General features: G+C 35.1%; 3 protein-coding genes and 2 long non-coding RNA genes across 5 annotated transcripts; 2 read left to right on the top strand and 3 right to left on the bottom strand.

Moving 5' to 3' along the window:
- Positions 1–9,522: 9,522 nt before the first annotated feature.
- On the bottom strand, positions 9,523–13,963 carry LOC135158012 (uncharacterized). The gene is made up of 3 exons (XR_010296852.1): positions 13,780–13,963; positions 12,576–12,702; positions 9,523–12,084 (listed from the first exon to the last, which is right to left on the bottom strand). It is a non-coding gene; the product is annotated as an uncharacterized LOC135158012 (long non-coding RNA).
- A 63,485-nt stretch (positions 13,964–77,448) lies between these two features.
- On the top strand, positions 77,449–90,011 carry LOC129261515 (putative nuclease HARBI1). Its single transcript, XM_064115240.1, has 5 exons — positions 77,449–77,837; positions 80,951–81,053; positions 81,898–82,081; positions 83,861–84,009; positions 86,012–90,011. Exons 1-5 carry the CDS (start codon positions 77,573–77,575, stop codon positions 86,358–86,360), a joined length of 1,050 nt encoding a protein of 349 aa, XP_063971310.1. The 5' UTR covers positions 77,449–77,572; the 3' UTR covers positions 86,361–90,011.
- LOC129262055 (uncharacterized) lies at positions 86,495–92,402 on the bottom strand. Its single transcript, XM_064115256.1, has 7 exons — positions 91,947–92,402; positions 90,015–90,148; positions 89,487–89,600; positions 88,898–89,020; positions 88,171–88,293; positions 87,866–87,988; positions 86,495–86,997 (listed from the first exon to the last, which is right to left on the bottom strand). Exons 1-7 carry the CDS (start codon positions 92,400–92,402, stop codon positions 86,727–86,729), a joined length of 1,344 nt encoding a protein of 447 aa, XP_063971326.1. The 3' UTR covers positions 86,495–86,726.
- Positions 92,403–111,305: 18,903 nt separating this feature from the next.
- On the top strand, positions 111,306–115,213 carry LOC129253962 (uncharacterized). Its single transcript, XM_054892406.2, has one exon. It carries the CDS (start codon positions 111,726–111,728, stop codon positions 113,286–113,288), a length of 1,563 nt encoding a protein of 520 aa, XP_054748381.2. The 5' UTR covers positions 111,306–111,725; the 3' UTR covers positions 113,289–115,213.
- Positions 115,214–136,067: 20,854 nt separating this feature from the next.
- Positions 136,068–140,493, bottom strand: LOC135158005 (uncharacterized). The gene is made up of 2 exons (XR_010296850.1): positions 140,423–140,493; positions 136,068–139,338 (listed from the first exon to the last, which is right to left on the bottom strand). It is a non-coding gene; the product is annotated as an uncharacterized LOC135158005 (long non-coding RNA).
- Between the last annotated feature and the right edge of the window lie 3,686 nt (positions 140,494–144,179).

Here is a 144,179-nt window from a genome sequence, read left to right as displayed (position 1 = left end):
TTTATCAAAATATCCCAAGCAGTTCTGCGACAGAACATACTCATTTGCAGTGTTTCATACAGATGATCAACTGATTCTTTAAATGCTGCTTCCATGTGATAACAGTTGTTTGTTTTGCATTGTCATGCTGTTATGATTCGTCTTAAAAATACATTAACATGACTAAAAGAAATCAATTCTTTTTTACCCAATACTCATGACTATAATATTATGCAACACGGACAAACATCCAAAGATTTGACAACAAAACGTTCCGTTCTCTATCTTAATACGTTTGTTCTATTTAAAAAGTATTATTTTAAAAATAAATGAAAAGTAATTATATTTTTACCAAAAAAACCATGATCATGATATGACATTTCATCCAAATACTAAAATGAAAAGGGATAAAATGATCTCAGTCATTGCCTAAAATTATGAAAATTTCGTTTGTTTCAAACATCTAAAAAAATATATTTATTAAACGCTACTTTGTATTCACTAGTATTCAAATTAATATGTACTTTATTAATATGATGCATCATCAATAAGTGATTGATATGTTGCTATGAAGCATTTATTATATATATTTTTTTATATCTGAGCTATGATTTATTGGTCGGGCTGCAGTAATCATGGTAATTTGGTTTTGTTTACCCAGAAAAGTACTTATTAATAAAGGAAATGGGTTATAAAATAAACATTCACTTCATACTTGGCAAAAATGGATAATGCTAATTATGTTTTAATGAAATTTGATACAATAATAAATTCCATGTTGTGTCGGCAATTTTAACACAATATTGGACTAATTGTGAATAGTACTATTTGAGATCATTAAACAAAACAATCATTAAACAAAACAACTATGATATACATTTTTGAGCAACTTTATTGAAATAATTGTGTATATACACACTTTCAAAAGATGATAAAGCAATAAACTGCAATACAATGCATTACAAGTAATGAATACATACATGACGAATATGAGAAACTTAGGCCAATACGAATACTTAAAGCAATATCTGTACTAAAACATGGGTCGCATATTATATTCTTACATTATTCTTTCAGTCCTTACTTCAATTTTTGCTTAAGATAAATACCATAGTCTTTTGGTTGTCATAAAATAATATGTATACTAGAATTTAGTTATTAAATTAAAAACTCTTTTAAATTGGCTTTCATTAAACATATTTTTTAAAGAAGAATGAATGTTAATTCTTTTATCGCAAAAATATCAATGTAAGATTTCCATGCTTTAATATATATATATATATATATATATCAAAGCATGGACATCTTTCATTGATATTTTTGCGATAGACGAATTAGTATTTATTGTTTCATTAAAAATTTGTTTTATTAAAAATAAAACAAGAGAGCCTTGCAGTTTAGTCAAGTTATGGAACAAAACAGAAATTCAAGGAAAGCATCCGGAAGACGCAAAACTCGCTTGGTGCCAAAAATACGAAAAAAAAGTGGGGAGGGGTGATGGAAGATGAAAAAAGTGAATCCGTCAAAATTCGGTTGTAGATCTTCAAACGGAATGAAGAAAGAAAGGGAGAGTAAGAGGAGACTTTAGAAGAATGAAGATGAGTGAACGGTAGAAAATCCTAGCCTGATGTGTGAGGATCGTGGTGGCGCCTGTCTTCTCGTCGTGGTGTTATCCAATAATGCCCGCCGGCCTAGGCTACTTCTTCATACCCACAGGCTAAACGAGATGGATATAACAATACACATAAATATCTCTCACGAACACACAAAAAATGCTCGTCTTACGTGAAGAAAGCAAGCAAGCTAGCTACATGTATGTCCAAGATCATGCTTGATGGGAGCGAGGGGGGGATATGTCCGCGTTGGGGGTGATGCCTTAGACGGGATTAACGTATGACGGGGTAGTTTAGCCAGAGCAATTTGGAAGATGGACAGACTCACTTATTTCTTTAGTATCCCTGACTTTCGAAGTCCGTTTTTTAGCCTTTCAATCAGCTGATTTCTTAGGATCTCAATTCGTGCAATTGCACCGACTATTTTTGCAAGAATAGTTTCATTTGTCGAGCTCTCTATATATGTAATGCAGACTCAAAGATAGATACGAGACAATTTAAGGTAGTGTTTTTTTCTGTCAACTACTATCATGTATTCATTGTCACTTAGACTGTGTTTGCCATACACTAGCCTGTATGTATAATGTTCCTGTAAATCATATTCACTAGACATATGTTGGTAATTTTTTTTTTTTTTTCCGGAACAAACCATAAAATTAATGATATTTAAATAAGTGATATTCCCCTCGTTTCTTTGACTTGACGAAACCGATGTCGATAAATAATTCACACATGATACAATGTCAGTTCTTATGATTTCCTCATCATTGTTTCCTAAATGATAATTTTATGATCATTTCAGAACTATATAAAAATAAAACAAAAGTGTAGTAAAAAAAAGATATCACGTTACCATGGCTCCTTTCTTGAGTTTCTCACGTACGATGCTGAGTTTATGCAATACATTTTGATATAAATTAATTGGATAAGCCTAAGAATGGATATCCGTATTGATTAATGAAATATTATTTTATCATTATGCAATGATATAATATAAAAAATATAGTTCACTTTTTATTCTTTAAATATAATTACATTAAACAATATGTGAAGGATGTGTTTTTATAACAATCCTTGGCAAGATATGACTTGTACACAATGATACATCTTTTTGTAACCGAAGAAAACTGGAGCCATGATCCATATGTCATTCCTGATTACTAATGTAACATTATGCTTTGACCGCTCAAAAGGGGATTCGAGCTTACCACCGGGCGTCTGAGAACTAGAGAAGGGGCACCCTTTATATCACACGAGTATATAAAGTGCTGATTATGGAGGGAGGAAGGGGAATATTATGAATTTATTGACTTATTTTCTTCCACGTCCAGAGAGACATGTTTACATCAAACGTGAAGACAATCTCTCACGTGATATCAACCTGTATAAAAAAAAATATTTTAAAAGGATTACATCAAAAATTAAATATACAATATACTCTAGTAAACTTGACCAAACACACATCTTATTCTATACATTTTTGCACTTTTTTTCTATTATTGATGGACGCATACAAAACTATATTTTTATATTTTGATGATTTTACTTCTCTTTTTTTTCAAATTTCAAAACGCATTTATCAATTTTTGTTGATTTTTAATATAAATGCATCTCGAATAGGACAAGTGTAGGTCATTGGTCGTCACCCTATGTCCCTCTGTTTATTGGAGCAGAATATTTATCTAATTAGATCCCTTATCCGTCTCTTCTCTAATCGTGTTCCATTTTGCTAAAACAATCTCTACTTCTCCCATCTGAAAAGAAAAAATCTTTTGACGTAAATCTGTAATGAATCATGATGAAGATATGAATTAAATGGACCCTCAGGTGTTAAGCTCCGCATCGTCACATTATTCACACGATAGAATCCTCGGCACACGATCAGATAAAAATAATTTTCATCTATTATCTTTGGTTGGTTCGCGCCAAAAGCAACTCATCTTCCCCCCTGGGTCCTCGGCCTGACGAGTGGGTGAGGTGTCTATCCCATGCAGGGGTAGATAACTCTTCGGGCATGCAGTTCTTTTGAGGCGGCTTGATTAAATCGAGAATTAATTTGTGTATTTTCTATATTTCCATGAACTGAATTCCATCGCATTTAGGTGTTTTCGTCCTTATGATCAGAGTTATCTTGTCAGAGGAATAACGTTTTCATTATCATGATTGTTAAGGTCATTTGATCTCTGGTTGCAATATCACCATAGCAACGTAATAAAATGATAAAGATATAACGTTTTGCGCCATCTGTTTCACAGTTACTAACCCTTTCACCTGGTACGTCCATCTATTATTCTATATACATGTAATCAAACTTTTATATTTTCTAAATCAAATCCCCATACACAACCGAACTATTTAAATCCCCCCCCCCTCTTTCTCTCTCGTTTTTCCCCCTGTTGTGTGTGATAAGTGTGTGGTGTTTTCACCATGTTTTGGTTACTTGAAAATGCCCCATATGGTGTTTCAATTGTTATCGCAGTATATATATCTTGATAATTATATGACAGAATTGTAACATTCTTAAAATGCACTTATAAATATAAAAAAATCATAATTAAGCACAGATGTATCAAAAAAAATTAAAGATGATATTATGTTATTGATCAAACATGATTAAAACGTAATTTGGTATACACTGCGATTGTGTTTCAATCTCCTATCTTAAATGTTCTAAACTACCCCAGTTTTCCAGCGACAATTTCCTCTCTTTGCCTGAGGAAATTGGAGTTGATGATCATAATGATTATGACGCTGTCATGAATGAGATGAAATGCTTTAAACCCTCAATCAGATCAGGGATTTAAAGCCATGTCCATGATGCAACTGTCCCGTAATTTCTATCTCGTAAAGTCTACGCCTCACGCCATAATCAGCCGGGGCGTCGGGGACACATCGGGCGAGATAAGTCCCTCCCTCGGCGTCTTCCAAACAGTCACCAAGAATCTTATCACAAATTAATAATTATCATCTCGCAATCAAGCGGAAAGGATCTTCTTCTTTTTTATAGGAGAGAGGGGATAGACACCACCTTTACCAGCAACATCATCTCTCTGTCACACTGGTGTCCAGGGTAGTGCATGTTAGCCCCTGGTCCTTTTTTTGCTGTCCATCCACCGTAAATTTGTTCGGTTTGGGCAACCCTTGGGAGTGAGGGCACGCTGAATTATGATGGTAGCGCGGATAGGGCAAATTATCTGCTGAAAGGGCTTTTAAAATAAAGAACTACGGAGATCAAAGAGTTGTTGAGGGAATTGGGACAAATTGAATCTTCTATACGGATTCGCCTGCTACAGATCATTCTTGAAAGACGTTTAGAAAGATACCCGCTTTAGGGAAGATCTCATTTTATATTGGTAGACTCTGGTGATGAGATTAAGACACTGGTTGATTAGAGTGATATGCTAAAACGGCGTCACTAATTCAACGGAGGAGGCTGGGAGATGTTGTGCGTTTGTGTAGCCCACATAATAATATACTGCATGGTGCTTTATTCCATTTCGACACTAACTATTTTCTCTCTCTCAAGATAGATTTTGATCTGATTTACACTGCAGAAACTCTGGTGTCGATTTAACACCAGTCCGGAATCAGAGAAGTATTGAAACAACACCAGTTTGGAATCAAACCGATGCTGTTTTAATACTAATTGGTGTTGTATAACCTTTCTGGTGTTAGAACAAAACCAAACTGGTGTTGTTTAACACTTCTCTGGTGTGGACATATATAGATACCAGGCTGGTGTTAAATCAACACTGGAGTTCTTACAGTGTAGTACATGTTTTTTTGTATATAAAAAATCAAATTATGTTAAGTTACACCCATTGGTGGAACAACGTCATGGTTCAACATTCATGGTTAAGTTGATAATGGTGATAATTTGCCGCGTTTTTGTATTGACGTTAAGTAGTTTTTTATGTTCAGAAACATTTGACGGCGCAGATCCCTCAAAAAAGGTTTGCATTAGACGGTCTGGCAATATCAGTATTGAGTTAAGTTTTGAAATGATTAAAGACTACTGACCACTGAATCATTTTCTTGAGTTAAATAAACTAATTTAGAATACATGAGACGATCTCGGATTTATGAATAGTAAAACTATTGTATGTATTATCATGATTAGTATGCCTTTAAAAACGTAAGGTGCATTCAGAAATGCACACTATGGGAACGATCACTCATCATTTCCCAACATTTCAATGTTTGACCAATTTTAAAGGAAACTAGCAGAGATAACCTAGATCTCGCAGACCGTAACCTTGTCATGATGAATGTTTTCACATGTTTTCTACCATGAATCAACGTTAGAATTAGATAAGGAAACCCCAGAACAATCATTTTTTTTAATTGGGCCATTGACCCAATTCCACCTAACTCGTGTTTTTTTTTCAAGTAGTACCTTGTTTCAAAGCTGGTAATACCATCATTACTCATCGGCGACCACCTTGCTTCCTATTACCTTACCTTATCTGCACTGATTGTCGAGACAAAAATCATTTAAAAGTACATTTCATGTAATTTCTATCACAAGTTTGCCAGAGAGAACTAATCGATGATGTCAAGGCACTTTTATCGTCAAGGTCATTCTTAGAATTAAATAATATCATAACTAATTACCCAGTAGCTCACTCTATTATTTCATATGTTTTCTATGTAATGGTAATTTTTAAAGAAATGTCACACTTTTTTTGCGAATACCGTAGTGCATAATGTTTTTAGTCATTCCGACCAAGCAGACTGCATCAGACAGATTGGAGGTAATATTTTTTGGGGGTTTTGTAATAGTATGTAATAGTATTTATTGAAATCATTTAGTTAAAAATCATAGCACTGGTACATTGCAAAATATTACAATATCAACAAAACGCTGTTCACAAAAGACAAATAACTATTCATAATACAAATAATCGTACAAAATATAGCATTTTAACATATTCATACAGTCGGATAATTTCAGTAACAAAATAACGTTTAAAAAATTCAAAAAATCATGCTTTGATAGTTATGCCGAAAAATGTATTGCTCAACATGAATGAAACTGAAATGAAATTCATAATATAAAAAAGGGAAAAGGATCGAGTGCTCACTCCCCACGCACGCCCATATACACACACCCCAAAAAAAAACAATTGCTCTCACACCCAACTCCCCCCACACACAGACTAGACACAACATAATTAGACAATACAAAAAAAAACAAAGCAAAACAAGAAAAAAACAAGAAAAGCAGAAGGAAGCTAGAAAGAAAGAAAGAAAGAAAGAAAGAAAGAAAGAAAGAAAGAAAGAAAGAAAGAAAGAAAGAAAGAAAGAAAGAAAGAAAGAAAGAAAGAAAGAAAGAAAGAAAGAAAGAAAGAAAGAAAGAAAGAAAGAAAGAAAGAAAGAAAGAAAGAAAGAAAGAAAGAAAGAAAGAAAGAAAGAAAGAAAGAAAGAAAGAAAGAAAGAAAGAAAGAAAGAAAGAAAGAAAGAAAGAAAGAAAGAAAGAAAGAAAGAAAGAAAGAAAGAAAGAAAGAAAGAAAGAAAGAAAGAAAGAAAGAAAGAAAGAAAGAAAGAAAGAAAGAAAGAAAGAAAGAAAGAAAGAAAGAAAGAAAGAAAGAAAGAAAGAAAGAAAGAAAGAAAGAAAGAAAGAAAGAAAGAAAGAAAGAAAGAGAGAAGAAAGGAAAAGATATTGTTGCGAATGACATAACATCTGTCGGTTTGGAGTCGCTTGACTTGGTGTGACTGTAACAAAAACCTACCAATATACATTTGATTATAAGAGAATGGGATCATTTTACACGTCTAAAAGCTATAAACAATGTGAATCAAAATGATTTTACTACTCACTGTCTATACTGTCTCTTCTCCCTACGCCAAAAAATACCCCCCCCCCTCTCTCTCTCTCTCTTTCCCTAACTCTTTCATTACGTCGCTTCGTTCTGAATTTTCCACAGTTAAAGTTAGGGTTGTAATAGTTTCGGTTCAGGAATATATTGTTTTAGATTCTGAATAAAGTAAAAATATGAGATACGTAAGGTTTGGGCTAGGTTTGAGTTAAGGTTTTAGGTGTAGTAGTTTTGCTGCAAAAGAGAACGTGCCGTCAGGGAAATCATCATAGATTTGAATTTGGATCCGAATCATATTAGTGTTTTATCAAGTATCAGTAATAAACATTTCATACCATGAAATTTCAAAATGCAGCATCATTATTTTGATTATGGTTAATTGAATATGGCCTTCCCCTTTTTTCCTTTATTCAGTTATTTGAATTGTAATATATGGGTATGTCCCATATGCTTTCAGGGAAAACGGTGATCGTTCCACTTTGCTAATTAAAATCCCTTTTCCTGATTTTTCCAAAATGTTGAAAGGAATTATTTATTCACGGGTTAATTATCAAGAAAGAATACCAATTTAAGATAATGAATTGGGATATAAATTAACAATTTGCCACTGATTCAAGTTTCATTTTTATAGATCATTAGAGGGTCAGTAACCAGTTGTCACTTAGCACGGATCAAAGGTCAATTCAATCCACCTTTCGCATCCTGATTAGCCGATCAGCCTGAAACAGGAACCAAAGGTGAGAGAGAAAATCGGAATAGATTGTTTAAAACAAAAGGGAAAGTGTGCTTTATAATAAAGAGGCCCTCGATAGCAGCTCTTCTACGCACAGTTGGTTTCTCTATTAACCCATTTCCCTTGTGTTTGTCCCTGGATCGGTCAGTGAAGTCAGTGACAACAATTTACCTGGCTGCTAAAGGCCTAGCCAGCCTGTTAGACGCCTGTTCACGAACGTTGGTGGCGCCCTACTACCGGTCAGAATTGAAGAAAATTTTGGAGGGTCAAAAGTGCACACTGCTCCCATTTTTCGTATATAAGCCTATGGACACCGCCACTGTTTTGGTACACCAGCGAAATGAAGGCGTGGTCATGGAACGTCCTTCGCGCATAGCGTAAAAATATGTAAATTAGTATTTTGTCACTAATTAGCATAATGCGCGACCTGATTTGATATCGTTGGTGTCTGTGATTACATGTCAGATCATTCGTTTTTTTCCTCAGAGTTTTATTATCTATTTTAATGATCTATTTGTTATTGCCTATAACGATTATTACTGCATCTTTGCTTTGTTTTAGCTGCAAATGGCCAGGATCTTTGCTAAAAAATATTACAGAGGAGGTTCCCAAAGAAAATGTTGCCATATACGATGACATCTATTTATGTTTCTGGAGCCCTTTTTTCTTTTTATTGCAGAAAACGAAATGAACCTTTTTCATAATATAAACAAAGATAATAACAAATCATATTCTTTTCCATAATTGTAGTCTCCAATATAAGTCCTATTATGAATAGCAGTCCTCGGAGCACTTAATTTTAAATGGCGACTTCTATGTCAAACATCAATAATCATGACCTAGGTATATACCATATTTTAGGGGGGAGGGGGTTCTCAAAATTAAATAGGCAAGAGAGCAAACCGATCGTAGGCTATACTAGGGTATTTATTTTTTTATTTTTAACTGAAAATGAATCTGGTGTAATTTTCATGTGGAAAGAAAAAATACATTTTATATGTAGGTTTCAAAAATTTTGAGAAATAATTAGCCCCCCCCCCCCCTGTTATGAACAGTTAAGGTCTTATAATTGCTTCTTTCAAAACAAACTGAACTTTTACCCCCCCCCCCAATCTCTTTCTGTCTCTCTCTCTCAGAAACTGACATAACTATATGCATACAAGCAAATAATTCTCCTGTCATTTTACTTTCTTTCCAACTCTTATCCTTATTTCTCTTGAATAATATTTTAATTGACTGCTGTTTGATCTCATGTAACAGTGGCATCACATTTCAGTACAGTGCAACATCTTGTGCCATTTGTGCATAACAGCTCAGAATTAAGCAATATATCATCACACTTAATTGATAAATGAAAATTACCAAGATAAAAAAATTCAATTCAAAATTAACATGTTTATTAAGGAATCCATTTTCTCAAACATTGACATTAACATAAAAATAATAATAAGCGTCTACCAAGCATTAAATTGTATTTTAAAAAATGAGGGCAATGCATAGCTAAAAAGGGCTGTTACTGGGTAGGGGTATAGTATGGGGTGGGTATATAAATGTACAAAAATAGGATTAAGTACATTATTCTACATTGTACAATGTTTGTTAATTTTTCATTCAAAGGATCTCGATGAGCCCTATAGTTAATATTCCACAAAAGTGCATAATTTTTATTTTTTTCCACAAAAGTTTGTCACTCAAAAAAATTGGTGAATTCCTTTCAAATTTGCTGACAAGAAATAGTCTACTGATGTGAGAGCACTCCTCATAAGGGGGGGGGGGGGACACAATGCCAGAATCTACCTAAAGAGTGCCTTCCTTCCTCAATCAATACATTAGCGAATCATTAACAAAATTTTATTTGTCTACTGTCACTGTGGTTAGAATTCAATCTATTTTTGAAATATAGTCTATTTATATATTATTGTTGCAGTGGTAACCCATTTCACATTTTTTTTAAATGAAGATAACAATAAATGCAACTTAATAACCCTACATAATTTATGAAGACTTGCAGTGACCTACCGTGGGTCACGGCAATGGGGGAGCACCAGCAACAATTTTGAGTCACTTAGTGAGTGCGCGAAGCGCGCTCAGTTGCCAGGTATATTGACCTAATAGACAATTTAAGGACAGTGCCATTAAACGGATATGTATCTCACTGGTCAAATAATGCGAGCGCGAAGCGCGAGCTCAAAATTTTTGATATTCAGACCTAAAAAGGGACATTCTAATCAAATTTTTAATCATGATACGTACCTGCCTTGCTAAACAATGCGAGCGCGAAGCGCGAGCTGAAATTTTTGTATATATTGAGCCCAAAGAGGGAGATTTTAAGGACTATATTTTAGGAATCCATTAAGAGTATACATATTTCACCATAGTCATCCGTTGCGAGTGCCAAGCGCCTGCTGATTTTGTTAGAATTACATCTAAACACATGAAGCACTTGCAGTCATTTTAATCATGATTATTAACATACGCATCTCACTAATTAAATATTGCGAGCGCAATGTGCGAGCTGAAAATTTAGGAAATTCAGACCTGAAGAGGGGCATTTTAAGGCTTGTTTGTAGGAATTCACGAAGATCATACGTATTTCACTAACCAAATGATGCGAGCGCGAAGCGCGAGCTGAAAATGTCAGAAAAGGGGACATTTTAAGAACTGAAGCCAAGACATATCTCACCAATCCACTAATGCGAACGTAAGCACGGACAGGAAATATTTTATATTACGACCTTAAAATGGGGCAATCACTTAAGTAATCATGAAAAAGAAGCATACTATTTTACATAAAACAATATAATAACTCGAAGTGCGACGAAATATATTTGGTATATATTGACTTGAAAACGGGAGGTTTTAGTACATGATTAAATATCTAGTTAAACAGACAGTGCGCGCACCAGGAACAATGAAGACATAGGCCATGAGCAAATTATGTTTCATAAAGTTATGAAAAAAAAATTCTTTGTAATATAACATAACACAATTATAATATAATATAACATTATAATGAACAATTATTTTTTCTTTCCCACTACGTTTCTCTTCCTCTCTCCTTTTCCTCGTTTTTTGTCAGCTGATTGGGGGGGGGGGGCAAGTGCCCCCCCATAGTTATGCCACTGAAGACTTGTAATCATGGAAACTTTGCCCCCAGCCTGTTTTAGGTAACATAAAAACCTTAATTTCTTGCTCAGCCCTTTTACCATAATTGTCATAATGACAAGATTGCAATAGTAATAACTTGTTTATGAAATGAGGTCCAGGAGTGATACTAACATTATTTCTTAATCTTCTGATCACCTTTATTATCATTTAGCTATGCATGATTTTTATTTCAAAATACAATATTTTTGGTCTTACAACCCTAAGTATGTCACTAAAAGAAGACCTATTCTAATATTGAATAGGCCTTTAAACTGGAAAATAATATTTATTTTAATGAAAACTACTAAGAACTAGTAGAAGCACAAAATATCATTAAAAGGGGATACATTTGCCCGTTGAAAAAATATTTCTTACTTGTATTTTGTGTGAAATTTTGTACCAAAACTTGTATACTTCAATGTCATTGCCCGGTGATGCAGGGGCCGTGGAACCGGGGGGGGGGGGTGGGTGGGTGGGCTTTAGCCCCCCACTTTTTTCCAAAACCATGTACAAAAACGTAAACTTGACCATACGATTGTGATTTTTTGCATGGTCAGCCCCCAACTTTGAAAACCGTTCCGAGGCCCCTGTGATGAACCTGAACTTGTACCGCACTCTTTTCTACAGATGTGTAGTTTAAGTAACATTCAATGATTTATTAATATTTCAAATTAATTCATTTTTAATGTGCTATTGCAATGAAGTAAATACTTTTTATTAACTTGGCCTTCATATCTCTTCTTGGCACTTATGTTGCGATACCAGTACTTAAACAGCTTGGGAAGTGGGAAACCTGCATGGTAAAAAAGAGAAAAGAACAAAATAAGCTGTAAATTATTCTTACTCATCTAGTCCAGTTTATTAAAAAAAAAGATGTAAACTCTATTTTATACTCTTCAGTGATAAAACAAGCTTAGCACATGCAGTCACTTTCATCCCACATCCAGATAAATTCATATATCAATATAACTATCTACAGTATGTTTTGAAAATAAAGAGTGCAAATTAATTCAAATATTTATCAGAATTTTGTAATAACTGTTAATATTTTGTTTTTTTTATGCGAATGCATGTATAGACAGGAGATATGGATAATTAGTATGCAGTGTTAAAATGGAAATACTGGTGAATCTGAATTCAAACAGATATCGCATCATGTTTCAGCACAATCGGCCATAGCCCACCCCCTCCCAAAAAGGGGGGAATATTTATTTATTATTTTTTTTTTTTGGGGGGGTGATGAGCTTAGATACAGCCTGTATATTATCAAAGCAGTAAGCATACCTTGCAATTTTTCCATTCAGATATCCTGTTCCTCATTACATTGTAACTAACACTTGCTGATCGGCATGGTTCTCAATTTTGTACTTCTGACTAGGTGTGAACTGCTAAGAACTTGGTCCAATTGGATCTGCAATTGACAATTTAAATTTGAGAGTTTTAGAGATAAATAAAATTACTCTTCTTAAACAATATTTTTGAAATTTCCAGCTGTCCATATCCCAGGTCTATGTATGAATATTCCAAACTAGAACAAAAAAGTTATCTGGACCCGAAACTTTATTCTCTGTCGCATAGAGGCATAGGCCTACCTCACTATTTATAAAAGTAAAATGATTCCAACCACATATTTCTACAGCTGTATAATATAGCTGAATCTGGTCTATGCTGGGCCTGTATAACTTAAGAATCACATCACATTTGAATGAAGTAAACACTAAGAACGTTTTCAAATTACCACCCCAGGCCAGGCCCAGGGTATCCTGTTCAAATAGACTTGATTTAGGTCTAGGCCTAGGGCTAGGGTAGGCTACGCCATTTCATTCAAATCTAATACTAAGTACATTAACAGACACTAATGCTAAGTCAATCGTATTTCAACACTGATTATTCTGAAGTAAAACGTTCCTGAATAAAAGAAACTGCTGAGAATTATACTTATTCATATGAAGATGAAATAGCGGGGACGGACTAGGCCTAAACTTCAACTTTCAAGCTTGAAGTTTGGGCCTAGTCCGTCCCCGCTATTTTCATACCCCAAAACTACATCGACAATCTCGCAAGCCGGCTAGCACCGGAGATATCAAAGGCCGGATCCAGCTCTGACCATATCCCTACATTGACCTAAATTTGAATAGGCCTAAAATCGACAGTTTTTCGTTACTAAAAAACAGGAGGTCGGAAACAAGTCCACATCTACCCCTGATAATTGTCTAGGAAAACTGAAATACAGGTTTACTTTGGACCTACATGAAGCATTCCGATGAATGTCTAGATCTATCTACGACAAACTATAGACCCCTAGGCTAGGGCCTAGATATATTTTTTGAAACTCAAAGATCACACTTATTTGGAAGTCAGGCAAAAGAAATATTGAAATTGAGGTTTAATACATACGGTAGTACGTAATACAGGATGAGCCCCGAACCCCAGCAAACACATTACAATTTGCAAGTGAGATCAAAACATGAAAATGAGCGTAACTTACTTTTATTCCAATGGAATGTCATTAGAATAGTACTGATGTTCCCTCCAAGATTTTCTGCTCCAATGAAGTTCACTCAGAAACCATGATTTCGAACATCAATTCTATAAACAGATAATTAGTCTAGGTATTTCGTTTCAGAAACTTGAAATTCGCAGAGTCCAAAAGAACGACACTTCGCACAGATATCGTAGGGAATTGTGGGACGGAAAAAAATGTTTAATGCATGAGTACATGAATAAAACATTAGCGTTTTATCCAATCATACAAGTGCATTATGCGTATTTTGACGTCATTCTCATGAATAAAACATTGACCCTCCAAAATCAACCTTCAAATTGTCCGCCGGCAGCCATGTTGGCTATGTACAAAACCTATGGGAAATAAAAACGCGCGGAAAGAGTTCCCTCTCTAGCTCCCTTCGGGAGCTTATACGTAAGATCGTATCTCTGTGCGAAGGTGTGGACGTGGTGACGACCGTGATGGGAAGACATGGGAGAAAATGACGTTTTGAAGATAAGGGTTGGAATTATTATAGCTGTATTCATTAAATGATATTCTTATGTTGCTTTCTTTTGACATTTTTACGTATATCTATAATAATTAAAAAAAAATCCTTCTGCATGAGATTTGTTTTTTTATCTTTGAAGATTGTAGAAAGACAGGACACACGTTTATGTTTGCATGGTTGTTAAAGGTGTCAAGCAGAATACATTGCATGGTCTGGAGCTATCCATGGTGGAATTATTATAGAAGTGTCGTTTGATAAAACATATTAAACCTTTCATTTTTAAATTTTAGTTTGCCTGTCTTTCTTCTAAGGTAAATTCAGTGAAATGGAGCATTTATTCAATTCATGAAAACAAATCGAAATTAATAGAAATCGAAATCTTTTAAAGCTCTTGCGGTCAGCTACCTCTCCTCAATTTTCAATTATTCAAGATCGTTCATCCGTTCTTCCAGCAGTCCCTGAGTTTATATCGACATCTTAACCACATCAGGTTATTAACCTCTTCCACCTGACTTCAGACATGACACCATTACCCCTATCTACCACTCTACTACCACCACCACCTCCACCATCCTCATCCCCCGTCATCATACCCCCTTAGAAGACAATCGATAAAGGACTAAGGACACCATCCCAAAGACCACTTGATGCAAAGGACACAATTTACGCTCTCACCTCACTTTCTCGACTATTCTCTGTCCCCTTCTTCCTTTCTGTTAGAGAAAGAAAAACAACGCTTTGGCAAATATGGCTAGTGCTATTAACGATGAAAGTACATCCACACGTTACTGCCCTGCGGTCGCATCAGTGGCCAGGTGACATTCTAAGCTTCCTTCCAGCACAAATTATCACCGTAGTGTTGGAGAAAGCAAACCAGGACACGTTTCCCTTACCATAAAAAAAACCCTAGCACTTTCATTCCTTTCCATTCTTTCCTTTTCTATCAATGACCCCATCTTGTCCCTGTCACCTTCCCTTCTTCCACTTTAAATAGAGCCAGTGAAAGGAAAAGAAGAGCCAAAGTACGTCCTTTAATTTCGAGTTGTTTTCCTAAAGTTAGGGTTCCGAAGTTACTCAAGTTCGTGAAGGGTTAGTACGGTGATACTACTTTTGGGATCATTTGTTGACACCATACGCATGCGCACATTGGCCTTCATTTTGGGTTAAGGTTTACCAGGGGTCGAGAAAGGGTAAAGGAATCTAGAACGTGAAAGTGCAGTGTCCTACTTTATATAAAATTGTGGGCTTTTTGTTTTAAGATTTGAAAACTACAGTCCCTACCAAAAGTGACTTCTGAATAAGTCGTCCAATCATAGAAACATGAGATGTGGTATTGATCAATATTGTGTAGGTCCTTATGCATTGTTGGAAGAGTTGAATGAAGCCCATTAATTCATGGAACAAAATTCACCAAATTATCATGATTATATCTGCAGAGATGGCATCGGTTTACTCTGTGTGCAATGTGTGTTTTCTTTACTGTCTGGTATAATCTATTGACAAGTGACAACGAAAATATATATTCAATAAACAATATTTTATTTGCCATTGAGGCGTTTCAGAACTATCAATTCCACCATCAACAAAAACCGGACACTCCGCGGCACGTTTGAAAAGCTCCCAGAATTGTTACGTGCTCTACCTAGTCCAGACAGTTCGAAACGAGCCATTCACTTTATGTATACCTTTCATTGTTGGTAAAATTATTGTATTAAGATGCAAAGTCATCATAAACAAATCAAACCGGATCCCTACAATTTCACAGGTAACAATTAAAAAAGCACAACTGAATATCTCATTAAAAGTGCAAGGGACCTTTGTCTTTGGTAGTTAGAGCAACAAATTCGCGTCAAATCAAAACCCTGTGGATGGTCCCACCGAGGTAAAACGCTGCGATCTCATATTGATCGAAGGAAGGCGATGCTGGGGTCTTTAGTTTTCTTTGTAAACACATCATTTCAATGATGAAGGTAATTTAACAGATATCATGTCATGTTTGTAACCAAACCATGATTTATGGCTACCCTTTTCTGAATATTCGTTGTCATTGGCCATCGTTCTGGTGTCAAGTTCAACACTTACTTTTTTTTTCTTTTTTTTCTGAATGAAACATTGACTTGAATGTCTCGACGGTGATTTCCTATAGGATCAACGATTCTTAGCATCCATACGTACTTTTCCAAGAGTCATGTTTTTTAAATCAAATCTCATGCAAATTACAAGCGTTTTTCTTTAACATTCATATTTCTAATTAGTTAGTTGAACTTAAAGTATCTGTTGAGTGTTTGATTTTTCCTTTGCAAACAATGACAACCTCTTCCCTTAAAAAGATTGTTCATGTTTATTTACCCATCGGCAAATTCGGTAATACTACTCATGTATAATAACAATGTACATAAACCTATTCAGTGATATAATCATGATTATGGTATCAACTACATAATGATAAATAGAAGAAGTCAAGAAAGCCGGATGGAGTTTTTAAACAGAGAAGAGAATGAAATAGAGTGTGTTTCAGTCACTCTTTTAATTACTAAACATTCAAAATATTTACAGACTGATAGCTGTATCAAATATATTTCCACTATTCAATTTTTATATATCCACAAACTGTAGTCCGATTACGAAATCAAAATGTAAAAACTATTCAAAAATGCACTGGCCAACAGAATTAGATTTTATAGAAGTACTGCATTAGGGTTTACTTTATCACATGATATCTGGTGAACATTATCCGGTCAAAACAAGCAAAATATATTGACATTTCATTTTTTGTTTACATATAATGATAGTGATTAATGAACTGCAATGAAATTATTGAAACATTAATATGGTAAAAATCATGAATAAGCACAATTAATAACGAAATTGTTTTGCTTATTACACTAAGAAAATAACAGGTTACTAGATAAATTGGCATGAAAGTTTCGTTTGTTACATTTGATATAGTGTAGTGTGGAAGTAGTTCTTGGATTTACAAAACTCCCCATGTCAAGCGAACTACAATGCATTGTTCAAATAAATAATGTCTGATTTCATTCCATTCACTTTTCCCCCATTTCAATCTTGCTGCTTTCCCTTGCATTCTGAAATACATGAGAGGGAAGGGGAGATACAATTTTAGAATAAAACGAAATTTCATGAATCAAAGTTTTTGAGAAATATCTTATCTTATGAGAAAAAAAATTGAATATTCTGATTTCTGTTCCTCTCCGGTATCATTCCAGGAGCGGTGATGATTTATGTGCGGATCGATGTCATCAGACCTCGGGCAATCTCTGGCGTCGAGTTGGGGACATCTACCCTTCACCGCAGACCGATATCTCTGCCCCGTTTTGGTGACGAGTCATCTGATTGGGTTTTTCGAAGAGGAGACGGATGACCCCGACGTAACACCCTATACCTCCCGACTACTCCTTCAACTTACTTCTGACATTTCACCAAGGTGAGTGAGAGAGAGGGGGGCATATCGAACACCAACAACAACAAAACAGCGACTTTGATTGAAAGCGCGCAGAGAGATGACAGAGAATCGATAGCGAATGATCGATATCGAGCTTATTTGCATTACTGAGATGTACAAAGTGAATGTTATTTATCAAAATGCTTAGATGTCACTTTTGAAAGGAATAAATGCACACTCTGCGTGGTAAAGAGAAAAGAAAAGGGGGAATGTTGATGCGCCAACCTCCGATTACATCATCACACAAACATACACGCCCGCACTCACATCTCACCTACACACTCATTTTTACAGCATCATCGATGGATAAAAATCATCAAATATATATATATTTATTACTATATTGGTATTTCTCATGGAAATGGGTTACATTGCGCCAACCTCCTATCACACACACTCATCCACACACCCCACACATAACCCCAACACACCCACACACACACACACACACCTTCATAATACACCCTCACACACGCACACGCAGTGTCACCTACGTCGCATTTTTCCCAAACACAGGCTGCAAATAGCCGCTGCAATTTATGAAGTCATTCCATGTTGATAGATTATAGATATTATCCGATCAGACGATCATGATGTTACGTGTTTGAACTTATGACGAGACAAACCGGTGTATTTGAAAGACGTTTGAACTCTTGTGACTTATCATAAAGTGACATATAGGGTACATAAAGTACAAAACCCTGGGTCTTCGGTTAGACATTATTACCAACGCCGAAGCCGAAAAACAGTCGTATAGTTTTCTTAATTTCTCGAATCTTTCATCGCATGCAGATAAACATGTATCTACTATCACTCCGTCTATCCTTTGGGAGGGTATTGAATTGACATAGAGAAGGGCCAATAACCTCCAAAATTTTCCATTTTCCCCCCGCTTTAAGTTAAACATTGAGGCTTTTAAAAGAGATCTTCCATTCTTTTTAAGCAGAGGAGATTCGCTGTTTGCAAGTTTGGTCAACAGCGGAAATGGAACCAAAGACTTAGTGACCTCATAACACCTTTCTAAATCATTCCCACCTCTAATGCCTGGTAAACAAGAGAGAATGGAATGAAAGGGGAGGTGTGGTGGAAGGGTGGTGGGGTCGTGGCAGACAGGTAGATTTCTCGGCATTCTTGGCGTAAATCCGGCAAAATACGCTAATGCGGCTAAGGGCAGAGTGATGATCAACAAAATATGCACGTGAGGTTTCTAAGAGTATATAGGCTTGTTTGTCTCTGTCACCCTGATATACGTGTAGTCTGTCTGTCTGTCCGTCTGTAGCTTTTGATATGTACGATTTGAAATAGGTCAAGTCCCTTAGACTCAATTAGAGTATTAGAAACGAAATTCAAAAGTGGTGTCGTCTTAGTTTATTTCATCCTTTTGTCATTTTAATTTCATAAAAAAAATATATTGTCTCATTCTTTTACACACTTACATTTTCGTGCCATTATCAAAAAAAAAACAGTCTAGTTGGTTTTATTATATCATATCGAATAAGACCGTATCGTTAAACATAGCGTCTTGTTACAGTTACAACGGCCAAATGGTAAGGCGTAAGCTGGGCTTAAAGTTTTTGACAAGTAGCCATAATTATATATCATCATTGCCAAGATAAAAATATTTTGATTCTTTTTCCGTCATATCCTAGTTACTTTCAACACACTTATTCCCTTGAATTTTGTCGTCATGTCATTATACAACGTTTCCATGCTCAATTTCCTTGAAACGAATTCTTTTATTTTCATTTCATGCATTTTTTTTATTTCTTTCCTCCTTGATTATCTCTCCAACCAACCAGACATCATACTATCTCGGATATCCGGCCTCTATCTTTCAATTGCTCGACACATTTCCTGTGTTTACGCGAATCCTCAAACAATCTTCACATAACGGTTCGGTTTGATAAACCGTCTGTAATCCCCCAACTTGGCAATCTTTCCGACTACCACAACACTTTTTTTCCCTTACTGCAGTACTGGTATATAGAGATGTGAATGTTATGGTGCCAGGCAGTCTACCTCACCTGGTTACAGTCAGGCTTCCCCGTCTGACCCCCGGCCGGTAAACGCCAGCGTCCGTTCTACTTCCGCTCATGTATACCGGTTGCTTAAATTAATACACCGATCACAGTCTATGGTACATGATCTCTGAAGATTATGCACTTCATCAATAGAATTAAACCTTATACACTAAAATACACCCCCATTTGGACATTGTTGTTTTAATTTTTAATGATTATTATGTATTTATATTATGCGGTTATCCGTCTATTTAGCCTAGTGTCACAAAAATGTACCTTTTGATGACGCATTTATCGTCAAAACACAATAAATTTTTTGATTAAAGACACACATGTGATGTATCTATTCAATTTGCATTTGTACTTTCGATGATTAGAAACACGAAACCAACTCGACAGACATGACAATTTCTCAATTTCCTTTTCATCTGTTCAATTAAAAAAAAAACTGTATAACTTTGTAAATATATACATTTTAAAATGCTAAATGGAAAAAATGAGACATGAAATTCAACTGAAACTGTTGTACTACTATACTAAACTATTTTGTGAATTTAATTTTACTGACATTTATCCAATGAATAAAATGAATATTGCTCTAGTTGGAACGGGGTGGGGAATTGCAGAAAACAGAAAATTATATAGACCTACTGATAAATAAGAGCTAAATTTATCATGTTGACTATATTTCTTCTCAATAGATTCAAGCGTTTGCATTACCCCCTTTCAAATAGATACATAACCGATTTGCATAATAATGGCATTTGGTAAACTTTGTAAAGAGAAATTAAACAAGATTTGTCGCATTTGGAGGTTGAGGTCTGTAAGTTGAGTGAATCCCTCTGGTATTTATATCCTTTCTTCACGGACCGTTAACTGTATTACACCCCTCACATCTGTCGATTATCTCCACATGGTGGGGATCGTCACCTCAGGGGAAGGGGGAAAGGGCGTAGCCCCCAAAACCCCCCTTGATGGAAAAGGGGAGGGGATGGGCGCGTGGGATTCGAGATTTTTTTGTGGGGAAGGGAGTGAGATTGTAGACGTGTCTGATTATGCCACTAAAAATCCAATGGTTTTCTAGTGCTTATATAGAAAAGAGCGGCGGATCTACGGAGGGGGGAGGGGGTTTAGTCCCACCCCTTGGGATGCCAAATAAGACAAAGTAATGACCTTTATTTTTTAGCCAACCCCAAATTATCTTAATTTTATAGTGAACCCTTCTTTTTTTTTGGGGGGGGGGGGTTGCTCGTAAAATTTCTCTGTCAAACCCCCTCCTTGGAAAAAAGCTAGGCCCGCCCCTGAAAAACACAGAAAGGAGGCCATTTTGAATTTGTGTGTGGATTAAAGCGTACTTTTTTTACAATAAACTTTTCGTCAGGGTGAACTACCGTATTAATAGTGTGTTGATGATTTCACAGTGTTTATCACTTTTAACATGTTTAACACACTGTTAGATGGGTCACAGTGTCGGTCACTTGGTTGGATCTTTTTTTTGCAAACAGAGAAATGCATTTTATTATCGTATTGCTTGGCTGAGGTTATGTTACTAAAATTATTGCAAAATTTCTCCCAAGTAATAAGATTTACGAACAGAAGCAAGCGAGCAAGGCAAGAGAAATCATAACGTTTAGGGGACCTCGAAGCGGTTATAACAAGAAACAATTATGATTATCGTAATTTATCGGAATATTTCAAACATATACATGTATGTATGTGATAATGTCTATCCCGAAACGTTCATGCGAGACGAAATTGAAGGGGTACATTCGTGCAACCAACGGAAATTGCGAGCCATGTCTGAGGAAAGCAATAAAGATGGGAAGGAGGAACGGAGAAGGGCGAGGAAATCTTTCAGGGAAAGGGGTTTCTTGGTTGATGTTAACTGCATTATCCGTTACACATCTGTCGATTATGTCCACATGTTAGCAATTGGCACCCATGGGTAATAATCCTCCAACATCATGGTAGAAAGAGAGATGCAGAGAATCTTGAGGCTCATCAGGGTTTTCCTCTCCTTCTTCAATTTCTTCATTATCTTCATCTGGCTGGGAGGAACGGGTCGGTATCGTAATTTGGGGGTTAAGGGATGTGACCCCTTCCCCCAAAATGCGAATGAAAGAAACAGAGAAAGGCGGATGGTATATTTGTTAGTCCTTTGGTGAAATTTATATATGGTTTAATCGGGATGTGAATAAATCTTAATGATTTTTTGTTTATATTTGTTGCTTTTGATGTAGTTATTCATTCGAAGACACATTTTATTTTCTTGTGAAAAACATGTTTTTAAAACTTTGACTTGGCAGACACCCAAAACATATGAAATAAAATAACTCAATATGAAATAGAATTAGATAAGGGATGACAAGGCACATCATAGAGGTCTGAACATGTTTAAATTATATATTTTTCAAATAATAGCGTATGAAGAAATGAAAGATAATGAAAATGCGTTATCAATATTTGCTTCAAACAAATTCTGATCGCCTTTCAAATTGTGATAAGAGAGGGTTAAAAAGTGGAGAGATTATTTTGTTTTTGTTAACTTTCATTTGTACCTCTTGCCTATAAAGCAGATATGTAATCATATTGTGTTATGGAGCACATTCAATATTACATTTTCGAAATGAAATGCACTAAGAACTAAATTTATAATTTGAAAAATCCTATCAAAATAATCACGCTTTCTAGCACATAAAAAAATCTAAATCAAAGGAAAGCTACATGCCTCCGGTCCTTCCTTTTCAAAGCTTACTACACCCGCCCCTTCGCTTATATCATATAGTAGAAAATAATCTCTTAAGTCTCTAGAGTTTAAATCAATTGTCTTGGCGTGATTTGATAGAATATTCATATGAGGGGGACTACAGACTGGCACACTGACACTAATTAGAATCGAACTGCTCCCAAATCAAATCACAGAGCGCATAAATAATGTTCTTATCTGATAGTACCCATTCTTTTAACTGTTGCAGCAACCAGCGCAGATTATAGTATTTTCCCATTTTCTATTTGCTAACCTTTTTTTTTTACATTTTAGGTAAAGATGAGAAATCAAAATGTTTTAGATGTTGATTGATGGTAGTTCTTTCAAACGATGTTACCCCATTTTATATATTATCTAGATCGAGTATATACCTACAAGCAATGTACATTTTACTAGTGAATTGAGGGTCTCTTGTGATAGGCATTGATAAAGCTAAAATTGATTTTGGATCAAAAGTAGTGGGTAATGATGATAACGATGACAATGATGATAATAACAATGAAAATTATAATAATGATGATATGTTAATAAGGATAATAATGACAATGATAACAATGATAATAATAATAAATAATAGTATTGATAACTATGGTTGTTATAACTTAAATAACGAATATGATAATAATCATCGCTATTATCATCATTATTGTGAGAACAATAAAAACAAATTTTCATGAAAATTACAATAATACTATAGAATCAGTGCAAACCTTCTGCACTACATGAAACACATACACGACCCTCGTATCCTAGGTACCGCATGATTACGTAATAGATTGGAGTGACTTTGTAAATCAATTGACTTTGCAATAGCTCGTAAAGCTATTCTCATTCTTATCAATTATGTATGAATAAAGGTGAGCAGACGAGTCATAAAGGAGCAATGGTTTCCCGCCAAAAACCGGATAACATGTGATGCAAGAAGGCGTCATCACCTGCGTGAATTGTCTGCAATCTTAGTTTCGATAAATGAAGCCGATAAGTCGGACCATTTGGGATTCCTTTCTCACGCTTGTCGATAAAACCCCTTTCTAAGTCGCACTTCGACCATGAAATTAAGACAAATTATATAAGATGAAACCATTATTCAATGCTTACTCTTTTGTGTTATATGTGGTAACGACACTCAGAAAATGACAATACTAAGAAATGTATTTGATAATATATGATGTGTCTGTCAAGACAGTTTTCACTCAAAACATGGATCATAAACGGATCCATTTTTGCTTGGTCCCACGTATTTCCAGCGGCGTTAGTAATTTTAATCTCCGTAAGAACACCTTTAAATATCAAGATAAGACCCAGCTATGACCTTAGCCGATATCAACTAATCAGTCCAGGTGTTGGAATCTTTGTTGATACCAAAGTACATTACATGAATCGTGAATGATGTGTTAAAGAAAACACGATTGATATACTTGGAATCCCCGCCCCGATATAGTCATTTGGTATCTTATTCTTTTCTTTTATTATCCAGCACGCAGCATACCTATCACATATCGCATTCGGGCGGTAAATCGCAGTTCATTTCGGAGATATCTCTCTTTTTCATTTACTTAAACAAATAGACGGACATATAGACATCCATACACAGACAGACAAACACAAATATCATAATGCAGAGTTGGATAAAATTAATAATCGAGAGTATGGATAAAAGAAAACACACATGGATACATAAAGAAGATGTTTACATGGTCAGAAGAATGATAAGAAAACTGAAATAACAGTTATAAGAATGGGCGCCGAAAGAAAGAGAAAGATGTAAGTCAAGAAAGGTGACGAGCATGCACGATATTTTGCTTGTAAATGATCGCTCGTCTTGAATTGTAACTAAAACATCTTACTTTGAAGATGCATTTCAGTTGTACGGATAGCGTGTCTAAAGAAACATGCTTCAAGGCGCCATTTTTTTTTTATATATATGGTGTCTATCAACTTGCATCAAATAAATTCGGATTAATTTACTAAGAAATAGTACACCTAGATAAAAGTGACTTATAACAATTACTAGGGTACCATCCAGTTTGAAATTTAATTGTAATGATAAAAAACTTTAAAAGATGAGACATTTAAGCTATGAATTTACTCTTATTTCGAACGGCAATCATGAGCTTATTATCATTATTACTCAGTTAAATCAAAGTAAACTATGTTGTAGAAAACAACTTAATCGAACATGATCTTTGTTTCTTTAATATATTGACATAATTTCACTGATTAGTTGGATGAAAAGAAATTTAATACAAGCATGCATAGTTATTACAATAGTCAGGATGTATAATGATATTCATCACTCTCGATTCCACCGTGTATACTAGGTCCATGATTCCACGCATGCGCTAACAGGCAAGGTCACACTCAAACAGGCTTGTTGCACGCACAAAATGTCACTATCGCTGCGCTATAATTACCGCTCTGCCATCCATGATATCTTTCTCCCCATGTTGTAATATACCACGATTGTTTATCCCCTTCCCCCATCTCTGCTTTCGCTATTTGACGTTTTTAAATCGATACAAGAGGATTAGTAACAGAAATAAGAGGAGAGGCTTAGGGAAAGCAATCGTATGAGACTCCCTACGTCATGAGCGTGAAAGGTTATATACCGTTTACATTACATGTACAAGGGTGGGTGTGGGTGTGTGTGCGGGTGTGTGTGTAGGTAAGGGTGTGTGTTCTTATGTGAGATACTGATTCTGCATTAAATACATAATGCGATGTACTCTATATTCAAATTGATGTAATTTTAATCCATTATGTTACTTAGAAGAATTGGTTGTAAAGTGTAAATATTGGCATTCTTAATGTTGAATAGATTTTGACATAAAAAAAAAATACACAATAAAACTCCAAGTGGTAACGGCGGACAGGACGTATAAAATGATGATATCCTATAGCCCTGATACAGGTTCACATTGCATCCACATACCCAATTGTGCGTCCATACCTCGGTATAAGAAATAAAATGTCGAAAATATATACAACGAGAAAACTCAGAGCTTCAAATTATATGTTTACATCAGCATAAGACAGTTCTATTTTATTATGTCCATAATCCAGAGTAGTATACAGAGAAATGCATTAAAACGCACACGTCTCTTTTCCAGTATTTCTTTTGGAATTCGCAAATATTTCCGTCAATGATATCATCCGTTATTTTTTTACACAAAATTTAAAGAGAAAGCGAATTCGAAACTCAACCATATTGCACACACGCTGTAGATATTGATGAATCGCATGTTGGCGCGCTTCCTTGTCTGACAATGAGATGTCGTCTGCTAGCGTGATTTAAACTGTTATCAGGAATGGAGAAAGGGCAAAGAAAATTTGGTGGATTTTTATTATTGATTGACATAGAATATGAATATGAATCATACTGAATAGAATGATACATGGGCATGAGTAACACATTCTTTATTATTTGTGTGCTGATGATCTCAGACACAATTTTTGTGTGACAATATTATTACGTATTGATATTACAGTTTCCATTGAAACCATGACAAAACAGGTTATCATTTTTTGACTAGCCGAAAGTTTTATTTACCTGTTTACTGTATTGTATTGATAATGATTCCCTTAACTGTATAATATAATTAATAAAATCACTCTTAGAATGGCATGACGAATAAAAGAGGGATTCTAAAAGCAATTTTTATCCAATCATGAAAGTACAAGCCTTTTGCTTGATGCTGGCAAATACTTTGTAATATACAGAATGCCAAAATATATCATATAATCTAGATGTGAATGAGATTGCATTTTGCACCATTATGTGGAGATTAACCAATCAAGGGTTATTTGACGTTTATCGGAAGATTACCATCGTTTTGAAGATTGTGTGTGTTTTTGTAGATATTAACATTCGTAGTTTACATTTAAAAAATCCCTTAAAAGAACCTCTCTTTTCCGACATAGATTACTGCCTAAAGACATAACGTAACATTGACTTCCATGTACCTAGTGGGACTAGGGTAATAAAGACACATCATCCTCAATTATGTATCTATGATATAAATCTGACAAGCCCTTATCATCCGGCACTTATCCAATTAGGATGAAAGTGGAACATTCAGCAGGGATAAGACTGGATAAGATGATATTAAAATATCATTCTAGGAACGAAAGAGACATTAAAGATTAACAGATTTGTCAAAAATTTGATCGAGAAAGTCTGGATCGCAAATTCCTGTTCAAGGTTTGGTATATATCGATCGTGATTTGACATTCATTCTACGTCACCCCCCCCCCCCCCTCCTCCCCGAAAAAAGGGAAGAAAAAGAGTAAGAATCAAACCATGTGTAAAATATTCATGAAAAAAAAAATCAGAAAAAAAGTTCCTATAACATGATAAAACACATTTTATCCTTCTGTTACTTATTTTCGCAACACGAAATTGTCTTTTAGCAATATTTCATGATCGAAAATAGAAGAACAAGTGTAGCAAAACAAACTAAAGGGCAAACTTTGAGTTCTTAATTGCAGAAGCGTGTATCGTTAAGTCTTGGCTAATTGTGCCCGCATTTCAAGCCATTACACACTGACTGTTTTCCACCTGATTGCATCGCTTCGTATTTTCCACTCGAAATAAGAATTATTCTTTCCCCTTGCCCGTTTGCCTGTGCAGGCCTTTGGTGTAAAGTACTAGTATGTGCTTTCGTGTCCCCTAGTCCTTCTGATTCCCTTAAAACCTGAAATTTAATCTTCTCGATACAGAATCGAACATTTGCCCTGTCGGTTTAGGAGCAGGGATGGTTGTTGTTTTCACAAGCGACAACAAGACTTGTCTCTCATAACGCTCCTCCCACCCATTTAATGAAAGCAGAAACCAATTTGGTTTCCTCGTATCTTTTGTCTCTGGTCTTCCAACACTAATGAGTCGTACTTGGGAGGCGTTTTGTGTAGCATTAGTACGACTCATGATGCCTCGATCCATATTTGTAACCGTCTTAGAATCGAAAGCTCGAATGTTTCATGGATATTATAGCGCTCTGGTGAAGGCATTGAAACGAGATAAGATTAAGGAGAAAACTGTGCATCACCAAAGAAAAATCGAAAATGCGTGTATTTGTCATTGTAGATGCATGGATATCGTTACGTGTAAAGTTCAAATTAAGCACGAGGGTGGGGATGCATTGGAAATAATAATTACTGCTTATGAAAGGAGTAGGTGCCCTTAGTGTGTGTTCACACCCTGGGGTGAAATTATAAATCTAGCTGAGAATTTGGTTTAGGTTGATTGGCGTAATTTTCCTCTTGGTCTTTTAGCTTGTCGTGTTCCGCCCGCACCAGTCACTGCTGTCGCCCCTAACATCGCCCGCCGTATTGTCCCGGGCGGAATCAGCTCCGTTGCGTTATGAGACCTGCATGCATTACCTCATTCGATGCTTCTTGAGATATCCCCCCCCCCCCCTCCTTCGTTTATCTCGAATTCATCTCCACCTTGTTCGCTTTTTCTTCTTCTCTTCATCTTATCCAACACAACTTGGCTAGATGTCGAGTGTTTTGCTGTGTATACAATAGGAGAAGAAAAAAGCAAGCAAACGTATAGGCGGCCTATCAAAATAGCTCAGGGGGACTTGGGGACGACTTCCGAACAAAAATCAGAAAAGGGGAGGGTTACAGAGGGAGAGGGAGAAAGAAACGAGGGATAGATATTGAGGGAAAATGCGTGTGGATGTGCATGTGTTGAGAGGGTGTGTGTGGGTGTGTGGGTGCGTGTGCTTTTTGAGTGTTTTTGGTAGATGATATGAAAAGGGGGAGTAAGGTATACAGAAAGAAGGGATAAAGTGACCAGGAAAAAATAATGAATGGGAAATCTCGTCTGAGCTTGATATATCACATGGAACTAGAGAGCAATTGCAAACGATTAATTTCTTAGATTGTGCCTGAAGCTAATCAGCCCGATATACCTGCCCGAGGGTACGTAACCAGCCAAATACACCAGCAAGAAGCTACATAAAGGGGCAATAAAAGAGGCGAAAATTAGTGGCTTTTGAAATGCTGACGAGTTCCCCGCCCCTCCTTTCAACCCTCGCATGAGTTCTCCCAGTTGTTACCCTTTCCACCACCCCCCAAATTCGCACCTCCAGATATTCCCATGAAAGAAATAATTAATCCGCACAATATTCAATCACGTAGCTCCCCTAAATACTGTTATCCCCCTATACCCTAGTTTAATATTTTTGAATAAGCTAAAGAAAAATTACAATTATTACCCATGAAAGGAAAAATATGGTTAAAAAATAGGGAAGGAAGAATTGAAGGAGATTGAAAGAGACCAGGGGCCATAGCGGAGCAGGCAATCTTGTATTCATGGTACTTTATCCGGAAGTTGCCTATTATTCAGGCTTCTGATCATATTCCTTTTCATCGTACAAAACCCGTCCAATCATTATTTTACAACCACTCAAACTAGAAAATGACGAGCGACCTCCATTCAACTTATTTGTCAGAAAATGGGGAAAATGGGTTTTGGAAGAAAGAAAAAAAAAGAGGGATCTTTTCAATACCTCTGTTTCTTTCCGGTTGTGTGGACCCTTCAAGTTGCCTTAGAATAACACTGGAGATCTCTTATAAAAAGCCTCTCGTATGCGGTGGCCTGGAGGTGAGCACTGCGGTGAGTGGCCGACTGCAGTTCTGACAACGCTCCGATGACAAACCCTTACAATTCTACTGCGTACTTTATATACACCAACACCTATATCCCACTTTTCACATTCTATTTACTCCATTTACGACCATTCTTCTCTTTATTTCCACTATGCATGACTCCATTACAGAAAAACACAATCGAGCTATATTGGTCGAAGAAAAAAAATAAAATAAAAGAGAAAGATATTGGAGCTCTAATTATAATGGCCTGTATTTATTCGAACGAAAAGTCAGTGTTACCTAAATATTATCATGTTCACCTAAGCATAGTGCTTTGAAAATAAAGAACAAGAAATCTCGTTTTATGGCTATCGAAAGGTGTTACGTTAACAAATCAAGTCAAAAAGTCCTTAAAAGTCTGTTTATTTGTTCTTCTTTATCAGGGTAGTTGATATCAATAGAAATCAGTGTTAATATATATGATTGTCCAATATTTGAACGTTTAGGAAATCAAAATATTTTAAGACGTGAAAATGATATTTAATATATATTTAGAAGTTTAGAAACTCGTTGTAAACACTGCTTAAACATTTCATTTTATGATAAATTTTCTTGTTGCCCAAATCTTTAGTTGCTCATTATTTTGGTTCATATCTCTCATTCTCTTTTTATTGAATTATAGTCATCATTTTAAAATATTATTTATGAATATATTAGAGTTTGCGCCTATATCCATGATTATTCTTTAATTGCGAAAAAATCACTAAGGCATTTACAATATACTTGTACACGTTACCATCAGTGGATTCATACATTTCTCCTATCCTTCAAGCTGAATTTTAGGATTCATTTCGATTTTTCTTTTTCCAATGTTCATTATCTATTTCTGTGAGAAGTTTATGCTGTTAAGTTCTTCTAAGTATTTGCACTTTTCGACAACCGGTACTTTTTTTTTTGCTAAAATGTTTGCTCATAATGCAATAGACATATCATTTTTTAAGGTGGTATTTTTTTTTTTTTTTTTTTTTTTTTTTGGGGGGGATATATGTATATGTATGTATGTATATATATATATATATATATATATATACACACACTGTAAAAAAAATGAAGTGCTAATTTAGCACTTACAGTGCTTGTATAGTAACTGCACTACGAGTGCTGATTTTCTAGTTAAAAGTTGAGTTAGATTTTGAGTCAAAATAACTCTAAGCTCAATAAATAACAAATATCAAAACCTAACAAATACCAAAATATTGAGTTGTGAAATCACGTAAAAAGTTTGGGGAAGTGTTATGCGTTCAATACAGGTGAGGATGAATGATCAGGAAATGAATTTCATAAATTTTTTTTTATATCTCTTGATGAATGAACACTCAGTCGATTTATTCATTGATAACTAGATCATAAATAATTTCAGACTACAAAAAAGTCCAATCCAAATTTGGAATAGCTGAAGCATAAGTTTTATGAACTTTTTTCTTCTTCTTGATTAGGTGGCAGCGTACTCAGAGCGGGCCAAAGAAAGAAGGTACCGGCAAACGAGGGTGGGACGGACCCATACCCTGGGACGGATGACCACATAACAATTTGATGTACATGTAGACAATGGAGTAAAGATGAGCAGACGAAGAGACGTGTCATGTCTCCTCCTCCTTTTGTTCTCCGTTCCATATTTCGCAAGGCCGTTCAAGTAGGTAGCGCTTCTTTTTTTCTTCTTCCATCCACCCATTCTAAAACCGACCGTATCTCCAACACGATTGCGTCTCCTTATTCGTCCCATTCTGTCTTTCATTCTTTTTGACAGCTTTTTATTCTCACTCCTTTTCTCCTTTTTCCCTGTTGTGCTTTGTTGAGCAGACATCAGTATCTCGCCAAGCCTTTATCCTATGACCTTGTTGTCTGCACGTCACAACGCATCCCTGATTAGTATAAGGTGGTTCAAAAGAAGGAACTTTATTAACCTTATCCAAGAAATCTAGTTGAATTAGGTTTCACTATTATATTTCAAGTGCTAAATATCTATCCTTATCATATACTTACAAAAAGTCAATATGTCAATATATTATTCGTCCTCATCCAGATGGTCACTTTTATCAATCCATTATATTATTTGTCCTTCATTGATTAAGCAAATATTAAGTACAATTTATTTATCAGTTATGAAATATAAACGTTTCTTTATATCAATCGCCTGATATTCACCCCTCCCCTCTCTTTTTTATGTCCTAATGCTTGATATTCTCTTTATTCCCTTACAATTTCCAATCAACATGATGACCGCTTTCTTCTGCTTTTTCCATATCTATTCTAATGTAACTGTTGAATCCTTAAAGAAAGAAATCCTATTTTGATGAACCACCCTGTATATCTCTTAAGCCTTAGCGCGCGCTTTTTTGTGTGGCGCCAAATTGAAGAAAGGACATTCAGAAATGTGACAAGAAGATACACCAGGTCACGGCCATGGGTGGAGGACGATATTCAAAATTGGACGTTTCTCACTAATTTGTCCCCTCTTTTATCATTTTTCCCATATCGTTTCTTTGACTTTTCGCTTATAAAAGCAGACGACAATGCAAAATTTGAAATTCTACTTTCTGTCCCATTTCAGCACTATTCCACTGATGACGTGCGTCTATCTGTTTATTTAACCATTTCGCAAAAAAAAGTTTTACATCGGTCACGCGTACATCTTTTATCTCAAGTTTTGACAGGAATACAATGTAGAGTATGTCCTATTCGGTGAAATAAAAGCGTAAAAATAAAACCGTATCGGATGAAAAACAAAAACTAATTACAGAAGATTGCGCGTATTCATCGACGCTGTAATACCAAATTCTATGTAAATATTATGAAAGCAATCTCGTAATTGGATATGCATTAGATTAATGCTCTTATATAAACTTACAACTGTATATGGCTACAGCTCCCAAGAAAATGAGGGTTAGCGAGATTAGTATACTGATATCTGATTATTGTTGACTTTTATCCCAATTACATGAATGATTCCAGGGGCAGATCCAGCTTTCGCCATTAACGGGGGGGGGGGGGTGACAAAATATTTTCATCCACATTTTTACCGATCGGCCGTTCAAAGCTGCTTTTTGTTGGTTTCTATAGTCGCAACAGTTTCTTCTTAACTTTATTCTTATAAATATTATAATTGTATCTCATAACCCCTAATTGACTAATGCGAACGCGAAGCGCAAGCATTTTTTTAATTTTATATATTTCGTCCTGAAAATCGTACATTGATCATTCTGAGTAATGTGTACATGGTGTATGGGTGTCGATCAGTGTTCATGATGGGGTGGGAGGATGACACAAATATTGTTCTCTGTGAGGATTTTTTTTCTTTTAGTAGAGGGGAGGGGGTCAGTGGCTTTAAGAGTCAAAATTTTAGGGGTTCAGGCTTGGCACAAAGGGCAAATTTATGAAAAAGAAAAAAATCGCAAGCGAGCGATCAAATATTTTGACCTTTTTGATACAAAATTTAATTTTGTGAAAGATTGTGACATTATCTTAAAACATACATCACACTTCTCTCATTTTCTTTTAATTTGTATTTTCTCTTTCTTTATTGGTTTTGAAGCGTTTTTTTTTTTTTTTTTTTTTTTGGGGGGGGGGGGTAATGGCCCCAGGCCCCACATAATTATGTACGCAAGTGGGTTGAGGGTAGTCCTTCAGACTTAATTTTTATATAATGTTACTTTTATTTCTTCATGACTATAGGTACTGCATTAAGATTAGATCAATAATCTAAGCGCGAGCTAATTTGTTTTTTTTTTCAAATGAGCCATTTTGAGGACTCTTATTGGCTTCCAGGGTTATTTCCCTCTTACATATTCTTTAATTCTCATTCATTTTGTATGTTCTCTACTTTTTTACTTCATGAACCTGGATAAAGAAAACTAACAAAAATGAAGTGATATTCAAAAGGGTGATAAAACAAAGGTGACACGACACATTTGCTCCAGTCTTAACCCTATCCAGCCCAGGGGCTGTTTTTGCCCCCCCCCCCTTCCCGGGCTGGATATGAAAAACATAAAGTACAAAATATAGAAATACATAAGAACTTTTAAAAACAATACAATTCTTACGGAAAATTATATTGCAATTTTTTGATTTTTTTTCGATGAAGATTTTCGTTTCTCATCCAAATCGTTTATTAAATTTTCCCTCCTTATATCACTCTAAAAATATTGGGTTAAAGTTCTCCATGAGGATTATTATGTGTCCACCCAACATTTGGGCATTTCTTTTTGGCATTTGTATTTGTCCAGTGTGATGAAAATTTTGCCCATTCTTAAGTAATTGCTGCTTATTTGTTAACCTTACTGGACAATATGCTTCCCGCATTGGGTAAAATACTGCCCCAAATTGGTTAGACACATAATTACCCTCGTGGTGGTAAAAATTTTACCCAATATTTTTTACAATATACGTTATCATGATAAATGATAAATTTTTATGAAATCTTAATCCAGCTTGTATATTCTTAGTTAAAAAATATGGCTTTTAAACAATATGATATTATTTTGGTAAGACGTTCCTTGTAATTCGTTTTTTTACAATCCCATTTTATCAAATTATGTGAACGAACAACCGACAATACTTAAAATATAATTTCCACGTTTTTCTGCTTGAGTGAAAAAGAAAATGATCATGGCAAAATATTATCAAATTTCCAGATTGACGATTTGCAAACTCGCCCATTTACACATTGTCCATTTCTTTTCTCGATCTACATGATTGTATTCATGGCCATAAATTCTTGTTGTTACAATACTAACGTAAAATACCCACATCTCCAAGCATTCTTGTATTATCTCTCCAGAAGAAGATTATGTTCCAACCCTTACATCTAGAGGGTTGATAGCTCGACGTATCCGCAGAGAGGCCGAGAGGGACAGGTGAATCATTTTTGGGAGATATAAAATTATATGTGGAACCCCCCCCCTTGAAAAAAAACACAATCACATTTTAGAAAGTTTTATAATAAATAAATTTTAATAATAAATAAATTGCATTTAAATGATTTATTTGAAATAAACACGTTCTGACTAACTAAAATAATCTTTAAAAAAATATTGATATTGAGAAGACCAGATTCTGATCATCATAATCATTTCTTTTTTGTAAATTCTTTTAAGTTTGGTGATAAAAAGATAGTGACGAATAATAATTTCAACCTACATTATAAGAGGTGTTTTGAAAACAATCATGATGAATAAATTAGCGTCTGTATGGGTGCAAGCAGTATTAGGAGTGTCTGGGAAAAAATGGTTTTATCAATATTATCATGACCATAGCTAATTCAGTGGCATGTGTTGCCGTATATCTAAAGGCCACTACGCACCTTGCGATTGGCCTGTGACGCGATTTTGGAATAAAATATAATAAGATTTGATCTAATATTGAGACATGGAACATCTTACTGTGTAAAATTTGTAATTGTCGAACAAATACTTATGTCGAATTGTTTGTTATCAACCTTATTAGGATAAAAAAAACGAATTAAATATCTAGTCGTAATGACGTCAAAGCAATCGTACAATTCAGGGGCCACGGAACCGGGGGCTTTCCAAAACCATGTACAAAAACGTGAAAATGATCATCTGATTGTGAACTTTGACATGGCCAGCCCCCCCCCCCACCCCCCACTTTCAAAACCGTTCCGCGGCCCCTGCGATTGGTTACGATTTGATACCAATTTGGCCTTTACTCCAAAATAAACTATTGCAATCGTCAAAAATTGTTTTATTAGTATCCTTACACCTAATTTGAACCTCAACTAAAAATTTAGTTTTCATTCACATTTCAGAAAAAAAGAAGCAAATGCAATTTGTTCCAAAATCGGATAGTGGACCAGTCTTAAGGTGTTCGGTGGCCTCTAAGTAATGTGGGGGTGAATTAGTACTTCCAAACCTCCTATCTAATATGAGCACCCAGTAAACCACACCCTTCTCACGACCCAATGAACAAAGTGAACTTTGCAATACAAGGGCTGTACTTAAAAAAAGCATCGACAAAACTCAATCGAAAGTCGTTGTGTTTATTTTTCAAACATTCAAATTGTTTAAAATGAAAACAAATCATAAAATGATACGGCAATTGTGCAAATTTATCCACAATTAAAGAGAAGCGCTATGAATCCCACCATTGCGGTTTTAGGCGCCTTTTTTTCTCACAATGCTCAACAGAATTATTTCAGGGTTCCTAGGAAAGGATTTAACAGTTGGAGATGACAGTTACAATCGGTGTCGGATCCAGGGGGAGGCACATCCCCTCGGACCGTGCCCCCTCCCCTTAGAGAGCTATAGTCAATAAGTTTAATGTAAATATGCCGTTTTTACACAAGTGTGCCTCCCTTTGATAGTTACAACATTGTTTTGAATGGGAATATGTCGTCATATTTCACGTGGACGAATGACCTTCATTTTTTTTTATTGTCAAATTTTCCTCGGTAAAATGAGCCCCCACTTTTTGATTTGGAAAATCCTAGATCCGTCCCTGGTTACAATCTACACTATCATCAGGATTCAAACCATTTCAAAACAAATGAATGACAATGCAAACATTTATCTTGCCACCCTGCAGAAGAAACATTGGTATTATCATCGTAAATAATTCAGACAATTGGGCTCATGTGATTAGTAGGAAACGCTGGTATTTGTTTAAAGTTTTGGCATTGCCCGTTGTTGTTGAGAAGTTGTTTTGAGATCCTTGGTTTAGCCAAGGTGTGCTAATTATCACTGGTGTATCATACCTGTTCATATCCGTGAGAATTAGACATGCAGTCAGCCAGACGACCCAGCTAAAAAGTACAGGTGAGATGAAGCGAGGTCACCATGTCAGCACCATGAATTAAGGGACTGAGAATAAAACAATAAATGGAAAGCAAATCTACGAAAAATATTTGATAATATGTATTTTAGATTCTCTTCTTTAGTTCAAGGTGATGTTCTGTAGACGGTATTTCAAACGTGAAAGGAATTTGAATGGTTAAAAGTTATATTATTTTCAATGAATAGCTCCTAATAACATAGAATAACTTATAAAAGTGAATTTTGGTGATGTAGATTTAGTAATCTATCTAGAAGGCCCCTAAACACCAACATCATCACATTTCAATAAGCTTTGAAGTATTTCTTGGTTATTTCACCTGAATTGTTGTTAGTTATCTGTCTTTTAGTAATCCCTAACGTCACTCCTAATAGATTAATTTTTTTAGAGTTTGTGTTTCTTTATTTTGAAAAGAACCAAAAAAAGACCTATTTTGTTATTACCCCGCCCCCTTCCCCTTCTATTTTGATTTAATACCTGTTTATTAGAGATATGGCGAGAGAGATAGGAAATGGGAATTTGCAATGGACGGGGATAACAAAAAGGAAACAACGATTTTGATTCAAAAGAGAGAGAAGGATGCAAACATGACAGAGGGGTAAAGAAAAGCCGAGATAGAGATGGAGAGTAAAATAAAGAACAGAAACATTGAGGTGTAAGACAAAGACATTGTGGCATACCTCAGAGACAGTTATATCGTCTGCTAAATTAAATTCATGCACCTTCCCATCCAAGCTTATCTCGCTTTATTGCACACCATACCCAAGCTCGGACGGGCAGCAACGGACGGCAGTATTTAATTCAAAAATTATTACGGATTGGAGGCGAGTTGCGACGGGGCCAGATTTCATACCAGCTCGCCCAGAATTAATGAAATAGTAGTTTCTCTAATTCAATTTGACGATGCTTAAGGAGAATATTATATTCCTTATCGATCTTACCGAGGCTACTTTTGTAATCAGCTATATGAGTGTGCGTTAGAGCGTGCGATGCGCGTGTGGGGTTTTCTGTGCGTACGTGTTGGCAGCACTGTGGGCAGTGTATAGTAGAGTCATCATGCATTATAGGTAGACGGTTAGGGGTATGATATTGCATTGGATAAAAAGCGAAAGTAGAGGGCTCTAACTTTCTCAGCTGGAATGGTAATTGTTAAATGATTCTAAACAACATTTGAGGGTTTAAACTTCAAATAACAGCATGACGTAGGAGTTGAAAAGTGCTACCGTTTCACCGTTTGGTATCGTAAGGAACAATTGGCTTTCACACATTCATCAAGTGTGCAAGCCTTTGTACAGAAAGCTGAAAATGTTATGAAAGCTTCCGTTTTGGGTTTTCATCCCTGTTTATTATTTAAAAGAAATGAATACTAAGGTACATCATCTTAATAGAAAACGTCATGAGCTCTTTGTTTCTTACGCAGAACATAATTCCTGGAGAAAAAAATATATTAAGGGTTAAGCACTTTTTTTCAAGGAGAAATCGATGTGTTTTGTTAAGAGAGCATGGTGTGCAATTTTGATGGGGAGATGAAATGGATGGTGGAGCTTTCATATCTTAACCAAACAAAAGAAAAAATTGAGAGGAAATCGAAGACAAGGCATGAGAACGCTTTCCGTGTCTCGAACAACGAAGCAAAGAAATTTGTCGATCCTATCGTGTGGTATTCTTTTTCCAATCGCACTCATAGGTAAGGTCTTTGATTTTCAAAGCGAACACGGTCTAGATTTCTTTCTTGAAGTATTGATCCTCAAACCGCAGGTGACCAAGAAACACGAGTGAAACCAAAAACCTCATTCTCTTATCGTTCACCCCCCTTTTCGCTTTCTCTCTCTGCATGCTTGTAAGACAAGCGACAAAGTACCGTTATTAAACGAGAAAATGGAGGCTATTCAAAGGAAAATATTATCATAACGATTGTCGGAGAGCGGTGTTCCGATTAGAACGATTGGACAAGAATAGAAATCAAAACTGGGTAAGATTTCTGGCCTAAAAGTCGATAATAACATAGGAAATTAATTTGTACAGATGTGGATTTATTTGGGAAAGCGCTGGATATAGCGCCTCGAGGAAATTACCTAAAATTTGTTGATTTCGCTCTTATTTTTTACTTCTTGTTTTTATTCGCGTGACGTCACTTACTCTTGTGCTAGTATAGCGGCTTTACTTAGGTAATCTGGATTCTTTTACAGACCTTTTTATTGCATATTCCCGAAAAAAAAATCCACAAAGAACTTTTATTTTTATTTCAAAACGTAATATTTTCTACTCAATTTCATACAAATATTTGTCTAATAAAAATACCATTATTACATGCATTTTCGTAAAATAAAAGTATAATCAATTATCATTTTGATTCAGATATCCCCAACATGCTTTTTGTCATGTCTATGAGTACATAGAGTATTGCCTTCCAACATCTTATTCACAATTATGGTAGTTTTTTGGTGGTTCTTAGATTTCTTTACGTCCTAGATATTTCAAAGTCAATCCTGTTTTCGTCTGTTACTTATACTAACAGTGACACGTCATATTTTGCGGTTGTCAAGGTTTGCATTCAACCTCAATTAACCTTAAAAGGGAAAAAATTCTGATCGTCCAATTACATCACTTTAGCAACTAAAAACGCCCAAGAACGATTGCGAAATGACAAAAAATAGCTATTCTTTTCTTGTAAGAATTTCCCCAAAATTTATAAATCTAAAAAGACAGCGATGTGTCAACGGTGCGGAACAAATCTGCCTTTGATGCTCAAGGATGGCCCGATATCTTTCCCTGCAGTTGTTTTCAGTTTACTCGCTAAATGTTTCATATTTTTACACCACTTTAGACTATCGTATTACATGTCCCTTTTAATCTTTGTAATTACCGCATGGCGACCGAGAGCTAGATTCTCTTAACTCGTCGGTGTCAGAGCGAAGAGGGAAACCTAGATGAAGATAAGGAGGAGGGAGAGTTTCGGATGCCTCCAGTCATATCGGAGGTTTTTAACAGGACGAATTGATACTTTGCCTTCCTTCATCCCCTAAACTCTGTTGTTTTTCAGAGGACCAATTTCATGGTAATGTAGCTGCTCAATTAGAGAGCAGCGGAAATCTAAGACTAAAACAACACCGTTGTAAGCATCAATTATTTGTGAATTATGACAGTGCGCGCGTGCACAGATTTTTTTTCCCCTTTCATTTTCATTTTGTTCATTTGAGGACATCTGAAGAATTTGGCCTGCCTATACTGGCGTCATCTTTGATGATGTAATTTAAGTTAAAAAGAGAAACCCCAATATATCCAAAATCACGAACAGGTCCCTGGTGAGAAAATAGAAATCATAAAGAAAAGTAGTAGATACTAATACATGATAATCATGACAATGAATTACAGTACACAAAAGCAACCAAGAAAGTGTTCTAGTTCGGGATTTTATAGCTGATGTGATGATAGGATCGTGCTCGTTTAACACGTAGACTCGGTAATTTATTTATTTATTGATTTATTCATGTTTTATTCATAACAAATGATAAAATAAGGTGGAGGGCAGTTCGGTTCAGTTATAAAACTACTTTACAACGAAGCCCTTCCCATTTACAAAAAGAAAATAGAACATAAACATGATAATATATACATAAATACTCTTACTTACCCTGTAAATAAGATTAGTTTGAAATTGTAATATTAACATGAATTATAAATAATCATACATAGTACATTTTCAAAACATTGAGCTAATCTTATCAAACATTGAACTTTGCTGCCTACACCATAGAAAAAGCATAAGAACAAAAATATTAAGACATATGTATAGATACAAGGATAGTGTACAGTGGTGCTCATTAGTAAGTGAACCCCACCAGAAAATGAACATAATAAATTGTTCACGTTCTGCCATGTTTTAGATATTTAATTGTGAAGTCAGGTGATAAAATATTACATTCAATAAAGTTTGTTTCTCATTGCGGTGTTGTGGTTACATTTAACACTCGGCATGAAGGAGCGCATTTATTGTGGGACTCACTAACTTTTGAGCACAAATGTAAATTTATACTATTTTAAACTTATGATAAAATATCTTTCCTCTATACTAGCCAATGATTATGCACTGAAAAAACTCCGGTGTTGATTTAACACCAGCCCGGAATCTACATATGTCCACACCAGAGAAGTGTTAAACAACACCAGTTTGGTTTTGGTGTAACACCAGCATCGGTTTGATTCTAAACTGGTGTTATTTCAATACTTCTCTGGTGTGGACAGATATAGATTCCGAGATGGTGTTAAATCAACACCGGAGTTTTTGCAGTGTGTGAATGGGTGATGGGAGTTCGTGTGACCTGGCAGCAAGTATATTGAAGGTTTTACTTCATGGAAACCTGATTACACCTTGCAATGATAAACTTTAGAATGAAAGTAAAGGGTGTATCCACCACGCGCTATCTACGGGAGATATGAACGTGTTTTCTCGAAGCAATTAACAGAGTACTCCCTTTAAATAACCTGTAATAATTCCTCATTGGTTCCAGCATTTACCTTAATTAGACATTACAAATGCAAGAGTAAGAGACAGTGAGTAATAGTAGGAGCAGTGATATGTAGCAAAAGTACATGAAAAGTTTTAGTAGCAACATTAGAAGTAGAAGCAGTAGAAATTGCAGTAGTGGGAGCAGTCGTAGTAGTAGTAGTAGTAATAATAATAGTAGTAGTAGAAGTAGTAGTAGTAGTAGTACTAGTAGCAGTAGCAGTAGCAGTAGCAGTAGCAGTAGTAGTAGTAATAGTAGTAGTAGTCGTAGTAGTAGTACTAGTAGCAGTAGCAGTAGCAGTAGTAGTAGTAATAGTAGTAGTAGTCGTAGTAGTAGTAGTAGTAGTAGTAGTAGTAGTAGTAGTAGTAGTAGTAGAAGTAGCAGCAGTAGTAGTAGCAGTATATAAAAGAAGTTAAATAAATAACCATGTTAGTACTAGGGTAAAGAGATAACATTATTATTTAGTACCATTTCATTTTTTTTCATGTTGATCTTTAGTCTTCTTGTTACGATCAATTATATTACAATGATAAATTGAGTCACCTTTTATTTGCTTTTCACTCTTGGAAAAAAAGAGGTAATGTAGTAGTAGTAGTAGTAGTAGTAGTAGTAGTAGTAGTAGTAGTAGTAGTAATAGTTATAGTAGTAGTAGTATTAGTAGTAGTAGTATAGTAGTAGTAGTAGTAATAGAAATAGCAGCAGTAGTACACTCTAAAAACACTGAGTAAAATTCTACCCAATATTGAGTAAAAAGGGAACATGCATGTTTGCTGGGTATTTTTTCACCCCATATTGTGCTATTTCAACACAACATTGCGTAAAATTTACCAAATATTGGGTATCTTTTTACCCAACCAGCATGCATGTTCCCAATTAACCCAATATTGTGTAAACCTTTTTTAGAGTGTTATAGTAGCAGTATATATAAAAGAAGTAAAACAAATAACCATGTTAGTACTATGGTAAAGAGATAACATTATTATTTAGTGCAATTGGTTTCATTTTTTTTCATGTTGATCTATATTCTTCTTGTTACGATCAATTATATTACAATGATAAAGTAAATCATCTTATATTTGTTTTTCACTCTTGGAAAAAAGGGGTGTTGAATAAAGAAAAGAAGGACAAATAACGTTCTTCACAAGTTAAGGGGGTCGAGGCTTTAGGAAAATAAGTATTTTCTATTCCATCTGATCATTGATTTGAGAAAATTACTCGATTACTTTGTTCACGCACCTAACCTACTTTCCTTTCCGTTTAAACCTCTCCCCCGACACGTGATACATGCTTTTAATCATTTTCTCTTCTTCTCCCTCTCACATTCTGATAAAGGAATTAAAGGCTAGATGTTTGATTATTATCACGCCCGGGGTGCAATTATGAATCAAAGAGCGAGAGAAAAAGTGTTAATCTTTAATCGCATACATCGAATCGGCAACTTGTATATATGCCATCCTGGTGGGCTTGTTTTCATCCTACCGTCGTTCTGTTCTGTATATTAGTCTTTAAATTTCCCCATTCCTTGGCGTCGCTCAGCTTCTGTTACACTCGCTTCACACCTGGGGTGTAAGCCGTGATTTCTTCTCAACGCCTCAGCCGTCATGTCAAACTAAGACCACCTATGGACCAGTAAAATCGACTGCCTGCTCCTCGCCCGATGTCTTCATTCTGAAAGTGACGCGCCGCAATACCTCCGTCAACTTGCCTCATTATACAAGCACTATGGGAGGCTATAGTGCGCGCGCGTCGAAGCATTCGCCTCATTGGCGCTAACCCCTTGGGACGCGGCCCAGCTTGCGTGTGAAGCTCGTCAGGTGAGGAGCGTATAGCGCAATGAAATTAAACAACGCTGTGCAGCGGTGGCCCAATCTCGGCAATCAATATGAGAATCCCAGCAAGACAAGACGAGCTCCTCTCCTCGCTTATCATTTTTAAGGGGCAAGAACATCCGCAAAACGTGGTCAAGGTTATGATTTGCTTCATTGCGAAATGGATTTCCATTTTTGAGAGGTAGCAGGCCGTGTACGCCGGGTAACATTGCGAATGCAAAATGACATTGAACAGACGAGATTGGACAAAACGCGAGTCGACGACGACGAAGGAAAAAATGCGAATAAATCTTCCCACTTATGTGAGCTCGATTGAGCATACACTTGCCATTCAGAAAAAGTGAAGAGATGGGACATCGGTGTTTATACCGAATGCCGAGGAAGGCCACAATTTTATTTTGCCAATTCAAAGCTCCGCCTCTCAGATAATGATAAGACGCAATTAATAATGAAAAAGTGGTATACATGACCTTGCAGATACTCTACTTTAGCTTACACCACTTAGACAATCGATAGCCAATTAGTGAGAGGGATTGTTCGAGATTGATTCTTTTAATTGAATCCTAAAAGTAAGGTTGCCAGACGAAAATCCATCGCAGAACACATGCTGTACCTTCATGCAAATTGCACAATGACATGACTGAGATTGCAAAATAAATGAAAATGCATTAGTCTGGCGTATAAAAGATATTCAAAAATGTAACAGTAGGTTTAAAAAAATCTGACCTGGGAAGACATATATGTACTATCACGTGCAGAGTCTTCAAGGTATGCACCACATACACCATTTCATATGATGGCGCAAATCTTGTTCATATCAGGCCAATACAGTCCAATTCATTGATGTTATTTTCTCTTTTTTTAACTAATGGTATAGGACTCGATATAGGCCTACCAAGATATATTTACTCCATGACGTTATTCCGTGACTAGGGTTGCGTTATGCCATGAAAAAGTTATGCGTTGCTACCTATTTTAAGACTTTATAGGCCTATGAAATTATTTCAAGGTTATCGACGTGCATTCATTCCGTGACGTCATTCCGTGACATGTGTTTCATAAATACGTACGGTTACGCCAATCTTTGACGCAATCATGCGTCTTGCTCCTATTAAATGTATTGTAAGCAGTAGTCATCGGATGTGCCGTAGAGATGCAGTGGCCAAGTGGTCTAAAGCGCCTGACATTTGAAAGTCCTGGGTTTGATTCCCGACCACGGCACTTATGCCCTTGAGCAAGGAATGATCAAAAGTGCTCTTTTATCCTACATTCAAATAAATGGAAATGCTATATGCATTCTTGGTAACTCTGTGTGCAGTTGTTTTAAAATTTCAATGAGGTTTATATAAAATAAATGATTAAAGTAAAGAGTTTCAAAAGATTGTTTCTTTGAAATGCGATATCATGTAGCGAGATCATGAATACCGGTACAGTAAAATGGCATTCCTTGCTCCTAGACCTAGCGTCAAGGCACCGTCTCTATGTGTTTCTTCATGTCATTGGGTCAGATTCATAAAAAGTAGCAATTGCTTTTGCTAGGCTTTTGCTTGGCTTTTGTTTGATTCCGTATACATAAAAATGAGCGAGCTAAAGCTAGTTAAGCTCAAGCAAGTTTGCTTCACGTTTAAGCTATTGCTAAATAGCGTATGCATAAAGCGAACATTTCGCCTGTGCGTTTAAGCACTTGTTTGGTTTTTTCAAGCTCTATCAGAGCAGCTTGAGCGTTTGCTTGAAAAGGGAAAACCGAATGCCAACTACTAGTATATAAATGTATTTGTTAGAAAAGAGAAAAGTTTGACACTCCGTCTGAGGAAAGATGTTACAAGCAGACAGGAGAGAAACGGTATGTTACACTACCACCCTTTTGCGTTCGAGTCCCGCTTTTGTTCTGTGAGTCGTGTTCGTACCACGGAGATTAGGAAGACGTCGCTATTGTTCAAACCACTAGCAATTGCTTTCTGAAGGCAAGAAAGGGATTTAAGCACAAGCAAAGGATTATGCATACGAAATAAAGCAATTGCTAAGGTATGATCTCTTGCTTGGCGAGCGATTGCTTGTGCTTGAAGCAATTGCTTTCCACCAATTACTACTTTGTATGCATCTGACCCATTATCATCATTACAATTGAAAATGCTAAAAAAAGATTTTCTTGCACGGATTCAAACTTACACACTTACATTCATAACATTTCTGCAAAACCAGAGCTATTGTCATCATACCAAAATCAAGCAAAGTCTTAATTACTTGAACTTCCTTTTACGTTCAGCGATGTGATCTTCCTAATCATTGGCAAGGCCACCGTGGTCGATGACTTGCTCTTTGAGATGCGGCGAGGTCGTCGATGATTCGACCGCTGCAGGAACAGAAAAGGAATACATTTAGAAGACGACAGAGTCCTTGGCAGATAGAGTCTTTCTCGGAGAAGACTCGAGAGCTTGGAAGCATGATTGGTTGTCAAACGTTAATGGAATTAATTTGTTGTCATTGCATAGGTAAGACGGATATAATCAGAAACGTAATGGCCGGTGTCGTAGGCATAAAATATGTGAGTCTTATGAGAAACCCAGTATCATTCTTTATGTTCTTCTTCCACTCTCCTGTGCAGAATAAAGAGGAATAATTTCATTATCTTTTGTTTTGTTTTCAATGTGACGACTTAGGCAATAGTTATCAGGTTCATAGCTTCTTTTTATGTTGGTTTTTCTTTTCATTTGGTAATATTTTTATTTATTTCATTTGTCAAGATGGCATTTTACCAATCATCGTGTCATTGATCGAGTGCATTCTAACTTTCCAAGTGATTGTTCACTGTTTCTATGTTATTGATTGATTGATAAAGACTTTATTTCATTTCAAATGTTCAACAATGAAATTACAAAGTAAGGCGAAATATTAAAGTCTCTTTTGGAAAGGTAGAATAATATAATATGTTCGAAGGAAAATACCCAATATTCTTTAAAATCTGAAAATTAGAAAATCGAGTTTGCCTTTCAAGATGAATCTCACCCTATTTGCAGAATATTCTGTTTTATAAATAGCAATATTCTTGCAATATTTTCAATGTAATTGCATAGACCCTAATTCTTTATAATCTTAGCAAGCAAAGAAGACTTTTACTACTTCTTAACAAAACACTTGCATTTTTATTTTGTTTGAACGTCACGGAGAGTATGAGGAAAAGCCTGTCGTTCCTTGGAGCGAGCATAGACTGCGTGGTAATCAACGTGATCAAGGGGGTAGCAAATTCGTGGCGTCTCCTCGATCACTTTCACCCGAAACAGTTCACGTCGCTATACACTTCTCCATTGAACGGTCAATTCGGTAATAAGCTGGCTACAATCAGCTCGCAATCTACCAACATGCTTGGCATAACTCGCTCGCATCATCATCACCATCATCATCATCTTTTTTTTTCGTTTTCTCCTCACATTTTTTTTTATTCAGGAAATTTGATCTGCAACGAGATGGAACGCCTCGTCCGCGCCTTGCCTGAGCAGCTCAGCTAGCGTTATATCAATCTCGTCGCCGGAGCGTGGGGGCATGGGGCGTCCACTCGGTTGGTTAATCTTGGCTTGTACGCTCGAGTTACTAATAAGCGCGCGACTGGAAAATGCGCGCCAGTTGGATATTTGGGCAGACACGTATCAACGTATCTGGGACCGAAGGGGAAGCAGATGACCTCATCAGCTAAAGGTCTTTCACTCTGATTTTCGATGCAATGCCACTTTGATAGGACACTGTATTACCATGATTGTATCATCAAATGATAGCTCATTTCCTTTTTAAATACAGATCCTATTACTTTAAAAACAATTCATCTTGTGTGCATTTGTTTTATGGCTCATAATAGCTTTCCTAAAATATCTTGAATTGACGGTTGAATGAAGATAATATTATGCACATGTCAAATTCATTTCTAAAAGCCTCTATTAAGGTTTGATGAATCCCTTTTCCAATTTATCTAATAACTACACTGTGTCAATGTGTTTGTCATAAATAAAACTATTATGATATTGATATGACATCAAAATATGTGTTTGCGTATTTGCGATCATGAAAACATATCTTGTACGTGATTAGAATAAAAATAAACTGCGTATTTATCATGCTTTTCATGGGAAATGGTTGACAGTTTTACGTTATATGGAATCTTTATTCATAAAGCTCTCTAAATGCAACCTCTAATTTTTAGGATATGTGTATAGAACCATCAAAAAAATATAGAAAATATTACCGAGAAAAATCTCAAAAAATAATTGGAAAATTTTCAATTTCAATGCGAATCAAGAGATGAAATAAATATTAACGATTATTGCATTTCACAAATTGGAAATCCAGATTAGATGATACCCAAATATAATTCACATTACTGAACTTTAAACATGGTTAACAAATTTTAAGACATACTTTAATGCTTTGATAGCAAATTTCATTCCTTCGATACTTATTTTCTTTTATCCTCGTTTTCCACATTTAATCTTGTACCTTTTGGTGTGGTTGTCATCGATATTATACTCATTTCTGTATTCTATAACGATGAATCAAATCATGGGTATGGATGAAAAAAACACTATAATAGTGGCGTAATAAACCAAACATTTTGAGGAGGCACAAAGATGGCAAATGTTGGAAAGTTTATAAAACGTCACGAGCGAGCGAAGCGCGCTTGAAAATTTTGGGCCCTATGAAAACGAAATTCTACTTCTGTAGACATGATAGAAAGATTGTCATATTTCAACATGAAAGTATCAAGACGCATATTTTTGTGATTAAAATAAGTGTTTTTTTTTTTTGTTTTTTTAAACCCTTCCACAGGGGTCCTTTATTGAAATCACTATAATACATATTTTTTGACAATACATGATTAAATAATTAACACAGTATATGACACACAAGTTGAATATGTACAATACAATATTCCATGAAATTGTCGTAACATTTGTATACAAAAAGCAAAATCAAAGTGCAAAGGAAAGAAAAAATCCATACAAAATATATATATATATATATATATATATATATATATATATATGTGTGTGTATTTTAGAATGATATCTGATATACTTAATGTAATAAAGTAAAAGATGACCACCTTTTTATGAATTTCTTCTCTTTCAGATTTGTTTTATATATATACTTTTCCATACCATAATAAGATTTTATTTCAGACAAAATATGGTCGAAAACTGGAAGACAGTGTTTGCATTTTGCTGCAAAAATTTCTTTTCTAACGATTATAAAAATATAATTAAGAGCACCATTGTTGTTTCCGTAAAAACCGAATAGTTTATTCTGGTTTGAAATTTTGATATTCAAATTGTTACGAGAAAACCAAATTTCGAGTTGAGACCATATTTCGTTTGTGTGGGCACAAGAACAAAAAATATGCATAATAGTTTCTTCATAATTATAACAAAAGGTACATAAGTTATCTGTAACAAATTTAAATCGTAACAAAGCATCTTTCATATAAATAATTCTATTCACTATTTTGAACTGAAACCATCTCATGTTGACATCTGCAGTTGAATAAAAAGGTATTTGATAGTAGAACCTCCATATCGTGTTGTCAAAGTCAAACGTCTGTTTCCATTTGATGAGACTTTTACAATCTTTCAACTTATACTTCAAAAAAATATTGTAAATGTGAGCACAACCTTTTTTTACTTTAATTATCAAAAATAATGCTTCTGGAATAATAGGTTCCATAGCTTTTGGTATTACATGTTTATTGAAACCATATCGAATGGCGCTGCACAGGCCATGATATTGAAGAAAATTGACGTGTACATTGTATTTGCGTTGAAAATCAAAATATGAGAGAAATTTTCCATCTGTTCCCAAAATATCATTAACAAAACGCACCCCATTAGCACACCAAGACCTGAAAAATATTACATTATTATTCATTTTAATTTTTGGATTATTCCAAAGGGCTTGACATGCAACGTCATCAACAATAAGGCGGGAAAGATCTGAAAAGGCCAACAATACCTGTGCCCAAAATGGGTTATTCATTGATATAGCAAGTGATTTATAATGCTCAGCCCCCATGAATAATTGAAAAGATGTATATGCTGCAGGCAAAAATGATTGAAACATGTGAAAAGTAAAATTTTCAGAACAAGAAAGGAACCTTCTTATCCATGAAATTTTTAATGATTTGGAATGGATAAAAATATCAGTCATCCTAACACCACCCTCACTATACGGTTGACACATTTGTTTCCTACTTATTTTATCAGGTTTGCCTTCCCATATAAAGTCGTAAAAACATCGGTGAATATCATTCATAATTTCTAATTTTGGTTCTGGAAAAGATAAAAACAAGTAATTCAATTTCGGTATAAATATAGATTTAACAATGGTTACCCTCCCTAAGGGAGTCAAAGATCTTTTTCGCCATACCGCCATCTGACGTTTTATTTCTTTAAACTTTTCTTGATAATTGTAATCGACCATTTTTGATAGTTCAACTGAAAAGTCTATACCTAGGTACCTAAAATATCCTTCCGAAATCCAGTTCAGTTTGTACTCGTGTAAAATCTCTTTTTTGAAAGTTCTATTCTTCCCAATCCATATCACCTGGGTTTTAGTTATGTTAATTTTGAGGTTGGATATTTTTTCAAATTCATCAAGTGTATCAAGAGCACATTTTAAATCTTGTTCTGAACCATTGAGTGTCAAAAGGGTATCATCTGTATATTGTAACACTTTAAGTGTTTTCCCATTAATATGCATTCCCTCTAGTTTGTCTGAGTGTCGAATTAAAATACCAAGAATCTCACTGACTAACAAAAAAAGATAGGGAGATAAAGGATCTCCTTGACGACACCCTCTTCCTATATTAAACCTATTTGTACAATGTCCGTTAACTAACACACAAGAGGTTGCGTCTGCATATAACAATTTTATCCAGCTTTTAATGGATGGACCGAAGCGAAAAAATTCCAGGACATTGAAAAGAAAATTATGTGATACAGAATCAAAAGCTTTTTCAAAATCAACAACCAAAAGCATGCCAGCTTTAATAAGTGTTAACCATTTGCAACATTATTCACTTATTGATATAAGATCACCACGCTCATCCAACACTGTATATGGTAGAATGTATTTTCTTGATTTATATGCAATTATGAACATTTAAATTGTGCAATCTTTGAGTTGTATAATTATATTGTCATAATTAAGGGGCCGCACTGCAATAACAAAATCCATACGCCATCCGATGGACCATTTAAGACACATTATCTTCATCGATCAAATAGCTAATTATGTCACAAAATCTGTTTCCTCAGACATTCCATAATGACTAGAAACATATCGCCATAGCAACACCTCTCTGTCACATATTTGCCATCATCCCTGCCATCCCGATACGCCTCTTCGTTTTGAAAGAAAACACGATGCATGGTGTTCAAACATCAATGTTTGCACGGGTGGTTAGAGAAATGCCCTCGCAAATGAGCAAAAATCAGTTGCAGATTTATATCCAAGTACAAGGATAACATCCTCCCGCTGCTCCGTCTATTTGTTCAAGTTATCTATAGTTATTCTTAACAGTCAATATCCGCATTTATCCGTGTTTTTTCTTTTCTTCTCCTTCTCTCTCCTTCTTTCTTTTTTGGCAGCCCCCTCTGCGACAGGTGATAGAACTAATCGAATCATTCAAGATGCTAGTGATGTGAGAGAACGTTCACTGAAGGAGGTTGATGCGGGATGCCATCCGCTTGGCTGGCTGGAGAATGGCGGTCGATGGTGGTGGTTGCGACGAAGATGCAAGGATCAGGGGATTACGACGTCCCATAGGACACGATGGCTTTATCCTCGGCTACGTTAAGAAAATGTGATAACTGGGACGAAACAAGAGATTTTAAGAACCAACGCAGATGCGAAAGATGAACAAGAACGGTCTTTTCCCACTGAGAATCCGGCTGAGAACATTGGAAATCCTGCTGAAAATTTGAATTGAAACCAAAAATTATCGGTACACTACTGAAAGGTCATCGTTATTCCGATCAAGATAATTATGATAATATATAATTTCTGATTAATGACGTAACAAAAGAAAAACTTGTAAACACTCTACCTATAAGAGATCGTGCTTTACCAAACCATTATAGAATGTTTGACATGATTGTGACAGCAAATGCCATACGTTTTCACTTAAATTCTTCGAAAAAGAGCTATTTATATCGATAATTATGAAAGCCAAAAAGAAAATTAGTATACATTGACTCGTAAAAGAGCTATATGTACTTGCATCTCATCTGATCATACTGATATTTAGTTTATTTGTCATTTTTTGTCGAAGTCAAATCTTATGCCACTTGTTTTTGGCTTCTTTTTGTTGTGTGTGTGTACTTTGAATCTTAGGTAAAGATGGTGAATTTATACATCTTATTATACTGAAAAGATATGTAGAGAAATGGTCTCTCGAGTAGCACTATATAGATAATAATATAAAGATGATAAATATCCTTATTGTCATTGTCATCATCATAGTCATCAATTTATTAATACTTATCATAAATGGAATACTCTTCATGATACTTCTAAAACTTATGATTCCACTTTAATTCGTTGTTGAGAAAACAGAACTGCAGTTCTCCTCTGTTTTTTGTTTTGCCTTTAGAATACTTTCGATATCAACAGTACAGTAGATATCAGAAAAATATATATAAAGTTATACAAAATTGCTAAGAACTCAAGCATTTTCTTCTTTGCCATTCCTTATTGTGGTTCCAACTATTTCCCGCTCTCTCACACACACGCACGCACCCACACACACTACACATTCGCAAAACCGCACACTCACAAACATATCCATACACTTCCTTTCTTCCTTTCTTTCTTTCTTTCTTTTCTTTTATTCTTTCTCTTTCTTTCTTCTCACTTTCTTCTTTCTTTCGTTTGCTCTCGTTATCCCTCCCACTTCCTCCGTTTTGGTTTGCTTTTATGCCCCTTCTTTCTCTTTCTTAGAAATTATCTTGACGTTTGGTTATTTGTACAATATTGTTTACATAGCACTTAGAAACTTCAAGGGGAAATTTTTATGTGAAACAAATAAAAAATGAGAAATTAAATCTGAACTAATGCCATCGGGTGCATAAAAAATGGTATATCGCAGCCACGGGCAAGAAGCCATTAGAATAAGGAAGAAAATGGAAAAGATGAGATTGATGAAAATATAGGGAACACGCTGATCGAAATCAAAATAGCACGTAGTCAAACGATTAGCCAAATATTGTATCACTTAGTATCCAAAATGCCTCTAATTCGACCGAAACATGCACGGTGTTTATCTAACCAAATCTAAATTGATTTATAATGTAATGTTTGGAGGAAATTGGCTGCAAGGTCGGGCTCCTGGATTCTCCAGTTACGCATTCATATATGGAAAAATGCGCACTGACAAAACACGTCAAACTTTGATTCGTTCTTTTAATTAAAAGCGTGTCGTTTAGGCCCCATTCTGATTTCTTGCTCCCCCTTCCTCCCTCCCTTCCTTCCCTTCCTTCATTTATATTTAATCTGTTTTCTCTTTCTAATTTCTTTATTTCTATTTCTCACTCCTCTCCTTTATTTCTAGTTTTTACTTTAAACACTTTCATGTCATTCCTTGCTACTTTATTGTGACTTGCTACATTTTACTTTTTTATTGTTATTTTTCTTTTATCATGTTTATCTGAATTAACATTATTACTCTGTGGTTTATCGAATTGCATTTTCTCGCGGACCTAATGGGTAATTTGCAATGCTAATACAAGAAAAGCACATTTATTTTTCCCTGAATAATAAAATGATTGGACAATGATTATAACAAATTCCATTCAAACAATATACGTCAGAAGATTTCAATTAAGTGAAAGTTCTAGGCGATCCATTGTAATAAAATCTAATTTCGGCGGACAATATAACATGTATAAGAGATCACTTCTTAAAGGGGAATCCAGCCTTGGCCATAAAATGTTGTTTTGGGAAGGAGAATAATAAATTAAAAAGAATGGTGAAAGTTTGAAAGAAATCGGATAAGCAATACGAAAGTTATAGCTGTTTTAAAATTGAGATCACTAATAGTATGTAGATTTCAAATTGGCAACTGGGTATAGTAAATGATGACAAGGGGCAAGGACAACTTTCCCATAGACCATGTACTTTATTATCAGGGATTTGTGGTTTTCTCCTAAGTACCCATTCCCCTGGGGCAGTAATCTAAATATAACCCAGGTTGTATATTGTTTAATGTCCTCATGAAAAAAAAATATAATTTGAAATAAAACTTTTGGGAAAAATGACATTTTAGCCATAATATGTATTGGAGTACATTGAAGAGTAGTCCTTGCCTTACATCACTATGACATCCCATATGCGGCCAATTTGAAGTCTCCATGAGTATAGTGATTATCAATATTTACAACTTTTAAAAATTCATAACTTTCTTGTTGTTTGTCCAATATTGTTCAAACTTTAACCTATCAACTTGTCTGATTTTTCTTTTTCTTATAAAAACAAGTTTTTATCTGGGTTGGATTCCCCTTTAAGTAATAGTCATATTTAGCCCGTGGCGGAGTAGCTTCGGGGAGAGATTTGTCATTCTTGCTGGCCAGTTTGCCCGAGGGTTTGGCCTGGTTTACTGCCGAGCAAGGCCTGAAAATGTTTCACCTTCTTCTTGCTTGTGAAAACATTATTTCATCACTCTGATAATTGAAATGTCAAATTTTCTGACAGACGTTCATTCTTTCTCCTCTTTGTTCCGAGTTACTTGCGAAATTGACGAAATGTCCCCCTCTTCTCTCTTTCTTTTCTCTTTTTTTTTCCATCTTTCATTTTTCGACTCCAGTTTATACTTTCACATCATCCTTTCTATTTTATGTTTCTCTCTTTTTCCCACTTTATCGCTGTTATCATCCCCTCTCTCTCTTTCTTCCCCGCTTTCTCTTACTTTTTTTTATGATTAGTTCTGTCTTCCCTCCCCCACACACCCGCACACATCCTTGCAGGCATTGAAATTAATACCAATGAGATTAGTAACGATAGAATCTTGAAAATTGTAATAAAATTGATATTAAAGACCAACAAGAAAACAACAATAATGATAAAAGATGACAATATTAATCATGAGAAAATGGTGATGATGATGATTATGATAATGATGATGACGATTATGATGATGTTAATAACGATAATAATAATTATAATGATAATAATAACAATAATAATAGGAATGATGGTGAAAATATCTAAGGATACTAATTAAAACAATAACAATACTTCTACTTCTACTAATACTATATTACTACTACTACTACTACTACTACTACAACTACTACTGCTAATAACAACAACAATAATAATAATAATGTTATTAGCAATTATAATGATAAGAGTGATAGTAATGATGATAAAGATATTAAAATGAAACGCACACCGCAGCACAAACGCGCCCTCTCCTATAATTTTTTTTTCTCCCATTATATCCCTATTTCTTTTATTCTTCCTCCGTGAATAAGAAAGGTAAAAAAAGTTTGGGATACTACACTCCAATTTTACCAATCATATCATTTTGTGATAAAAAGATTGGATATATGCAAAATCGTGATGACGTGGGTCGTGTATCAACAATCTAAATACCATTAATGAAATATATACGACCTTATCAAACCGGACCAAAATTGACTGCCCAAAACTGCCCACTTCCCGTGTCTTTCCTGCCAAGTACAGACATCTAAGCTCTATCCATCATGAAATCAGAAAGGACATTTAAGCTCTTGATGGGGATCCGTAGAGGATAATCGTGTCTGTTCGTAAATAATCATTAAAGGTCAATAAAGAGATATGTCAGAAATCGGGAGAGGATTCAACCGAGAAATGATGCTGTACAGCAGGGCCAAGGTCATAAATGACGTGTGAAAAATCAGCCAGTACACTCTTTAAAAAAAATGGTTGAGTAACAAATTCTTAATATTCGGTAAAAAGGGAACTTGCAAGTTTGTTGGGGAAATTATTTGGTTAAAAAAAGGCTTCACGGTACATACTCACCATACTTAAACTTGTTGTTGATTATTATTATTGTTAAAATCATTGATATTTGGTTTGTTTTTTCATTATGTTGATTCAATAAAACACATGAAAAAAAATGCTTGCAATTGATGGTAACTTTGCTATAAATTGTAACTTTCATGGAAACATCGGTTTTGGTCGACTGCTGAGCCTTCTTACCATGATAATTGCTTCTGAGATGACATAGGTTCCCAAGAATTTAAAATTTTATGAAACGTCGACCTAAATCACTGTTATATGATAAATACTATTACAGCATACCATGCCTGGACGTGGTCAATGCTTTCGCTGTTTTAGGAACTAAGTTGTCGTTGCTGAAGTAATCAAACTGAAAAGTTGAATTGTATTTGTAATTGAATGATAAACTCTGAAAACAGATCGTAGAAATTTACCCAATATTGCGTAGAAAGGGAACATGCATGTTTGCTGGGTAATATTTTCCCCTCAATATTGCGCAAAAATGCATGTTTGAAGGGTAAATTTAAACGCAACATTGCGTAAAATTTACAAAATATTTGGTATCTTTTTACCCAACAAACATGCATGTTCCCATTTTACCCAATATTGGGTAAACCCTTTGTGTAATACATTTAGTAATATGTATGTTATGAGAGAAATGACGCTTGGTTTATTTCTAAACAAAATATAAGATTTCATTGTGTAATCAAGTGAATCGAATAAAGATTAATTTTGTACATCATTTTATCCGAGTGTTACTTTTAGCATGTTTAGTATATCGCGGACTCATACTGAATAGGGGCTACATTGGGATGGTTTTTCAAAAATGTTTAATTATTCCTAAAGACAAGTTACGAATGACTTTATGCACGTCTCGAGTGACCTGTTCCTGAGAGCCAATTCAGATTCTCGATCATATTGATTGCAATCAACTAGAGTTGAAGTCTAATTTTTTTACATATAATCATTGCAAATATTATAACATGTAGTTTTCAAAAATGTGATAATGGTTCTACGGATTTTATTCCCATTGTGTTAAAATTATATGTATAGAAAACTCCCTTACCACTAATAACAGGTCAGTCATGTGACTCATGTCAGTGATGCCAGCCGTGATTATCTTCGTGCGTTACTAACACCCATCAATATACAGACATTACTCAATACCAAAAAAGGGATTTTGTAATACAAAAAAGTAACTTTGTAATTGCATATAGTCTACCACAATTGCCGAAAGATTTTACATTTTAGATTTTGGTAATTGATTTCACCACTTTATTTCACCCTCATACGAAAGAAACTGCCCCCCCCCCCTTCGGGTTGACTCTTTATCACATGCTAAGAGTTTTGGGGTAGACTATTCAAGTATAACAGGAAGGTTTTATTCATTTTTGAAAACTATATATCAAGCCAAACCCACATCTCTCTCTCCCTCCCAAACACTCACTCTCCCCTTTTCTCCTTCTCTCTCTACAACCCCACCCTACCCCCCCCCCTCTGCTATCTCGCCCTCCCTCGTTCTATCTCCGCCACTCTTATTACAGTTTACAATCTACCTTAGATGTCACGAGCATGTATCGATCTCCTATCGTCTGGTGCTCGCTCTCTCCATCCCACCAGATGTCGTCAGGAGATGCACCCGTGGACGGATAGGATGATGCCATCCATTCGTCCGGGGATCAAGAACATTCTTCAAAATCAGGGACAATGATTTGAACGTTATGGATTCTTCTTTTTCTTTCCTTTGAAGGAGAAGTATGTCGCGCCTGTTTGGGATATGGGTCAGACCAACAAACAGAGACTATTACATGTAACTCATACGGGTGTCATGTGATGTTCGGATCAATACGCCCGTTGAGAAGGGGGATGAGTAGGATTGGGGTTGGGTACGTTCTGGGTTAACTCATCATGAAAAATAAATCAGTATAAATCATTAAATTGGCAACAAGATATTGCATTGCTACATTTTCACAACGAAAATCATTTTTTTTTCAATCGCTGTTGTCTTTAGATTAATATGACAAAACACAATCGCCTAAGATATTAATTACCGTAAATTGATTGCCTACAAAATTATGTCATCAAAATGTATACGTCATTTAAATTCACTGTCAGAAAATTGACAAAAAAAAAGCATTACCTTTTTTGTCGGCCGCGAAAGTGATGAATTTCATTAAGCTGTAAAATAAGTTTGATATAAGTTAATTCAAACCAACAATGTGATATGATACGAATATGTAGAGCAAAGGTTGGCAAAGAGAATATAACATGAAAGGTTTGGGACCCCATACAAGCAGAGCTGTGAAGGGGGCCCTTAATGAAATAAATATAACATAACATACAAAAGAAGGTATATAAAACATTATAGCAAAAATATTGATTAAAAACCATACAAATACATTTACAATGATAAACTAGAAAGTAAACAAAAAAATAATTTAAGACATTTTGCAAGCTCTCAAAAAAGTATTTTCGACAAGTATTTTTAAATATAGGCAGTGTTGGACTGGATTTCATGCCTGTTTAAAAAACTTTTCTGTCTTCATTCAGAGGCTATGCTAGTGAAGAGGCATTCATTAATACATAAACATATACATTTATATTCATGTTTCTTATAAAGTTTGTGGATAAATTAGTAAAAATTGCACAAACATTTTTGTCATCTGGGTGAGCCACATATTAATAATAAACATTATACTTTAATGTAGATGAGATTTTAATGAATGAATAAAGTTCAAAGGACAAGTCCACCCCCAACAGAAAGTTAATTTGAATAAAAAGACATGAAAGAGAAATATCCAACAAGCATAACCCTGAAAATTTCATCAAAATCGGATGTAAAATAAGAAAGTTATGACATTTTAATGTTTCGCTTTATTTAACTAAACAGTTATATGCACATTCTGGTCAGTATGCAAATGAGGAGACTGATGACGTCATCCACTCACTATTTCTTTTGTATTTCATTATATGGAACATGAAATATTATAATTTTGTCCTCATTGTCAAGTGAAACAAGATTAATTCCTCCCTGAACATGTGGAATAAGCATTGTTTAATACTATATGGTTCAGTTAAGTTGGTCCTTATTGTCAAATCTGTAAAAATGAAATATAGTATAATTCAAGCAATAATAAACAAAAGAAATAGCGAGTGAGGGACATAATCGACTGAGTCATTTGCATGTCACTGAGTTGTGCATATCACTGTTTTGTGAAAAATAAGCGAAAGTTTAAAATGTCATAACTTTCTTATTTTACATCCGAGTTTGATGAAAATTTTAGCGTTGTGCTAGTTTTATTTTTTTTCTTCTATTTATTCAAATCAACATTTTTTTGGGTGGACTTGACCTTTAAAGTAGATTGGGTGCGTGGGTGATGTGTGTGTGTTTATGGGTATGTGTGGGTGTGTGGGATGGGAGGATGAGTGTGTCTGGTTGTGTGCGGGAGCGTTGGGTGTGTGAGTGTGTGTGTGTGTATGAGGATGCACAGGAAGATGTTCGTGTGTGTTTGGGACAAGGATGAGATAAAATAGAAAGAGAAAGTGCAGAGAGAGAGAGAGAGAGAGAGGGGAGGGCAACTAAATATTTGAAGCAATATGAAATTATTGGAAATAATACGTGGCTTAGCATTTTCAAGTCGTTTGTAAAGTTAGTAGTAAGTTTACGAGCGGCATTATGAAACACCTGTCAAAATGCTTGTAAATATTCGACAAAATCGCGAGACGCTAGCACTATTTTAGTCAAAACCTGTACGATCCCATTAACAATGAATCCATATTCTCTCCTTTTACTTTTGACTAAAATAGAGGTTGTTTCCTTTTTTTATCTAATAATCTTGTAAAAAAAGACTGGATAGTTTTCGGAGTATTCTAGAAGCGAGTAAGCATAAATAAATGAGAGAAAAAAAAAAAGAAGTGATGGTCAAATTAGCATATACGATGGAGAGAAAGAGAGATAAAGAAAATATAGAGAGGGGGTAAAAGGGAGAGGAAGAGACAGAATGGGGGACCAGGGGGGGCAGGAGCAGGGAGAGGGACTGGGTGACGATTCGGGATTCTCGTAACACAATTGGTCGAACACAATAATTAATCAAACCTTAATAATAATTGGTCAAACGACTATTAAATTGTTAACCGTTGTGATGAAGAGGCTTAGGACTTGAAATTACCATTACACCACACCCGAATACTTAAGTATAATCCACTCAAGAATTTCACGTTGAAATGTTTATGATGGTGAATTGCCAATTCATCTACTGCCAACTCGTCCACTCACCACACGGTTTACATTCATTTAGTCTAATACCATTCCGTCCATCATCATTTCGTCTAACAACCATTTGGTCCAATCATCACTTCGTCTAATCACCAGTTCGTCTATGACCATTTCGTCTCATAACCAGTTGGTCTAATATCCACATAGTCCAATTAGACCAAATGGTTTATGGACTAAATGACTGTTGGAAAAACTGGTTATTAGACGAAATGGTAAGTGGGCGAGATGGCAATTAGACCATGTGGATAGTGGACGAACTGATGATAGACGAAATGATAGTAGACGAGTTAGTAATTGATTGGACGAATTGGCATTAGACCAATTAAAATAAACCCTAATGATGACCATGGCGACGAGATTGTTTTGATATATTTGTTGCCCTCATTAGCCTAGATTATTTAGGAAAGCTCTCCCGACATATCACCAGGAGTGCCATCGTCTACATGGATATAAGATCAATCGATTTCAACTTCAACAACAAACTATTGATATTGCTTTCGTCACCAGATCATTTTTGGTAACCTGTACATTACTGGAAATCTTATATCTAAGTTGCTTGTAATTCTATATTGAATGCGATCATTCGTTTTGAGTATCTTGCACTTTATTTCTCTATAATTTTACTATTTCTGTATCACATCTCTCTCTCTCTCTCTGCTTCTTCTTTCTCATCTTCTTCTTACTCCTCCTCGTCCTCTTCTTCTTTATCATCTTCTCCTTCTTCTTCTTCTTCTTCTTGTTCAGCCATCTTTTTCCTCTTCTTCATCGCTTCCATCCATGTCTTTCGCTTCTTTACTCCAATCCGATTTCTTCATTGTCCATATATATATGCCAATGTGTCTGTCGATTTCCCCTATCTGTCCATATTTACCTTTCCTTCCCCATACACTCTTCCTCTCCACAAAGCCCCTCTCTCTCCCACTCTCCCTCTATCTATCTATCTATCTATCTATCTATCTATCTATCTATCTATCTATCTATCTATCTATCTATCTATCTATCTATCTATCTATCTATCTATCTATCTATCTATATATCTATCTATCTATCTACCTATCTTTATCTATCTAACTATCTATCTTTCTTTCTTTCTATCTATCTATCTATCTATCTATCTATCTATCTATCTATCTATATATCTATCTATCTATCTATCTATCTATCTATCTATCTATCTATATATCTATATATCTATCTATCTATCTATCTATCTATCTATCTATCTATCTATCTATCTATCTATCTATATATCTATATATCCATCCATCCATCTATCTATCTATCTATCTATCTATCTATCTATCTATATATCTATCTATCTATCTATCTATCTATCTATCTATCTATCTATCTATCTATCTATCTATCTATCTATCTATCTATCTATCTATCTATCTATCTATCTATCTATCTGCCTACCTATCTATCTATCTATTCATCTATCTATCTATTTCTACGATAGCAGTGTTAATGACGTTTGATAAATCTATCACGATAGACCAGCAACATACTAGTTACAAATGAATCAATTAAAACGTATACAACACAAAATAAAGAATCAATAAATACATTCTCAAAAATACCATTGAGCTAATCCATAATCACGTTTTCTCCATGCATCCCGCAATAAGGTGACACGCACTATCTACAGGAAAGAAGGCGATTAACAATTTGAGAGAAAATTCTGCCACAACGTGATCAAGGTCAAAACCACTTATAACGTTGAATCTTGGGCAGCCAACCTTGCAGGGAAGTCAAATTAATTCCCCGACTAAATCTTTGTTATGGGTGAATAAGAAACCAAGCTAGTGGATTAAGGTCTAACAGGCGGTACACATCCGATCTTCCGTTGCTGAAACTATTAAATTTATCAGTGCACTTTTCATCCTCGAATCGACTTTCTTTTTTGTAAGAAAGGCTCAAAGTGCAAGAATTCAGTCAACCAGTGGTAGAAAAGGTATGGACGAGTGCGGTCCTTTTATTTTTTTTCCCCTAGATATTTATCAAAACATATGACTTGAATGAAATCGAAAGTAAAATATACTAGCATGCGAATTGAATACCACTACAATCATTTTCCTATAAAACGCTTCCATCAAAACACGTAAACAATAATTGACAGAAAGATTAAGTACACAAATCAAAGTCGACAAATAATAATCCATTTTATAAACTGATCTGAAATGCAACATTAAATTATATAATTCAATGAAATCACTGCAAAAAAGATGACATGGAAAGAATGAGAGCAAACATAACCATTGGTTAATTGTACATGAATGCTATATCAATTTCAATTGAAATAATACATCATAAATCACAAGAAATCTGATATTTGATTTCATAGACAGTGGTTAATGACTTCATTTTCCTTTCTTCCTTTGAAATCACCACGCCTCAGGAATCTTTTCAAGCTGATGCTTCTAGACTACCTCACATAAAAAAATCTAGATACAATTTGATTAATATTGATATTTTCTCACAAATTTCGCTGCTCCGTATACATCTAGACCAGTGTGGGTAGTTGTGAATAGATCTCGGTTCTGAAACAATAATTTAAACCTATTCTGTACAGGCAAGGAGTGAATGCCCTCCTAATATTTTTTTTCTTCAAAAGGCTGGGTAGAAATGATAAAAGATAAACACCTCAGTTTCCAGCAAAAAAAAAATGTGTAAAACCGTTTGAATATTAGTAGGAAATGAATACCCACTTTTCAAGCATTTTCTTCCCCCAATGACAACTGCGCCGGAAACAAACAACTTTCCTCTCGAAAATAAAAAAAGAACACGTTATTGTTTTAAGTCAGCGATGTATCTCGAAAACTTCCCTTGGAAAACCTTTGCCCGGAACCATTGAAACTTATCACGACAAGGCGTCGTTTTGAGAGAATACAATAAAATGGAAAGGATGAAGCCATTACACTCAACAGTTTTTTTTAAATCTATGAAACAATTAATATTCGTATAATTTATTAAAATGGCGATAGGAAAGGCGAAATAGAGGGGAAAGACTGGAAGATGAGTTGATCAGAGAATTTTCCAAGACAGTATAATTTCAGCATGAAGCACCAAATGAAATGGCATATGTGTAGAATGAGCATTTAAATAAATCAACACTGCTACTGCTACTGCTACTACTTCTACTTCTACTCCTTTTTTTCTTGATTTTAAACTTGTATCTGAAAACGATCTTATGAGCAGATTGTACAATTAAAAATGAATAAAATGTTCAAAATATATTTATAGAACATAATCATAAAAATACCTACTTTCACTTTGGAATCTTATCATATTTGGCTCTTACCTAACCAAGTTCACAAACCTTATATCATAATAACCTATTTTAATGGTCATAATATCTCCATAAAGTCGGAAAAAGTTTGATTTTTTTTGTTAATCGAGGAAACCATCTGTCATTGCCCGTGAAAATCTCTCACGATAGCATAGACATGGCTGGTATAAATATTAACGAGCTAAACACGTCAATATCACGAAAAGAGATTAAAATACCATCAAACATGTCAAAAGAATGAATAAATAGTAGAAAATTGTCTTTTAGATGAGCTTGATAGTGTATCGGAAGTAATAAGGCATTGTCGATATGCCTTATCACTATCCTACACCGGTCAGGAAAGCTGGCGTATCCAGTTCAGGGGCACTTTCGGTGAGGAGGTAGGGGCGGAAATTCTCTTTTTATATCGTATCTTTTTTTTTTTGGGGGGGGGGCTGGATGAAATTCAACATGTCGTTACCTCCCCTAATTATTATCATAATACATATTTTTTCGATTTGAATTTTAAATGAGAAAACTTCTGATTTTAGATTGTTATAGACCTTGCCAGTTGGCTATGAACTCAAACTAAGAGTTGTACAAGATTCTCAATGCATAATAAATGCATTGTTATATTAATGACATTTCGATTTACCGAGTTTGAGGATTTGATTTGACTTTGGGTTTATGCAGTGTGCTGAGGTAATAAAATACTGATGTAATCGTCGTAATAAATAGAAATTATATTACTTAAAGGCATTGGTTAACGTTGATTTGACTTTTTAAAAAAATGAGCTGCGAGGTCCTTCTTCTCACCTGTGTCTGTGATATGTTACAAAATGAAGCCCAGAAAAGATTGCGTCCGAAAATCATTATTTAGTGCTTCAAATATGTGAAATATAAAGTGAAACACCATCTGAAGTTCATCACATACACTTATGTGTTCTAATATTATCGGCACGATAGAAATTACATAAAATCTTCGATTATAACGTATCAAAGGCATTTCTTTTGATTTTTTTGTTGGTTTCAGAGTATTTAGGTTGATAGAAAGGCATCCATGTACATATTTCATCTTTCCTTTGTTTTTTGTTTTTATTGCATGTCTATAACGTTAACTTATGTCTTTAAGAGGCCATGAAGACCGTAAACAACTTTTTAATTAAACTCTTTTTTCCCCTTAATGCAACATGTAAGCCTAATCCATTTAAAATGGCATTGATGAAGCCCTGGAAAGTTGTATACTTTATTTCAATACGTCTAAAACAAAAAACGAATTTATGTTTTATTCTTCACAAGAAAAATGACCCCTGGTCCCCCTTGACTGTTCCAGTTTTCTACCAGTGTCTAGTCGGGAAAGCTCTCGCGTGATAGACCATCAGAAATCTGGCTTCCTGCAGCTAAGCCTCACAGGAACAAGCAAGGCAGGCCCGGTCCTCTCCATTTAGAAAGAACATCGCTGTACTGATCCAATATGACTTGAGCTCATGGGCAGCGGCATGCTGAAACCGTCATTTTATAATCCAGTGTTAATGACAATGGGACTTCATGACGATCGCTCTTGGAAACTGGTTTAGCTGACTCCACGATGGTTTCCAGTTCAACATTGAAACTTTAGCTTTGGACACTAGGCGAATTAATGGTGGTCTGTAGAGTGAGGATGCGGTTATATGATATTGATCAAGTTATCCTTTTCATTTAATCTGTGATTCCAAACGACCTTTAAAAGAAGAGCATCAAAGTTTGCAGAAAAAAATAATATGGTTTGTTTTGATACATTATATATAGATATAATAATATAATATAGGTCCTATCTTATATCTGCCTTGGAACTTTCTCAACAGAACTTGTACATAGAGTATATTGGTTTTGGGGCGACTGGACACATAGAATGTACTGAATACTTTAGTTAGTAAGATTTGCCATTTGCCATAATTTCTTTAAAAAAATAATCACGATGAAAATTCTCGATCATTTCGGGAAGGTTTATTCTCCACCACACCAATTCCCTGAGGAATACTGAAAAAAACATCGATAAATTGGGATCAGAATAAAAAGCACAATAAGCTTGTATGAATGCATTACAAGAGGAAAAATACAAAACAAGATCATACTCAATTCAAATAATCTTCAATATTTTCTGGATAAGTAGGATTTTTTTACCAAACTTTGATGGGGGTTGATGAAAATATAAGTTTTTTTTCTGTTTTTGTGTATTTGCTATTCAGCAACTATAATCATTAAATTGATAAGCCTGAAATAAGGCCATATAGTAAGTGAAATATGTTTTGTTTCTATGGAACTAATTTACAAAACGTATACACTAAACTGCTTCTTTAAAAGAAAACCATTAAAACAATTTAATCTCATACATTTCAAATTTAGAGTGCTTAATGGGGCAATACACAGACAGAGGAAACTATTCGACATCTCTGCCATCCCCCTTGCCTGCCCGCCCATAATTTCCCGGGAAGCCGGCGGCAGGCAGTACAAGCTCCGCGCAGGCCGACTGCTTGGCAGAGCATGCTTGGGGAAAACTCCGATTCATTATCTAGAATTTAATAAGTTTTTCATTGCCATTCCCAAAAATAATCTGATTCAAAGTTATTTCGAGGAAGACCAAGATATTTCTTAATCGTCCCCATATTAGATCGAATTGGGAAAAACGGTTTTCCGGCGGTGCAAATTCGGATAATTGAGTTATGAAACATCTTCATCGTCCTGCAAATAATTATTGCTTCATAAGTACTTCTCACTCTCTCTTCCTGACCGAGATTTTTTTTTCATGAAATTAAACTGAAATTTCCTGTTGTACTAACAAGTTGTGGTTTGCTGTTTTAATGAATGTTGTGGAATATTTTTCAAAGATTTTTTTTTTTTTTAATGCAAGAAGAACTTGAGAGGAAATCATTTTATTATCTTGTACCATTCTCCCCCCTCCCCCTCCATACATGTATGGTTCTTTATTTTAAAAAGAAATTCCACGACCATTATATAATATTCATCAGCACACGCATAATTGTATAAAACCAATAAGATTCTGTGTTAAAATCAAATCTGATTTCGGAATCGTCCCTGATCATTATAATTCATGGAGAGTGGATTGATTTACGTACATAATCAGTGGTCATCATTATAGGCGGCCCTAGACATGCCAGAGGGGGCGGAAGATGTTTTCCCTTGTGAATTTTATAAGCTTGTACAGCAGCCTAGGAGAAATTATCGTCTGCACCCCCCCCCCTCCCCCACTCCCCGACCCTTCCTCAATCCGGCCGTGACAAAAAAAAACATCTAAAAATCGCAGCGCCTGATGGTCATATTAAAAATACACTCTTAAAAATGTTGGGCAACATACGGTCCACACAACAATTGGTTAAAACTTTATCCAATTCTGGGTAGTTTTACACCAATACTGTGTAGTTTTCACCCAAAGCACACATTATTGGTGTAAAACTACCCAGAATTGGATAAAGTTTTAACCAATTGTTGTGTGGACCGTATGTTGCCCAACATTTTTAAGAGTGTATACAAATTTAATGATTTAATTTGAATGCTTGACTTTCATTTGTCTTTTCTCTCACATTGAAATAAAAAATAATCGATGCTCGAAGAAGGCACTCCCCTTTTAAACAACAATGAATTTAACATTAATTTGAAGGAAAAAAAATACGATACCGAATAATGAACTTGCAATAAAAACAGAAGCTATATACACCGAGTGATTTGTTGATTGGGGGGCGGCGTGCTTGTTGATTGTTTATAGTTTGGTAAATAGGAAGATCATAGTGCTAATTAATAATTTATGTTCTATTCTATAAAAGGACGTCATTAGGAAGTTGTGAGTCATTAGACATACATGACTTTACTTACCACAGTGATCTAAAAGAAAAATATTTATTTATCACTTATAGATAAGTGCTACGTATATATTTGCTTTAGCTTCCAAAACTATCATAAGGAAGCTCATTTTAAGCCCATGATAATCACAAATAGATGGCTTATTTATTTTTCTTTAATTATGTTGATATTGTCAGCAATAAGACTCGAAATCATGATCATTTTATTTTAAAAATTCGTGAATACTCAATTGTAGTTATATCTTTTTATTTTTATCAAACTGTCTCGTTTCGTGATATCTTTTTCAAAGTGTGCACACTTTCCACCCGGATATCACTTTAAAGACATAGGTTTGAAAGAACTTTTCTGAAGTACATCACTTCTATCAAGGGCAAACACTCTTACACTTTACAAGAAGAATAAATAATACTTTTCCGTCGTTTTGTGGACGGAATAAATGTGATGCTATTTCAAGTGTAGTCCATAAGAAATAAGGGAAAATGAAAAGCAAATTTATTAAGCGTTATTTGAGTAGATTGTGGATATCAGATGTCAGAATTCATTGTCAGTGGCTCTCTATAGTTTTGATCATATATTTGATTGTTTTAAAACCCTTTTTTTTTGTTCACAGTAGAATTAAAAGAGTTTCCAGACATCGATGTACTTGTGAAAGGCAACTTATGACCACTTGGCGAATACTTAAGCGTGTTCAATTTCAGGATACATTAGTCAGAAGTTGTTAAATGTTGAACTTCGATCGATCTCAGTCAAATCTTAATCAGAAGAAGAGCGGGAATGTTAGTAGCGATGAATGGGGCATGAAAGTGTGCAAGCAAATTGAGAGAAATGCATTATTGTACATGCATATTTGGCGAAAACCCGTCACTGAATTTCAGAGTAATATATTTTGAAAATGTGAATTTGACCTCATGCAGCCCCCCCCCCCCCTCATGTCATGGAGAAGGATGAAAGGGGAGAAAGGCGGAGTGGGAGACGGATGGGAACATAAAGAAGTTGAGATTGAAAGGGATAAAAGTAACAGATTGGGAACAAACGATGGGGAAATAAAAGGAAGAGAGACGGAGAGCGAGAGAAAGAAAGCAATTTGGAATGAAGAAGACCTGGAAGATAAATACCATATTTAGAGCAAATAGTGGAGAGAAGGAGTGGAGGGGAGAAGAACTAGAAGGGGAGGGGAAGAAGAAAAGTGCTAGATTTCGAACAATACTGGGTAGGATGGGCAGCACTCTTGAAAGACAGGAAGAGTGGTTTGTCGAGTATTTCAACATGATTTCCTATCCAGCGTGATATATTACTATCCGCTCTTAAATGGTTCATTAAAATAATACCGTGGGAACAGATTTCATCTAAACTCGGTCCCTTTTTCATTATCTTCATCAAATTATTTGAGCGTATTCTAAATCAACACAGGGTTGTCATTAACGACAATCCCACGAATGCTGGAAGTGAGAGTGGACTTTACATGGGCAGTGTCCAGAAAAGAATGGATGGAAATGTGGAAGAAAGGAAGAATAGGAATGTACATTTCATGTTTCATTAAAATAGTTCTCAAGTGGGGGGCATTAAAACAATAACAAAATATACTCTGATAAATGACCACGAATTGGTTTCATATCCATAAGATATTACCCATAAGTATGCGTTGCATTTCTTGTTGATTATATTAATATGCCGATTTAAGGTATATACATGTAGGCAGTGTTTTATCATCATAATGCTCCCGCCAGAAATGAGTTTGTCAGTAGAACTGGAAGGAATTGTGATTCTCATTGATTCTGAACTTCACCCATTTTTTTTACAAATGCATTTTCGATATACTTTAGTAGAATAAAGTGTAAAAAAAAAATAATGCTGATGAATCCATGAAACACGTACTTGAGTAAAAATGACAGAAGGAAAAAGAAGCAGCTCCTCGACCGAAACACTGTACACGAATGGGTGACAGATGGCGCTCGTTCATTAAAAACGCAAAGCAGTCATGGCAGAGATGAAGAAAGCCGTGTGAGAAATCATCTTCACATCTCGCTTTATTTTTATTTATATATATACTCACTTATTTCACCAACATTTTTGTATTGGAAATTATATTGACCTCTCATGGATAAGATAAAATTCAAGGTGTTATTTTTGTATTTTACTTTTTATGTTTCAACAATGTTAAGTGTTCTGTTCTTATAACAGAAGCAAAGCGATCATCAGATTTGCAGACAGGGACGATATTCTCCACATCCATGACATCAAAATGTATTTTTAATAATCAAAGTTTCCAGCCCAGAAAAAAATCTGCGATGAGATTTTGAACGAAATACACTATTCGGCAATATTGAAATATAATGACAGATAAATTTACAAAAATGATCAACTAAACCCTCGACACTACTTTGAACTCAAATTCGCGACATAAATTCTAGTTTTGTTTGTCCCCCCGGCCATACCCCCTTTAAAATCCCCTCCCAATCTTACCACACCGATCAAAGCGAAAAGTCGATGCTGATTAAAACATTTCATTTTTACCACAAATATGCTCCTACAATGCAATTAAAAGAACAGATACTTGGAGGCGGAGCTCTGTTTATAAAGGAAATGAATAGCCGCAATACTCATGCCATGTGTATCAATATTCAAACTCATCGAGCTGTAAACACTGTGGAAAATGATCGGGTTTTTGCTTCAATATCCGATCAAAGTGGACTCTTACCCTAACGTGATTCTTACATCGATTTCTGTGTTTGGAAACCAATTAAAATGGGCCAACTTTTGGCTCACTACTGGGAACGATAGGGTATATCAATAAATACACACACCCACACCTTACACACACGCATACATTGATCTATCGTAAAGTTTCGAGGTTTTAAATTTACAAAACTATGAGTAAAAAAATAAAAATGATTATGGCGACGAAAAGTAGATAATGATGAACAGTTTGTAAATATAGAGGAGTGATATTATAGACATATTATCTACAATTAAAAAAATTGCATAAAAACGTGGATTAAAAAGGAAATGAGAGGAAAGGGAAAGACGGTGATCATTTTTAAAGGTATAAGTGCGAGAGGAGGGGGGGAGATACTCTCGGCACTCATGATATGCATGGGGGAATTGAAAGGGGGGAGGAAGGACGAAGAAAAAGGAAGAGGAAGGGGTGATGGTGAAACGAAAAGTGAATTAAAAAAAAAGAGAGACCAAGGATTAAAAAAAGACTGAGGAGCTGGGATGTATGGGTGCCAAGAAGAGCATGATTTAGAGGTAAATTTAGAAGTCGTTGTGGGAGTCCAGGGTGGTTAGTAATACTCCAATATGAGAGGCTACACGCTGAGAAGTGATTGGCTCTCTCCTCTATTCTCTCAGTAGTCAAAAGAAAAAGAAAAGATGAATCCTAATACGATCATATGTACTCCGATTCACATCAATTCATCCAAAATGCCAATCAAAGATAGACGATCAAAAAGTCTCGCTAAATTGCCTTTCATATTCAATTTATCTCCGAGACTCGTACAATTTTCCTCTCTTCGTGTTGCAACCGTTCTTTATGAAGGCAAAGGGGGCTTGTTAGTAACGCCATATTATTGACGCATGTAGGAGTCATGTTTTGGTTTTTCTTTAAGCCTGGATCTGTCATGATACACAGTTCCATTCCCCTTTTATTTTTGTCAGTTCTTTTATATGTATTTCAGTTTTTATTATGATTATCTATCTTATTCTGCTGCTTTTCCTCTTAACGATTGGATTTATCATGGTACACTCTTCAAACCCCCTTGATTTTTACTTCCTGTATGGTTTTATATATAGATATATTTCAAAATAATATTACTCTTTGTATATAGGCCTATTTCATCTAAAATATATATACCTATTTGTTGCCTGAAATTTTCATCTGATATTTTCAATCGTGTTCCAATTCTACAAAGCTCACATAGTTTTGAGTTTTTTAATGATATCATTTATGTTGATTTCATATCGCCCATCATCTTAAATTTGATTATGTTTACATAATGACAACAAAATGAAATTAAAAATAATCAAACCAGCTATTTTTTTCTGCGATTGATTATTGATTCGTAATATGTGTTACAATGTTCCATCAAAAATATTGCAGCTTCCGGTATTATATTTGTTTTTGCAGGGTTGATAAATTAGTATATATAACAAAATCTCAATTTGATGCATTTTTTTTTTAAATCGCAATATTCTTTTTCCTTAGCCGCTAGACCCCAATTACTGTGTTGGATAATTTGAAGTGAGCCCTCAGCGACAACGAGGCAATCAAGGATCACGTCGGGGAAAAAAGGGGTTCAAAGTTTCCATTATTCATCGCATTCGATAACTTGAGTTTAGTGACGAAATGATAGGTTAATTAAATATGAAGTCATTTTAAAATTAAAATAAAATATTTTGGGGAGACAGCTATGTGGAGCCACCCCCCCCCCCCCCCCATGAAAAAAAAAGAAAAAGAAATCCCCCAATCTCTCTAAAAAAATATCGAATGATGGGTTGTCATTACATTAGTTAATGTTTAATGTTAATAAGCATAAGCAGATTTTCGTATATCAATAAGTAAATAATTATGAGTCAATAAACATCTTGTTATAACGTCAGTTTATAGGCCCCATATGCCTACTTCCATAACAAAAATAGGGCTCAGTTTGAATTTGATTGATGAAGATGCGTGACTTATATACATCAATCACAATGATTGTAGCTGTTATTACTTTTTTTTACTACCAACTTCTAAGAATAAATATTTGAGAGGTGAGAATAAGTAGAAAAAAGTAGAAAATAGAAAAAATTTATGTCGCAACACAAACCAATGGATTAATTTATCCCCACGAGCATGCGCAGAAGCAAATGTAGGTCACGGGAATCACGTGACAGACGGACAGGTCAGAAAGCTTCCGGTGCATGATGAGGAGCTATGTTTATTGTTGAGTCTAGTGATTTACATCTCCATAGTCACTACGTCCGTTTGGCATCTATTCCTCCTCAATATGCAATAAAGACTGTGAGGAAACACCTCATTAATTATTGAACCCATGATGACACCTTCCATGACAGAAGGGCGTATGTCACATATTAGATTCTGGTTATTTTAACGTTGTTGTTTCACCCCGCCCGCCCACTTCAGCTCCATGAACTTTCAAACTTTGTTTCACCGCTTCTCATATTTCGTCCCTGAAGCCCCCTTCTTCATTTCTATCTTCCTTACCAGTATTCATTTTATATGACAACAACAAATAGTCAATTAAAATTCTTATTCCCTTATTCCCTTCTCATTAGAATTCCCTGAAGTTAATTCTATTTACATTTTTTTCATAATTAGAAAGAAGCTATTTTTACCACAAATGAGGTACCGTGAGTTTAGTTCAACTGGCACACAATAAATGCCATTTGAAGTATATATTTTGGTATTTCATCAGACATATTTTCTGAAATATGCAAGCCTGTTCAACTTGCGACATTATATTTCATTTGTAAAACTTGGAAATTGAGTTCAAGAGTAAAAAATTAACAAATTTATAGGATTGAATAAAAAACGATCTATCATATTATTACCCCCCTCCCCCGCGCTCCTACGGGTATTTTAATAACCCATCTACAGTATTTTTTGCTTCTTCCATCATTTCATGATACCAGTGGGACCTACTTCCCCAATCGCGTAAAAAACTATTTTGGGAAAGAGTTTCAACGATTGTCAATAGTGGGTCCCTCTTATCATGATTCATCTTTTGACATTTTCATTAAGACTCTACACTGTCTCAAGTGTCACTTTCAAATTGTCAGATTCAACCGATTCCTACGATAATTCTTGTGAATCACACCTTGGCATTTACATAAGTTGCATCTTTCAGAAGCTAAGTAGAACAAGGATAGAATCAAATTTATCATTCTTTGATATCAAACACCGACTACAGTTTGACTTTGACATTTTGACAAAGGCGTTCGAGTGTCTATAAACCTTGACAAATCTATCTTCTTTCGTTTTCTAGAATCTTTTCCAGACAACTCTGAATGAACTTTGCGTTAACACTCTTTTATTTAGCTGATATTTTAGAGAGATATAAAATTTGGCAATCCGGGTTGGCAATAATCAAATGTATGCACGGCTGTCCTTGGAATGACAATTTTCTCTCCAAGGCGAATAATGATCATAACGTATGAACTCTAGAATATTACCCCTTTTATACCTTTTTTACATATTTAAAAGAAGGTGGGCACAAACTGATTTAACACCTCAAAATACAAAGAATATTTTTTTTAAGTGAAGGGAATTGCTCTTTCTAGCAATCACTCTATGCAAATCAGTACCCGCTTTTTTGAGAAGTGTGATAATACTATTTGACCTTTATCGCAGATGGCGCCCGTGCAAACTTTGTTGAGTGGTCGTGCAAGTCCAAGCAAAATTGGAACAAGGACCCCTCCCCCATTCCTCCACACAATAAACATAAAGGGATTGATGTCACAGAAAGGGTAATGGGACAGGAAAGAAAATGAAAGAATTTGATAAATACACGAAGAAAAATTCAATATTTTATTGCGTGTGTCAATGTCTTCTAATTTCTGTAGTCCAGTAAAAAATAGTCATGAAATTATATCAAATAAAAAAAAATCTCAGCAACGAAATAATTTCCATTTCACCAATAAGTAGAATTTTACTGTTTATAGTTCAAGTCCATCCCACTAGCGAGTTTATTTAAACAGACAAGGAATTTATACCAAGCTGAAAACATCAAATTTCATCAGAATCAACGCAAAATAAGAAAATTACTATATTTTCATGATTGGAAACTTTTGCTTACTTTCACAAAGCAATTACAATGTTTCGAGCAAAAACAAGGTGGAATTAAAATGAAAGAGTCGATAACTTTCACAGAATTATTATTCGTATCTAAAATAAAATGGATTTTTTTTTATTCAATCATAAAGAAGCACTGGGTTGTAGCAAATGGAAAATGAGATAATGAGTCTGTGACGTTTTGGCTCTCTCATTAGCACATTGAATGTGATGAGTCTAACTGTGTTTGAAGTGTCATAACTTGTTTTCATATTTATCCGATTTTGATGAAATTTTCAGTTCTTGTGTGATTTATCTTTTTTCCCTTCAAATTCAAATCAACTTGTTGTTGGGTTGGACTTAGATTTTAATTATATTACTATTATTTTCATTATCATGAATATCAGTTATTTCATTCTATCTATAGGTTATTCTTTTTTATAGTTTTTAAAGTTTTGTCTTGTGTTTTAATTTTAGGTTGTGCTTTGAATTTGTGATGAAAGGCCACCGTACACCTTAGGATTGTTATTCGACCCGATATTGAAAAAAAAAAACGTATAGTAGAATTTGATGATAACATTGAGACATGGAATATCCTACAGTGTAATATTCTTATTTCTGCATAAATACATCTGAGAAATACAATGTATACAGAGGTAATAAATATATAACAAATTAACAATACTGTGGTCGTAACATAAGCAATTAAAATAAATAATATAACATATTGTTCATTTAACGAAAGTATAATTCAAAGGAATGCAGGAGACCGCCATCATGAGCGATTAGGCTTGATAATGATGGCGGCCTCGTAAAATGACGCCATAGCAATCGTACGATTTGAAACTAATTTGGCCTTTACTCAAAACTAAAGGCTTGCAATCATCCAAAAGTATTATATTGTTATATTATTTCAGTTAATTTGAACCTCAAATAAAAACATACTTTTCATTCATATTTAAGACAATGAGTAGAATGCGATTTATTCTAAAATCTGATGGTGGATTAGTCGTTAGGTGTGCGGTGGCCTTTAAACGAATGTCGACTCAATAGGATGGCAAAACTTTGTTATCTCATTTATTTGCTGTAATTGTTTAAATGCTACACATCATTCTCTGCATCCATGTATTGCCTTTGCCCATTCCTTTGCTCTATCTTATTTTATTTTAAACAAAAATATTCTACCATTCCCGGTGACCTTTTCTTCTCCCCATTCTCCTTCTCTTTCCCCTCCTCTACTGTCCCTTTACCCCCCCCCCTTCTCCCTTCTCTTCCTCCTTCCCCTCTTCTTAATTTTTCTTTTCTCTTTATCATTGATATACTTCTCTCTACTCTTATCATTCAATGCTATGTCTTAAAAGTTTTCGTTAGTCTTAAAATAAATGTCCCCGCACACATGAAGAGTGTGCTGATATTATCATCTTGATAACGGGCCAGCCCTCGCTTGTAAATCGACATCTTATGGCTAGCAAGGCATGCAATGAAACAATTCTGTTTATTTTTCAACTCCAGCAAATAATAATCATCGAGGAAAACACAGCGCTCAACAAAACTTCAGGGCGTTTATCGGTTTGTCTATCTGTGGCTCTTTTTTATTCTATCAACAGAGTCATACCAGCTCGCTATAGCCATTCTTGCGAATCAACGCCATGCCATAACCTTTATTGGCCTCGAAGAGATAACGGAACAATTTTTATTGAATATTTACATCAATCATTATCGGCAGAGTGGGGCCTGCTTAGTCGTGGGGGCGATGGAACTGCGGCGGCAGGGGTAGGAGTAAAGTGGGCTATTGGTACGATGTGCGTAGGTTGGATAGAGGGGTGATGTTAGCTTCACCTTTACCCCCCCCCCCTCCATTTCTACATTTATTTGATTCATTTCTAATTCGACTTTGACAGATGTCCTCTCGCCTAGTACCCCCATCTAAGCAGGGCCCTGGTAACGATTTTTTTTTAAACAGGGGGTGGTGATGTAAATTTGGGAAGCAAAAAAAAAGTTTCACCATAAATGAAGGTCGTTTTGGTCCGGAGAAACTCGACAAGCAAAAAAAGGGGGTTTCACTAAAATATGAAGGTCGTGTTGGTCCTAAAAGAAATTGACAAGCAAACAAGGGGGGGTTCACTATATAAATTTGACTAGCAAAAAATAGTTCAATACAAGATGTATGTCCTTTTGGTTATATTTATTCATTTTGCCACACCTACTAGAATTCCAGGGAGTGCTGCCTATAAAAAATATAACACAGGCAGCACCCCCAGGAAAATATTGGGGTTGCTTCAGCACCCTAGCCCCCCCCCCCCCCTGCTTCCCAGGGCCATGCCTTCCTTGGCTACCAACAAAAATCTTGCAGATATCGACGAATCGAGGAGTCGTGACAAGAAAGTTTGCGAGATAAAAAGTGAAAAGGCCCTCTCGCGTCGAGGTTTGAACATTGAGGAATACACTCTCGTCCGAAAAGCAGACACCACAGAGATCTCATACTTCATTGTTTGATTATTTTGTTTCTATGTATTATTTAAATGATGGGCTTCTTAGTTTTCTGTTACTCTGTGACATCATGTATACATTATGTATATAGCATTGGAATTTATGTATTTATATATTAAATGCACCCCCAAAATAGTTGGTATTAATAGAGAAAAATCCAACATGCATAACACTGAAAATTCCATCAAAATCGGATTTAAAATAAGAAAGTTATATGAATTTTTAAAAATTTCGCTTAATTTCACGGAACAGTTATAATTATGCACATCCTGTTCGGTATGCAATTGAAACACAGCTGTGAAACAAAACCCTATCCCTGAACATGTGGAACTACCATTATTTTAACATTCTATGGTTCAGTCAGGTTGGTCATTTTATTGTCAAATCTATGAAAATTGAAATATTATATAATTCAAACAATAACAAAACGAAAGAAATAGTGAGGACTTGATGTCATCAATTCGACTTTCTCATTTGCATGTCAGTGAGTTGTGTGCATAACTTTTTTGTGAAAAATAAGCGAAACTTTAAAAAATGTCATACTTTCTTATTTTACATCCGATATTGATGAAATTTTCTGCATTATGCTCGTTTGATTTTTCTCTATATTGATTCAAATCAACGGTTTTCTGTGGTGGACTTGACAAACTTTGATGACTAAAGATGTCTTGATGAGTAATTTGTCATTTTGTTTTATTATCTAGAACAACTGACAGAGAATCTCGACTTTCCTCAAAATAGCATTTCATATCAGCAATGGGTTCCTCAGCAAAAAAAAGACAGTTCTACAATCAAAGCAAAATACTTTGAAGAGAATATAATAATGATATCAAAATTATTATTTTTATATTACTTTTTTAAATCAGCTGGTATAATTTCGAATTCTGCCTTATTTTGACATTTCATATGTTTATTGTAGTTAAAGTCGAACGCCATATACATCTACTGGAAACAATTCACACAATATAAAGATAAAGACCATTTTTAAATCATTATTTTAAGGATAAGATACTAGGTCTAAATAGAACGGATTTCTTCCTATATGGTTTGACATCTCCTTTAATATTTTTACATGTGAAATCGTCATTACTTATAACGATTCAATAAAGACCTTTTTTAAATCAACAAAAATTGTAATATTCAGTGGTTCGTGGACTACAATGTGTATGACGTCACCGGTTCTTTTATTCGCATATTCCCCTTGCTGTATTCAGAACCGGCTCAGAACACTTTTGCAAAATTAAGGAAAAATTGAATTAACGTCTTAACTTTTGATATTAATAAAGTTTTCAGTATTAGTTGTTATTTTATGTTGATTGAAATAAATTTCAGTTAGGATGGAATGAACATTCGGAAAAATTTCTGTGGATTCCAAGCGCAAACCCATTTTCGTGAGAGCAGTAAGAATATTGATCACACCCCTCGATCAAAACTGTTTGAGGAGTCTTATCATTCACTAATACTGAACAGGTCACCAGCTCACTATCCCACGGGAAAGTGTGATATAAATTAATAAATCTATATTACTAATTAACTTATCAATCAATTAAGTTTTGCATAAGAGGGGAATTCGTGAAGGGTGTACTTTCTCACGCCCTCGGTTCCTTAATCATGTTAATCATGTTAATTCAGATGGAATTTCTTCAAGACTCAGTTAATTATTGTTTATGATAACTGTTTCCCGACTAATAAGCAAACACCGGGGTTCGTGCTTTATCTACTGGCTGTCCTCAACCATATTTCAATGCTGTATAGCTCGATAGTTTCCCAGCCGATTTCATTCACTTAACCTATATCTTTTATGAATCTTTGTATACGTTATAGACCCAGTCGGTACATGACATGGTGTGTGGTATAGTTCACACCGAGTATTATCACCGAGTTTGGTTTATTTTCATGTTTTGAAATCTCACGCATGTGCCATCTTATCATGAAGTCCAACATTTTTATGTCACTCCAAGTGAGAGATGCACCCTGATGTTGTCTTTCCTAAGATTTTCCCACGGGTTGGGGTGTCTATCTTTACTATCTCCCTAAATCTGACGTCATCATACCATAATGAAAATACACGAGATGAAGTTATCGCGCATTATCGGGAGCTACGGTATCCACAAAGATGTGAAGACACGCGACCGTGGAGATATAGGGTGTTGCGATTATCGCATAAAACCACAAAACATGTACAAATCATTTGGTCGTGGAACACCAGACCTCGCACAAAATCAAACAAATCTTCATGATTTTATCAAATAAAGTGCGACTTACACGACATCGATTCGATTATTCATTCAAATATTGACCGAGGAATAAATTGAGCCTTAAAATCAAACAATGCGTCGATGGTGTCAGGTTCGCGGCTTTGGCCCGTATTCTGAAGTCGGGTTTAACTTAAACCTCAGGTTTAAGTCCGGTCTAACTCCAGTCTAAATCTCACTTTAGACCGCGGGTTTAAGAATTCACTTTCTGAAGTCCGGTTTAACTTAAAACCTCGGTCTAAGTCGAGTCTAACTTGCGCAAAATTTAGACTTCGCCTAGGGGTAGTTTAAACCATGGTTTAACTTTCAAAATGGCTGATTTGCTAGCTGCCTTGCGACGGGGAGAGCAAATGCTCGAATGGAATCAAAGACAGATCGAGAGGCCATTGGTGGAAAGGAAAAACCCCTTTCATATTTATGAGAACAACGAATTTCTGCAGCGGTATCGCTTCACAAAGCAAACTGCGTTACACATTATCGAAGAACTGACGCCAGCTTTGGAGAGACACACAAGTCGCACTAATGCGGTGCCAGTGCACCTTCAAGTTCTCACCGCCATGCGTTTTTACGCAGTTGGTAAGTCGATCAGCATTTACATTCTTTTGATCATTAGATCTAACATCGTTTATTTTCATAAACTTAGAATTATTGTAGAAAAGTGGTAGGCCTAGTTGAATCATCGCTCAAAATGACTCACCCTGCAGCGTAGCGCGCTCTGCATGTGATCGATAATCAGCTGTTCTGATCAGCTGATCATCGATAAGCATCCACGAGTTAGCCAAGTCATGTCAACCACGAGGTTTTATTACGGGAACTGTCGAATCGAATGCCAAGCAAATAGCTGTACCTGTAGTTGTAATTGTAAGTTTAAGTGTTAGAATTCTAAGTGGTGATGATGATGATAACGAAATTGAGCTTTTTGAGGTATGGCATGAAGTTTTGGTCTGCGTGCATGGCATTTATTTTGAATAAACCCAGGCCAGGGACAGGTTATCGTACGCACTGGTTTTCCTTCTCAATCTCAGTGCACCGCTAGTGCCCGTACACCAAACCTACAATCCTTCTAACCAGCCAGGGGCCAGGCGGGGAGCTCCGGCCGGAGCCCAGGAGCTCACCGTGCATAAATAACCCACTTAGTCCAATTTGCTTTTGGTCTTATGACCACTTGGTCTAATAGCCAATTAGTCTAATGACCACTTGGTCTCATGGCCACTTGACCATGTGGTATTAGACCATCCGATAATTCACCAAAAATACACGGGGGTGGCGGGTGAATTCGCCCTGGAAATGCCTAAAGTCGCCCTTGAATCACCCAAAATCAGGTTTTCGGGGGCGACATAAAATCTTTATGTCGCCCCCAAAATAATTGCCCAGTGATAACAACTTAGCGGCCTACGAGCGCCATATAGGCCGTGGGCCGAACGATCAAAAGTGCTTTAGTTTTTAACTTTTGCTTCAGTTGACCCTGAAGTATTTTTCAATATACTAAAAAAACGAAAAATACATTGATTAGGAAATAGCTTGTTCCCGCAGTAAACCCGTTGCAGTTAGCAAAATATGTAATTTAGAACTCCAATTCCATCATGCTGCCTAGTTATTGTACGAGCCGCACATTTAGACATGCGCACTGCAATTGCACAGCGGTGAAATGTGTGCAAGACAGTCAAACTAAGAATCAATTCGGTCATTAATAAACGGTATTTCTACTCTCAGTATATCGTATCCATGGAAATTTCAATGGGCGTTAATCACATACCTTTAGTTGTAAATCATGGCAATATATGAATATTGCATAATAACATCCTCAAATCTGCAAAAACTGTCAAGAAAATTGTTGCTTTGCGTGTCGAACTAAAACTGAATATACAAGCAGAAAAAATTGCGTTGCCAATAGCTGTATACACATATCGTTAGTAGTGCGCTGTGCTGCAGGTCTGTATTATGCACTATGATGAAATTATGTATTTATAAACTGGTTTAATTGCCACAAACACTTGGAAACGGACATATAAACTAATCTTTATAGAATTCTTGTATAGCTTAACAATTTGGCGTGGACTTATTTTAAGAAATGATAGCAATTCGCTTTAAAGAAGTAGGTATATTGTCCTTTGCATTTGTCTAGATTTGCCTTTTGATCTTGGTGTTTCTGTGTATGTGTACATGTAGTTGAAGAGAGAGTGAGAAATTAATCAGGTATTTTCTTTATGAGGAAATCTGTTGTGTAATGTGTTGCAAAGTACACTCATGATTTGAATATATTACACTTACACGGCGGCGGCGTCAACACCAAATCTTAACCTAAGGTTAAGTTTTTGAAATGACAGCATAACTTAGAAAGTATATGGACCTAGTTCATGAAACTAGGCCATAAGGTTGATCAAGTATTACTGAACATCCTGCCTGAGTTTCATGTCACATGACCAAGGTCAAAGTTCATTGAGGGTCAATGAACTTAGACCATGTTGGGGGAATCAACACCAAAATCTTAACCTAAGGTTAAAGGGGAATCCAACCCAAATAAAAACTTGTTTTTATAAGGAAAAGAAAAATCAGACAAGTTGATAGGTGAAAGTTTGAACAATATTGGACAAACAACAACAAAGTTATGAATTTTTAAATGGTGTAAATATTGGTAATCACTATACCCATGGAGACTTCAAATTGGCCGCATATGAGATGTCATAGTGATGTAAGGCAAGGACTACTCTTCCATGTATTCCAATACATATTATGGCTAAAATGGCATTTTCCCCAAAAGTTGTATTTCAAATTATATTTTTCTTTAATGAGGACATAAAATAATATACTACCTGGGTTATATTTAGATTACAGCCCCAGGGGAATGGGTACTTAAGAAAAAACACAAATCCCTGATAATAAAGTACATGGCCTATGGGAAAGTAGTCCTTGCCCCTTGTCATAATTTACTTACCCAGTTGCCAATTTGAAATCTACATAGTGTTGGGGATCTTAATTTTAAAGCAGCTATAAATTTCCTATTGCTTGTCCGATTTCTTTCAAACTTTCACCATTTTGTTTAATTTATTTTTATCCTTCCCAACACAACATTTTATGGCCAAGGCTGGATTCCCCTTTAAGTTTTTGAAATGTCATCATAATATATATGGATCTAGTTTTTGAACTTTGTTACAATGGAAATTCAACAAATACCCCAGCATGCCCAAAGTTCTTTGACCCTGTATGACCTCTGACCTTGGTCATGTGACCTGAAACTCGCACAGGATGTTCAGTGATACTTGATTACTCTTCTGGAAGTTCAAAAACTAGATCCATATATTTTCTAAGTTATGATGACATTTCAGAAACTTAACCTTAGGTTAATATTTTGATATTGATGGTCTAAGTTCATTGCCCCTAAATGACCTTTAACCTTGATCATGTAACTTGAAACCAAGGCAGGATATTCAGTAATACTTGATTACCCTCATGTCAAAGTTTCATGAACTACATGTAGGTCCATATACTTTTTAAGTTATGATGTAATTTCAAAACCTTAAATTTAGGTTAAGATTTGATGTCGACGCTGCCATCGTTTCAGAAAAGCGGCGCCTATAGTCTTGCTCTGCTATGCAGGCGAGACAAAGATTCTTACAAACTATCATGTAATTCTTAAACTTTAAGTTTTAAATATGAGCGAGTGATATTGTTTTCTTGTTTCATTATAGGCACGTTCCAATTACTACATGGTGATGAGTGTGGCCTGTCTCAGAGTTCTTTGTCACGGATAATAGTTCAAGTGTCAACTGAAATTGCTCGATGGCGAAGAAGGTATGGAATTGCACTTTTCCCCTATCTTTTGATGGTCTAATTACATGTAGATTTGTTAAATTACCTATTCAACATCAATTGATTAGAAATGACTGATTTTACAATTTAAATGTTATAGTAGTACTATTAAAGAAACATTGTATTTATTAAAAAACACACATGGCAACCAAAAGGCTGAATTATGTGAAGGTTATGAATTGATTCAAATTTTATTTCACATTTACATAAATTGTTAAAACACAATCCAATTATATGATGGAAAGAAATAACTACAACTTAAGACTATGTACAACTTGAAACCAAGAATTTGAAGATAATGGCAATAATATATACATGAATTAAGAAAAGAAAAAGAAAGAATAAACTGCTATATACATCATAATAATAATAATCTGAAAAGGTGATTGGTCTCAACCCTTCACGTTACCAAATTCACACAATTGGCAAAATACCAAGGATTATTAATTGTTTCTCACTCGAACACAGAGATTTCTCATTGTTAATTCATTCTTGAAAATTAATACCGATAAAGGATGTAAACCAAATATATTCATCCATCGATCTGAGGTATTTTGTATTTGCCCACTTGTCCAAAGATAAGAGCGAATGTTAAATAAATTCCAAATGTCAATCACCAACCGGAATTTAACAAGTTATGTGCCGCAACCCTTGGGTTACTTTTAATGTGGCAGAATGAAATAATGGACTGACAAAGTCTACTATTTACTACATTATTTTTCCAGAAGATTTTGTGCTAATGTGGAAATTGTATCAAACTTAGCTGTTTTTTTTTAGTTGTAGATAATGTTATTACTCTGAGAAATATTTCCATTTTTTCCCTCAGGTACATTCACTTCCCGAATACACCTGAACAGGTGGCACGTACTCAAGAAGAATTTTTCCAATACTGTGATTTTCCAGGTGTAGTTGGTGCTATTGACTGCACCCATGTGCCTATCAGATGCCCTGGTGGAGAAAATGCACAAAGATTTATCAACCGAAAAGGGAGGTTCTCTGTCAACGTCCAGGTACATTACTTGCATTTGTGCCCTTAAATAGCAAAATTGCATGATATGACATAAGGGGAGTAGCTCACACCTCTCCAATGGTCCCCAGTCCTGGTTTGGATTAAATCTTAAGAATGGAATAAATTTTTTTTACTATTCTATAAAAGAGATGAATTAAAAATAAATGGAAATATCTTCTATAAAATAAAAGTTTCATTGTAAATGGGATTGACTTGTGAAATATAGAAATTTTCCTAGTAATCAGTCATTAATCAGTGAAACAGGAATACCATTTCTTAATGTTAATCCAACCTGTGCCATTGTTTGTACTACAAACTTATTTCATTGTGTTTAAAAGACAAGAGGAAGTTCTAGCAAATGTAGGAAATCATTTGAAGCCCTTTTTATATTTTGTTTCAAAAAGGTGCAAATATTGAAATACATGTAATGCTGAATGCTTCACATGTCTAGCATATTTTTTAAAATATGATTATATGTTTTATTAGGAAATCATGATCAAATCAAAAAATTTACAAACAATTTGTCTGATTTGCAAAAGCTTTTAAAAAAAATACAACATAAAAAAATGAACAAGCAGCAGATTTACAAACAAAATGAAATAAAATCTGATAAAGTAATGTTTTTATCAAACCAAGATTTAAAAAAAAACTATTTAGATTTTGAACAAATTGGCCTGTTAAACCATAGACATTGACAAGCACTTAAAAAAAAACTTATGGCCTTAAAACTCTACTGTAGCTTCTTCTCTTTATAAATACCAAACACGAAGAGATTCGGCTAGTTGTATATTACCTAGTGAGTTAAGAATAGATTTTGGAGCACAAGAATTCTACAAAAAACATCAGCATTAAGTTTTACTAAAATATAAAGTTCAATATGTTTCTAAGGGGCAACATAGTTTACATCTAAAATATTTTTCACCCACACCATCTCTGTGCATTTTCAAATGCTACAGGATCAATCATTTTCAATCCAGATTCAGTATAATCATTACACATATTGTTTCTCTGAACTCTATCTCTCCCCCTATTCCAAATCAACTTAAAAAAAAAATCATATTCATCTCTTTGAAAAAGAACACATGTCTAGCACTTTAATTCTTTTCATTGGTTTAAAGGGATGTCCAGGCTGAAAACATTAATATATAAATAAATAGAGTAAAATACACAGAGCAAAGTGCTGAAAATTACATCAAAATCGGAAAACAAATAATGAATTTAAAGTTTATCAATATTTTGTGAAAACAATTATTCGCACATCGTCTGAATATTCATTGGGTGGGTTTATGATGTCACATCCCCACTTTCCTTTTTCTTATTTTATTACATGAAATCATAAATGTTTCATTGTTTCATACATGATGTGTCTCCATTATGATGAAATAAGTTGCGGCAATAAATATCTAATGTACTAATAGTTGTCAATCCAATTGTTTTAGTTCTTGGTAGAAAATGTTTGAATAAACCTTATTTTATATAACAAAATACAATAGAACAAGTGGCGATATGATATCATCAGCCTGCCTAATGAATATTCATAAGACATGCATATCACTGTTTCACCAAAATAATGGAAATCTTAAAAATTCAATAACTTCGTTATTTGTTATCCGATTTTGATGAAATATTGCTTTGTGATTTTTTACCCTATTTATTGAGATATAAATATCTCCAGCCTTGACCATCCCTTTCAGTACTTGGTGTAATTTCTTTGATTTCCAGGTTATTGCTTGTTAATATTTCATGTTCATTTTATTTTCATTCATTTCATTTTCTGTAGGCAGTATGCAATCACAATGGACTGCTAATCAACCTTGTTGCCAGGTGGCCAGGAGGAACTCATGATTCCAGAATATTTAGAGAATGCCAACTGAAAGAAAATCTTGAACGAGAAAGTCATGAAGAAAAATGGCTTCTTGGCGACAGTGGGTAAGTATTGAATTGTTTGCATAATATTAATACACATACTTTATTAATATGTCATTGTACAAAAACAATTTATTTCGTTCCAGTTTTCACATATATGGCTATGGTTTGGCTCAGGGACCTCAAGAAGGATATTATTGATAAAGCTTTGGAATTGCACCTAATAATTCCTCACCAAAGATTAAATAAGTTTGCAAAATTGCAAGGATTATAAATTTCCAAGAAGGTTGCAGCTAAACCAGTTCATTAATGTAGTAGTACACAAAAGGGAAATTATGTTGCAACCTTATTGGTTTAAATGAGTGCGGGTGGTACAGGGTACAAGCTGCAGAGAAAGTGAACCATTTTTGTAAAGTATTGTAACCTTGTAAAAATAAAAAGAGTGAATTACCTAGACCAAATTCAAAGCGCCTTATCAAAATGTACTGTTGTCTTGTTTATTTAAAACCTTCTCAAGTATGGAAGAACCATGTTTTTTAACTGTTATGATGAAATCACAGGAAAGGTTAGCAATTGAACATTTTGTATTGCTTAAGGGTGTTAATTTCTAGTTTTACCTTTATCTTATTTCTGGCTGTGATATCATGCATTAAAACAAAAAGTGTTATTTTATGGCCATTTACAAGTTAAAGGTATTGTTTAACTTTGTGAGCAGCTGATTTAAAAAATTCTTAAACCAAGATGAAACATGTGTACAAGTGCATGTATTAGAATTAATTATAGAATGGATGGGAAAATCCCTGCAATCTGATTGGTTGAGAGCAATGCAAGAATTTTTACTGGGCTGCATGAACGATATCCCGATAATCAAAACGATATCCACTGTAAACAAGCTATCGTCCGAAAAGGTCATTGTGATGTCATCGCGCATGTACTGTTACGCTTGTTTACGTCAAAATTTTGAATTTTCGATCAAGGCAGAATGAATCAAATAAAGGATGCAAAATGATCTGTAAGTACAAATACGTTACCGTAATTGCCATAGGGATTAAAACTGCCTGCATACTCGTTAGTTGAGAAGTCCAGACATACGATCTAACGTTTATAGATCTACTGGCACTGCCCTGGCTGTGCACAGCCAAATCTCCAGTGCGGGCCCAGGCAGCCGTAGGCACTGGCCACCGGAGCGGCCCGGGCATACACACACAGCTATAGTATGGCTGCCTCAGTCGTAGATCTAGTCAATGCAAAGCTGTATCTGGCATTTTGGGTATAATGATGCCTTTGTGCCAACATATTATCAAGTTAGGCATACATATTTATGTTTTCCAGGGTTATCAAAGGGTCTGCATTACATTTTGGAATTTTCATGCATCCGGTAAAAAATCATGCGTCCAGTAAAAAAAATCATGCGTCCAGTAAATATTTTCATGCGTCCAGTAAATTGAATTTACTGGACGCATGAAATTATCATGCATCCGGTAAATCATTAATTTTTGTGGTTTATTCAATAAAATTTTTCCATTCTATAAAACAGATGATGCATGGGTTTCTTTCGTGGGTCAGTGGAACTGTGTGCACGCGGTAACTTTGGCATTATGGTCTAAACCCACTCGGCTGCGCCTCGTGGGTTAAACCATGCCAAAGTTACCTTGTGCACACAGTTCCTACTGACCCACTCTAACCCATGCATCATTTGTATATAAACCCTGAAAACAACCATTATTGAGAATGAAAGCTAAAACTACAATGCAAACCCCGATTTTGTAAATAGGCGTCTAATAGACTCCTATTTAGTACACATAAGTGTATGGGATGAAATTAAGGTGGTGTTTCCGGTCACTTTGTATTTCAATTTTTGAAGCACTTAATAACTAATTTTGAACGCAATTTTTTCTAGGCTTCATTTTTGTAACATATCACAGACACAGGTGACAAGTGTGACCTTCTAGCTCAGATTTTTAAAAAGTCAAATCAATGTTAAACAATCACTTTAACATTTAGGTATGAAGTGCATAGTTCCATATTTCTATAAAGATTTTGAAATCTCTTGATTTTGTTTCAGATATCCATGTCAGCCGTACCTTATGACGCCTATTCAAAATCCAGTGGGGAGGGGAGAAATCAGATATAATAGATCTCAAGTCAGAGGCCGCAACATAATTGAACGAACTTTTGGAATGATGAAGAGAAGGTTTCCCTGCATGAACGAGCTTCGCTTGAAGCTCAATACAACCCTTATAACAATTGTAGCAGTAGGTGTTTTATGGAACTTGTCAATTTTACGGAATGAACCAGAGATTGCAGGTCCAGATGGAATCCAAGTTCCAGGTGATCAACTTCCTCCTCCAGGCATGAATAATGTGGCTGGTCACCTGAGAAGACAACGGATCATTCAAGATAATTTTGTATAATCACACTTTGTCCACTTAATTCAATGATGTTCAATTGAATGAGGAACACTTGTCTGAATGTGCTCTGCATAATGCATAACACTACTCTCATTACAATAGTAGCAGTAGTTGTGCTATGGAACTTGTCAATTTTGCGGAACATCCGTTAACATACTGTATATCCATGTCAACCATACCTCATGACACCAATCCAAAATCCAGTGGGTATAGGATAGATTAGGTACAACAGAGTTCACTCAGATTGTAATATCATTGAGTGTGTTTTGGGGTCGATGAAGAATTTGTTTCAAGGTAGCAATATTAACATCAAAATGATAAAACATGGTAAATGCAGATGAACAATAAACGCTTTCCCATGATAAATAGTTAATTAGTATCTTGCTGGTTTTGAATGAGATCTAGTTTCCTTTGCTGCACTTTCTTCTTCATTTGTAGTATCTCCATCTTGACCTTTTGCTGTTCCTCGAGGTAACCAAGTTTAATCCTCTGTTCATCTTCAATGAACTTCATTCTCTGATGATGTTCCTCTATTTTCAGACGATGTTCCTCTTCAGCATGTAATTTCAGGGTTTCTTCAAGGCTTGGTGATGAAGTTGTTGCTGCAGGAGTTGACACCCTTCTCTTTGTTTGTGAATTCCTATGAAATATGAAGCCAAACCATCAATTGTTACTGCATATTCTTAAATTGCTGTTTGGGAAACGTTCATTTTATTGTATGATGTGTGAACTGGAACAAGTTTTCTACTCTGACATAATGAAATAATCTTATCTAAAGTGTTATATGCCATCCTAAATTATGACTGCACTCTCATATGCAAAAGAATAAAGTGTACTCAAGGCTGAAAATTAAGGGATCTGCTTTACCTTTACAGATTTAATGCATGAGGTGAATATTTTGCCGATTTTTTTTTTCTTGCTGAAACATTTTTTTGTTGCAATGGAGACCTGTTCTTAAATTCAGGTTTGAAAATATTGAAATAACTTTGATTTCATGCAACAAAATATGGAAAAGGAAAGTGAGGACATGACATCAATTTACTACCCAATACATATTCACGAGTGCTAAAACATGTAATTGTTTTCACCAAGTAGTGCCAAACTTTCAAATTCAATATTTTTATTTCTTTTGATTAAATTTTCAGTATTTTCCATATTTTTTTGTAATTCATAATTTATTGATCTTTTTCGACTAGAGGTAATTTGTTGATGATTAAGATTTCATCATGTTCAGCCCAGAGTATCCCTTTAAACTAAAAATTTAATCAAATAATTACCGGTATAGCAAAAAGCTGTATAGATATTTTGAAAAATGTTCTGTATTTTAAATGAATCAATTGTGAAATGCATTCTGTGAGTTCTTCCATAAATGCAATGAATGTTAGATTCAAATATTTTTCTAGTATCTTGATGTTTATATATTCATATTTATCTATATTATAGTATCTATAAGAAATCTTTTATAGGAATATTAGAAAATATAATTAGAAATTGGAAATGAAAATTACCGTTTTACAGGAGTGACCTCAGTAGAAGTACTGCGAAGGGCATTAGAGCTGGCAGAGGTGATAGAGGGGTGGATGATATTAGCATCTGTGGTTGTGGACAGTGTTGGCTGAACCAAGTCACTTCTGCAAGATTTAACATTGTGCTGTGTTAAGAGAGCTAAATGAATTCAAATACTCAAATAATGAAATATGACAATTTAATGTTATCTTTCATGAAATTAATATTTATATCATGACATATCTGACATATTTGCTTGAAAAAAAATTATTAAAAAATTAAATTAGAAATTGGAATTGAAAAATACCGTTTTTCAGGAGTGACCTCAGTAGAAGTACTGCGAAGGGCATTAGAGCTGGCAGAGGTGATAGAGGGGTGGATGATATTAGCATCCGTGGTTGTGGACAGTGTTGGCTGAACCAAGTCACTTCTGCAAGATTTAACATGGTGCTGTGTTAAGAGAGCTAAATGAATTCAAATACTCAAATAAGGAAATATGACAATTTAATGTCATTATACTTAAACTTGAAACATGTATTCAAATGTTTATAGCAAACAGATGTTAAGAAATCTAGAAAGATGTTCTGTATCTAAAAGAAAAAATTGTAAAGTATAGTTAGTCTGTGAGTTATTCCATAAGTGCAATGAAAACTGAATATACAAACATATTTTTCTATTATGAGGTTGCTATATTTATATTTATACTGAAATTTGTGTATTTATATTATGCAATATATATATATATATATATATATGTATGTCTACATCCTACAAAAGGGCAAAGTCTATGAATGGGTTTATTCCGTCATTATACACGTATAGACGTAAAGACAAAGGTAGCGGGCTTCAAGGCGAATTACGAGCAATGAAAGAAGACAAATAAAATCGCCTTAAACACAGATGTAGAGATTTATATGCGTAAGAAATATCAGAAATATTATCTTTCATGAAATGTATGCATATGACGTATCTGACATATTTGCTTGAAAAAAAATTATTAAAAAATTAAATTAGAAATTGGAATTGAAAAATACCGTTTTTCAGGAGTGACCTCAGTAGAAGTACTGCGAAGGGCATTAGAGCTGGCAGAGGTGATAGAGGGGTGGATGATATTAGCATCCGTGGTTGTGGACAGTGTTGGCTGAACCAAGTCACTTCTGCAAGATTTAACATTGTGCTGTGTTAAGAGAGCTAAATGAATTCAAATACTCAAATAAGGAAATATGACAATTTAATGTCATTATACTTAAACTTGAAACATGTATTCAAATATTTATAGCAAAAAGTTGTAAGAAATCTAGAAAGATGTTCTGTATTTAAAAGAAAAAAATGTAAAGTATAGTCAGTCTGTGAGTTATTCCATATGTGCAATGAAAGCTGAATATACATGTATAACATATTTTTCTATTATGAGGTTGCTATATTTATATTGAAATTTGTGTATTTATATTATGCAATATATATATTTATATATATATATATATATATATATATATTTAACATATGATATACATGAAATATCTTTCAGATTTTTGAAATTATTCTTATAATAATTCATATAAATGTCAGACATAAATCATTTAAAAAGGGAAAGTAGAATTAGAAATTGGAGTTGAAAAATACCGTTTTCCAGGAGTGACCCCAATACGGGTACTGTGAAATGCATGAGACCTGGCAGAGGTGATAGAGGGGTGGATGCTGGTAGCATCTGTGATTGTGGACACAGTTGGCTCACTTCTGTAAGAATCAAGATTGTGCTGTGTTAAGAAAGCTAAATGAATTCAAAAACTCAAATTATAAAACCTGACAATTAAGCATCATAATTTTTAAATATTAAACATGTAATAATATAGGTGTAAAGAAATTTAAAAAGATTGTTCTTCATTGAAAAGAACCAATTGTAAAGTTTAGTATTTGGGTCCTTCTATTGGTGCAATGAATGTTACAATAAAAAACTTATATGCAATGAATGTTAAAATATAAACTTAATATTATTATCTTGATGTTGCTTTATTTGTATTTATGTAAATTTATGCTATTACATATGTTATATAGATATGCATATGATATATCAGAAAAGTTTTTATATAAAAATACAACAAATATAGTTGTGAAATTGAAATAAAATTAGAAATTGGAATTGAAAAATACCGTTTTTCAGGAGTGACCTCAATACAGGTACTGTGAAGGGCATGAGAGCTTGCAGAGGTGATAGAGGGGTAGATACTGGTAGCATCTGTGATTGTGGACAGAGTTGGCTCACTTCTGCAAGATTTAACATTGTGCTGTGTTAAGAGAACTGAATGAATTTGAATACATGATACTTAAGCTTTAGAAAATTTTAACAGAAATTAACCAAAATAACACAAGGCACATGAAAAGTTTTGTGTGTGTAGGGGGGGGGGGGTACACCAGTTCTGCATCTGCCTTTTAATAATGCATGATTTTAGGAAGGATTGGTTGCCAAAGTTTAAATCCTGGACATCATTTGTTGTCAAAAGTGAGATGAAGGGTGATAATGAGCAGTGTGTGGCAAAAGAGGTTTTCTGCATATTTTTTCTTCTCAATACCAATGATAAAAGGGCTGCATTAACATCCACCCCCTTCCTGAAAACATCCTTGTTATTATTTTCTTAAAAACATCAAAGGTGGCATTTATGGAACAGGAATACAAATTTTTCATGGGGGGGGGGGGGGAGGGCAGGTGGTTCTAATTTGCCTTTCTCGATAATTTAAGAAGGGGGGGTGCAAGTTACACGCAATATACCCATTTTTCTCTCTTTTGAAAAAATGTTTTTGTTTGTTTTGTTTTTTGGGCTTTCTGATCTTCATGAGGCTGAGAGAGGGACACAGATTTAACGCTGTCCATGGATAAAAACGTCCTAGACCTGGGGGTGAAGATAAGAAATGCATATCCAGATTAAGGCCTTGTAGGCCTATTTAAAAAAGTAATAATTTGGTGCAAGCGTGATTATCAATTGAGCCCCCCCCCCCCGGTCCCCCTTCCCAAGGTTCAATATTAGGTAAGCGCCCTAAAGATTAAATATAAATTTGGCTCCCCCAGATCAAACACCAAATTGGCGCCCCAAAAGGTCAAATATAAAATAGTTGCCTCAGCTCTTTTATTCAAATCAGTTATCACCCCCCCCCCCCCCCCGTATTTCCCTCTCTCCTCTTTTATCTATTTCCCCTTTTTTTCTCTTTCTCCTTTTTTATGTTTCTTCTTTCCCTTCCTTTTTTCTATTCTCCCTTCTATTCCCTTCCTCTTTTTGGCACACCGCCCCCACCCCTTCGACTACCCGCTACATGGGGACCCGGGCCCCAAAAGCCCTCCTTTATGTGCTGGATCTTGATCAGTGTTTTATCTCGGCTTTAGTAATTCAATGAAATAGTCTGAAGTACAAGTAGGAACCATTGGTGAAATACATTGATTAATTAATTTGAATGGGGCCTATTATTTTTATTTAAATGAGGGGTGATTATGCCCCCACCCAGCCCAGCTCCTGGTCGGGTAGCGCGCGCGATGCGAAACGACAATGCTTAAAATACAGCCAGCTGGCCTGGCGCCGCCGGTATGAGACTAGCTACTATACTAGCTACGCGCATCTACCGATCTAGCCCATCATATCTATATCGACGCAACATTTTTCCCATATATACGTCGAAATCGTGGAATTTGTCTAGCGTTACATATACCGGTCCCGGTCGTTAATGGATCCAATCATTGGACAAAAGACACGAGTGACTTTAAGATAATGACGAGGTAGGATTTTGGAGGTAAGTAGACAATTGCTCGCGCTACGCTGCCTAACGTTAATTTTAGCGTAGGATACAAGCCGCACATATTAAACAGATCTAGCCTAAGATCTAGACCGGCCGGCCAGCCAGGAGCAGGACTAAATCGTGTGCGTGATCGTTAAGGATATCGATATCTAAAAATCGTCTGCGCTGGCGATCTGCGCACTTTTCGTCTATCGCTGGAGTAGCTAAAAATTATGCAATTCTCTGATCATTTCTCACATTAGTAGATCTATACAACATTAAATCAGGTAATTACCGGTTAACGTTAGAGCTCAAATTCACTGGAGTCTCTAAACCGGGCAAGATCCCCGCCAAGTACTCGAATGCAGACACTGCATCGTCGTTTTGACGAGCAATGCCTGCATCGTCATCATACTCATTGATGATCTGAGAGAATTCCTGAGGGACCATGTCCCGCAGAAGGACGGAGATGTCAGAGGGCTGATGGGGTGGCTCTCCTCCTCCCGTCATCCTCCTCTTTTTTGAGAAGTCTGCCCATTCAGCCTTCCCCGCTAACTTGATTCGTTTCCACTGTTCTCTCAGTTCTTTTAGACTCCTCCTCTCGCCGTACCGGGCGCGGAATTCACTAAAGATCTCCTCCCAGGCCCCGATTTTGGCCGAATTGGCCTGGAAGTCGTTCCTCTTTTTCTCTATGATATCTACTCTATCACCAACAAGGTGAACTAGGAGGGTTTTTTCAGTACTGTCCCAGTTTCTTTTCCTCGCCTTCTTCTCCATGGTTCGATATTGTAGTAACTTGATCAAGAACTTGTAAAGTTAGCAGAAGATTATCAGAATACAACTCAATTCAACGGAGCCTGTATTTACTGCGCATGTGTAATAGCAGCAGACCAAATTTCTGCTTCAATTGCACATGCGCAGTAATCCACTACCACTACGACCACCAACTTAAACCCGCGGTCTAACTTTAGACCGCGGGTTTAAGTTGGACGACACTTAAACCCGGGGTTTAACTAAAACGGAGTTTCAGAAACACAAATCGCGCAAAACTGGAGTTAGTACGGACCCGCGGTCTAAGTGTGGCTTAGTTAGACTCTGGTTTAACTTAGACTGAGGTTTAAGTTAAACCCGACTTCAGAATACGGGCCATGTGTTTGATATTTTATAATAGCCAGCTGCTTAAGATAAACGATGATCGTTTTGACAGTTACACCAATCACCTTTATAGCTTAATTACTCCGTCTGGAATGGTATGCACGCAAGATCAAAAGTTGTGTACACTGAAGTCAGAAACAATAGCAAATTTTATGTTTTCAAATCTGTAAGAAGACGATTCATCAAGGAGATAACCCATGAAAAAAAGGAAAACAACAACCAATAAATAAATGATGAAAAAAAAACGAATACATTTTCAAAACAGTAAAATAATACAAAAATGAAAAGATACAAATAAGAATATAGTATATCAATTAAGACTATGAAAGAATAAATTAAATTTGAAAATAGCGTTTTCAATATTTTCAAGAAGAGATTTACTAGTGATTTATCGATAAATCACTGATATCTTTCATGTCTATGAACTAGTATTAAAATATTTGAATAGTTAATTAATGTATTCAATCAATTAACCATTGGTCTTTTGAGGGAGAACTTTCATATTCATTTGTAGCCATTTCTGGTGTGCTTTGTTTGGAATATTTTGCTTATTTATTGAGATGGGGATTCATTCATATTAACAAAAAATGTTTTCTTCCATTTTGGAGTTCCAAGAGTTAATTTTTGTCGACATAATGTTATTCATAATAAAACAATTTGTCATTAAAGATGGAAAGCTATACAAGATTTGTATACAAACAAGATATGAATCAGTAAAAGCAATAGCTTTTGGTGGGATACGCCTGTAACTTATGTATCGTACAATACAATAAAATATTAAGGAAGAAATTAATATGATCGGACAGAGAGTTTTATATTATGTTATGCATTGTAGCAAAACTGGCAAATCGTCGGATTGTCATAAAAGTGATATTGTAATAAGATCTTGATATGTTTTAAACTCCTATAATGACTATGCTGGCCTTATATTATTTTAAGAAATTCTATACAAAATAACATTGAAAATAGGAAAGCCTTTCTGAATAAAGTAGTATATAGTAAAAAGAGTTGGACGACATTTACACAATCGGCATTTGCGTCAACTTTCTGAGGAGTAATTTTTACTAAAAATGATTTCAACAAGTTTCTGCCTTGTTCATATCATTCGGTGGTTGCTATGCATCAGATCCCGCAATACGTTTTGAAACGAAATATCGGCATAAGACTTCATTACGTACGTTCGTCTACCCCCCCCCCCCCCCATCACCCACTAGTTGTGCTGACAGAACACTATTTCCATTCAGAAGTACAATTATTGCAAATGAACCTATTAAATCGTTATATCTCTGCATTAACCTTTTCTCCGACAAGGACTTTGGCACATCGAATCAAATTAAAGCAGATAATATACTACGCCATCAAAACAGCTATCCAAACAGATCGTTCTCGTTTATTTAATATTTCAGTCTGAAAGTGACATTTGATATGCCCCGGCACTATTCACCATTCAACTTCTTCGATCCATTCATGATTTTATACACAGGTGATATATACACCGAAGTGTGAACGACCTCACCTTCCCCGATCTTCATATACTCTTAAAACTGTAAAACGCCATCCTATATAATACACCCCCCCCTTACCTGAACTAAAGAAAATGTCTGATAAAACTTTAAATTCATCCAGGTGATAAAAACGATTTGTTTTTTAAGTTATTTCACGACGTAACAGAAGCTCTCCTGTATGGCTATCAGTTGCTGTAATTCGGAAGTGTTTTCAAATAATTTCAGGGCATTATCAGAAACATTATTGCATACATCATGTAGAAAAACAAGTCATTCAACATTTTAAGAAGATTGCATTTTATGTACCCTATATCATGTGTAAATACAGAAGTACATGATCTAAATGATCTATTATAGACTAAAGCATATCGGACAACAGCTTACATGTGACGTGACAGAAATCAAATCTGGAAAACATAATTATGTTGTGTTTGGATGGATTTTCGCCAAACTTTTAAGAAATCATCTTTCTCTCGTTTTCACCTTGACCTCAGGATTGTCGTTTATTTTCAGAAATCAGCGAGTATAAGATAAGGGATAAGTTTGAGCTACCTATGCATAATTTCAAAACAATTAAATTACGATTATTTTTGTTTTGTTTTATTATTTCATTATTATATTTTATCTATTTATCTATCTATCCATCTATCTATCTATTTTTCCCCTTTGATACTTTTTTTTCAATTCCATTTTGATTATCTATATATCCTATTTTGATCATTATCATTAATCTTCTTTTTTTTTTTTGGGGGGGGGGGGCAATATTTTCATTTTTTCCTAGGGGTATATAAGTATAAGTATTCCGCTTACTGATTACATGTAATAGGCATATACGAGTACTTCGATAGAATCATATTTTCAAATATTTGTTGTCATGTTCAGCAAGCCTCAGGCAAGCATAATGGCATAAGACAACTAAAATAAATAATTTGTGTCTTCACGATGACTCCCCATCTTCAAAATTAGAAAAATTAAAGAAAATTAAAATTACAGTCTCATTAGAATACTACATGGCCCTGAATATTGTCTGGAAATTTGGAGGCATCGGATTTAGGGAATTGCTGAAAACTATTTGTTTATATATTATCATCTATGTGTATCATCATAAAAAAATTACTCGAGAAATATTTAACGATTTTCTTTTCGAAAAAAGAAAGCTCCATGGCAATAACCCTGACCTTTATTGATTTCCTGTACAACCTTAAACTGTTGTTCAGATTTTAAACCCCGGAATGTTGAAGTTTAGTCTGGTAGATCTCTGACTAACGACATCTTCACACGAATAATAACACAAACTAATCCTACTTAATCCAAGTTTGTGTAGGTACGGATTTCTCATTCTTTTTCAACAATATGGTCGCCCATAAAAACGCACGGGCACGTACCTCGACTCCACGTCAGGTATATTAGGGTGGTGGATATGATGATGATTTTTTTTTGGTGGGGATCTGGTCCTCATCAATAATGTATTTGACAAGCATAAATGTAGAAACTTAGAGCCCATCCCCCCCCCAAAAAAAAGTGCAGTAATTATCAAAGGGGCCCTGTACCTCGACCCCTTTCTTTTATGAATGCTCTCATCAATCTTACACAATTTAGTGCCTAATTTTCATTATGGGGAGCTTTTTTTCTAAAACAAATATCGATTATCATAATGGTATAGTGGTTAACTCTTTCGTCTTTCAATCTGAAGGACATGGGTTCGATTCCCAGCCATGGCGTGTTTTCCTTCAGCAAGAAATTTACTCACATTGTGCCATGGGCGGAAATCCCAGGGGGACAGGGGTACGTGTCCCCCCCCCCCTACTCAAAATAGTAGGGGGGACACAATAGCAAATGTCCCCCTACTATTTTTGGTCTTTTATGATGGTAAGAAATACATCATTCTAAATCGAAATAAAACATGTATTTTGGGACGAGATGACCTTACTTTGGGGATGATAACCTTTTTTTTTTCCTTGTCAAATTTTCCCGCCCCTTGTCCCCGTAGGCGGACCAGGGGGCCGAGGGGCCCGCCCCCCCCCCCCCCCCTCTTGGCGGAGCAAAAAAAGAAAAAAAGGAGGAGAAAAAGAAGAGAAGGACGACGAGTGCATAAAATAAGATGAGGGGAAGACTTGGAAAATAAAAAAATCTTTCGTGCCACTATATAAAATTTTCGCTCGCGCTTCGCGCTCTTATTGCCTGTTAGGTGATTTACATATCTTGTTCAATATGGAGCTCGAATGTCAAGTTTGAAAGTCGATATACAAAACATATTTCACCTCGGAAATCGAACTTTCATTATGTTGTGTGATTTACGAATTGATTTTTAAAAAGTGCTCTGTAAAAATGTCAGTTTTATGGTCTGAATATTAACACTTGCTGCTTGCGCTGCGCGCTCGCAAATTTTGATTTATCAGGTACCTATTATTTTCGTGTATTTCATAAAGTTTTCAAAATATCCCTTTTCAGGTCTGATTGTTAAGACGTATCAGCTAGCGCGCTGCACGCTCGCATTGTGATTGGCGAGTTATATATGTTTCAATATTTATTATACAACAAACTACTTAAAATCCCCTTTTCATGACAGTTTATCAAAAAAAAATTCTCGCGATTTGCGCTCGCATTAATGGTTAAAAATATATTAACTGATGCATTCTATTCATAATTACAAAAGTGAAATGTCCAGTTTTTATGCCATAATATCATCAGATTTCGCGCCCTCATTAGGCATTAATAAAAATGATATTAATTTAATAATCAAATTGTCCCTTTTGTTTCATCTCGCTCAGCAAGAGGAATAGGAAGATAGTCATAATTTTCATATGATTAAATGTCGTGAGGATGTCCCGGTCCTATGTCAAAACTCAGAGTAATAATAATAAAAATAGCAGCTCTTTTTAAAGTGCGATCCATATCCACCTTACAATTTTTCTACAAAGTGCTTGAAATATAAAGCTGAAATTGACTCTTTTTTCAGATCGGAATATCAAAGTTCTATGATTTTCATGATTAAAGATGTATTTAGAATGCATAGATTCTAGGTCTAAATATGAAACACGCGCGCGCATGTATATTCAGATACTCAACTTGTTCCCTATTTAAATCATTATCCAATTTCAGATCACAATATCAAAATTTTTCTGCTCGCGCTTTGTGCTCGCATTATTAATGTAGGAAGACCCCATATTACTCATCCTTTTCATGATTTACAAAACATGAACAGAGTGGCCCATTTTTAGGTCTAAATCTCGATTTTATTTTCTGCTCGTGCTTTGCGGTCGCATCAATTATTAAATTATATAGCTATACTGTTCACGATTACAAAAACATTCTTTCTTTAGAAAGTTCAAAAGTTTTCAGCTCGCGCTTCGCGCTCGCATTTTTTGATCGTTGAAATATGTAACGCCTTCATGGCTAAGTGCAAGAAGTCCTTAACAGTTACTTTTTCAACAGGTACCAGTTCAAAACGTATATAAAAATTTTCTGCTCGCGGTTTGCGCTCGCATTATTAATACTCATCCTTTCCATGATTTACAAAACACGAATAGAGTGTCTCGTTCAGTAAATATTATAGGACTAAATATCGAAATTTTCTGCTTGCGCTTCGCGCTCGCATCAATTGTTTACTTATATATATATTCTGCTTGAGTTACAAAAAGTGCTTAGAATTTCCATTCTTTATGTGAAAATGTCAAAAAAAATTTAGCTCGCGCTTCGCGCTCGCATTATTTGATTTTTAAATGCTACTTTAACAGGTATCTTTTCCATCAGTTCATTTCTGCTCGCGCTTTGCGTTTGTAGTAATTATTAAGTTGCATACACATCTTTTTCAGGATAACAAACATTGCCCAGAATGTTCAAATTTTAGGAAAAAATACAAAAAATTTCCACATCATATAATAAGGATTATGATATTATATATTAATTTATAAGAATAAAGCTAAAAAGTGACTAATGAGGACTACCCCTTTAAAGAAACAAACAAAAATCATCTTCGAGCTGCGGATCGGGGAAAATATGGCTGAAACAAATTTCCGCCCCCCCCCCCCCCCTATTGGCGAAGGCTGGATCCGCCCTGTGTCCCCCCTACCTTTTGGGAGATATTTCCGCCCCTGCATTGTGCTACACTCAACCCAGGTGAGGTGAATGGGTACCCGGTAGGAAAAATTCATTGAATGCTCCAGGGCCTACATGGGCAGCGCAGTTAAAGCCGGGTTAATGATAGCAGCGCTTTGTATCCTCAAGCAAATAGCGCTTATTAAATCCAGCAACTATTATCATTATCATTAAACTCCTTTTTCTAAGAAATTTCATTTTCAGGTCCTGACATATCTCCCTATTAATCCAAGATAAAGCCCCTTTTAGATGCAAAACAAGTGTCACCATATTTTCCCGTTAAACGATTATTTCTAAATATAAAAAATGTTGAATTTTTCCTTCATTTGAACGTCCCTTAAATCATTAATAAATAATAATTCCATCTTTTTTAATCCCAAATCTTCTGATCAGTTATATTTTACTATTTTCATCAGTATCATTTTCACATTGTTTATTTTTTATGAGTGCCTTTTTTATTATTTCGTTTTACCGATACGTGTCGATTTTGCTTTAAATTGTTCACAAAATCCAGACAATCAGATGCTTTACAATAAAACAATCTGTTATCCTGTTGAAAATGACACCGACATTCGCTGTGCTCGCTTGCATCTATTAGATACCGAGAGTGTCTTCTCACTTTAAAGTATAGAACTACTTATTTTAACAATCTAGAAAGAGTTTTCAAAATAGGTCTGGTCGTAATTGGATCACCTTTATAATGTTTATAGGTGAAAGTTTTCTCCACCAGATATGCCAGAAAGGGGTTGAAGAATTGCATCTGTAAAGATGATCCTGTAGCAGCACCGCCAAAGTTAAACCCTTTTCTTAGAGTTTACTGCCAACATTTCGAATTAATATGTTAATTCTTTCCCCCAAGAAGCGCCTTTTATATTTACCCCCATCCCACCCCCACTTAATGCCAGCAAACGTAGAATTTCTGCCAGGTGAAAAGAGAGGTTTCGTGAGTGGAAAAAAAAAACAGTTAAAGGACAAGTCCACCCCAACAAAAAGTTGATTTGAAAAAAGGAGAAAAATCCAACAAAATTAAGCAAAACACTGAAAATTTCATCAAAATCCAATGTAATATAAAAAAGTTATGACATTTTACAGTTTCGCTTAAGGACGTTCCACAGTTATGTTTGTGCACATTATGATCTGCGCATATTTAACACTCTGCGCGCCGACGTCACAATGGATGAACAGGTGATTAATTAGCTGTGGGTATGAGCTGATTTTTCTCATCATCTGCACCCTAATTGCAGATTCGATGCGTTATTTTATGAAGCTAAAAAACTTGAATTATTCCATGGATCATTAAAAAAAATATCTTTACAATTTCAAAATACTTTACTCTGCAGTACTGCCAAGAATCACAAATATGACCCCGAGTTTGAATAAATGGTAGAGTGGTTTTGATTTTTCTTCACATAGATACAAAGCATTTGGCGCATTTTTGGTGTTTTAAAAAGCACATTTGCTCTAATAAAAATGCTGATAGTTTGAAAACAAGCACATGAACCCCTATTTTTTAATGTTTGTACCTCTTAGGTATAGCTTCCTCTACAACCTTGCAAATTTTGGTGAAAATGACATGGATTTTGAATAAAGTGCAGCATTTATTGTACTTTTGTAGTCTGTTATTGAAATTTCACAATTTTGAGATTGGGTTTTTGTTATCTTTTACGCCGTTATTAAGAACTGACTGTGCTGTTAGACTTAAAGTTGCAAACAAATAGCACCATAAATAGATTATCCATTCTAACGATACAATTATTAACTCTCTTGCGAAATTTGATGACTTTTTCATGTATTTTGACTGAGTAATAGAGGTTTAAACTCATTGTAGTATTCTTGCGAGGTCTAAAATTGCCAAATTCTTTTAAATGCGCAATTCTTAAGAACATCAATTTGGGTGAACTTTGAAGCTCTACAGCAAAAAATCAAGCACATGGACCTATGTTAATTTTTGCATATTTCGAATATTAAGGTTCTAAAGTATCTATGTGCAAAGTTTGGTGAAAATGACATGGATTTCACTTTAACTGTGGAACGTCCTTAATTTCACAAAACAGTCATATGCTCATCCTGGTCGATATGCAAATTTGCAGACTGATGACGTCACCCACTCACTATTTCTTTTGTATTTTATTATATGAAATATGAAATATTCTAATTTTCTCTCCCTTGTCAAGTGAAACAAAGTTTTATTTTTCTCTGAACAAGTGAAATTACCATTATTTTAACAGATATTATTGAGTTAAGTTGGTCCTTATTGTCAAATCTGTAAAGATTGAAATATTGTATTATTCAAACAATAAAAAACAAAAGAAATAGTGAGTGATGGACATCATCGACTCTCATTCGCATATCGCTGAGTTGTGCATTGAACTGTTTTGTGAAAAATAAGCGAAACTTAAAAATGTCATAACTTTCTTATTTTACATCCGATTTCGATGAAATTTGCAGCGTTATGTTTGTTTGATTTTTCTCTATCGATTCAAATCAACAATTTTCTTGGGTGGACTTGACCTTTAAACATACAGCTGAATTATCTATACAAGTTGTGTCGATCAACTCCCAAGTAACAAACACTTGTACCGGAAGTATTAGCTCGTTCGAATGTTCCGGTTTTACTTTTCTGCCAGCTGAAATTTGCATAGGAAGAATAGACCGCAGGTGGAACAGAACAGATAATGAATAATTAAAAAATGTAAACAAGCTCATCCTAATACACCGCGCTAAAATTCAAACTTCAATCAGTATGAATAGTGAACAAAAGTTCTGTCCTTGCAATAATTATTTCAAATATGTATATTTTGTTGTGAGAACAGCATGCACGCCCCCCTTCTTCTGAGGAATAAGATTTTCTGCAGTGGGGATTTCCCTTGCACTTCTCTGTGTTTCTTTTCCTTTTTTTTTCTTCAGTGTTTTTTTTTTTTTTTTTTTTTTGGGGGGGGGTAAAAAATAACTAATTTAAAAACTTACGAAGCCATTTCCTCGTTTGGGCCAGAAAACACCCCCCCCCCCCGTGTAGCGTTCCCTGGTTATTATCTGTCAGTAAAAACGGCCAGCAGCAGCTCCCAGTATTGCAGTGCCTGTGATAAAGACTACGTCTACCATGTCAACCCACCCATTCGTCCATAGCGTGGAGAAGAATTATTATCTTATTTTGACTGCTGTGATTTACGGTCTTTTGACACACGTTTAGCCGTAAATATAATCTCATAACAAGCATATCAATATTATTTTCACGATATTTCAAATATGTCCTATTTCTTTCTCAATGTAGGCCTACGGGCTAAACCACGATGTTAAAGAGCCTGATTGATCACGTATGGCTACGATCCAAACCGCATATTACACTTTTATTCTAATCAAAAATTCTAGAGTCAAATTTTGAAAGAAAAGGAGGAAAATTTTGGTATCATATATAGATATGACACATTGTGTGCGTTTATGTTGAGAAGTAGTAAGTTTTTTTTTAGTCATAGATTGCTGTGTTAGGTAAATCATGTATCAATATTAAAAATCTACACCATCTAAAGCAATTTGTCATGGTATCCGAATTATGACTGTGCTCAATCTTACTTTTAAAAACCTGTGTTTTCCTTATTTACAGAAATTGAAGAGTGTTTCTTTTTTTAAAGGGCAAACATTAATGATGTCCACAAACTGGTAATCATCGTATTACGGAAGGAAGCAAATTTATTCAATCGGCTACAAAGTAATGTAATTTTCTTACTACGTCAATATTCCATTTGCTTCAATATGCAGTTTCTTTGCGAGGAATGAAAACCTTTAACCAAGGGTTTACCTCGATGATTTTTGTCCTCCTTCTCACGGAACGATGGCGATGAATTGGCACCAAATTCGTCTCCACTTGTCACCTTCCCAGCCCGCCAAAATTTATCGTCTGCGTAAAACAACAAATACACAAAAAATTCAGGTATTCTTGTCTGCCTTGCCCGTCGAGCGATCATAAAACAAGCCATGAGCCATGTTTGTAGTTACAAGGTTCAAAATTTATATACATAATCATCTCAAAGTTTTCATTTCTCATAAACGTCAGAAAAGCGCGGAACATCGTGGAGTCTAATTTGGAGACGAGAAAATATCGTCCATGATGAATTAAGATGCCGCAACTCATGCTAAAAAAGATTAACTAGCATATTTTTATATTAACAGTGATTTCGTTTAATATCACACTTTAAGCAAGGTCCATATAAAAATGTGGTTGTCACATAATTCTATATATGCTTTACAATTTTCAATTTCAATTTAATTATGAATATATTATTGCCTTTCTTCATTTTAATTTCGTTAACACGGCTATAATACAAAACGGGGGTAGTGGTGGAGCTAGGCGAGGAACAGGGCCCTTGGAACGATTTTTTTTTAAATAGGGGGTGCTGGTTTAAGGCCCGGTCCCACTGGCCGACGGATACAAAACGTATTCATAAAGAACACAGCGGACGAGCAAAATTTCGTGGATGGCTCCATCCGCTTTCATCCGCTGCAGAAATAGACAAAAATTTGCGAAAACATAACGGTAAAGAACGGATGTGGGTATGTAGCGCGGATGTTAAACGGTTGTTCAACGGAAACCTTGCGGATGAAAACAGATGGAAGTGGATGACAGCTCCGAAGGGGTTACGGGGATTTCGAATCTTTTATTGACGAGATGCATACGCTTACATCCTTTCTATTTCCGTGCTAATAAGACGTTCCTCGTACCTTATCTTTCCTCCGTCTTTCCGTTGTTCAGCTTCTGTGGATCTGAGTTGCGAGGATGCCCAGAGGATGCAGAGAGGATACAGCGGACGCTTAACGGATGATAACGGACATGGATCGTTTGGTGCTCGTATATGTTGCGGATTTACATCGTACCAGCGGATCCGTTCTATAAGTTTTGTGGAGCTCAAAACTTTTTGCTCGGATGAACTCACAGTGGACGGATGCTCGATGGATAGAGCGTATGTAACACGTATGCAATGAGTACACAATGAATGCATAGCGTTTTCCAACGGATGGCAAGATTTTTTTAAAGTTTTACATCCGCTTTGCATCCGTAAGTGCAATGGGAGTGGGCCTTTAGATTTGACAAGCCAAAACAAGGTTTCAACTAAAAAAATGAAGGTCATATTGATCATATAAAAACCTGACAAGAAAAAAAAAACCGTTTAATAATAAAATGAACAAAATGAAGGTGATTTTACATACATTTCAGCTCTTCAACATAACTACATGACCTATCAGATTTCCAGGGGTGGTGCCTATGGCGGATAACACACGCAGCACCCCCTTGGTAAATCTTGCGGGCACCCCCGCATCAGGGCAATGGCGAGACTGGGTCTTTTTTTTTTTTTTTCTGCGTTCACAATACATTATCAAAATTATCTACATTGATTGCAATATACAAAATAATCTATAATGTATACAATATAAACATAATACATAATTAGAAAAAAATTGTGTGGGCATATACTTCACATTTTAATGATAATAACAAGCAACATAAACAAATGAACGCAGGAGACCGCCATCGTGAGCGGTAAAGCTTGTAATTGATGGCGGCCTCATAAAAAGGGTATATACTTTGATTTGAAAGAAATATCACCCCAAAAATAATTGGTGGGTAACGGAATAGCGAACGGAAGAAGAAGAAGAACGACATTTTTATGAATATGATATAAAGGAAAGGAGGAGGATGAGGATGATAATGATGAGTGGCGTACCGAGGGTCACGGCATTGGGGGGCACCAGCAAAAATTTTGAGTCACTTAGTGGGCGCGCAAAGCAAGCTCAATTGCAAGGTAGGCCTATATCAGTGCGTCCCACAAAAAACGAAACCGAGATTTATCGATGATTTATCATAACTTAATCACAAATACAATAGACAAATGACCTACCATTGTAAAGCTTAGAATCCCCTCTTTCATCTGAAATTCCTAAAATTATTTCTCATTCACGCATGACTGAGCAAAAACAATTTGAAGAAGGGATACCAAAAAGTCATTTGGCGGGCTGTATCTGGGTTTCAAAAAGAAAACCACATTTTTATAAAGTTCAATATCTGCTCTTTAATTTGATACCTCAATTACAGAAAATGGTTAAGAAATAAAAAAGTTCTGGTTATTTGAAATAAGGCTTGAATTTCAATAATTTCATAAAATTAAGAGGTTCTCCAGGCTAGCGTTCAAACTCACTTGACACTCCGTTTTGTTGACGATCAGCCATGCATTAAGTCTTTTGTTAACCATGCGATTGTTTCTGTGGGAAACCGGTGAAAACACGTTTATTTAATGAAATTATGGAAATACAAGCATTGTTTCGAGGGAACATAACTTTTTTACTTCTTGACCATTTTTTGTGATCAAGCTATCAAATAAAAGAGCAGATATTGAACTTTCTAGGCATGTGATTTTCTTTTTGAATTTCAGATACCCCCCGCCAAATGAGTTTTTGGTATCCTTTCTTCAAATTGTTTGTGCTCACTCATGCGTGAATGGGGGAAAATCTAAGTAATATCAGATGAAAGAAGAGATTCTAAGCTTTACAATGGTAGGTCATTTGTCTATTGTATTTGTGATTAAGTTATGATAAATCATCGCTTAATCTCGGTTTCGTTTTTTCTGGGACGCACTGTATACTGACCTGAAAGAGAAATTTCAAGGTATGAGCCATTAAACGGATATGTATCTCACTGATCAATTAATTTTGCGCTCGCATAATTTTGTTTTTATATTCAGACCTAAAAAATGGATATTATGAGCAAATTTTTACATTCATAATACATACCTGTCTCACTAAACAAACAATGCGAGCGCGAAGCGCGAGCTAAAACTTCTTTTGGCATATATTGACCCCCAACAGGGACAATTTAATAACTTTTTAAAAAGAAATTCACGAAGAGCATATATATCTCACCATAGCCATCTAATGCGAAAGCCAAGCGCTTGCTTATTTTGTTAGAATTACATTAAAACATATGAAACACTTTTTGTAGTCAATGTAATCATGAACATGATACGTATATCACTAATCAAATATTGCGAGCGCGAAGCACGAGCTGAAAATTTTTGAAATATCAAACCTGAAGAGGGGCATTCTAATGCTTGTTCGCAGGAATTCACTAAGATCATAAGTATTTCACTATACAATGGATGCGAGCGCGAAGCGCGAGCTGAAAATTTTCGATATTCAGACTAGAAAAGGGATATTTTAAGAATTCAGTATTTTAAGGAATTCATGAAGAGCTAACATATCTCACAAATCCAGTAACGCGAACGTCAGTACGCATTGGACATGTTTTATATTCAAACCTTATAAGGGGGCAATCACTTTAGGTAATCATGAAAAAGTAGCATAGTATTATGCCACTACATAAATCAATAATTACTGGAACTATAGGTCTATTTGATGTATATTGACTTGAAAACGGGATGTTTTAGTACAACAGGAATTAAACAGACAATGCGAGCTCTAGGAATGATGAACACATAGGCCCTAAGCAAATTGTGTTTCATAAAGTTATGAAAAATATTTCTTATGTAATAAAATATAATGTAATATATATAACATAGTACAATATAATATACAGTAATTTCTTCATCCCACACTACGGTTTTCTTTCTTTCTCCCTCTTTTTTTTTTTTTTTTGGGGGGGGGGCACGTGCCCCCATGCCCCCCGTAGTTATGCCACTGATGACGATGATGATATGATGATGATGATGATGGTGATGATGATGATGATGATGATAATTACCATAACATAATTTAGATAGTGAAAGGCGATTCGTGGAATAACATTTTTAGGTTTTTTCGATGTTAAAAATTTTGATTTTTGATTTCCAAAAGCCTATATCGACTTCCTGTGTATGACATAAAACTGAAAAGATATTATAGATTATTTTGTTATAACCCTGATAACGTTACGCAATATCATTCATGACATAACGTTGCAGATAAGGCAATAGTTCATAAACAAAAGATGTGAATTCTACAACTTTTAATCAAATTAATTATTCTGTTAGTGTTGAACAAAATGTAAAAAAATATATATATATACATTTTTCAAATAAAAAATCAAAAGCAACATGTAGAGATTACGATAAACCATTGGGCGATAACCCGAAGATAATTATGTTTCAAGTTTATAGACAATACCGTATACTGAAAGAGAGGCTCAGCCGTAGTCTTGTACAAGACTGTGGTCAGTTTATCTGACGGTTGGTGTGTCCATTGCATGTCCATGACTGTGAAATATAGGCTAGTAATGGGAATCATCAGGGGCATTGGATGTGTTTACCCACATCCAACCCCAAGGGGCATGGAACACCCACCAGGGAACAGGTGACGTCATTTATACGACTGATGACGTCACAATCAGCAACTTGAACGCGTTGTGGCTTCCAAGTGTGTGGGTGCTTTGACTAATTATGACGATGATGATGATGATGATGATGATGATGATGATTATAAAAGGGGTACGTACATGTATATATCGTCAGATATGTACTCTTTGTGCTCAATAATTACCGTCCTCTGTTTTAGCTAATAGCTGTCAATACAAGGGAATAAATTCCTGCTGGCTACACATATCACTTGAGTCCAGCGATGAATATGTAGATCAATGCCTTGCCTAAGTTAGTGCCGCAACGGGATTCGAACCTCGAACCTTGTGATCTACAAAGTCCGGACACATATCCACTGGAGCTAGGCCACTACAATAGCTCTATGCCCCTTTTGGGGGCGTCTTTATTCCACATACCACTGCAAATGTTTTGCTTTCGGATTTTAATCGCTCAAATCGTAAATTCTTATTATCTTCCACATAAAATTATTTCGTTTTAATATTTCTTTCGGGGGAGGGCTGGTATTTGATCCTTCCTATCCCCTTTGTAAAGTTATCAGTCAATATTTCTTTAGTTGCGTTGTCGCTTTCATTATCATTTCTCATAATGTTTTCATCTCGTTATATAGGGATATGTATGTTTGGTTATATAGTTAATTAGTAAAATAACGCACCAGTGCAGACTTTATACTATAATCCCTACCATGCCTATATTTGTTTCTTTCGAGACAGCATGACCAGGTCATGAGTTATTATATATTCCACCTGAACATGACTTGCCATGCATGCCTTGATTATAGATTACCGTTTGTAAGTTTTCAAACGGATATTCCTTTGTTTTACGATGCTAATCCCTCCGGCATCCATCTCCTGTATATTTCCTCTGCCCGACGCCATTACTACATAACAAGGCATACGGATCGCGTGCCAGTGCACCTCATCTTCCCCCACACACGCGGTGTCAATGTTAAACACATTAATTTCATTCTCGATATCTCCTATCTTCCTCAACTCAACTAATATCAAAACTTTGGAGAAGAAAGACGTATGGCTGTCATTATGTTTGTATTTTCCTTCCGTTTCGCGCTCGATGGCGGGGAATGAAAACAACAGACCATTTTTTTTTCTTCTTTCTTTGCAGAGATGGATCGAGTTGGACCCAGGGAACATCCGCGTCACATCAGGGTCCGATGATGGACGTACCGTGTCACAAGAATGGCGGGCAAGGCGGGCTGTGTACACCAAAATGATTATGATTCGGGGATGGAAGTATTTAATACAAGAAATTAATGATCCATCCAATAAGCAAGAATTCACGTGACAGCTGACGAGTCAGAGAGAGAGAGAGAGAGAGAATATGAAAAGACGAATGGAATTAATAGCATTCGTGTTAGCATGTCAGCCACAACGATCTGCCAAAATATGTTATTGCTAGATTTTATACGTTTTTAAAACATTTTTTCTTATCACATTTTCTCGTGTGCAGGAAATTATACGAAGGAATGGTTGACATATCATGCATATCATGTAGTTGATTTGAGCAAATTCATCAATTTGACCCCCTCCCCCCCACACACACCCCAACACAGAGAGAAAAAACATCAAAAAGTCAATAATACTTAATTTTCAATTTGCTCTCAATCAAAATGATAATTACAAAATATACAACTTTTAATGATTCAGAATTTCATTTAATTCTTTTGATAGTTTGATCAATATATCCTACATTCTTTTTCTCATAGTGAATTTGTTTGTTTTGGGCTTAATAATAATTTCATGAAATATCTTTACCTCGTACATCGATATTTTGTTCTTAAAAAGAAAAGTTTCTAGTTCAAATTACATGATGAAAACGGGAGAAAACAGTCAATTCATTTCTTTGTCATGTTTGTAGTATTGCATTCAGTCTTAATGTACACTGCAAAAACTCCGGTGTTGATTTACCACCAGCCCAGAATCTATGTATGTCCACACCAGAGAAGTGTTGAACAACACCAGTGTTTGGTCTAACACCAGATAGGTGTTATCCTACACCAATTAGTATCAAAACAACATCGGCTTGATTCCAAACTGGTGTTCAGTACTTCTCTGGTGTGGACATATATAGATACCGGGCTGGTGTTAAATTGACACCAGTGTTTTTGCAGTGTATAAATGCTATACAAAATATTATTTTTTATCATGATATTATCTTTTAAAAAATGAATAAAACGAATTCAATTGATAATTTAGTCAAGTTACACATGCAAGTTGCTTGTATATAATATTTCTGTTAGCAATTTGAATGTTTCGTTATTGAATTGAATTGAATTAAAGTAATGTAACAATAGAAAGCTATTTTGTTAAGCATTGCATTAAAGGGATGGTCCGGGCTGAAAGTATTTATAGCTTAATAAATAGAGTAGAATTCACTAAGCAAAATGCCGAAAATTTCATCTAAATCGGATAACAAATAACAAAGTTATTGAATTTTAAAGTTTAGCAATATTTTGTGAAAACAGTCGTCATGAATATTCATTAGGTGGGCTGATGATGTCACATCTCCACTTGTTATTTTGTATTTTATTATATGAAATTATGTTTATTCATTTTTTTTCCTCCAAGAACAAGAAAAATTGGATTGACAACTGATTTAGTGCATTAGATATTTATTGCTGCAACTTATTTCATTATAAGGGAGACATATTATTCACACAAGTATGAAATAATGAAAAAATTATGATTTTATGTAATAATATAAGAAAACGGAAAGTGGAGATGTGACATCATCATCCCACCTAATGAATATTCATGACGACTGTTTTCACAAATTATTGCTTAATTTTAAACTTCAATAACTTTATTATTTGTTATCCGATTTTGATGAAATTTTCGGCATTTTGCTCAGTGAATTCTACTCTATGTATTAAGATATAAATATTTTCAGCCCGGACCATCCCTTTAATTGGATGCGGTAAAGTATCTGATAGGTTATGGTTATGTTGGTATTTACTGATAGGTTATGGTTATGTTGGTATTTACTTACTCAGTCTATCACTATTTTTTTCAATATGATCATGTAAAAGTTCTTTAGCACTTGAACATGACTTTGATTAGGTCTTTTGTATGTGGTTGCAGGTTTTCCTCTATTTTTTTTTTCTTCACATTTTCGTTTACTTTTTCATGTTGTTCATTTTTGGCCAGCAGGTCAATCATACACCCTTAAAGTAGTTGGGCATAAAATGCCAAACTTTTAACCATCCCTGGGCAACATACTGTCCACACAACTATTCGTTAAAATCTGTCCAAATTTGGGAATACAATCCAATAATTGGGTAATAAATTTGCTGAATTGGATAATAATTGCCCAGAATGTAGATATATTTTAACCAACATACATTACCCAACACAGGGGACAGTATGTTGCCCAGTGTGTATGTAAATTTCACATTTTACATTACGCAAACTGCGTCTGAATTTCTATGTTGCCTTTTAAAATTATGTCGCAAAAGAAAAGTAGACATTCTTCCTCTTTGTATATAGTATATTGAAATTCATCTTAAATATTGCAATATGGAGTAACAGTTGTATTGATGGCAGCTTAGCTCTGTATTTTCTCCTCTTTTTTTACAAAGATGATTTCAAAATGTTACTTTTCAAGATACAGTTTCACATTGTGTGAATTTATTTGTTATCTTATAAATGTTGCGTGCGATATATCTCACTGATATGCTTTTCATAATCCGAAAAGTACACACGGCTTCCTTTCGAGCGAATAATTGAACAGTATCGAATCGTTGTTATTTTGACAACATGAAATAATTCCTATCTGTTATTTCTCAACCGTCCCATCCCCCGGCTTCAAACTGTGCTCTCGAATAGCAAGGTAGATCTAGATGGGATTGCGAAAAGTTATGTAAACAATTAACTACTTTGATCAGAAATGGTGCCTCCACCGTGTAAAGCCGGGTAGAATCGCTGTATATATATTTTCTCAGCACCCTTCTAGCTTTTTTTTTCTTACTTTAAACTTGAACTAGAACAGAGATCCCGCTGTGACAAATGCACCTCTTGTTATCAGAGGACATAACTCCGACAAATCGAAAAGAAAATATCAGCATGTTCTTACGTATACAAATCGAAGTGCTATCCAACAGCGCATGCCATTATAACTAGCAGCTTTGTTGAAATCAAAACCAAAGTCAAGCTAAGTTTTTTTTCAATCCCCCTCTTTTTATACCCCAGAATTTATGCTAGCCTCTAAGAAAAACTTGGGCAAAGTTTTCGCAGCGATATCTGTCAAAATACTCCGCCAAGCGCTTCCCGGGAGTGAAGAGGCATCGGGTCGGCCGCGGGGTGGTGTGCAGTTTTCACGCGCTCGCCTTTTTTTGTTTACTTTAATGGGTGGTCAATTTCTCCAAAGCAAAATTTCAAAATAAACACGAGCTCCCTACAAGACGACTTGGGTGGGCAGGTTTAATTGATGTGGATATTTTCTAAACAAACGGTACGGTTGGCTCGTTTCTGATTGGTTAACAGGGCTAGAGACCAAAGAGCAGTTAGCAATGACGTGAACGGAGACAGGCTCATAAAGTGTAGGCTAGATAAATCCTTTTCAGTTTCAAACCAAAAGGGAAACCCGGGATTGCTCGGCTGTGGAAATCACTGTTGCGTGTATTGGAAGGGCAGACTTCTCTCTTCTTCTCATCCTGAAAGTCAAACTCACCGAACATGCATCAACATTTAACAATCCTAAAAGAAAACAAAAGGCTGTAGAGAAAACAGCCCTAACCAAGTGCCCGGCAGCCCATTTAGGGGCAAGGAGTGAGTGACTATCTATCTAGAGTGAGCTCGACTGCCAAGCAAGACACATCTCACCTTAACCGCTCTACTTCATCAGAAATGTATTTCTTCGTCGTTTTACGGACGTGGTAATGATTTTGCATTGTCTCTATCAATCTGCATTGGACTAATTTTCTACAGACTTTCATAAAATTCACTAGACACCTTATTGCATCTCAGATCAGGATGGCATCACTGAGCGCTTTCTATTCGAGCTACGCGGCCGCCGCCCACCCTGGACAGTACCTTTTCGCTGCCTCGCCCGCAGCCCCGTATTTCTACAGCTTCAGAGATGGAGCGTTCTCGAGCCCCCTCCCAATGAGTGCAGTGCCCCCTCTCCAGCGCCGAGAGGCACCCCAGAAGCCCCCGTACTCCTACATTGCCCTCATCGCTATGGCCATTCGAAACTCAGCCGACAAGAAAGTGACTCTGAATGGCATCTATCAGTTCATTATGGATCGATTCCCTTATTACCATGACAACAAGCAAGGCTGGCAGAATTCAATCCGCCATAATCTCAGTCTCAATGATTGTTTCGTTAAGGTGGCACGAGAGAAAGGTAAACCGGGAAAGGGCAACTATTGGACACTCGCACCCGATTGCGAAGATATGTTCGAAAACGGCAACTTTCGACGTCGAAAGCGACGCCCCAAGGCTCCAAATAATCAGATTAACACATCTAATGACGCAACTAAGCAGAGTGACAATGATAACGAGGAGGAGAGTGAACTCAGTAAAGAGTCTGGTGATGCGATCGATCGAAACGTTGACATTGTTAGTGATGGGGATGATAAATTTATAGAATCTGATACCGATTCGGTTGACGAAAGTGCTTTGAGGAGCTTAAAGGAGAGTGACAACGAGAAGCACAATGATGACGACGAATATGACAATAATGCTAACATGATCAAGAACGAACTAGTAGTCATTGATCGAAATTTAGTGAAATACGAGGACAGCGATTCTCAAATTTCCTCTGTTAAGAGCTCGGTTGGAGCCAACAGTGATCGTCTTACAAACTTCTCTTCGAAACGCGATCACGATCTCGATAAATACTGCAGAGCAGAAGTGAGAAAACCAGTGTTCTCAATTGACAATATTCTTGCTTCACGCATGACTTCGAACGTCGACTCGAAAGTGAAGAACGTAAATGGTCTAAAGCGGTGCCGAGAAGACATGTTCGACTCGCACCAAGCTCGTAATCATATCGACGATGAACTATTGATCGCGAAGAGTCGCCGCATGTCTTCCCCGTCACTCACAAAAGTTCAAGTAGGGCAATACTACGAGAGGGAAAGAATTGGGTCGCGAAAGTTATCTTACGGAATGGTGGATGATTGCTGTAGAAAAGTCGAGTCACCGCCATCGCCCACGTCTCCACCATCGTCTAGTGCCCTCTGGCAGTCGACTATGCTACAGAAACTCGCTTCTCAGGCGACATCGCACTGCTACACGTGCGCAGCATCAACCGGTGTATCAACAGCCTTACCCGTCAACAACCAACATCATCATCCTGATCATCATCCCCGTGATCGTCTAGCCTCGTCTGACGATGTCGCTGCAGCCCATCCCGTCTATCCATCTCTCCTTCATTCTTCCTTCCCGTGGGCATTGAACTCGGGGGCGTTGTGTGGGTCTCATCAACTTCCGACGTCGTCGACCTTACCGTTGATGACGATACCATACGCAATCAAACCGTGGCCGATCGAGAATCCCCGATCAGCGAGGGAACGAGCTTATCGAGTTTGATTATTAGACTGCACTCTTCTGAAATAATAGCCATTGAAAATATTTTTAAATAAATTCATATTGAAAGGGACCAAATACCAAGACTCCGGGGCCAAAACTCTTTTATTCGCTAATTACAAGTTACAATATGGCCATCTCATCATGCTCAATGTAAATGTTTGAAAGTGATTTTTGTAGAAATGAATTTTAGAATTTTTATGCTTTGATCATGTTTGATGTTAAACTGTATGGAGAAATTTTATTCTGAATGATTTTTGTTGTCTTATTTTGTTAGCTTCCCAGTTAGGCATCCTTTATACTCTGTAAAATAAACTGAACAACAATTTCGACAATCTGCTCCTAATCATTATGATTACGGTAAATATTATAACAAATTCTGTCTTTAAGAATTCACTGAATATTTTGCAATATTTGTTTCTTTCTTTGATGTGAATAGCTATTGTACATTATATCATGTAAATATTGTGTAAAATGAAATTTGTAGCTACGAATATTTAATTCAACAAAATACCAAAGCCTTACGAGTTAAAAAAAAGAATCAGTTTAGTATGTACATGTGCATTCTTTTTTTTAATTGTGTATAATTTTTTTCTCTTTTCTCAATCACAAGCGTGCCTAAAAACAATTACGTCCTTACCTTAGAAGCTGCTTGTTCATTATCATTTGTATGATCTTTATGATTTACAATTGTCTTAATAGTTTGATTTACAAATTTTAATGAATATTTATGCAACATTCTTAATTGCGTTGGGGGGAATTTTATTTCTTTGCACATTTCCCACAGTTGGCAGGTCCGCTGACATTTATGAAAGTACTTGATTTTTTTGTAGAAATGCTGCGTTATTTGATAAAATTCTCATATACTGTTTCAATGTGATACCTTAAATCAGAAAAACAAACCGAGTGACTGTTACATCGAAGTTTTAAAAAGTGAATGTGTCTTTTTGGATGTTACCTCATGAAAAGACTTTAAAAAAAACGTTATAGAAATTGTTTGACACATTATTTTTTAGGTTGGATAGATTCTAAAAATGGGGTTTATCATTTAAGTCTAATAGAACTACAGTTCCTAGATATCTTAGCAGCTAAAAGTGAACAACAATTATTTTGAAGAATATTATCAGTAGTGTTTGAAGAAATCGAAATCAAATAGGTCGTCTGTCCCTCTCTACATCGTTTTGCGAAGACTTTCAGAAAGTTTGTTAACCATTACTGAATAACCACAATGAGTAATACTACCTAAACCTCGAGCATGTTAAGAGAAAGGACCAACATCACATTCTGACATAATCCATTATTAACGTATTGCAATTCCTGTTGTATTGTTTTTCATTTGCATTTATATGGAAACTATGACATGGTATCTTCAAAGTGTGTTTCTACCTCTCTTCTGCCTATAAGAAAAATTTTGTCGTTCTTGGAGACAGTTTACCTTATTTTTCTCTGCTCAATTACTGTTCATACTTTTTAATGAATTAGCCATGACGAATCACTGATCAATCATCAAATCACAGACCCATTCTGATTTGATTTTATTAAGAAAGAACGGGTAGACGTTCAAAAATATCGTATCTTTAATCATAGCCCCTTTAATACAAATGCTTGATAGTCCTGCATATCACATGACTGTCTTCTCAACTTTTGTTATAATCCAATATGTTTTCTTGCATCAGTTTGTATCTTCATTTTTTTTCTTTCGCTTTACCATACTACCTGCAGAATTTCTATGCAATGTGTTATGTCTATATACTTGTGAGTTCACGATGGGGTAGGTTTTATTCTGGCGCCTTACTGCTTACTTCTTATATTTTGCAAAATGGCGATTTTTGTAGATGCATTTTCTGGCAGCTGAACGCTTATTGTATGATTCTAACATAGGTAATAATAAAGTGATCAACTGATCAATAGAAGAATATTAAAAATTATTCATATTTTATGCTGTGCTTAATTTCATTTTCAGTAGATGCCGTTTGAATGAATATTATTTGCTATCCTTTTGAAATTTGTTGATGTATGAATTGATCGATGAATGAATTAAATGAAGTAGAAAAAAGATGCGGAAATGAAGGGACTAGCCAACATAATTAATGAGTGAATGAATAAATGAATAAATACATGAATGAAGGAATCAATTGATCAATCAATTATTGATTGATTGATTGATTGAAAATAAATGAAAGAACGAATGAACGAATATTAATCAATCAATTAATCAATTGTTTTAAGAATGAATGAATGAATGGGTTGATGAAAGATAGACGGAGAAATGATTAATTGATTTAAACAAAGAATGAATGGAGTAAAATAGAAAAACGAATTTAAAAAAATGAATGAAAGATTGACAGATTAATCGATATAAATTGTACTTTAACATTACCGATCAAGTGAATGAGTATATGACTATTAAGCTGAATCAGATTAATGAATGAATGAATTAATTAATTTATTAATGGATAAGTGAATGCATGCATGAATGAATGGATGTATTACCCTATAAAAAATTATTAATTAAGAAATCAATTTTTAAAAACATTCATTGGATTTATAAAGTAATAAACAATTAGACAAGTGAATGAATAATTGGCTGGATGGGTGGATGGATGGATAAAATGCATTAATGAATGAATGTATAAATGAATTAATTAGTGAACAAACTAATGCAATGGTGAACAAGCGAATGAATGGATGGATGAAAGAACACAGTAAGCAATAAATGAATGATCGAATAAAGGCAACATGGACAAAGCATGAATAAACGAATGAAATGATATACTATTGATTAAATTTTAGATGAATGGATAAGTTGTCAAATGATGATTCGAAAGATTGAGAATTATAACCGGATGGTTGAATATATTTCTGATTAGAATGTCTTTATTCCACTTCTAAATTTAGTCGCATTCACATCATATCCCATATTTATTTGCAGTAATTATGTTGACACGGCCCTATATTATAAGCAGCGGTAAGAGCAAGTGGGTATGTGGCTTGATTGAAATCCCCCCCCCCTGAAAAAAAAAGCTTAAAAGCGCACAAAGAGCCTATTTTTCGACCCTAGAACGAAAAAAAAACACATGGCTTTGATCCCCTCAAATTAAAACAAAGCCAGATTCTCAGAAATTAAAAGGGACTAATAGATCCAGACCTGTTGTTTCCTTGTAAGTCCTTTTCACCTCAATAGTTCATTTTGCACCTGCATGAAAGAGAGATTATTCAAAAACTTCTCAATTACTCGTCAATTACGTCTCACAAATGGATTATTCCGTCAAATTTAGCAACATTCATGAAACGTATCTATTGACTCAGTGGTTTGAACGATTCAATAACCGTGCTTAAAAATCTGCTCGATCTAGTTATTACTTTGCCCCATAGAAAATCGGCAAAAGTTCAAACGGGATAATTTGACAAGTAATCTCTTTAACTTGAGAAACGCCGCTAGTTAACAAAAACAGCGACTATTTCTACTAACATTATTTTGTTTCTGATATTATCATCAGGTTCTGTGGGGTGTTTCTTTTCCCTCCCCCCTCCCTCCCCTCAGATTGTCCCTCTCTTTCTTTCTTTTTTACTCTCCCTCTCTCTCTTTCTCTTTTTCATTGCATATCGTGATCACCTGACTTCATTCTGGTCGCATTTTTATTTTAATTCTCCTTTGTAAATGTTGAATTCATTTTCTCCTTACGTGTTTCCTTTTTTGTTTTATTTCCATCAAATAATGCTATTCCATAGTAGTTATATTTTGTTACAGAGGCGAAATTTGAATAAATTGCCCGATTCCTCATTTCCTTCTCTTTTTCGTTTCTTACTTTTCTCTTTTAATTCATAGTTTTAAGATATATCTTACCATAGCCGTTCAGACAATTGTAAAGCTCATATAATTGTGTTCATGTATATTGAGAATGATGCATTATTTTCATCGGCGATCATTAGCGTGATTACTGTCAAGCTCATATCCACCTAATATTCTATTTCTCTCTTTCTTTCCGCGTTCAACTGTTTGGTTGGAATGATTGGTAGGATGAAAAGAGGGGGGGGGGGCTTGTTTTGCATGTTGTTCGCAAGATGCATTAAAACGACAAACGCGACACGTTAACACCCAAACAAAGACTGAAAATCGACGAATTGATAAACCAACCAGGAGAAAGATGATGATTTGAGGTTCTGACAGGCCACACACACCCATCCCAGTCCAGGGAAAATGAAAAAAAAAGACGAAATAAAATAGCCAGATGATTTTCATGTTCAGCCTATTTTGATTCTCCTATAGTCGAGATTTTTGTTTGCAATTGTTTGTGTATACTGCAGGCGTACGTCTAAGCATCGCGCTCAACTGGGATGTATATTTTCATTTTCTAATGGTAAGCGGGAAACGTCGTAATTTACGACGTCGCTTCTTCATCTAAAACATCATCATCATCCTATCTTGTTCCAGCGACGAAAAACACAGAGACCAAAAAAAAAATCGTTCAGTCTCCTCCCAGCTGTCCTACAGATACAACAGAATAATATCTCGTAGATCATTTTTTAGTCTTAATTTTCCAGGATTTTTTTTTCATTTATTTTAAAAGACATCATGGCTTATATTCAAAAGATGGTTGTGATCTTCATTACACATGATTGATATGACTAAAATCAATATAATTAATTAGTATCTAAAAGAAAGGATTGGAAATAGTATTATGTACAGTATCTCTTAATATTTGTATACGATATTCTGTTTACACGAAGGACACGCACCGAACAAAAATAATGCAGCTCTATATCACAGGACAGTTTTCAAGAGTTTTGAGGTCTACAAAAAAATAGGAATTATGAATATTAGAAAGGAAAAGTGTAGGATATGATATAGAACAATGATTAAAACTGATTTAAATGAGACACCAGTGCATTAATTTCATGTAAAAAAAGAGTAGTTGAAATGAATAATCCACGGTCCCTGGCTGGAAGGAAATCGGGATTAAAGAGTGCGGGGAGTAAAAACAAAACGTCAAAGATAAAAAATGAAAACATACAGACAGGTACATGTGTAAATAGATAAATAAATAGACAGAAAATGATAAACTAAAAACAGATATATGGATGTACATGTCTGCATTGACAGATAAGGGGAAATAAATAGAAATGGGAGATATATACAAAGCGAGGATGGAACGGACAGGGGAGGGTTAGGGTATATAGGACAGGGAAACTAAGGATGGGCCAGTCATTTTCGGCCTATAGATGAAGAGCAAAGGACGGATGAGGAGGGATGTGAATATTATGAAGAAAAAGAAAGATACAGAATGAAATAAACACAATACAAAATATTGGGGTAATCAAATAAAGAGTATATAACAAAGGAAAGAAGCGGTATCTTCGATTGGCACATACAATAGAAATAACATTTAGTAGGCTATATCTGGAGAGATAACAGTAAACGGAACGGCTTATAAAAAAGAAAGAGAGAGAGAGAAAGAAATAAAGAAAGAAAGAATGAATGAAAGAAGAAAAAAGACAGAAATAGATAAAGAAATAGATAAAGAAAGAAAGAAAGAAAGAAAGTAAATAGAGAAAGAAAGACAGACAGATAAGACAGTTCCTCTAATTATATATATATATATATATATACTTGAGAATATAGTAGATGGATGAATAGATGGATAGAAAGTAAGGTAGATGGATATCAGATAGTTGTTAGTTAGCATGGATAGAGTGATACATAAGGTAAGAAAGGGGAAGAAGATGAAGCCATCCGATGTAGAAGGTTCCGGGCTTTGACTTTGTATTTACATCAGTCGTTGCGCCCTGTTGAATTTCCAGTAAATATTACTTCTGATTCAATCTTTCTGATTTTTTTTTGGCCATTTCTCCACGCCGGCTGTGCTAAGACAGTCATGTGACTTTTACTAGCCCATCTCTTTGTGTCCCTCGAGCCATCATCTAGAAACCAAACGTCTTTTCTCTCATCATTCACAATGAAGACCACAAGGTCTATGAATAAATCTTTATGCTCTCCATCAACATTCGGCATCGAAATTAAAGCTTGATATTTCTTGTCATTCCTCCAACAACCAAGATTCTTTGTATATCCAACAAGACGGGACCTGTCAATTTGCCCATAAATAAAACAAGTTATATTTTGAGAATAAATCTCGTTTAGGGTTGTAATATTTTCATATCCTTTCCTGTATTCACTTTTGCTTGGGTGGCGAGTCTGAATAGATTGGGCCATGCATTGCGGTGATTCGACAGTCGAACGGCCCTCGTGTTTAGTTTTTCTTTCTTTTTCCCCCGTCCCCCTACCGATGCTAAATTATGCCCACTATATGCACGTCATTCATTGAATAGCATGTTTAAGTTTATCCACACACACTAAAACATCAAACATCGCAAACAGGAACCTCAATTCAAGTCGTAACAGTTCGTGAAAACATCATTAGTTCTTTCGGGTTTTTTTTCACGATCCACTGTACAAACTTCACACCAGCCCACCAAACTTTTGACACTTGGCACCTAGCACCCATTCATCTTTGTTTTTCTTTTCTCTTTCATCCGAGTTTTCCTCTTTTTTGAACCATCAATCGAATAAAATAAAAGAGGCATTGGTCTTCATCGAGATGCAAGGTTAGTGGAGTTTAACAAAAAGAACCGTACGCTTTATTTAAGCCGATTCGACATTGGGTCCTTTCAATCGGCTAAAAAGTCATCAACTCTATTCAACTCTTGTGTTGAAGAAATCAGCAAACAATATAGATCCAAACAACAAAAGAACAAAGAAATTTATCAAGTACTTATCAAAAACTTATTTACAAGCGCATCCTAAAACGGAAAGTGAAAACAAAAAGTTCTTTCCCCTCGCAATTATAGGAAATTGCTCTCGATAACTACATAGATTTAATGCCCAGCTTTTGTGGGTTGGTTTTTAGCACTAGTCTTTAAAGTTTCCGGAATAACATGAGCTAAGGAGAATAATTCCCAATAATTGGCCGGGTTATTTTCTTACCTAGCTGAAATGAAAACAGTGAAAATGAAAATGTAAACACAAGGTTGAATACCATGGTTACACCTGAAATATTTGGAATCTCGGAAGCTTATCAAGAAAAAGGAGCTGGAAATTCATGTTGTGGAGTCATGCTTACCTCTCGCTTCTGTGAGATCCATAATATACACACAAATATAAGTCATCAATTTGATATTATTTTGTGTTTTCCTACTTAAAACATCATCCTAAACAATTAATGTGAATTGTTTTGCATATTGATTAACTTTTGAATTTATTAAGTCCACAAAGTCAGTTGGCTTATTCTTGAAAGAACAATTCTAAAATGATTTTTTTACTTATTATTATATCAGTGGGAAAGAATTAATTCATATGAATATATCTTTTATGAATGTGAGAGATTATAGTCAAAACAAATTTACGAGTTCAGTGGACCGACTTTTTAAAATACAGAAAACTTTCATCAGTTGGGGATGATTAGTTGAATAAATGAATTTTAAGCTTCAACCAACCTTTAAAGGACAAGTCCACCCAACAAAAAGATGATTTGAATAAAAAGAGAGAAATCAAACAAGGATAACACTGAAAATTTCATCAAAATCGGATCTGAAATAAGAAAGTTATGACATTTTAAATTTTTGCAAAATTTCATGAAACAGTTATATGCACATCCTGGTCAGTATGCAAATGAGGGGACCGATGACATCACCAACTCACTATTTCTTTTGTATTTTGTTATATATGAAATATTTGAATTTTCTCCTCATTGTCATGCGGAAAATTTTTCATTCCTCCCTGAACATGTGGAATCATATTGTTTTAACATCTTGTGGTTCAAACAAGATGGTCATAATTTCCAAATCCGTAGAAAAATAAAATATTGTTTAATGCAAACAATAAAAAACAAAAGAAATAGTGAGTGAGTGACATCATCGACTCTCTCATTTGCATATCACTGAGTTGAGCATAGAACTGTTTTGTGAAAAATAAGCGACACTTTAAAATGTCATTATTTTCTTATTTTCCTTCCGATTTTGATGAAGTTTCAGCATTATTCTTGTTTGGTTTTTCTCTATTTATTCAAATCAACTTTTTTCTGGGATGGACTTGACCTTTGATTTATTTGGGGCGAGTTGTCGTCCACTTCTGTGGACTTTCTCAAGCCAATTGATCAGTCACAAAGTTTGCTGCCTGTGGGGGTCTGTATCTCCGTATCTCCGTATTAACTTTTTAAAAGTTTGTTGCTATGCCTTTATATCCTTCGCCGACTACATCAATAATGAGCCTTAAGCATTTGAGTTTAATCATAATTATGTGGCATTCTATAATTCGCATTGTTACAACGGTTAAGATTAAAATGAGCAAATGATTCGATCAAAAGGTTATTTTTCAAAAATAGGGGCTCATAATCAAGTTAAATCAGCGATAAAGTCATTTGTCAAATCTATTTTACATGAAGTTTGAAAAACTATTAAAAAAAAAAAAGAGAATCATTATCATGAACAATGTGTTTTCCAAATTGCATTTTATGTTCTAATGACATGCACGTAATGCTTGTTTCAGAGGGATATCAATTTGAATGGGTTTTTATTTTTCGTATAATTATGATGTTTACTTTTTGAGAAATGAAACTGATTCGGTTCTGATATGAATACAAGAGAAGTTCGCCCACCAGGTATATTGCCATAACGAATATTATTCGCCCACCAGGTATATTGCCATAACGAATATTATTTTATCCTTTTCCAGGACCACCCCGTTACGGGAAGATTCTTTGGGTTTGGATAGCTTGGAAACCGCTAAAGGCATCGGGGATGACGAAAGATAATATCCGATAAATGGTGAAATATATATATATTAAAAAAATAGACAATGAAATAATAAAAACCCAAATAATGTTCAGAGATAGTTTCATTATCATGAGCCTCTGTGTTTCAATACGATCTTAAGTTTATTGATTTATCTTTATTTCTGAATATAGTGGGATCTGCCAATCTTTGTAAACTAAAAAAATATAAATTCATTTTGACTTTCATTCTTAACAATGCAAATCGGAAATTCGCTCCAGAACGAGTGATGTATAATTTCACTTCCAAACCAAAGGAGTGAATATTATACTCAAATGTCTTTATTTATTTCTTCTTTATTTTTCTGTTTTCACTATAAACTGGGGTGGTAAATTGGTACAGATGTTTTTTTACTGTCTATTTAAACGTAGAGTCTCTGGCCTATTCACAAAGATATGAAGTATTTATAATATCAACAGATTGATCAATTTTTTTTTTTTTATAATTTTTAAAACGCTTTCCATATTATATCATGATATCTTAGCGGGTAAGTCCGCCGTTACGTCAAATTGGTTTTGATAAAGCAGAAAAACGAGAGAAACATACATGTATAAAGACGGCAATTCGTTAAGTTGAATTTAGTGACATAAAATCTGTATAATTTCAGACACTTTAAACCGATTTTCTGTAGATTCTTAGAGTTTTCCGTGAATTCAAAAAATTTTCATCAATTCAATGACAATTCAATACAAATATGTCTTTCTTCATGATTTGCCATCTGTTGATATTTTATTGTTCGAAATAGACATGAAATGAAAAACTCCGAATTAACTGGCTATCAACATTATTTTTATTATTTGGTTTACTTGAAATAATACATTTTATATTATGAAAAGCACAGAACTTTAAGAATTTCCTTTTCATTTTAAAGGAAACAAATATTCTTACTTAAAATAATTTTTAGGTACATATCAAGTTGATATAGAGCTTAAGTTTGTAATAAATTTATAATCATGATAATGTAACATGCAGTTTTAATTTACACATGAATAAAGTTGTGTTTTTTGTACAATATGATAGGATTATAAATTATTGCTGTATGAGTCTTTCCAAATAAACGAAAGAAGATCCGTTACTCTGTATGCAATCGACACATATTTGCATAATATAGCTAATTGATTCTAATTTGTGTAAATTTCTTAAGATTTTGTTTGATCAAAGAGGTGGGAAGCATGTCGAGCTTCGGGTTACATATCCATCATTTTGTTTTGCTCTAGAAGATAATTTCAAGATCAAATGTTTGGAGAGTGGATCCACCACGATGACTATTGAATATCAAGGTGTCACTATAATTAAAGTTTGCGTTGCACTTCTTCTTTCGTCATGAAAAACAGAACGCTTTTGCAACAAAACTTTTCATTCTTTTGTAGACCTGCTTTCGGCATCTTTGAGGAATTTCTGTTCCTCGAGCTTTGTCGGTGGGATGAGCTGCGTTATATCTTGTCAAACGAGGAGAGGAAAAACTTGAATGAAGGAGAATGCTTGGTTACAAAATTAGCAAACAAACAGTAAATTGCTTCTCACAAACATCCAAATAGGATCTCCAGACTTGAGTATTCAACAAAGAAGTAAAGTAGAGGAAAATCTTAAAAACAAATTCCTATTCCAAGTATAACGCGTCGGTATCCATTTGTCTACGACATGAACTCGTTTCGCTAAGCTTCCTTAAAGGTCAAGTCCACCCCAGAAAAATGTTGATTTGAAAAAATCGAGAAAAATCAAACTAGCATAACGCTGAAAATTTCTTCAAAATTGGATGTAAAATAAGAAAGTTATGACATTTTAAAGTTTCGCTTATTTTTCACAAAACAGTGATTATGTACAACCAGGGACGTGAGTCCCTGGTACTACTCAGTGACAAGCAAATGAGACAGTCGATGATGTCCCTCACTCATTATTTCTTTTGTTTTTTATTGTTTGAATTATACAATATTTCATCTTTTACAGATTTGACAATAAGGACCAACTTGACTGAGCCATATGGTATTAAACAATGCTAATTCCACATGTTCAGGGAGGAATTAATCGTTGTTTCACTTGACAATGAGGAGAAATTTTGAATATTTCATATGTCATATAATAAAATACAAAAGGAATAGTGAGTGGATGACGTCATCAGTCTCATCATTTGCATTCTGACCAGGATGTGCATATAACTGTTTTGTGAAATTAAGCCAAAGTTTAAAATGTCATAACTTTCTTATTTTACATCCGATTTAGATCAAATTTTCAGTGTTATGCTTGTTGGAGTTTTCTCTTTTTATTCACATATAGGGGAAGGTGGGGTAAGTTGTGACACTTTTTGCATTTTGCATGATAGAATTGATATGACTAATAATATTGTAGAAATAAGTACCTTGCCTTTAAATATGATTATTGGGAAATCTTTTTCACCTATATTCAACTTTCTACCCCCACACTGAAAGTCGTTGTGACCTTTGAAAAAAACGATGTCAAGTGGCACAACTTGCCCCATCTGTGGGGTAAGTTGTGCCACCTTCGAGGGTAAGTTGAGCCACAAAAACTATGTACAAAATGTATGCGGGAAGAACCAGCATGTCATTTTTTTATTTAAAGTCTTTTCACTTGCTAATTCTCTAAAAATACTAACATTCTCTAAAAGTAAAAGAAGTGTCATGTGAATTTGCTCTTTTCTGCCTGCATATCGATGGCTTTTTAAGGTTTGATTGTGTTCTTATTTACATTACCATAAGAATTACCATGGATCAACTTGCCCCATGTTTGCTGGCTCAACTTACCCCAGTCCGAACTTAATGCGATAATTTCGCATCCACACATTTCTTATGTATCCATCATGTAAAAAACTTTGACAAGAATAAAGATCCATACCTGGACTGACAATGTTGTTCTTATGCTTTATTATATGTAGAGAAGTGTGTGTGTAAAAAACACTTATCTATTTCACACCCTTTTTTACTTTTTTTGCTGAAATTTGTATTTTTCCCTCTAAAAAAGTACTTTTTGTTTCAAAGTTGAAAACAATGTGGTGGGGTTAAGGGTTATGTAATGGGTCATCAATACATGACACCACCATATTGTCTGACTCATTCATTATTGGCCTGGGGGCGGTGGCTCAACTTGCCCCTATGCTCAACTTACCCCGCCTTCCCCTACTGTTTGTTGGGGGTGGACTTGTCCTTTAAAAAAAGTAGGAAAATGCTTCCGTTGATGATGTTGACAAAAAAAATTAGGAAAGTTTTACAGAAATAAGGAAATAAGTGTGTTGTTATTACTTTGAAACATGTGTAATATAATATGATATAATCATATTTGATTTCAATAAAACATGAATTCAAGATTTGAATGGAATGTTTTCAATTTATTCTGGCGCTTTGTTGAACCTTCTACGTAATATTAAGCCAAATATGTGTCATTTTTTCTGTCTGAATTCATTCATGATTAGAGTTTATTTAAATATAACATAATGTTAAACAGGTCAAAATCATAATCTACTTCTTCAAACCAAATAATTTTAGATCAAATCATTTCTGGTGAACAGATATACTTATTAATATAATGAATACAATAATTAAAACTTGAAACATATTTTTCTCTCTCTAAAAGAAAAAAAAACCTTTTGGGCAATTACGTAGGCTTAATGAGCTTCTATTGAACAAAGGGGATCTAATCAAGATATATGAAACTGTTAACTTATCCCGTATATTGTTTGGCATTGCGACAAAAACCCTGTACTTGTAATTTCTACTGTGAGTGTGAACGAGACTTGGGGAAGTTTTGAGGAGTAAAAATGAGGTCTTGTTTCTCATCAGTTACCACACACGCACTGCTGGTGTTTAGAAGAATAAAGCATAGACAGGGAGTTGTGAAGCAATGTTTTGTACACGCTGTGGGCTATTTGAACTACGACTTCTGTCTGCGGGCCAACAGCAGGCCAATCTGCCTCGACTATACTTCTTTTTATAACTCTTATTTCCTATCAAAGCTACCGACCTATTTACCTATATAACTGCTCCTCTTTCCATTAATTGCTGTCGGCTTTTTTATCATGCAGGTATAGCCCCGAGTATGGCATAAATGCAAATCACCCTTTTAATAATATTGGGTATATGTGTTGTTATTTAGTGATCGAATTTTTAGTTAAGAGATTCATTTGATATTTTTATGTAAAAATATATTTCCTACATAAATTGATTTAATCTCTTTGATATTTTATTTTACTAATTCATTCAATCATTTATCCATTCATCCATCCATTCATTAGTTCATTCACTAATCATTCAATCATGCATTCCTTAAACTCAATTGTTCAATTTTCTAATTGTTTCATATAGTTTTTTTTACTCAGCCTCTCCAAGTTTGTATGACTTTGCGATTGAGAGTTCCCAAATTATTAAACCGACCACGTGATTAGCTCTGAATCTAATGTTATCAAAGTTATATGCTAAAAAAGTTTACTGAGTAAAAATTGCGTACACTCACTTTAAAAATTAGACGTTCGATTAATCACATTTTGGGGGGTGAATTTAATTGATTAAGGGAACTTTCAAAATTAGAAAATTTTGATAAATCCTCTCCCTCAATAGTATAATCAAAGCATTCATTATTTTCATTTTATTCAAGACGGTTTTGCTGTTGATGCATTCCATTTAAACACCCCTGTTAAAAAAATCATGAAAAAATAATGTGTACATGATTATTTGTTGTCTGTTTTGTATCATAATTTACAGGTGTGAAAACCACATTAATGACAGCGACATCACTTATTTCTGTTTTAAGAGGGAAATTCCTTTTCAGGTACACGTTAGATTAGATAATAGGAAATGTCACGAGACAAGCGTTTTTGTGCTTTTATCATTATTTCCAATCTGATATGTTTGTCTTGTATCTTTACAGATACTTGTCACTTTCCCCGTCCCATCCTCAGACGTCAGTTACAGACCCATCGACGACAAATATTTCGACTTTTAATGGGTGGTCTGTCTCAAATCCTTCTCTGAAAACCATCAAAATCACTTCACCTTAATCAACTACAAAGAATTTAAAAGGAGTGGAAGCGAGTTAACCATTGTGGCGCGCGCGAAAACAACCCTTTTACATCGTTAACTAAATTGAGAAAACAAACGATGATATAGAGGAACTCTTTTGAGTCGAAACAAACACCTCAAGTGCACTCGCCAAACTACAAGTGCATCTTTGGATGATGTTTTGCACGAAAATTTACACTTACACGGTTCTATCTTTACATTTTATTCGATGCAGGAATGTCTAGTGTATCTTTACATGACAAAGGAAAACATCTCTTAATTGTCATTCAAGAATACTGTCATTTTCTCTTTCCGCACAGTCATGATAATACTTAAACTGTTCCTTGACTACATTAATACACTGAAATAGAGACATGATCATCCTGAAAATAAAAGTCACTGATTCATCGTTTCATTCATGGTGTTTCCTTATAAATCTCTCTCTCTCTCTCGGTCGCTTCTTAGTTTCTCCTTCCCTGTCACACACCGAGCTCCCTTTGTTTATTTATCGTCATGATTATGTTAATTATTTTCAGACCATATTTTTTAAAACTTTGAATAAAATACATAGATTTTCAAAGTGAAAATGTAATGATAATAATCAGATATGTACTAGCTGACTAGTGCTAGAAATAGTTTGCACCCAAAGATACATTTTTATTATTATTATTGTGACGCGTCCTTGCTTGGAGCTCATAATATTCATATGAATTTTATGGAATTTCCAAGTTTTTCACTACTTTTTTGAGGGACATCAAAATGCATGGATAAATTTAAAGTTATTCAATTTAGATATAAAAGATTTTGACATTTTTGATATGATAATGAACTCAAGTATCATTTTTCATACATGGTACTAAAATCTTTCAAACTCTTTGAGAGTTCAGCTTCCAACTTTTATTTGGAATCATTATTTTTACTCTATCATGATCATGATGGTAACCTTGTTGCTATGTGGACTGAGATGATGTAAACATTATTCTAAAAGAGGTTTCCTCTCACCGGACTTGTTTAAAATTGACAATTCTTTGTCAGAAAAACTCAGAATGTCTATTTATCTCAGCTTACTTTTTATTTACACTCCAAGAACATACATCATGTCCACTTTTGTCTTCTTTATACCGTTTTGTTTAACATCAAACATGGTAAAAACATGTGAGGATAGATAAATCCCGGGCTTTGCATACAACCCTCAACAACCATTAGTGAGAACTAATAGTCCATTTTCTTCATATAATTAACAGACCACTTTCCTGCATCGACTCATTATCATCAATTGCCAAAAAACGCATTCCTCAATATTTTTCGGATGATCGCATGAAAGGGATTCGTTGCGAGATCGCTGCGCTAATGTGTGTGCGATGAAGTAGCGGATACAAACAATGGGTATGGCGCCCGAAACAACCCGCCAGTCAAAAGCTATAGTTTGACCGTGATCAGAAGAAAGGCTCGATGACCGGTCTGTAAGAACAATCTTTAATGGAAAATCGTAACCTTCCTCAAAATCTCGTTACTCCAAATCTCTTAGGCTAACAATCTGTTGTTTGAACTGTATACAGCGTTTCACTGATGAAACAACTAGTGCTACACACAAACTAGGAAACACTTCAACACTATTTCATCTTAGTCAATTGTCGGCAATTGTACTCGAAAGAATACACGACGTGTGTAGGCATAGGGGGTGCCGGATTTTTTGCACTTTCTCCTTCTAAAGCGATAACAATTACGTCAATAGTTACGTTGTTATTTTGTTTGTCGTGTTCATGTCAGTTCTGGATCTTTTATTCGAATATAAGTGGATTCTTCAAGATTGAAGTTTTTTGTTGACAGGAGTAAGCCATCCAGTTCTATCTTATTAATTTCTCCAACTTTACTGAAATATTTGTTTATCTTAAGGGGTAAGCATGAAGAAGCAGTGATTGATAAATGCAATTTAGACCAAAAAAGGATAAGGGAAGGGGGGTCGTTTCTTCATAGGTAATGGGCCCAATATGACGACCAATCTTGATCACATGACTACCTAAACAATTTCAACAAGAACACATTTTGCTTGACAACTCCCTTCACGCAGCTTAACTAAACTATTTTGACACTCGGCTGACTATAATAAATAAATTATGTCTTTAGAGTGTCCTGCCATGTTCATGATATAAAATATTAGGATTATTTCCAATCAAATTAAATAAAATAAAAATGAATAAAATGGAACACTTTCAGTCAAATTCAAGTGGTAAAATATATAATTTCGTGGAATAATCATGATGAAAAGGGTTTAATTGGCAAAAAAAAGTAAAAGAAAGAAGATGAAATTCAATGAGTAAAGCACAAACGCAGAGTTGCAAAGAGAAATGACAACATAAATTTACAACAGATAATTGTCGTATGTTCACCCATGACCAGATCAAGAAACGTACTGTATTCGAAAGGAAATCCTGTCAATCAACCAGTAACTAGCCCTCCTACTGAAAACTGACCCATCATCTGACAGAGCCAGCCATGAGAAGGTATATAAGATAATGGGGCCCCATAGATCAAGTATGTTTAAAGTCCGGCTCCCACAGATGGGTTCGTAAACAAGCAAAGAGACAACGTTTAAACACTCATCTCATTGTTTAGAGCATCTTCCGAGACACGCAGAGGCATCATCCATATACCTACCGTGATTGAGAAGTCGAGACCACAGTCACACAAACAATTTTAAACTGTCCGACCAATCGGTTTGGCGATCTGGTCCCGTGTTACAAAGTGTTGCGATTTAATCCAACCAACCACAACTATGGAAAGCCAGTAACGTCAACATTTAAAATGCATGTTTTTGTTTCAAAACGTTTTCGAGATAATTATGATGTATATTCATAAATTCACCGTTTTCTTGAATATTGACTGTGCTTCTCTTTGTTTGCAAAGGACATCGTACAAATTTCCTGTAGAATAAATTATGACATTGATGGATTTCCATATAGTTGAGGTTGATTGGATCAATCGTAACTCTTTGTAAGACGGGGCCCTCATCACCATGACCAAGGGATAAAAGCCGAGTGGAAGCGTCGTGGTATAGCGGTTCGGACTCTCGCCTTACAGTCAGATGGTTGTGTGTTCGAATCCCACCGCGACGCGACCTAGCGTCCTTTGGCAAGGCTTCAATTCACACTTTGCCACTCTCCACACATGTGTTAAATGGGTACCCGATAGGATGCGACAGCCAATAGTATGCCTAGCAACTGAGTCTTAGAACTCATTTCGGAATGCTCCCAATGGAGTGGAGAAGGTGCACACATTGTGTGCGGGCATGCCAGGATCAGATGACCGGGGTAATCCTAATTATAACGTAAAGGGCTTACAAACAAAGTGTAACTATTATTTAGTGACCTAGTCATACTGACTGCATCCGATACGGAAAAACTGTCTAACGGAAGAAGTCTATAAAGGTCTTTGTGGAGCCGAGTCGATACTTCGTGTGACTAGGGTTACTATAATAAAGGCGATATTTTTTTAGTATCATTATTCTTTTTTTTTAAGTTCCAGATCAACAACCGGACATAATTCTAAAGGTAAAGATGTTGTTGTTTTTGTTGGTTAAGATGAATGGCGTGAGATGAATTTCGTCGAAAGAAAGGTCAGTCACACTTTATTTAGTTCTTATTCTTGTTTAAAGAAAGCATAAAGTTAAACTATTAATCCATTAAAATACAGAGAACCTTCCCCCTAAAAAAGAATAAAAATCAATAAAAAAAAAAAAATTATATAATATATAGGAAATTTGCTAAGAAAAATATCTATACAGCATTCTCATTAAAAGTAATAAGATATTCATTTTTCTCTAACAATACAGTTTAGTGGGAAATGGCCCGAGTGGGCACAAATCAGTCACAATTGGAATCAGTATGGATTCGATTTGAGGATATGACCGGAGTGTGGGTGTGTGTGTGTGTGGGGGGGGGGGGTGTTGACGAAGATGTACGTCTTTCACTTTCTTTAACATCCAAACCGGATACCAGTTTATTATACAAAGATTGTGTGTGGTCCTCCAACTACTGATACTATTACCATGGTAACGCTGAATCTTCCCATATCCATGGTATCTGAGAAATCCTCAAGACAAATGGGAAGATTGTTTCAAATCAAATCTCGACTAAACACAAGTTACTCAGGTTACTAGGAAGTAAAGTAACGAAAGTTTCGTCATAAACTCAATGTTCATGTTTATGTACATAATTTATGTTTCATTATTTTGAATAAAGCACCTTTTATTGAATAACAAAAGAGAAACCTTTAGAAAAGATTGATGAAAAGGTCCCAGTGTCAATATGATAAATGTACATTTTCTTCCTAAAAAGAAATGTGTAGTTTAGGCCTGAGTAAGATTTCCGTTAAAAAATATAGTCCCAATCCTTACACAATCAAAGCAACAAAGAGAAACAAAATAATCTTGACGATTAATTACGAAACGCAAATTGAAATAAACATAAGACACTTAGATTAAAGCGATCATACTAATTTTCTCTTTCTAATTTTGGTTAGATACCTGTACAATAATCAAACTCAAGAAACTTTGATCGTGTTGACAGATTTTTTGTTTTCAAATCATATCTTATTTCTTCCTCATTATATATAACATGTGAAAATAATGGATAACACAAAATCATTAACATAATTAAATCAGAATTCATACGAAAACATCTGAATTGATTATTCCAAAAGTGAACTTTTGAGAGGCACGATTAATATTTGTAATGTAAAAAATGCCGTTCAAAGAGAAGTGTCCCCCCCCCCCCCTTGAAAGTGAAGACCTTTTTTTTTTTGCTTGTCCAAATTTTTCGTGGACGAAATGTCCTTATTTTTGGGTAAAAAAACCTTTTTTTTTTCTTTTTTTCTTTTCAATTTTTTTCATTTGGAAAATGTGCCCCCCCCTTTGGAAAATCTCGGATCCGCCCCTGGTAACCATGGTAACAGTACTATCTTTTCCTCTCGTCATGCAGATACTAATTGAGAGCATCGCAATTTCATCTGTTTCGTTTAGTAAAATGGTTCTGATGTGAGTGATATCAAACCGAACTATAGATTTATTTACGCGAAGCGCAATAACATTCCATGAACATGATTGTAGTCTGAGAATATTACACCTTTTAGAATCAGTTATATATCAGCAGAGGCCAACTATATATATATAATCTTTGATTCGTTTTGTTGAAGAAACAAAGCCTAGTGGGTGTTTCATAAAGCTGTTCGTAAGTTACGAAGGACTGGTCATCCTTTCTTTTTTAAAGCTAAGTCAACACTTGTGAGAATTCGCAGTATATCATTTGCAAAAAAAAAAGATCACCAGTGGTTCGTAAAGTCGCTTGTAACTTACGAACAGTTTTATGAAACGGCCCCCTGGTCAAACCTAAACTCTAGTGTAACTAACATGACTAAAGCTAAACCAGTGTCACGACCAAAGTAAATACTTTTCCTATCAGTAATCAATTTGAGAGTGATTTGAATCGATCACACCTACGTATCAGCTAGACGAGACCCAGATACATGTATATCTAAACCCGACTTCCATATTATGATTGATGGAAATAGATACTGTAAAAAAAATTTAAGCACATTGTTTAAGCCTGTCACTCTAACAACAAGTTATTAAAACTTTTTTTGTAATTTTATTGAACTTTTTAAACAGCTTGTTTAAAAAATTCAACAGTAGTTGTTAAAGTGACGGGTTTAAACAAGTGCTTAAAAATTTTAAAAGCGTTTTAAAGTGTATATCTCCAGTAAAAAATGGATATAAGAGTTTCATCTTCCTGGCTAGCTGAAATAGGGCCTAATTCATAGGGAGTGCATGCACGAACATCTCTAGCAATCTTGAACGAACGATTTCAAATATGATTGCCTGAAATAAACCGTGTATTCCAAGACTTATCGCAACAGCCGTGCAATATACCATGTGAGATAACAGCACATGGTTTATATTGTATTCTCATTTCTGTCACCGCCTCATGTTTTGCAATAAGACAAACATCGTTTATAGTATAAATACAAACACGCAAAAAATAATATCCCGGTACAAGACTTCCCCTATCGAAGCAAAAGTGACTGTCTTGACTCTTGTTGGCTCGATTGCATCCATTTAGGGAACTGCCTGATGCAATGCAAACGGAGAGGGTCGAGAAAAGCAAGCGATTTCTACAACTCGTGGCGTCATTTTTGCTCCCCACGCAGCAAAGTCCACCGTGTTGCTCGATGATGTACACGCAGTACGCGTTGGATTTCGACGATGTTTGTTTGAATACGTCAGGGAGCAGACTCCGGTGATGAAAGTCGGAGGGTGAAAATGGACGGCTGCTGTTTCCCTGAATTCGATGGTCCCCAAGAAAAAAAATTCAAACCAGACATTATCATCTCGTATTTGGATTACAGAGTCATTTATTTTGCAGAAGAAGAACCAACAAAGATAAAAATCGATTGGAGATGATTACGACAAGGATTCATGATGAAAAATCAAATAAATGTTTTTAAAAAACAGATGTAACACAGTGAATCCACACTTTGTGGCTGTAACTATTAATTTTATTTTTATTTCAATATTCATGAATTCATATATTTCTTTTTTTATAACAAAATCTCATTATTCTTTTAATTATGTTTAAACAATAACAACAAAGCAGGTTTTAGTTATTAACTCTGCTAATATAATTTCCATGCACTCTAAAAACAATTAACTAAAATTTTAACAAATACTTATTTAGAGGGGCACTTTAAAAATTATATTAAAAACTAAAACTTTGTTGTCAATAAGGAAATTATATTGTAATTTGATTTAAGAATGTGTTCATTTTGACAAGAATCTTCAATATTTGTTGAAAATTGAAATCATATTAGGCGCCCCTATACATACGATGTAAGGTATCTATTAAAATGTTTAATAATTGTTCTCTTATTTTTTAGATTAGTAACAACAACAATGAAATTTTCGATTGTATTAATTCATGAAATTTGGAATAATGAATGCCAACACATGCAACGATAATAAGTTGTCTCACAAATACTTTTCAAATCTGCGTCCATTCCAAACTGGTATTGTTTCAATACTTCTCTGGTGTGGACATATTTAGATTATGGGCTGGTGTTAAATCAACACTGGAGTTTTTGCAGTGTACAATTTAAATAATTTACAAAGGTGCAGGTGGAGCCGGTGAGGTATAAAAGCCAAACATTCATCAATTAATTATATATACAAATACTGGAAAATTGTATCAAATTTCTATACGAAAATACTATTTTGTTATTGTTGTTGTATTCCTTAGAACACACTCATCAATTATTCTAGTCTTGATATTTAGCGGCAAAGACTAAAAAAAGGGTTTCAAATAATGGAAAAAAAAATAATTCAAAGTTTTTTATGTGGAGTGTTTCATCATGATTTGTAATGTGACATATTGTCAGATATATTCGGTCGGTTATGACTGGCCGGGAGGTACAAGCGTCCGACAGTTACTATGGTAACTGTCAGATAGAATATTCAACAACTCCTTTCATTCTCTGCGGGATCTTCTTAAGGTCTCTAATAGAAAATAAATAGGGATCTGACTGTCTTTTCGCAACAACTTAACAACCATTTCAAACATGTCAAATCCGGTGAGGAAAAAAAAGAACAAAAAAGTTTAGCAAGTAGGATCTAAACATTCTTGCTAAAAACACAGCGAATAGTGTAACCTTTTTCACATAAGTGTTTGAGTGCTATCAATGCCTAACAAAAAGAAAACAATTCCTGAGTCCCACTATATTGAGATTCGAGTGGCTTTCAGTGCGTGCATACCTTAACAGGAGTAAATAGAAAGGTAAACAGACGATAGGAAGAAGACGGGGCACTTCTTCAATTTTGTCCATCAAGCAGCGCGGGAAAACTGTCACTTGAAGTCCAATTTGTCAGAATGTTTGAAAGTCAATGAAAATGTTTCGCGTTTTGTTGTCAGTTTCACCTCACGTCAGCGCCATATGAAAGTCCGATCGCGACGTCAAAAGTTTCCCTTTCCACATTGGAATAAGTCATGACGTTTTTGTTAAATTTTAAGTAAAGTAGTGGATAAATCATTTCAGATTTCTATTACAGTTAATGTGTAAGTCTTGAAAAAGGGAATCTTACCTGCTTACTCACGTGTTGTTGATGGTTGGTTTTTAACGGCGCTCTCATTAAAAAAAAGAATATATGCACCAATCAAAATTATTTTATCATATCACTGTAGTGTTTTCATTTTTTATTATTTTCAGTAGATAAGATCTTATATTTTAGGAGAAATTTGAGAAATATAAGGTCGTTGACTGGATAGAAGAAGATTTGGCAGCGAACGCAAGCCGGAGCCAGATTTAAATGGTGCTATAGACATACCTTTATTAATATATCATCATCCGAAATTCCTACTTATCATTTGAAATCGAATAAAAGCATGAACGAAATTGAATAGTGCTTCAAGATCAAAAAACTAGATTAGAACGTATTACCGTAGATATGGAAAGGTTCATGGGCATTTTTTTTTCAATAACTGCCCCATAAATCTTTATTTCATCAGGTGATTTAGGCCAGCAAAATTGGCTCGATCAAAGACGTAAGGAAAGTCTGGTTGCATTGTAATCAATGACACCCATGCAATTTGCAAATGTGTTCATTATACGAAGAATAATCAGAAGTTATTCGGATCATCTTTTACCCCGCTGATATCACCAACTTGAAATCCGTTTCAGGTTATTTTATAAGAAATACAAATACAACGCAAGTTATATGTTGTTATTGGCCTGTTTCTCAAAGTGAGTAGGATATTTATGTTCGAGTAATACTTAGGAACAGATAGATGTTGATAGTTGGATTAGATCATAATATACTTAGCCATTCTCAATATTAGATGGGCTTTAAACTATATAGTATCAAATACACACAAAATAACAGTACAAGAGAATAAAGACAGACAATTATTCTTTCTTGTTCCCTTCGATTTTATTTGATAGAAATGCTATCAATTTCGTCAGACATGACGATTCAAGAGAAGTAGAGATATAAAAGTTATTCATTACAGAATCCAGAAATATACAAAATAATGCTATTTGCGCAAGGTGGTGAGGAAACTAAAATGACTGAAAATGTAAACAGTAATACATCAAAAAGAGAAAAGGATATACCCGCCAAGCTTTATCCAAACCACCCCACCCCCATACATCATCCCTCAATCTGGGAACCAGATAATACCCACTGCTTCCATCCCCAAACCGCACCTATAACCCCACCCGCTCCAACCCCAAGACCTACGCCCTTTGCTAACCTCATCGGGGGGATAAGCCCGAGTAGGGCGGATAAGCGACAACTGTCACGATAGCGAGATGAAAAATATGAAGATGGAGACCACACAGCGAGGAGGATTTCCGCAAGATTGCCTAGCCCCCGATTGATTTTTCCCCTCTGCTCTTTTCGCCTATTTTTTCGTGACAAATTGCCTCAAATCTGGTCCACTCCTGCTCTCGTTCTCCACGCTCTTGCCATCGCGATGATGGGACATGACAGGCTAGTGACAACACTCAGATAAGAGGAGTAGGAGAAAGGGATTGCGGACGGATTTGTCGGGGGGGGGGGGGGGGAGGGTAGTGAAAGGGTGTGATAGGGAGGGGGGTAACATGGGAGAAGGGGGATAGGGGGTAGATGAGAAGGGTGTAATAGGAATAGGCAGAGTTGTCAAGTATGTGGTGGACGGGGTGGTGGAGAAGTAAGCAGTTTACCAATATGTAAGAGTGAAAGGGGTGTGGTTGGAGAGTGGCGATGGGGGAGGGAAGGGGGTGTGGTGGCGGGTCAGTAAACTAAAAATACAATTACAAAATGGCATAAAAGGGATAAGTTGTTCCTAATCACTAAAATATAATTGTGTAGATAGAACATAAAATTAATAATGCTTCTCATTGCCACATTGCACTTCAAAAGAACTTGCAAACATTTCAATGTATTTTTTTGGTTTAATCAATCTAATGTAAGAAACCCCTCCATTCCTAATGAAAATAGACACGTTACCCTATACATGATACACAATGCAGATCAATATATTTTCCCATCAGCCCGGGTTTGAAACTTCCAAAACCTGCAATAAAATCAATATTAAAATATTTTGATAATTTTTTTTTTTACCTTTTCAATATTATTCAACACATGAATTTTTGAAATTACAGATAGATTCACATAATTATAATTAAACTCTCATTTCAGAAGAGACATAGAAAAACACTGAGACAAGAATAACCATTTGATTATGAGATGTCTTCTTTGTAGTCGATTCTTAATTTGTAAATTATTCTAATAGCATAAAAAAGATAAACATAAACACACTACATATAGTTGTATTTTTTTCTTCATTTTTTGGTTTGACTAGTTATAACTTTTATCCCTATGCAGTTTAGCAGAATAAGATATTCATTTAACATATACTCAGCAAAAATAAAATAGTATCTCATTTTAGAAATGATTATAATTACCAACTACAAACTCGAGAAGAATAAATAGTATAAATATATAACAAGTTGCTTACCCAACACCATATTTTTCAGAGTTGGTGGAATTAAATAAGTATACAAATAAGTCATAAAGGCACTTCACATTATACCATACGATTATCAATCCTATCTTAAAGCAAGGCATTTGAATAACTGATTTATCTTCCTTTCACCAAATGCTTTTTTTCACCATTAATTAAGTCCATTCTATTCATGCAATTCCTGATTATAATATTTTCTGAAATAAATATACTTCACTTCATGCCAGAATTCGTTTGAGAAATAGACTCGTGGCATTTTTTCCAAGATCATTTATGGTAACAAATGCCCGCACAAGATCTCAAATAGTGTACCATTATAGCAATGTAATGACAAATTTTTCAAGTATAAATCTGTGGTATAAACATGCATGAATGTTTTCAGAAAAATTTCCAGATTCAGACAAATTTAATTCGACTTTCTAAATTTAAGATATGTAGACATAATTGTAAAGAAAAATATGGTATTAAAGTTCATACACATTTTCAGCCAAAATATCGTTCTTCTTTTGTTTTCTATCGCCATGGAATGTAGTCTATAAATAAGAAAAAAGCTGGAAATATTTTTAGTAAAACAGAATTAAAGTGCTTAATACAGGCAGCAACTGCTTGCAATGGAATACATCATGGCATACAATGAAGGTTCCTTAAAAAAAATATTTGTTGCTCGACTACTTTGTGAGCAGCAAGTTTCCCTATTCATATCTATCTCAACACTTACATTCATATTTTTATAAAGTTTTCATATTTACAGCAACAAACAAGCTTTCCATACTACCACGCACTACAAATTTCATATCTTAAGATATATGAAGACAATTTTCTGAAAGACATTGCAATGGTAACCGACTGGAGTTATTATAATAAAGTATACCTTTGAAGGGATGCAATACATGTTTGAGCAATATTTTCTAGTCCACAGATACTTTCACAAATATTCTAAAAACCAACTTTGCAATGGCAACACAAAGAACTGGAACATTGTGGGAATGCGAGAAAACTGAAGTTAGCAAAAATGCTAGATCAGCAAAACAAAAGACATCCAATCAACCAAACTACAAATTTTTTCAGATTTACAAATCTCAGAGTGAAATTCTTAGAATTTGGAATATACTATCAACTACTATAAAAACAGAGACTGAACATGGCTACTCTATCTTAAAACAAGCATGATTAGCACCAATTCAACTGTTGCATGATGCATTGTGTAGATCCTGGCAAAATCAAAATGGCAATCAACTCAATCAACTTTCTTCTCAAATCATTGGTCAACATTTGTATCTAAAATCAAATATATATATCTCATTCATTTAAAATGACATAAACCTACAAGTTAGAAAATATCTTTGTTATGCTGCATGATACTTTTAACCATTAAAAGGAATATAACAGAATAAAGGATTATTGTAAATGGCACATGGAAGCCAAAAATGACAACGGGAACCACATTACATTATACAACATTAACTAGGAATACTCTTTAGAACATGTTCATTGCTAAAAGAAAGAAATTAAAAAGTGGGTTTGTGGGCACAATGATGATTTGATATAGAGGTAATTTATAAACACGATGTTGCTCTCTTGGGTATTGCAGCTTAAGCTGGCGGTTTAAGCCAATGGATTCTTCTTCATCAAGTTAAGATCACTTTCAACCATCTCCTTCACTAGTTGCTGGAAGACAAGAATGGATGAGGGAGACAGTGTGGAATAAAATACAATAATATTGATTACCTATTTAGTATTAGGTCAAATGTTAAGTTCATCTACATATAGAGCATGCTTAGTTAAAATTTAAAGGTCAAGTCCACCCAAGAAAAATGTTGATTTGAATCGATAGAGAAATATTGAATGGTCATAGCGCTGAAAATTTCATCAAAATTTGATGCAAAATGAGAAAGTTATGACATTTTAAAGTTTTGCCTTTCACAAAACAGCTCTATGCACAACTCACTGATTTGCGAATGAGAGAGCCGATAATGTCCCTCACTCACCATTTATTTTGTTTTTTAATGTTTGAATTATACAATATTTCAATTTTCACAGATTTGGCCGTAAGGACTGACTTGACTGAAACACAGAATGTCAAAACAATGGTAATTCTTCAGGGAGATATAAAACTTTGTTTCACTTGACAATGAGGAGAAAATGTTAAATAGTTTATATTTCATATAATGAAAAAAAAAAAAATAGTGAGTGGGTGATGTCATCTGCCCCTTCATTTGCATACTGACCAGGATGTGCATATAACTTTTTTGTATTAAACAAAATTTTAAAATATCATAACTGTCTTATTTCACATCCGATTTTGATGAAATTTTCAGTGTTTATGCTTGTTGGATTTTTCTCTTTATATTTGCATCAACTTTATGTTGGGGTGGACTTGTCGTTTAAGAAGTCTTAGAGGTGGAAAGATGGTAATTTTTACAGAATGATCCCAACATTGATTTCTTTAGTTTTCACATTTTCACTGCTCCCCCCATCCCCTTGGGGTTAGCATTCTCTTGATTTGTAACAACTCATAAAAAACTTTGAACAGAGAACTGCATGGTCTTATCCCACCTTGTTCTTGTTGGGGTTTTCTGAGTATTTTTTTTTGGTAAAATTCTTTCATTCCACATTCTTCCAGATTACTGTTACTTTTTTCTGTTTTATGTGTAATGAAAACTAGGAACTTCAGTTAACTTCAAGCTGATCTAAGACTAACATTGGACTAATTGGCTATGAACCATATCAATAAAGGAGTGTTAATACTTACATCAAAAGAACACTTTGGTTTCCATCCCATAAGTCTCTCAGCCTTTGACGGATCACCTTGTAAATATTCCTAAACAACAAAGAAAGAAAAGCAGAACAAACATCACAAATTTATTATTTATCTACACTTCTTCTTTCTCTTAAATAAGAATATTCATTAATTTCCATTCATGGCCATTCAGTGTTCATGTCAATTTTTTTTTCAGTGTATACTTAGAGGCCAATCGATAAGTATTTAATCTATGTCTGCCAGAGATAATGAACATGCCAAGATATTAATCTAAACAATGCCACTCTTTACCCAGGAGAGGAAGGGGATACGTTGGATGAGTGAGTAATTGAAGATACAACAAAAATACTCTGACTGGAACAAAATGGGCAGATAAAATATTGTACACTTAATTTATACTTCTCTCTTCCCCCTACTATTATATTCAATGTATGTTTCTCTCTCTTATTTTGCAGTTTCAACATTTTAGTTGAAATTAATCTTGGTTTTCCTTTTTCTCTCCATTAATTTTTTTCAAAGAGAGTAAAACACTACCACAATTTTCACCAAAACAAATGATTTCTGGCATAATCTTTGAATAATAACATGTGTTAACTTCCTCCTTTTTTCCAAGTCAGAGAAAAGATGTGAATATATGGGCCACTGTTATTACATTCTTGAAAATATGAAATATAAAAAAGGATATTGGCATTGTTTGGAGGTGGAATTCTCTTTGACTTTTAGCGGCTGTGGAACCTTCAAGCGACAACTTGGGCTATTGTGTAAACACTCAGTTCTTTGAGAAAGCTTCATAACATTGAACACCAACAAAGACAAACAATGCACACGGTTATTGTTTGAAGTGTAATTGGGGCGACCAGAAGGAGAAATTCGGCATCGCCCGTGCTATTGCAGCAGCGATCACGGCCGTCCGATATACAATAATATTTGAATAGAAGAAAGTCAAATTTGATGTGAATGGCAAGGTGTCAAGTGGGTAGTATATAGGTGAGGGTACGACAAGAACTCCTGCTTCATTTATTCTCTCATTGGCCTAGAGAAGTGACAAGGCTTGGGCAATTTGCTGAATTTGTTATCACAGAATGGGTGAAATAAATATACAAGTATTCCGAGGACATGATAAGTCTATTCTTGGAGCAATGCTAAAAATAAAAACAACTGTGTATAAAGATGGTTTTAATACATTGTGCTTCTTAATGTTTTTCCCTTGTCCCTATCTCTTGTGTTTCTCTTTTATCTTTTGACATTTCACATTCCCTTTCCCCAAGATCAATAAAAATGTAAAAGACAGACAAAATAAATATTGGTATAAAATATTGTTTATGACTTTGTTTATGGTTGGTCAGTAAAAAAGAAGAGTATCTGGGAAGAGACTGCCCAAACCGAAGGAACCTAAACTAACTACACAATTATTTCCGGGTTTTTTCATAATAGTAAACCAATATCTAACATATATTATAGAGCACCTTAAGACACAAGTTAATGTGGTGACCATATAATTTTAAAAATATCCAGTCAAGATCCAATTCCAAGTTTCTTAAACTAGAAATAACAAAGGAAATTTGAATTCACTAACTTAAGGCATTAGCCATGGAAAGTGCAAGTTTAATGAAAACTACTATTTAAAGGAAGAAACACTTTTACAATATTAGTGACTCAGTGCTGTCACTTTTGAGTGACTCTGGTCAATGACATGTTTCCCATCACCTTTACCCAGTAACTGATATGCTTGATCCTAGTTTAAATAACCTGTCTTGCCAATTAGTCATGTCAAGATTTAAACTCCAGTAACTCCACCCGAAGGAGGACACAAAACGGTTAGCATCGGACTGATGTAAACCACACAATCCTTGAAGCAACCCATGTATTAAACAGATCTAGTAACGCATCTTGACAGATTCTCAACTCTGAGAATCAGATGATCAAACAAGGCGATTATCACAATATTTTCCCACTCAGTGGGTAGTGAGTGGATACCACCGCCTGGACCTTTCCTCTCTCATGAGGGAGTCCTTTAAGAAAGGCAAAGTTGAAGACGGCCAAGGGAGCTACTATAGGGAAGGACTCCTAGGCAGCCATGAATTAAGGATTTACCAGAAAGGGGGAGGGGCACTTTATCTAAAAAAGCAAAAAATAGCAAGAGGGAGAGAGAAAAAAGAAACAAAAAAAAAAAAAAAAAAATTACAGGGACCATTTCCCTTGATTTGTTTTTCTTTTGATGTCCAACCAAACAAAATATTAAAATAAGGATCTAGAGGCGAGAGATAAGGTCTGTTCACCCCCCCCCCCCGATCCGTGTCTATTTCTAGGATATGAGGGATTCATTCAAATAGATTTTATAGTTCGACATAATTCGAGCACAAACATGAAAAAAATTGTTTTGTTGGTTTTAAGCCTTTTGACTTCTGGAATCTTTTATATCAAACTGAAAGGTGCTTATATTTCATGAACTAATATTTGAGTATGTTGTCCTCTGGGGAGGGCCCGTTTTGGTCATTTATGAAGATTATTTCACTTAAATTGCATCTCATATTTTTACTCAAAAAGATTACCTAAACGCATCTTCATGGACTCGGAGACTAAATGCTGAAGATGAAAAGTCTAAATGATCCAATAATTGATAATTTAAATCCATGATAAATTAATGCATTAATTACAACAATTATGCGCAAGACATTGTTTCAATGGCCAATTTACTGCTATCATGATCCTACCATTCTCAAGTTCCATACTTTTATTTATGGCATAAAGAGGAATTAAAAGACAAACAAGCGCACCACCTTTGTCATTATCATGAAACCAATTTGTCACTCCTAACTTTTACCCATCAAACTTGCTGAGAAATATCACTCCCCTCAAAATGGGCGATGTGCTCTTAAAGTTGATTTTGAAGCAACAGGAATGACAAAGGGGGGCCAATTTGTTGTGAAAATATGAGAATTTCTAACTGACAAATGAGCCAAGCTAATATGGCACGCTGATAATAAAAACAATATGATGAGAGCCTAGGGGAGAGACCGCAGTGCACTAAGGGGTCCCGTTCCTTCTTTGCTGATTATTTGAACCTGGAGAATATCTTTGAGAAAGTTTTGAGGGGTTTTCATTTTGTTTGAATCTCCCCTGGGAGCCTCTTAGTGAAATATTTCAAATGCAGGGAGTAAAGTTGAAAAGACGTCAAAAGCCTATCTGAAATTGGTAAAAAATTTCTTTTTTTAATACAAAAATGTATCATCCATACATTGATATTGCTATCATTTATTTTGAGAACATAGCGAGAGTGCCCTTCTTGCAAGAACCAATGTTACTACAGCATACATGCTCAATATCAATTTTTCAATCTCTTTACATACATGTACCATATCTCTATGTTAGTAGCTTCATATACATGTACATTTCCAACATCTTCCATGTTTGTAGGAAGTTACATGTACCATCAATCCTCCCCTCTAAATTTCTTTATTCAAACACATCCTCTTACACTTAATAATTGAGGTTCATCACAAGTCTTTCATCACTCAAGAATTTATTTTTATTGTTGAATAGTTAGTTATTAGCTAATCCTAGTATTACCATAATTAATTTCTTATTCTTAATAAGATTACTTATACATAATATTTCTTTTGAACTTTTTATCAATAAACCCAAAGATATTATTTAAAAAAAATAACCGAATGTGCTCACAAAATGACACCTGAGCAATTGAGCTCCGTGACTCATACCAAAGGAATGTCCCCCTCACATCTCCTAT

Source organism: Lytechinus pictus, unplaced genomic scaffold (assembly GCF_037042905.1).
Source record: "Lytechinus pictus isolate F3 Inbred unplaced genomic scaffold, Lp3.0 scaffold_25, whole genome shotgun sequence".
NCBI lineage: Eukaryota > Metazoa > Echinodermata > Echinoidea > Temnopleuroida > Toxopneustidae > Lytechinus > Lytechinus pictus.
This window is presented reverse-complemented; position numbering and strand designations above follow the sequence as displayed.

Coding starts and splice junctions, on each gene's coding strand:
- LOC129261515 (XM_064115240.1), top strand. CDS start 77,573: ATGGCTGATTTGCTAGCTGCCTTGCGACGGGGAGAGCAAATGCTCGAA. Junction 77,838..80,950: donor CATGCGTTTTTACGCAGTTG/GTAAGTCGATCA, acceptor GTTTCATTATAG/GCACGTTCCAATTACTACAT. Junction 81,054..81,897: donor ATTGCTCGATGGCGAAGAAG/GTATGGAATTGC, acceptor TTTTTCCCTCAG/GTACATTCACTTCCCGAATA.
- LOC129262055 (XM_064115256.1), bottom strand. CDS start 92,402: ATGGAGAAGAAGGCGAGGAAAAGAAACTGGGACAGTACTGAAAAAACC. Junction 90,149..91,946: donor TGCCCGGTTTAGAGACTCCA/GTGAATTTGAGC, acceptor CTCTTAACACAG/CACAATGTTAAATCTTGCAG. Junction 89,021..89,486: donor GGGGTCACTCCTGGAAAACG/GTATTTTTCAAC, acceptor TAAATCTTGCAG/AAGTGACTTGGTTCAGCCAA.
- LOC129253962 (XM_054892406.2), top strand. CDS start 111,726: ATGGCATCACTGAGCGCTTTCTATTCGAGCTACGCGGCCGCCGCCCAC.